The 144179-nt window shown below is 39.1% G+C and overlaps 1 protein-coding gene and 3 pseudogenes across 1 annotated transcript; 1 reads left to right on the forward strand and 3 right to left on the reverse strand.

The window, feature by feature from the left end:
• Positions 1-9718: 9718 nt before the first annotated feature.
• Positions 9719-110653, reverse strand: LOC130866838 (zinc finger protein 431-like; annotated as a pseudogene).
• On the forward strand, positions 14148-17279 carry LOC130866725 (polyadenylate-binding protein 2-like; annotated as a pseudogene).
• Positions 110654-129360: 18707 nt separating the features above from the next.
• LOC130867026 (DCN1-like protein 1) lies at positions 129361-130178 on the reverse strand (annotated as a pseudogene).
• Positions 130179-132511: 2333 nt separating this feature from the next.
• On the reverse strand, positions 132512-136264 carry LOC130866839 (zinc finger protein 431-like; the record flags this gene model as incomplete). Its single annotated transcript, XM_057758459.1, has 5 exons — positions 136120-136264; positions 135864-135924; positions 134425-134827; positions 134090-134173; positions 132512-134005 (listed from the first exon to the last, which is right to left on the reverse strand). Coding segments are annotated over exons 1-5 (2187 nt in total), but the record flags the coding sequence as incomplete, so codon positions are not given.
• Positions 136265-144179: the final 7915 nt, after the last annotated feature.

Below are 144179 nucleotides of genomic sequence, written 5' to 3' on the forward strand. Positions count from 1 at the left end.
CTCATATCTTACAAAGCAAAACCATTTATTTTTATACACAAACGCACATAAAATCAGGTATAGTGATCTTCCTTCAAAATATTTTTATATATGCCATTCCATTGTTTTTACCTTTTCCAGTTTGGAAATACATACTCAGAAAAAATGTGTGGAGTATATAATTAATAACTGGAAGGAAACTAGCCTTCATACTCAATGGAGATACTCGCAGTGTCAGACGCTCCAGTGATGCTCTTCCATGTAAGCTATTACATTGCTCTGAATTCTCACTTTGCTGCCAGTGGTTCTACTTGTGGACAGTGTAGGTTAGCTTTGTGTGATTGCTGAATGTGTGTGTATGCTTAAAATCCAAAAGCTATAGAAAGGTGGTGAGGCAATACAATGAACTTTTCCACATTCTGTTCATCGATTCTCAATTTTAATGTTTTATTATGCTTTCTTTGTGTCTTAATCTCCACATATGTATATATGACATGTATGTATGTGTATATATGTGCATATATATTTTCTGAACCATTGAAATAAATGTGAAACCCTGGCTTTAAAACAAAAACAAAAAACAAAACCTTTAAGAAAAATCTCTTTCAGGTATAATTAATTCATTGTGTATTAGTTAATTCCAGAGGTAGTCAGTTGGACTACCAAAAATAGCCATTATAACAGCCAAGACAAAAGAAATGAGAAAAAATTATTGCTTGCAGGAGGCACAAAGTGCCCTGGAGTTATTTTCAAAATAGTGTTTTTCCTCAACAAAGGAAGAATGGGGATTTTACTTAGGATGTCTGAACATGCTCATGTAATATTCTCCCTTTCCTTAAGCATGATAAAATAACAAATCCACTAGTGAACATGATTACAATGTAAAAACAGATATTTAGGGACATTCTTACCACAAAGTCTTGTATGAACATATTTAAATTAGACAAATGATGGAAAGAAATGTCTCTGGCATGTTCATATTTTACCATAAGGTTTTACTTGAAAATCAAGTAGATGACACTGTGAAAAGCTGATTGTCAATCTTGATGTTTGATCTAAAAGATAACTGTACCAACACCATATATCTCACAGACACAAAAGATAGAGAACACAAAACCAGAAAACTTCAAGGAAAAGTCACCTAACAGCCCTCTATACAGTGTTCCTGGATGAACGGTTATGATGATCTCTGTTACTCTCAGAGCAAAGCTGCTTTTGCTCTGAGCAGGGTAGCAAGGCAGAAGGCCACAGCTGCTTCCAAGAAACGTAAGAAGGAGCCCATTTTAACTAGCCCTGGCTTGCTGTCTGTCTTAGGGTCAGGACATCACTGTAGAGAATTTCAATCTTTCTTTTTTCTAACTTTAAAAATCTTTAGATATATAGTATTTTGCTTGCATGTGCCTATGCACAGTACCTACAGAGGGCAGAAGAAGGGATGAGATACCTGAGACTTGAATCAGAACAAATGGTGAGCTAGCATGCAGGGGCTAGGAATGGAATCAGGGTCCTCTGTGAAAACAGCCAGTGCTCTAATTGCTGGGCCATCTATCTAGCCCCTCTTTTTAATTTATAATTAATCTTTAAAAATTGTTAATCAAAGACAATACATCATTTTTTATCTCTTTATTCCATCTCTGCCACAAATCCCTTCCAACTTCATCCTTGTTAAGTGTGGGTAAATAAGTATGCTAAAATACATAAATATGTCATGCTCAAATCTGCAAAGTCTCCAGAAAGCCAACAAGGAGATCAAGTCCTATATATAAAAGCAAAGAGCCTTTATTTTATGCAAGTTTACAAACTCGGTCTCTCTGCATGCCCAGCGTATTGGAATAACTGGAGAGGCCTGAGCTGAGTTAGAGTTGGGGTTTTATAGTTGTAAACGTGGGGGTGAGGGGTTTCTAAGGTTCAGGACCCCTGATTGGCTGACATTTGCCTAGGGGTGTCCTAGTGAGTGTGTGCTGGCAGATGATCCTATCTACAGCTGTTGGAATGTTAAACATTTCCTTTGGATGGTCTATTTTTGGTGGTGCTTGGGAAATCTCAGTTTATATTGATATGGATATTTGTAAATTGATACAAATTTACAGTTGTTTTGTTAGAAAATTACATATATACATATGTATATGTTTCTAATCTCAATCAAAGTATTGTACCTATATACCCTATTTAACAATTTAATGTAAATTTGTACACCTTGAAAGCTATTATTATCAACTAATTAGAATATCATGAAATATAAATTAGTAGTCATCAAATACAATCCATCTTGTAGGTATATTTTCAAGGTCAAGCTGAGATATATTTTAGATAGTCTATGACAATTGGGCATGACTTACCATGGGTATGGTTTTCTCTGTAAATGTGACCAAAAAAGGGAGTAGAAGTTTATGTTCTCTCTTTGTTAGTCAGAGCTGGTGCAATCCTGGCTGTTGGTCATCATAGCTCTTGGGAGAATTACATGACAGGAACATCTATAACAATGGCATCTACTTTGTTCTCTATTTCTGAGTTTATTTTTCCTTTGAACCCTGAATAAATTGTTAAATACACTTTTGTGGGTTTTCACTTTAATAGGAAGCATGGTGGTGTGCATGCAGACTTGATACTAAAGAAAGAGCTGAGAGAGCTACATCCAAATCACTGGCAGCAGGTAGTGAAAAATACTTATATGTCCCTTGACCAAAGAATGAACAAGGAAAGTGTGGTACATTTACAGAACTGAGTACTACACAGTAAAATAATGAAATCTTGAAATTTGCAGGCAAATGGATGGATCTAGAAAACACTATACTGTTTGAGGTAACCCAGACCCAGAAAGAAATATTGTATGTACTCACTCATAAGTAACATTTAGACATAAAGCGAAGAAAAACCAGCCTAAAATTCACAATTCCAGAGAATCTAGACAATATGAGGAACCTAAAAGAGGCATACATGAATCTAATATGGGAAGTAGAAAAAGACAAAGTCATGACATATGTTAGTTCTCAAGCACAGTGGTGTTTGTTTATACAGCTTGTTGCCATGTAATAGAAAAGAGTTTTTTCAATCCTCTGCTATTGACATGATATTTTTATGAATCCTGATGTCATCATCACATTTCCAAACAATAATTATTCAGTTTCTACATTTCCTTATGCTAGAGGACCTGACAGACCCATGTGGGATCTAATGTGTGTTATGTATATAAGAAAAAGCCTATTCCTGATTATATCTTGAACCTGAAGAAACAATGGAGTCAATTCTGCATCATGGGGTATAAATTCTGTGGTTTCAATATGCAAAATTACTCTTTTTGCATATTGCAAATCAATAACTATGTTGAGAAGTCCTTTAAAATCCCTTAGTACAGAAAATAGAAAACTAAGACAAATAACTATTAAAGGGGCTAAAGATAATAAGACACACAATAATTATGCTCTAAACCTACATCATCCAAACCTATCCACAATCACAAAAGTTCTAATCAATTGATTGTTCTTGCAGAAGGCCCAGCATAGGTGTGGCATTCTTCTGGGAACAACTGTTAACAGTTTTTTAGTCCTGTGTCATTAGGCAGAAATTCACAATGACTGGAAAGGTTACTGAGAAGTTTCTTTACGACATGGGGACTAGAAAGCAGAGAGAAGGAATACAGGAAAGGCCAGGGAAATATATAACTTACATGGCACATCTCCAGTGACCTACTTCCTCCAACTATACTCTAAAGATCACACTAATCCAGCTGGGCGGTGGTGGCGCACTCCTTTAATACCAGCGCTCGGAAGGAGGAGGCAGGCAGATCGCTAGGAGTTTGAGGTTCAAGGCCAGCCTGGTCTACAAGAGTTAGTTCCAGGACAGGCACCAAAAAACCACCGAAAATCCTGTCTCAAAACAAAAACAAAAACAAAAAATAAAACAAAAATAAATAAATAAAATAAAAATGGCATTCTAATGTGTGGCCAAAATTTTCAGATAAAATCTGAAATACCTTGGGAAAGGTATCTAAACACAAAACTACATAGACAAATGTAGCTTCTCGGTAACTGCCTTTTCTTTGGTGGGCTATGCTAGAGTTTAGTGATCAGAGTCTTGCCTCCTTTTACAGATGGCTTTCTGAATCGGCATTTGCAGAAAATAGACAGTTCTTTTAAGAAACATTAAGTTTACTCGTACGGTGTCTTCTTTCTTTTGCTGACCTGAGGGCCTAGGTTATGAACCTTCTGGCCACACCCCTGTATTTCTGCAAATCCAAGAATGTGTGGAGCCCTGACTTGATTCTCCAGGACAGATATACTCCGGTGTTAAGGTCATGTGTTTGTGGCTGCAGTCCACCTTTGGTCATTTATTCAACATGACTGCATCTTGAATAGTTTCTAGACAATATTATTGGGAATTACCTTCAACACCTTCATAGAAATGTCCTTTCTTAGTCAGTACATTGATCTCCTTTGCTTCTGTGCACTATATCATATAGAAATTTACCATAAAGTTCTGTGTTCAAAGATATGATTCCTGACTTTTACTGTGAAATGGTATTTTCCCCATTTTTAATTCTGTGTCCAATTTCTTAATAGTTCAGAATTTTGAGTTATTTAAATGCATGATGATTATGGTCTACAAACAAAAGTCAGGATAAGAGAAAATTTTGAACTGTGAATACAAAAGTGATGTGTTTACTGTCATTAGTAGAAGGTGCCACCAATAATTGATAACAACATGACTGCTCTTTCTGGCAAACCAAGAATGATCCACAACCTCATAGAATGATCTCAAGCAAGGGTACACCTGATAAGTGAGTTTTTATGTTCCAATTATGTTCAATTGCTTTGCGTAAATAGCCAAATATCTTTTAAAGACTTACATTTTCTGCTTGTTTCCTGATTATTTGTTTTGTACTTTTCCCTAATTTGAGGAACATTTGGGCTCAGGAATTCTTTAAGAACAAAGACTAAGTTACTTTCCAATACTATCAGTCCTTTATTTCTTCTGGGCCAAGGATGAGTTAAGATGAACTTAGATCATCCTTTTATATCTTACTATTATTAATGACATGTTCATGAGGCTGAAAAGAAGGCTCAGCACTTATAACATTGGAGAATCATCCAGAGAATCTTTGATACCCAGCACCCACAAGACAGCTCACAACTGTCTGTACCTCCAGTCACAGGAGAGTAGACACTGTCTTCTGGTCATCACTAGTACCCGAGATACACTTGCTATACGCACTGGTCAAACTCCTACATCTAAATTGAATTTCATTCCTTTTTAAGGTAAAAGACACATGAAGAAAATCTAGTTAAAATATATAATCAAATACATATCTGTCTTTTCAGTATTTGCCCATTTTGTACCCTAAGCAGCCAGAAGAATGCACCCGATCTTCAGGACCTCCAATTACAGGAAGTTCTATCCAATAAGATATTGTGCTATGAGTCAAACTTGGGTACCCCAAGAGGAATAGTACTCAGGAGACAACTCTCCAGGTCCCACATGTGTCATAATTCTTCAGGTAGAGGAGTCACACTGTTCCTTCTGTCTTTTATCACTTGAAGTCCACTGTAGGTGGTTATCAAAGATTCAATGGATGGAATGTGAATGGAATTTGTATATTGCTTCTTATTTTCATTGTTAAGAGAGCTGTCTCTATGTGAGGGAACATTTAAAGGTTGTTGAAATCCATTTGACTCCAGCTAGATTTTATTAGGAAAACTTCCTTAACTTGGGATAGGCTTTGTCTTTTTTTTAAATATTTATTTATTATGTATACAATATTCTGTCTGTGTGTATGCCCGCAGGCAAGAAGACGGCAGCAGACCCCATTACAGATGGTTGTGAGCCACCATGTGGTTGCTGGGATTTGAACTCAGGACCTTTGGAAGAGCAGGCAATGCTCTTAACTTCTGAGCCATCTCTCCAGCCCCCATCGCTTTGTCTTTTGTGATCTTTTTGAGATAGGATTTGTCCACATAGCCATTGATGCCAGGTATGCATTATGTGGAACATGCTGGCCTCAAACTCACTGAGATTAGACCCACCCACACTCATGTGTTCTGTAATTAGAGCCATGCACCTCTAAGTTGAGCTGAAATGTTTTTAAAGGACATATTGAGTCAAAAAAACATAATGAAAGACTTAAAAGGGAACTTCATTGTTTTGATAAATAACAATATTTCTTCAAATTGTATAATTTAAATGGCCAAACCACTTCATATGTTCACAATCATGAGTCATTTTTATTGCATTGTCAATTCCATCCATTTAAAAATGTTTGAGGGAGGCAGAGGCAGGCAGATATCTGTGAGTTCGAAGCCAGCCTGGACTACAAAGGGAGTTCCAGGACAGGCTCCAAAGCTACAGAGAAACCCTGTCTCGAAAAACCAATAAAAAAAATAAAATGAATATGTTTGAAGTGTGTTTTTTGAATATACCTGTGCCATGCTGTGTATGTAGCACAGATAGGAAAACTAACAGTGGTGTATGATCTGCTTCCACTTTGTGAGTTTTAGTCCTTAAACCTAGGGAGTCAATTGACTGCAAAAACACTCAAAGATACTTCCTTTGGTTTAAAAATTATTTGTGAATGAGATGATGTAGGAATGTGTGTAAGTAACTGATGAAGTCAACAAATATGAAAAAAATTGTAAGAGTATTAGGGTAAACAAGATATAGAAACTAGGTTATCAGATTTAAAGGCAATGAACTTTAATAAATGATGCAATTTTCTGGCATGTAATTTTGGTTCTGAGAAAGTCTAAATACATGTCTTGTTCTCAGAATGAAGAAATTAAAAAATCTGTGCTGGTAAGAATATTTTCACATGCATAGCGGATTGACTATTCAAATTGTCCCATGGTCCTCTATTCTTGTATGAAATTACATTTACAATTCAAAAAGAAAATAAAACTCAAGAAAATAAAACTTAACTTTTGTAATATCTCTTCTAATTGAATTTGAGCACCAATGAGATGACTCAGTGGCAAAAGACTCTGATGGGCAAGACTAGAATCCCAACCTCGATTACATCTTGAATTTTTCAGGAAAATGGATGGAGCTAGAAAACATCATTTTGAGTGAGGTAACCCAGACACAGAAGACAATTATCACATGTACTCAGTCATTAAGTGGGTTTTAATCATAAAGCAAAGAAAACCAGCCTACAAATCACAGTACCACAGAACTTAAACAGCATGAGGACACTAAGGAGACATACAAAGTTCTAATATACATGGGAATTAGAAAAAGACAATATCTCCTGAGTAAGTTGGGAGGATGGGACCTTGTGGGAAGGCTGAAAGGAAGGGAAGGGGCAGGAGGGGAGCAGTGAAAAATGTAGAGCTCAATAAATATCAAAAGATTTAAAAGAAAAGAATATTAAGTTATAGTGTGAGATTGCTGATTATCTACTTTATTACACCTATAAAAGATAAATGAAAATAGTTCTTTGAATACATATAAGGTATTTAATGTTTCTTATTATTTATTTTATCAGTCATTTTAACGTGAATATTGTCAAATTCTGTTGCAAAACCACACAAATTTGGAGTTCATAATCGACACTTGGACTTATATACAGGGGCAGACATATGAGCATCATGAGTTCAAAATTATCCCTGAATTTTTACTGACATCCAAGCTAGGATTAATAACAAACAAAAGCTGAAGGGAATTTGTGAAAAGATAAAAATCAAAACCAGAAACAACCCAAAACATTTACTTGAAAAGTATGTTTCCACATGGCCTGACACTTCAATAACCAATGGGACACAAGTATGATGGGTTTAACATTCTATACATTATAGCAGAAAAATACCCATCACTTGGTAAAGGCAAAATAAAAGATGAACAAAATCCATAGAAGTAATATAAAGACTACAAAATAGAATTCACTAAATGGATTTGCCACACATATAGCTCACTTTAGTACGTACCTCAAATATTTCAATCTAGAAACCACAATGCAATGATCTCCAATAGTCTTGATTAAACATGGTATGTAATTTACTTCCTTCAAGGTTATGACAAAAAATTTTACTTAAAGCTAAAGAAAACTGAGATGTCTAAAGAAATTAACCTATTGTTGTCATGAATTGAAATTTCTTTTTTCTAAGAGTGTGTTCTTATTTTCAGACTTCAAAAAGATATAAATAGACTTAAAATATTTGAGGCACTAGAGTCATGCCTAGGTGAGAACTAATGTCAGATGTTTGACAGAGTCCTGTAATTTCTTCTGCAATAATATCCAAGGTATTATCTTTATGTGGATGCAGAATGCACATTCAAATACACACAGAGACACACACATACATCACATAAATACAATTAAAACAACTTTTAAGACAGTTTTTCACTCACAAACACTTTTCTCCTGTAAACATTCATTTATTCCTATAAAAGAGGAGCTGAGAGGCATTTTACAGCATCATTACACAATGAATTGATTCATGCAAAGAAAAGACTTGAAGTAAAAGAAATTAATTCTTCTAAGAAAGTTTTCCAGGCCGGGCAGTCGTGGTGCACACCTTTAATCCCAGCACTTGGGAGGCAAAGGCAGAGGCAGGTGGATGAATCTCTGTGAGTTAGAGACCAGCCTGGTCTACAAGAGCTAGTTCCAGGACAGGCTCCAAAGCTACAGAGAAACCTGTCTCAAAAAACAGAAGAAAAAAAAGACAAGGAAGTTTCCCAGTAGAAATATCTGGTGCTGATTTCCTCCACTCCCAAGGGAATATTTCATAGTATATGTCCAATACTTCTGTCATCTTCTGAACTAAGTAGGTTCCCAAACAGAAGCATCAATTGTATCTTGGCTCAATTCCAGGTGTTTTTGAAACATTCCAGTAAAAGAGGTATTCTCATAAAGCTTGAATCACATTAATTTGAGAAGGAAAAAAACATGAGTATGAATACCTCTGCCAAGTGTGGAAAGGGGGAGCTGCATACTGAATGAGCATATGGCTCAAATAGGACTTCTTAGTAAAAGACAGCAAAGGAGATTTTGATGGTGGAAATTTGCTGTATTTCAATCCCTGATCCTGACAAAGCTCAGAGATGGGCTTGATTTTATGCCAAGGGATTGGTTGCTTTTGTGCTCAGTTGGACAAGGATAGAGTTTGTGTTATGGATCTGGTTTGAAGGCCAAATTGTGTTTATTTACTGACCCCTTTTAATGTTTAATTGTTTTCAGAGAGATTTTGTTCCTTTAACTACTTCTAGATTCAGAGACAACGTGCTTTCTTTTGGCTCTGGTTTCAGGATCAATGTATGTGTCTTTGAATACCCTTTCTCCAATCAATAATGCTTCATAAAATGTTTGTCCATTATTTGGCTACTTCAAACTAAAATAAAAAGAGGTATCATGATGTTTGAACAAATTGCTGACACTATAAAATTCTTTTCTACACAATAACTGCTTTTGGTTAAAAAATAATTTACACTAAGCCCTCAGTTTTTTCCTTAGGTCCAAAGATTATGGTAATATGCACAAACTTAATCAGATTGATTACACAAAAAACATCTTACTCCTATATGAAGCACAAAACATTCCGACACTGATTTCATTACAGTATGATTTTTCTCATGTTTTTAAAGAACACACACATTAAACTCAGAGTTTCGCTATAGGATGTCTTATTTTACATATTTGGAGGTGATGGGGAAAAAATTCACAGCAGTTTCAATTCACATGTATCTCTCCAGTATGTATTCGTTTATGCTTTTGAAGACGACTGTATTGAGAAAAGGCCTTACCACACTGATTACATTCATAGGGTTTCTCTCCAGTATGTGTTCTTTTATGAACTCGAAGATGACTGTACTGGGAAAAGGTCTTACCACATTGATTACATTCATAAGGTTTCTCTCCAGTATGAGTTCTTTTATGATTTTGAAGAGCACAGTTGTGAGCAGAGGCCTTACCACACTGATTACATTCATAGGGTTTCTCTCCAGTATGTGTTCTTTTATGAACTCGAAGATGACTGTACTGGGAAAAGGTCTTACCACATTGATTACATTCATAAGGTTTCTCTCCAGTATGAGTTCTTTTATGATTTTGAAGAGCACAGTTGTGAGCAGAGGCCTTACCACACTGATTACATTCATAGGGTTTCTCTCCAGTATGTGTTCTTTTATGTATTTGAAGATGACTGTGTTGAACAAAGGCCTTACCACAGTGATTACATATATAGGGTTTCTCTCCAGTATGTGTTCTTTTATGATTTTGAAGAGCACAATTGTGAGCAAAGGCCTTACCACACTGATTACATGTATAAGGTTTCTCTCCATTATGTGCTCTTTTATGTATTTGAAGACTACTGCGTTCAGCAAAGGCTTAACCACACTGATTACATTCATAGGGTTTCTCTCCAGTATGTGTTCTTTTACGCTTTTGAAGATTACCGTGTTGGGCAAAGGCCTTACCACACTGATTACATTCATAAGGTTTCTCTCCAGTATGTGTTCTTTTATGCAATTGAAGTTCACAGTGACGTGCAAAGGCCTTACCACACTGATTACATTCATATGGTTTCTCTCCAGTATGTGTTCTTTTATGCGTTTGAAGATTACCGTGTTGAGCAAAGGCCTTACGACAGTGATTACATTCATAGGGTTTCTCTCCAGGATGAGTTCTTTTATGCACTTGAAGATGACTGCAACATGCAAACACCTTACTACACTGATTACATTCGTAGTGTTTCTCTCCCATATGTGTTCTTTTATTTTTGTGAAGATGACTGTGATAAGCAAAGGCCTTACCAAGCAGATTAAATTCGTATGATTTTTCTTCATTATGTGTTCTTTTAAGACTTTGATGAGTTTCATAAAGAACAAAGTCTTTATCATCTAGACTATATTTATAGGGTTTCTCTCCAGTGTGTGTTCTTTCATCCATTTCAAGATGACTGTGATAAGCAAAGGCTTTATCACATTGCGTAATTTTACACCATTTTTCTCCAGTATGTGTTTTTTCATTTCTTAGAAGGTAAGTGTCATAAGACAAGGCTTTAGCACAGTGAGAATATACTGAAAACTTCTCTCCAGTTTTATTTCTTTCAATCCTGCAAGGATAATTGACACATGTAAAAGATTTACCACATTCAATACACTGTTGAACCTCATATTTGTATGAATTAATTTCATAATTTTTTTCCAATTGTAAAAATGAATCAAATATTAAGGTCTTTTTTTTTTTTTGGTTTTTCGAGACAGGGTTTCTCTGTAGCTTTGGTGCCTGTCCTGGAACTAGCTCTTGTAGACCAGGCTGGCCTCGAACTCACAGAGATCCGCCTGCCTCTGCCTCCCGAGTGCTGGGATTAAAGGCGTGCGCCACCACCGCCCAGCAATATTAAGGTCTTATAACTTCATTTAAAATCATGTTTTCTTCTTTCATTATGGGTCATTTTGCATCTGGAAATATATTTCTGATGACAAATTCCTTTGCGTCATGGTTTACCATTTCATCTATATCTATACCTATATTTTTTCTTTCTTTTTTTTTTTGGTTTTTTGAGACAGGGTTTCTCTGTGGTTTTGGAGCCTGTCCTAGAACTAGCTCTTGTAGACCAGGCTGGTCTCGAACTCACAGAGATCCGCCTGCCTCTGCCTCCCGAGTGCTGGGATTAAAGGCGTGCGCCACCACTGCCCGGCTACCTATATTTTTTCTATTTTTGATATTTTTCACATTTTTGAAAAGAACTATATACACTGAGTGCTTTACCAACTTTACTGCATTCATAAACTTTACTATATTGTGAATCATTATACATTGGCTAAGTGAACTAAGACACCAAGTAGTATTTTCACAGAACTAGAACTCATGGGGATTTTTTGTCATGTGAGTTTGTTTATGTATTAACAATGATGGTATAAAACCAATTACTTGTATACTTGGATTAAATTGAACAAGTATACTCTCCATGTGAACTACAATTTATCTTCTAACTGTTCTTAATAAGACATATGCTACATCTTTCCTTATCCATATTCTCATATGCTTGTGTCAAGAGTAACATATGATATACATAGTAAAGGAAGAATAGTAAATAAAAGATTTCCACATTGAATCCTCATGACTTGACTTGCTGTTCCTCATAGACTTGTGGTATAGATATTAAGGTTTTTCCACAACTGCCCCTGGACCCTTGACTCTAACTGCCACTTTCACTAAACTTAGCAAGTCACAAAAAGTATATGAGTAATCCAAGTCTTACCATAGGCTATTGATTTAGGAGAAAGTTGGCAGCTATACTCATCACTGAAATGTGTATACACTTTTTGTCATGAGTAGCAAGAAAGAAATGGACTGACAGATCTACTACATAGCTCTCATGTTGCTATGATTCAAATGGTGATATCTGTTTAGTCATTGCTTCCTTGACTTTTTCTTAAATGAATGCCTTGCAAATGCAATTCACATATGAGAAATTGAGAAATATGGATTTGTGAGAATTTAATAACCATCAATGCATTTAAAGCTGTGCTTGTTTACACTGCTGCTTTTGAATAATTGTTCCAGGACATATTACAAACTTGTCAGAGGCACATTGTTATAAACCTGCACAAGAAAATTACCTTGTAGGTCTTCTAGAACATTGACTATGTTCTTCAGTGTCACAGACCTCCAAAATGTACCCTGAAATACAGTACCAGAATCTGTATATTATATTATTTAATATTGTACAACAATTAGATCATTATCTTAAGTGCACCTAAGAACTATGATTGTGTTATTCAAATTATAGAACATTATATATAAGCCAAGGAAAAGTTGTCTCCATATTTTGAAACATGATGGAAATTCATTTTTACCTATAGTAGTGAGGTTCCTGAAGGTCTCCAGCATCACATCTTCATAGAGATTCTACTGGGAAGGATCTAGCAAATCCCACTCTTCCTGAGTGAAGTTGATATACACATCATCATAGGTCACTGCCTTCAAAAATATACCATACATGTGTACAGTGTAAGCATGACAGTGACATCATTGGAAATGCATACTTCTTTGAAAGTATAGTTGTATGATTCTGTTGTTCCCCACTCTTATTCCGTGATATAGTCAGTTACTTTAGAAGTAAATTGAAAAGGAGAGTCAATTCTATACACTTTGAATGTGATTTCCCCTTATAAGAACAATATCTATTAACAGGGTGAGACAAGAAAAAAGATCAACAGTAAATTGTATGCATGAGAAAACTATGAAAAATTACTCATTACAGAAAGTAAAAAAAGATAGACAAATGGGTGTATTGGTGTATTGTGCCTTTAACCACAATGCTCAGAAAACAGAGGTGGGTATATTTGTCTCTGAAGTTGAATGCCAGTCAAGTCAATGCAATCAGGTCCAGGAGAGGTGCCAGTACAGACTCTGTCTCCATTGCAAACCTCAATAAAACAAACAATGGGATATAAAAACTAACAGGCTTTTATTGAAATTTCTACAAAGAGTTGTTTTCACTCCAGTTCTGTAGTCATCTTCTAGACCTTGAAGTACCCTAATATAAACTGCAATACCAATAACATTTTGAGGAAAAAGAACTTCCTGTATAAAGCAGTTACAAGTGGACAGATGAAAACAGTAGAAATATAAATGTTGGTTGTAAATAATCAACACAGACCTGGAGAGAGGGCAGATTAATTCAGCACTCTTGCTGATCTTGAATGGAGATAGACAAATTTGCCTGTACTTACATGGGGATTACAACTATCCATTTTTCCAGGGTCAGGATTTCCGACCAGGTATCCATATGGTACATATCCATGCAGGCATATAAAACAGTCATATTGATTTAAAAAATCAAAGTAAGCATAACAAGCAAGAAGATGTTCATACAACCGTATTTAATGACTCAAAATACTCAGGCAGTATTAATGCTATTAATCCATGGGATGGCATCCTGGGAATCAGAGAGATAACCTCTGTAAAATTTTAAAATTCAAGATAAGCATAAAGCTCAGCACAGTAGCATATACTTGACATAAAAAAATACCTGCATTACAGGGCCATCATCCAACAACATAGAAACAAATAGAGCCAGGAATGATGCCTCCCTTTAGTTTCAGGAATTTAGAGCCACACAATTACTCAGATACGCAAACAAAACAATTAAAACAGCAGGTTACCAAAATCTTGAGCACTGAATAACAACTGTTTCTGCTCTATCTTATGTGATTTAGAGATTGAGCCTATAATGATGGTAAAAGCATTTCAGTATAACTAGAAAGTTGGCTGATTAATGTCAAGCACAACAGAGTATATAAATGACAGGGAATTACTTAAGGGTGTTGAAACTCATAGCATACAATGAGGAATTTCATCTAGAAAGGCTTCTCCTACTAAAGATCCACAGAAAATTGAAATAAAACCAATAAGGAGAGAAAGTTCTTCAAACACATGATGTTTTCTGGGAGGTTTTTCATTCAGTCAAGAACATTCTGAACCCAGTCACTATTGGTCCATGGTCAACAATGGAAAAAAATCATTTCATCACTTCAAAGATTCACATTTAATGATCCTTAAAGAAGGACTCTTAGAAGAAATGCAATACTAGCTCAGCATTGAGAAATAGATGTTTATTTATTAGGGATTACCTCACAAATCAGAATTCTATGCTTGAACTGAGATCAGAAACAAAATCATGCAGCCAGAAAAGAGGCTGGACTCATGCTCTATACTGGCATATTAGTATAAGAGGCCAGACTGATGCTCTATACTGGCATATAGAGTATAAGAGGCCATGCCCCAGAGGTCAGGAAACCACTGGCTATAAGATTTCCTACAACACCTCCCTCTTTTGTTTAAATACGAGTTCTAAGCCCAATACACAATTATATACAATAAGAACAATATATTAATTAATTATCCTATCCTAGCTAGTTTATGTCTTGTATAATAACTTGGCCAAGTCATGAGAGGAAAGTAACTTCAACCATCTACTCTTCCACACCATCGAAGATCTGAGAAGGGAAATAATATTACTTGAGTAAGCAGGAAGTGCAATCAAGCAACTTTCAAAATGTGCAACAAATTGCAGAGACAACTGGTTCCATGGGCAATCATTTAAAGTTACATTTGCAATGTTGAAGCAACCAACTTTGGCAAAGACCTAGAATAACTGACCAACCACTTAAGGAGGTAGGAAGTTTTTAAAAACCATCTTATCCTGTCTTGGTAAGATTTAACAGTCCTGCTTATCCATTTTTACATATCATGTATCTTGTCAGTGGTTGAGACATTAACATTTTTTTGCCCAGAGGCCAGTTTTGCCAAGAAGAAAACAAGCTCCAAGTGAAGTGACTGGTGTTCAACATTCTCTTGGGAATAGAATGATGCTACTAGGAGCAATTGTGTCTCACTTAAACATAACCCGAAATTATTTAAATGCTATAGTCTACAGCTCTTTGAGGTGGTTGAAGATTACCTATCTATGCAGAATATAATCTCTATGTATCTAAAGAACCTGATTATTCTAACTATAACAAACATAAATGACTATTTAGCTATAATTCTTAATACCTATAAACTTAAAAACTAAGACTCATATTAGAATATTATACAATAAAGAACTGTGAACACAATGAGGACAATGGGCTCAAAATGTAAACAATGTATAAGTATCTTGATCAGAGGTAGAAATGTATGTTGCTTTGCAAACCTTCAACATTAGTTATATAGACATACACAGACAAATACATTCAATGACATGTACAATAGAGACAAAAATAGATATAAAGAAAAGTAAATTTTTTTCTAAATTCTTTTTTCTTTCTGTCCCATGCACCTGACATGAGACAGAAACTCTGAATTTTTCTTTTAACATGTTTGGATTTATAGAAGGACAGAGCCATTGTCCAACTCCAAAGCCACCTCTGTATATTCATAAACATTTATCCACCTACAAAAGGCACCCAGGAAATGATAAGATAAAAGTGAAGATTTTTGAATCTCCTCTTAAAAGAATCAAGAGGCATATATATGTATGATGAGATAAAAGGGTAGATCATTAAAATTAATTTTAAAAACTACTTATTTAAATATTTTACATCGATAGATATGTATGCTTCCTTTTGATAGTAATTTGACATTATTTTTGTTAAAACATACTGTCTATGATGTTATATTCTTACTCAAGATATTTTACCTAAAACAGCTTACTTAAATATGTAATGAAAATGTCTAGTCCTTGAAAGTTATTATTATCAACTAATTAAGATACAAAGTACTTCATATTAGTAGTTTGTTACTTATTACTGTTGAAAGTATAATCATGTTGGGTATGTTTTAACATTATATAGAATTTTATTAAGCCTGCTGTTCTTCTTTCAGGAACCTTGATGGTGGTGAATAAGATCTGTGTTAGCCAACAGAAAAAGCAGTTATCTCAAAGTGACCCTTAAACTGTTGTTTCTGACCTCTAATTACTGATCTGTCTCCAAAAGACAGAAGTCTCATGATATAGATGTTCTCTTAGCAAACAGAAGAGATTGCTTGTGATGGCTCTCCAGGCCCTTGTGCTTTCTTCTGGTTTAGATAAATGTTGCTCCACTGATGCCCAATCCCAAACAACCTAGAAAAATGATTTAAGGAAGAGGGGGAAGCAGGTGGTTGGGGAATCCCTGCCTGAGAAGTGGGCCTGGGGCCTTTGGGGAGACTGGGAGCGAGGACCTCCCCACCCTGCTACTTCTGGGACCAACTGGGGAGTCTCCAGAAGCCAGAAGCAGCAGGAAGAGCTGAGACTAGTTGAGGTAGACCTTGGGGACAGCATCATTGAGGGCCCAGAGGTAGAAGTGATCAGAGCTTCAGGGAGTCAGGGAGATAGAGGAAGAGGATGAGGAGCTACAAAATGAGGTAGAGAATCAGATGAATAAGAGTACAATCCCAGGCATTGCTGGCTCAATCAATGATCAAGTCTCTTGAGGAGAAGATGGATTCTGATGCCAGTTCCATCTATGTTGGCAATGTGGACTATGGTGCAACAGCAGAAGAGCTGGAAGCTCATTTTCATGGCTGTGGTTCAGTTGATTGTGTTACTACAGTCTCTGACAAATTCAGTGGCCTTGCCAAAGGGTTTGTATATATAGAACTCTTACACAAAGAGTCAGTGAGGAGTTCCCTGGCTTTAGGTGAGTCCCTATTTAGAGTGAGACAAATCTAGATCATTTGCATCACCACAACAGACAGAGGGTTCCCATGTATCCAATACCATGCCCAGACTAACAATTACAACATCTCCCTATCTTGATTCTACAATGGTTTAACAGCAGGCCCTGGGATGGTCTACAGGGACCAGGCTAGAGTGACATCATGGTATTCCCCTTACTAAAAAAAGTATTAGAATGAGAGAGGGGAGAAAAGAGGAAAAAGAGAAAAAAGAATTAAAAAAGAAAGAAAAACAAAATATGACCTAGATGGGAAAAAATATTTTTTAAAAAAGATATATTGCGGGGCTGAGAGATGGCTCAGAGGTTAAGAGCACTGACTGTTCTTCCAGAGGTGCTGAGTTCAATTCCCAGCAACCACATGGTGGCTCACACCATCTATAATGAGATATGGTGCCCTCTTATGGCCTGCAGGTATAAATACATAAATAAATAAATAAATAAATAAATAAATAAATAAATAAATAATAAATCTTTAGAAAAAGATATACTGTGGAAGGGGGAGAATCCCATATCTAACTGTAGGGACCTAATCTGGGCAGTAGGAGAGGCCCATGGAATGGGGCAGGTGTGACATATTTCCTCTGGAGATTCAACATGGACACTTCTCAAATGTGGAACCTGTTTCCTGTTTCCCTGCTCCACTTCACTCTTTGGGCCTGCTCAAGGGTATGTGGGTACAGGTGGTAGAAGGGCCTTTTTTACAGTGGTATGGTTTTCTGTCTCTTTAAGAGACAAGCCACACCCACTCCCTCCTCCATCCACCGAGGCAGACTGATCTTCAGCTTCCAGCCTGAGCTTGATCTCTTTTCCATCTTCCTCTCGGAGAGGCAGCTTCTCTTCTGCCTCTCTCCCCACTTTTCTGCTTCCCCCCTTCTCTGTCTCTTTGTCTCTTTCTCCTCCTCCTCTCTCTCTCTCTGTCCCCCTTCCCCCTTCATAACCCCCTAAATAAATATTCATCCACACTCTGCAAGTCGTGTCTATCCATGTCTCTGTCTCCTGCCCACCCGCCACATGTCTCCCTGCATGGGACCAGCCACTGCTTGGGGACCAGCTGCTGTCTCTGCGTAGGACCGGCTGATCCCAGAGCCTACTGCACACTGCCATTTGGGACCTACAGCATTTCTGCTGCCTACTGCCACCGGGGATCTTGCAGCATTTTTTTTTTATTTTTCGAGACAGGGTTTCTCTGTAGTTTTTGGTGCCTGTCCTGGAACTAGCTCTTGTAGACCAGGCTGGCCTCGAACTTACAGAGATCCACCTGCCTCTGCCTCCCGAGTGCTGGGATTAAAGGCGTGCGCCACCACCGCCCAGCTGATCTTGCAGCATTTTAAAAATATATAAAACACAGAGTTCAGGAAGGGCACCAATCTTTTCAGCTTGTTTCCGTCCCTCATCTTCTCTCTGCCTTTTGTAGTCCCTGCCTGCTTCTGATTTCCCAGGTCTAGGAACACCCTACTCTTCTTTCCTCAGGGCTCCAGCCTCTCCAGTTTGTCTGGTGAACTATTTTGTTTGCTTTTTTTTGTTTATTTTTTTCGGTCTTGAGTGTCTTTCTTTGCAGGTTTTTGTAGCAAAAAGAACTCACTCCCAGTGGATTCAGTGTGAATTCCACTTACCCTTTGAGAAATACAGTACTTTGTTTTGGGAAGTTTTGCAGTGGATTTTTTGCTTGTTTGTTTATCAGGTGTTATTGTTTTGTTTTATTTTTTCTTTACATATTCCCATTTATTTGCAAGGAATGGGAAGAAGTGGGCATAAGGATGTGGGAGCTGGATTTTGTTTATTTCTTTAAACTCATTTACTAGAGATTTTTTTAAAAATATAATGTATCATGAAAAATGTTGTTTAAGGAAAACAGAGAAAAATGGTTTAAAATTTATTTTCTGCTACATGGATTATGGCCTATGGATTATGCTCTATCTACCTGTCCAACACAATGCACATCTGAGAAATCTCTGCAGCTCAGAAACTCCTTTTCCCCCTGGAACTAAGCTTACTTCACTGGATCACACCATTGCATCTAGTGGCAGCATCACATAAAAAGCATTCTAATCATGCATTGCTAGAAGATTAATATCATCATTTCCTACCAGTTCCTAAACTATTTGTAATCTTTATAACACAAATCTGAAATTGGAATGCAATATTGAGAACTTCTGGAAGCTAGACCTTCAGTATTCTAATCTCTCTTCCCACTTCAAACCAAGAGCAGTGCCCATGTATGTGCTCTGGAAAATCACCATCATATCCTGAATTTCCAGAGTCTCCCCTGCCCCAATAAATTCATATACATGGAGGCTCAGAAAACAAGGGCCACTGCCAACATGAACACATGGATCAACATAACTACAGTCCGGCTCATGATCAGTCCAAGTCACAGCAGAAATGACAGTTCAATAGACCTGAACACCCAACACTCACCACGGTATAGCTTGTGATCTTCCTTCCTATTCCTATAGCAGAGGCAGAATAGAATCATGGAAAGAACCCACAAACTGCTACTAGTACTCCCCATTGCTAACCCTTCCCAGAATTTGTTACTGGTTAGGCCCACCTAACTGGGCCTCACAGTATTAGTAGCTCTTCTATAGGAGGATCAGAGATCAAATGACTCAGACAGCACAATCCTTCCAGTTCTGCCCTCTCAGCCCAGCAGAGAGGGGCCTAGATTAGAAAGTTTGTATTTAGTATAAATTATTCCACTCCCCTATAGCACATCCTGTACCTCATCCAAAGGAGAGGGTCCTTTGTGTGTACATTCCATTGTACACTCACTTTCCAGTGCAGCCATCCCATTGCCTCAGAGAAGGAAAATCCTGAAGATGAGCATAGGTCATATTCATAAAGGAATCACTGTTCCTGTGTAACTGTGGTTACTTTGTAACTGTTGTTAAACAAAAACAGACCATGGGGCTGGAGAGATGGCTCAGTGGTTAAGAGCATTGCCTGCTCTTCCAAAAGGTCCTGAGTTCAATTCCCAGCAACCACATGGTGGCTCACAACCATCTGTAATGGTGCCTGGTGCCCTCTTCTGGCCTGTAGACATACAGACCGAATATTGTATACATAGTAAATAAATAAATATTTTAAAAAAATGAAAAATAAAACCTCAAAGCCTATACCCAGTTTCACACTTTCTATAAAAAACAAAGAAAAACAAAAAAAAAAACAGACCATGAATTAGAAAACAATCAGGATCATGTTATGGCTTGGAGGGAGCAAAGACAATGTGAATATGATGCAGTTTTAATCTCAAAAATTATTTTGAAAACTTGAAACACACTTTATGGTCATGTGCTCCAGAGACTAAGGATTTGTATTAGAGCACAATAAACATTTCTCATGTATATTTCCTAAAGATGAAGATCTTATTCCAGAAAAGTAACATTCCTATTAAGCAGGGCCACAACATTTTACCCAGATCATCTATTTTTGATAAACTATTGTAAATATTGCAATTAGCCCCATACCTAGATTGTCATTGTCTGTGGACTGCAAACAATTGTCAATCTAGACAATCATACAGCATCACAATTGACTACCTGATTCCACATAAGTAATCTCAGTTGAAGGAGGAAAGCTCTTACCCTCAGGCCAATCTCTCACTTCCTGCACTGTGTCTCCACCAGCTTCAAACTAGCTCTTGTAGACTACGCTGGCTTCAATCTCACACAGATCTGCCTGCCTCTGCCTCCAAGTGCTTGGATTAAAGACATGCAAGACCACTGCAGGGCAAATACATAATGTTAAAACTTTGAATTGGTACAGTCATATAAGAATTTTGATGGTGAGCCAGGCGGTGGTGGCACACGCCTTTAATCCCAGCAATCAGGAGACAAAGGCAGGTGGATCTCTGTGAGTTTGAGGCCAGCCTGGTCTACCAGAGTGACTTACAGGACAGGCTCCAAAGCCACAGAGAAACCCTGTTTCAAAAAACCAAAAAAAAAAAAAAAAAAAGAACTTTGATGGTGTAATATGGAGGACACTCAAGGTCACTGTCCAGGAAAGCAACAGACAGGGACCAAGGCCACCTGAGTCAACATAACAGAAGTTGTCTCAGAAACAATATTTCTATCCAGATGGAAATGCAGCTCTTCTAGAATTAATATGCCTTCCCACTGAGAAATCACATCATACACATAGAAGATTAATAAAGTCTCTTTAATGATGTTATGGATTGATCTCTGTCCAATGTTCAAGGGGAGCTAGATTAGATAGATTTTGCATTCAATATATGCTGTTATCTATAAGTATCCTTTATGATAATGGTCCAGATTATACTCTGAACAATTGAAATAGAAACAGGCAATTGTCAGTCTAAATATTTAGGCAAAAATATTCTCAGACTATTTTCTCAACTATGCACATGACCTGTTACAGCAGGTCATTCTTCACTGACAGGGTTCTAAGGTGAAGATCACAAGGGAGGAGAGAGACTGGACTGACAAGGAAAAGATAAAAAAGATAGTGTGGGAAGGTGTTACAGAAGATACATCCCATGCCTAGTAAGCTTCTGAAGAAAAATAGCATCTTAGCTGGGCAGTGGTGGGGCACGTCTTTAAACCCTACGCTTTGGTAATTTTCGAGACAAGTTTCTCAGTAGCTTTGGATCCTGTCCTGGAACTCTTGTAGACCAGGCTGGCCTTGAACTCAAAGAAATCCACCCCCCTCTGCCTCAAGAATGCTGGAATTATGCTGGGCGGTGGTGGTGCATGCCTTTAATCCCAGCACTAGAGAGGCAGAGACAGGTGGATGTCTGTGAGTTCTAGGTCAGCCTGGTTTACAGGAGCTAGTGCCAGGACAGGCTCCAAAGCTACAGAGAAACTGTGCCTCAAAAAACTAAAAAAAAAAATGCTGGAATTAAAGGCATGCATTGCCACCACCTTTAAATCAGTGGTGGCTTCTTTGAAATGGTTTGGAGTCAAATATCTGGACAATTCTGGTAAACAATGTATACCCGGGCATTCTAATCTCTATCAGCCTTAATTATCATATTCTTACATTTTGAATGTTTTAGAGGCAGTTATCCCTCTGAAAAATTCTACTTTGTGAGACTTAATTATTTTTTAAGAATTGGTCAATCTATTGTATCACCAATTCTACTCTTCACCATTATGGTACAGTAGTCGAAAGCTACACAACAAGTGAGATGCCTTTGATAACCTCCACAAATTTAAATATAAATTAAGATTATATTTAAAGCTTAAATGCAAAGTGATCTATATTGAGAAGATACTGGAGAAACGAGGCTTCTCTGAGTTTGGCAACTTGTATCCATGAATGCATGAACCCTGTTGAAGTTGACTAGGAAGGAGTTTGGGAGCTTCCTGCTCATAATACTCAAAGGAGATGAAGCCACAGAGCACAGTTAACATGAGTTAGCAGGGACCATGGGGGACTTCACAATACAGGGAATATGACGGCAGGTTCCCACCCAGACCCATGGAGGTAACACCATAGTGTCTTCTACACCTTGCCCTCTGCTCCTCCACATCAGGAGACAGCATTTCCTCACTCACCATGTTGTGATTCTCTATTTTGCTGAAGTTCTCAGCTCATCATCTCTCTGCAACAGCAACTGCACCTGAGAACAGGAATCCACTGGCTCCAGCTCTTCTTTAAAGCCAAGACTGAAGGTGGCTGCCTGGAAGAGACCTGCACTGCTTCTGACTGGCAAGTCACCTGGAGTATGTGATTGGCTAGTGAGTCTTGAGTCGCAAGAGCACTTCCCATAAGGCTATAGTGTGCTTAAAGAGACAGAATACTGGTTCCTGTCTAATCCATTCACACCAACAGAGAACTTCTCCAGATCTGAGAACACATGCATTTTAATAGCACTTGTCCATGGCTACAAAAGCGATCAATGTCATCTTCTTGCACTCCTAGGAACTTTCCCTTTTTCTTCCAGCACACTGCCTGACTTGTAAGGTGCACTGTGCTAGGTGGGTGGAGTAATTTCCTGTCACACACAGGTAAGGATTCCTGGAATTCTAAGAACTAAAGAGAGTTTTAAAATTACAAAATAAAATATTTGTTCTGTGACTTCATTCTGAGGTCAAATGAACTGAAGGTACTTTTTACATGGTTTTCACAGGGATTTTATACATCAGGAAAGAGAAAAGCAGGAACCAGATCTCAATTAAGATCATTTGTCTTTCCCCCATCAGAAAGTTGAATGATGAATCCATTGCTTTATGGGTTTTATTTTTTAAATTTGAAGCAAATTCCAGGCAAATGAATAATAATAAAAAGAGTAGTGTTCATGGAAATTTGAATACGTAGAGAATAATGGAGCTAGAAAGAATGTCTTCATGAGCACTATTTTTAGTCAGCACATCTCTTTCCATGGTCAGGTAAATAAAATATACAACTGCAGTATTTAAGATTCTCTACATCAACAGGACTGGTAGAATAAATCTCACCATTATGTAAAAAGCAAGCTTATTAGAATGTCTGACAATCTGTTGTCCAGGTAACTTAAGAACAGCTGTTTACCAATGGCAATTAAAGAATCCAATATCTTGCTTCTCAGCCTTTTGTCTAAGATCAGGTGAAGAATCCAGTAGTTGTTCTGACCATAAGGCTCTGTGACTCAGCTGGTTTTAGTATTCACCAAAATTACAATGAAGTAGGCACTAATGCTAGTATAGGGGTGAGTTTGGTAACCAGAGCTAGAGCAGAGGCAAAAAAGACTTTTCTTCTTCTTCAAAATACTTTATATGTGACTGCTGCTACCAGAATGTAAGATGTTGATTAAAGTTGGATCATAGTCTTTGTTTGATTCAGGTTTTTTTTTCGGTGATGTCAAGACAGGATTTTTCTGTGTAGCTGTAGAACTTATTCTATAGGCCAGACTGGTCTCAAACCAGAAAATCCCACTACCTCTGCTCATGAGTGATGGTGTTAAAACTGTGCACACATGGGCTGGAGAGATGGCTCACTGGTTAAGTGTGCACAGACACCAAGCAGCTTAAGTTGGGTCCTATCATCTCAAATTATGCAGATTAATGGAGGATTGTCCCATTTCAAAAACCTTTAAGTAAAACCTCTCTCAGGTATAATCAATCCTTTTTGTATAAGATGATCCCAGAGGTAGTCAGTTTCGACTACCAAAAAATAGCCATTTCAACAGCCAAGAGAGAAGAAATGAGAAAAATTCTTGCCTGCAGGAAGCACAAAGAGCTTGGGAGTTGTTTTCAAAACAGTGTTTTTTCTCAAAAATTGAACAATGGGAATTTTATGTAGGGAGTCTGAACATGCTCATGCAATGTTCTCTCTTTCTTTAACCATGCTCAGTTAAAAATCCACTTCTAACCATAATCACAATGTAAAAGCAGAGACATTTAGGGACATTCTTACCTCAAAATCATGTAGGAACAAATGTAAATTAGACAAATGATTGAAAAAAATACCTCTGGCATGTTCATACTGTACCATAAGTTTTTGGTTGAAAATCAAGCAGATGACAATGTGAAATGTTGATTATCAATCTTGAGGCTTATTTTAAAAGATAACTTTACCAACATCATAATTTTCACAAACACAAAAGATAGAGAACACAAAACCAGAACACTTCAAGGAAAAGTCACATAACAGCCCTATATACAATGCTTCTGGAGGAAGATTTATGATGACCTCTATTAATCTCAGAGGAAGCTGCTTTTGCTCTGAGCAGGCTGACTAGGCAGAAGGCCACAGCTGCTACATAGTGTATAAAAAAAAACAGTCACACAACCCAGGAAAACAAGAAACCTGAATAACATACAAGCAAAGGAGTACTGGAGAATTGGAACAATATTACCTCTTAAGTTCATTCCAAGTGTCTGCCACTGCTGCCCATAAAAGCATTCATAAAAAAATATAGTCAAATATGCAAGTACATGGCTTTAATTCAATTCACTGGGAAAAACTGAACATTTGACAGTGGGTCACTGAAATTACCTGGCACAAGTGAGAAGTGTTAAGTCTGGAGCTTAGTCTCCAGCCCCTGAAATCCATCCGAGCCCCCCTGGCCTGGGAGTTGCATTAGCCTGGACTCCAAATCCGAGCATGCCAGGTACAGACCCCCCTAGGAAGCGGTCAGACCCTCTCCCACAGTATATTTAGGTTGGATTCTAGAGGAGAAACACGTAGTTCTGGGTTTGCATGGGCTCCCCACTGTCCTGTCTCCCCACATGTGCTCAGCTACCAGAGAGTGCTGTATTTAATAAAATGATGGGCATTTTGATTTGGTTTGATTTCACCCAATTGGACTTCTTTGTGCTAGCAGAACTGCACCTTCTAAGGATTTTTTCTTAGCACGAAGGAAATACAGAACAAACAACAAACACTCTTAGGAGTTTATTAGATGGGGCAGTGTACAGAGAGAGGGAGGAAGATGGCTCACCCAGCTTTTAAAAACTGCCTAGCGCATGCACACAGGGGCTGACATGGCTACGTCATATGCAGATGATGGTGCTAATGGAAGTGGGCCAGGGCTTAGCTGAGTCCTATGTGGATAATGCAGGAGGGCGGCTTTTAACATCCCCGATTGGCTGAGATCTTCTCTGCCCCTGCATGACCCCTAGAACCTAGAACTATCAACCATATGTGGCTGAAATCATTATAGTCACCACATTACCAAGTGATGTGAAATGCCCATCATGAGCTGGGTATTACTGGATCTATCAAGTTATAAAGTAGGACATGTACAGCCACAATCTGTTATCAAATGAAGGTGATATATTAGAGATCAGGACCAAGTAGGTCCTGAAGACACAAGGAAGATACATGAAGTAATGGCCAACTTCCAATGGTTTTTACTCCGGTTACTATGCCTTCTGCTGTCAAGCATACACCTATAGTCTATTTCCTATTACTGGTTGAATGAGCAAGAGATGAGTAGGCCCTGGCTGATGGTTCTATACATCATGCACGAACCACCCAGAATTAGGCAGCTGCAGGATAACAGGAGAAATGGTCTAATCTACAACTACCAATGCACTGATTGATGAACTTTATCCAGTGGTTTGACAGATGCTGAGGGATTAGTAAAAAGCATGATTAGAAAATTGGTGAGAGAAGACATCTGAGAAAGGAGAATATGAATAATCTCTGTAAATGGGAAAGGGGTATAAAGATCCTTTTATTTCATGTAAATGCTGATCCCAAGGTAAATTCAGCTGAGGAGGAGTTCGATACTCAAGTAGACAGGATGACTTTTCTTAATAGAAATACTACAGGAAGAGAAACAGTGCTAAAGCTTAAATCGCAGTCAAACCCTACACACTAATAGTAGGACTAATAATAGGCGACTTCAACACCCCACTCTCCCCAGTGAAAAGGTCAACCACACAGAAACTTAACAGAGAAATAAAACAATTAACAGATGTCATGACTCAAATGGACTTAACAGACATCTAGAGAACATTCCTCCCAAACAGAAAAGAATCTCATTTCTTCTCAGCACCTCATGAACCTTCTCTAAAATTGACCCCATACATGGTGATAAAGCAAACATCAACAGACACAAACAATTGTAATAAGCACCTGTGTCTCATCAGATCACCATGTTTTTTTTAATATTTTATTTATTATGTATACAATATTCTGTCTGTGTGTATGCCTGCAGACCAGAAGAGGGCACCAGATCTCATTACAGATGGTTGTGAGCCACCGTGTGGTTGCTGGGAATTGAACTCAGGACCTTTGGAAGAGCAGGCAATGCTCTTAACCTCTGAGCCATCTCTCCAGCCCAGATCACCATGTTTTAAAGTTAGAATTCAACAACACTAATCACAGAAAGTCTGCAAACCCTTGGAAAGTGAATAGTGCTCAGCTGAATCAACAATGGGTCAAAGAAGAAAGAAGGAAAGATATTAAAGACGTTCTAGAATGCTGGGAGCCAATTCGAGTGGCCACCATTACAAGATGGTGCTTGGCCCCGGCCTCGCTTGGTGAACAGCTCCATATTAGGCAATGCAGTGGAACCGTGCCTCTCGCATGCGCAGTGGCGATGATGTGCTTAGGGCCAATCCCGTGGCCAGGAGCATCGGCAGGCATGCATCAGCCAATCCAGGCACGACTCGTTCCCTTATCCCCTATATAAGCCGCCGCTGCTTGGCGCTCAGAGCCCCTCGCTTCCACTCTCCCTTCAACCAAGAGGCTCCAATAAAGTGTGATTTGGGAAGAATCCTCGTCTGGTGGTCGTCTTTTCCTGCTGGTCAGGGAGTTCGCCACAACTGGTGCCGGAAACCCGGGAAGATGGGACAAGCTTTGGTACTGAGTGAGGGGCCAAAGAGGATTCAGAACTCGACACGCGGAGCGGCGACATTGGTGAGTGAGTCTTCCAGGTATGATGATTGCTGGGGTTGCACCTGAGGTGTTTTGCTTGATCTTTGTGGCCCTCGTGATTGTTGTTTTTCTGTGCTGCTTTTGGTTGCACAGGGAAGGAAGGAGGGCACTGCAGGCACACCAGGACAGCCTATCAGAGTTGGATTCAAAAGGGGGGGACTTAGGCAGGTCTAGACCGAAAAGAATAAAGATAAAAAAGGATAGTAAAAAGGAAAAGGATAACAAGATAAAGGGTATACCTAGAGAAGAAACTCAAGAAAACCCTCAAAGGGAGGAAGGGGATGAAAAGGAGAAAAACTGGCTTTACCTACTCCTCACAGAGTTCACTGACTTAGATTTGTCAGACAATGAACTCAGCTCACAGGAAGAGGGGGAGCTAGAGGAGGAGGCTGCTAAGTATGTGAAAGAAAGGTATGAGCGGGACTATCACTGTCCCCCAGCCTATAACCCACCCGATGCTCGCGCGCCGATGGAGGGTGTGTCTCGCCCCTTGGCACCACCATTAGGTGCACAAGCGGCTGAACCAGGAAGGGGTTGCCATTATATTAGCCAGAGCACTTGGGCACACTTAGCCTCAGCATACCCGGTGATGGAGGATACCGTCACCCATCATAGGTGGTATGAGCCAGTGCCATATAAACAACTAAAAGATCTGGTAACAGCAGTTAAGGATTTTGGAGCTACTGCAGATTATCCAATCGCCCTCCTGCGCAGACTTTGAACCTCGGTGCTGACGCCGACAGATTGGACAGAGATGGCTAGGGCCTGCTTGACTCGGGGACAGTTTCTGGATTTCAGTCTCTGGTTGCTGATAGAGCCCATACCCAGGCTAGAGTTAATGCTCAAAATGGTCATCATGATTGGACAGCTGATATGCTTCTGGGACAAGCACAGTTCACTGGCAACCAGGTTGGATTCCCTCTAGAGGTCTATCAGCAGATAAGTGATATTCACTACAAGGCCTGGAAGGCGCTCCCCAATAAGGGGGAGGTAGCTGGCAATCTAACCAAAGTTATTCAAGGGCCTGTGGAGCCATTTTCAGGCTTTGTGGTTAGGATGATGGAGGTTGCTGATAAAACGTTTGGCAGCTCTGAATACACCTTGCCCTTTGTGCAGCAGATTATTTTTGAACAAAATACCAAGGAATGTCAGAGAGCCATAGCACTGGTCAGGCACAAGGGACTGGATGACTGGATAAGGCTGGTAGAGAGATTGGGGGTCCCTTGACTAATGCAGGACTTGCAGCCGCTATGCTTTCAGCCACAAAGTCAGCCCGTGATAATAAAGGGAAAGGGTGTTTTCGCTGCGGCCAGTTGGGGCACCTTAAACGAAATTGCCCCAACGGCAGTGGGCTGCCAGGAACAGCCATGAAACTGGGCCCACGTATGCCTGGTACTTGTCCCCGCTGTAAAAAGGGAAAGCATTGGGCTAATGAATGTTGTAGGGACATAGCCCCACCCATTGGGGGTGTGTTTGCCTCGGGCTAATGTTTACCGATAAAGCTGCCGGGCGTGAGCCCAGCAGCCCTTTTTCTTTTGCTCTGCTTTTCCAGTACTCCGCGGGAACCTGTGGTCCTGTAAGTCTATTTCCTTATTAAAGCTGTATATATCTATATAATCTGTCTACATTCATTTGCGCCACCATATTTGGCGTCCCAACGTCGGGCTATTTTGCCCCCAACCCGGCACAGGGGGGGCGCAAGCTCCACCTTTCCCGGCTAGTTGCCTGAGCTCAGGAAGGCGATTTACAGCGCGCTCCCTGCTCGCTTTCCCTTCCCCCACTCCAGGCCACTACAGTCGCAGAGTAGCGACCCCCACAGAGCAGTTAATAGCTCCCTGCTTCTTCCAAACCCTCATTGCCTGATTTAAGTGAAGCACCTGCGGTTTTAAAAGCCGCCAACCCCTTCCCTTAATAGGCAGTACAATAATTTTTGTTTTGAGTTAATTGTTTCAGACCGGCTCTGGCTTAGACCACGTGGACTCAGGTGCATTTCTTTAGCCACCACTGGCAGGAAAACTTCATTACAGGTACATAATTTTCTTTTATAAATAAGAAAAATGTCTGAAAACATTACCATTCAAGACTTTAACAGCCTTTTCAGTTGTACCATGTGGGAGATTTTACAAGAAGTGTCTGTCAGCCCACAGATATGGATCTTTCTGGGATTCGTAGTTTTCCTTGGTACTGTATGGTTTGATAATAGAAATATGATAAAGTCTTTATGAGACGAGGTTGAACGCTTAAAAACAATTGAGAATGACAACAATCTTCTCAAAAATCAGTTTGAAGTTCTCCAGGCAGAGAAGAGATCTTTGTTTAACACAACTCGACAAACTGAACAAAATTTAGAAGAGGTACAGGCTGATGTTAAGGAGAAATTCATTACTATGGAAGAGGGAACAGCTGATTTGGATCGTAAGCTTCAGTCCCTTTCTGAAATATTAACGGCTGATATTAAGGAGAAATTCATTACTATGGAAGAAGGAACAGCTGATTTGGATCGTAAGCTTCAGTCCCTTTCAGTAGGAACAGAAACATTAACTGAGAGAATCAAAACTGCTGAATGTGACAATCGGATTTTGTCTAAAGCTTATGACAGATTGACAGAAAGATTATCTATACAAGAAGGCACGGTATATGCTATAAAAATTATGTCCAAAGATGAGGCATTATCTCTAATGGACAAACTTCATACTTTAGAATCCTCAATGAAGGCTTTAGAACATAATTCTGGACAGGAGATTCAGACATTAAAGAAGGCAATGATGAATAGAATTGAAAAGATTGAGGAATTTCTAAATTCTGAGGAAGAAGAGCAAGAGGTAGAAAGGCATATTTTAACTAAATCTGTGGGTAAATCCCTCCGGGACAATTCCCACAAAGCTCTACCTACAGTTATACCTGCCTTTCCAGTTGTAACAACCGAGAAAGTAGTTGGTTCCAGAAACCCTAGGGTCATCAAGGAAGATACATGGGAACCTGTCCGTATGAATGATCTCAAAGAAATTAAACAGGCTGTAATGACTTTTGGAATGAATGCCTCTTTTGTTAAAGAGATGCTAAGATCTTGGGCCACGACGAATAAGGTCACGCCCTCTGACTGGTTTCAACTGAGCTCTGCTGTCCTTGAGAGTGGAACGCAATTGAAATGGAAATGCTTATTCAGGCAAGAGGCTAGACTTTTAGAACAGCAAGAAAGAGCAAAGGGAATTGAGATTTCCATAGATCAAATTGTGGGAGAGGGGCTATTTTCTGAGCCTCAGGAACAAGCTAATTTGGATGAAAACATACTCTATGTGTGTACTACAGCAGCCTTAAGGGCTTGGGACAGGGTGCAAGACCCAGGAAAGAGGATGGAATCATTTGTCAGAGTTAAACAGGGTCAGAGAGAACCCTTTACTGACTTTTTACAAAGAATAACTAAAGCTGTACAAATAGGGATATCTGACCCAGAAGCAAGACGTATAATGATCGAGACTTTGGCTTATGAAAATGCAAATGTGGAATGCAAAAGGATTTTGGGACCTTTAAAGCTCAGATCAGCGCCATTAGAAGAATGGGTCTTGCATACACTAGATGTTGATACATTTGACTATGGCACTGAAGCATGGGTAGAAGAAGCAATTTCCAATGGTAAAAGGAGACATCAGAATAAAAAATGTTTTAATTGTGGCAAAATGTGTCATATGAAAAGGAATTGTAGACAACGGATTTTCAGAAATAATAATAATGCATCTTCTAGAAATAACAGAAATAGGAGGACTCAGCCTTCAGGTTTATGTAGAAGATGTGGAAAGGGCAGACACTGGACGAATGAGTGCAGGTCTACAAGAGATAGACAAGGCAACCTGATACAGACGGGAAACGTGAGAGGGGAGGCCTCACAGGCCCCCATGGCAAACATGGTTCAGTCATTTCCAGTTACTACAGAGAACGTGACTCGTCAGGACAATTAGAAAGCCCCATGCCTACTGTTACAAGCAATAATGATCAGAAAGATGAGTTCCGTGTGTTTTGGCAAACTTCTATAAATGACCAAAGACCAAAGCTGAGAGTGTGTGTAAATGGCATTTTTATTACTGGCCTGCTGGACACAGGTGTGGATGTAAGTATCATTACCCCAGAATCTTGGCATCCATATTGTCCTCTTCAGAATGTAAATGTTCAGCTCCTGGGAATTGGAACCCTATCTCGAGTAAGGCAGAGCACGAGATGGGTTGAATGTATAGGACCAGAGGGACAAATAGGAAAATTAAGGCCATATGTAGCCAATATTGCAATGAATTTATGGGGTCGTGACCTATTACAACAATGGAATACCCAAATTAACATTCCTGCTACTTCTAGAGCCTATATTTCTGGGGATAATATTAAAAGATATTACAAACGGAGAAAACCGGCCATTCAGGCTGTACAAGAACAAGCAATTGATGTCCCTTCAGAGATACCAACAGCCTTGCCTTTAAAATGGTTGACTGAGAAACCAATATGGACAAAGCAATGGCCTTTAGCTGAGGAAAAGTTACAGGCTTTAGAACAGTTGGTACAAGAGCAATTAGATGCTGGACATATAGAAGAATCTACCAGCCCTTGGAATTCTCCTGTATTTGTGGTTAAGAAAAAATCAGGTAAATGGAGAATGGTGACAGATCTCAGGGCTATCAACAAGGTTATTCAACCTATGGGCCCTCTGCAATCTGGAATTCCTTTGCCCTCTTTATTGCCAAAAGGATGGCCTCTCATAGTTATTGATTTAAAGGATTGTTTTTTCACTATACCTTTACAAAAAGAAGATAGAGAAAAATTTGCCTTCACAGTGCCTACTTATAATAATTCTCAACCTTCAAGGAGGTACCACTGGGCCGTCCTCCCCCAGGGTATGTTAAATAGCCCCTCCCTGTGCCAATATTTTGTGAATCAACCATTGCAAATAATACGCAAGAAATTTCCCAAATCGATAGTATATCATTACATGGACAACATTTTGTTATCCGATTCAAACATGGATACCTTGAACAGACTGTTTGAAGAAATAAAAATACTTTTACCAAAATGGGGATTGCAAATTGCTCCTGAAAAGATTCAGAAGGGAGATTCTGTTAATTATTTAGGTTATAAAATAGGTTTACAAAAAATTAAGACACAAAAGGCACAAATTCGGAGAGATCGCCTACGGACTCTTAATGACTTTCAAAGACTATTAGGGGACATTTCCAGTCTACGGCCAGCTATTGGGATAACACCTGATCTAATAATTCATTTGAACAAAACCTTGGATGGTGACAAAGATTTAAACAGTCCCAGAGAATTAACAGCTGAAGCAGAAAAGGAACTGACGATGATTGAGGAAAAATTACAACAGGCACATGTGGATAGGGTAAATCCAGAGCTCGACTGTATTCTCGTCATACTACCATCAAAAATTTCCCCTACAGGAATTTTAATGCAGAGAGATGATATTATCTTGGAATGGATCTTTTTACCACATAAACCAAGTAAGAAACTGAAAACTTACGTAGAAAAAGTCTCTGAGTTAATTATAAAAGGCAAGTTGAGACTTCGTCAACTAGCAGGCATAGCCCCAGCAGAAATTATAGTGCCTTTCACTGCTGATGAACTAAAGAAATTATGGGAAGATAATGAACCATGGCAAAGAGCTTGTGCTAATTTCTTGGGAGACATTAATAACAACTATCCAAAAAGCAAGAGGCTTAACTTCATAAAGAGAACTTCTTGGATCCTTCCTCGAATCGTCCGTGATCCTCCAATAACTGGAGCCCGTACGTTCTATACTGATGCCAATAAATCAGGGAAGGCAGGTTACAAATCAGAAGACTTGGGTAAGGTGGAACAAAGTCCTTATGATTCTGTCCAGAAGGCAGAATTATATGCCATTCTTATGGTGCTAAGGGATTTTAAAGAACCTATTAATATAGTTACTGATTCACAATATGCAGAAAGAGTTATTTTACATATTGAAACTGCTGAATTTATACCTGATGATACAGAACTAACCTCTTTGTTTATCCAGGTGCAAGATTTGATTAGGAACAGGCTTTGCCCTATGTACGTAACACACATCCGATCCCATACGGGTCTGCCAGGTCCTCTAGCACAAGGTAATGCAGAAATTGATCAATTATTGATTAGTAGTGTGCTACAAGCCTCTGAATTTCATAAAAAACATCATGTTAATAGCAAAGGTTTGAAGAAAGAGTTTTCTATTACATGGCAACAAGCTAGGGAGATTGTAAAGAAATGCCCTACTTGCTCTTTCTATAACCAAACGCCACTGCCTGCAGGGGCTAATCCAAAGGGCACCCAAAGGAATGAAATCTGGCAGATGGATGTGTTCCACTTTGCAGAATTTGGCAAATTAAAATATGTTCATCACACCATTGACACGTATTCAGGCTTTCAGTGGGCAATGGCTTTAAGTTCAGAAAAAGCTGATTCAGTTATCACTCATTTATTAGAAGTCATGGCTATCATGGGTATACCTACACAAATAAAGACAGATAATGGTCCTGCTTATGTCTCTAGGAAAATGAAACGGTTTTTTGATTATTACAATATCAAGCATGTTACAGGTATACCATACAATCCTACAGGTCAAGCAGTCATAGAAAGATCAAATCGAACTATAAAGGATATGTTGAACAAACAGAAAGGGGTGGAAAACACCCCCAGAAATAGGTTACATAATGCTTTGTTAACCTTGAATTTCCTCAACGCTAATGAGAGGGGAACATCGGCTGCAGAAAGACATTGGATAATGGAAAAGTCTACTGAACTAAATCAACCAGTTTATTTCAAGGATGTGCTGACCTCACAATGGAAGCCAGGAGATGTGCTGCGTTGGGGAAGGGGATTTGCTCTTGTCTCCACAGGTGAGGAAAAATTGTGGATTCCATCAAAATTGATAAAGGTTCGTTTTGATGAAGAGAAGCCAGTTGGGAAAGATAAATAACGATCACATGGATGGCAATCATACTGATGGTAAGTAATACAAATAGGTTGGGGGCAGGGTTCTCTTCTTATCTCCACAGGAAAATACCCATCTTCAAAGAATTTAAGGTACCCCTAATATTTAATTACTGATGGAGGGACTTGTTCTGTAAGTATTAATTTATATATATATATATATATATATATATATATATATATATATATATATGTCTTAAACTTTCTTTGCTTTTCCTCATATCTGTGTCTTTCTTTATATGTCAGTATATGTCCTTGTTGTTAATGTTTAAATTTCCCATAACAAGCAACAAATTTTCCTACAGTAATCTTTGAAGTTTCCAGGATGAAGATGGGGCCCCACAACATCAACTCCATCTGGTTTTTATGACGTCATGAATTTTTTTTTTTTAAAGCGCTAATATTAGACCTGTTTTTTGGTACCAACTACAAGAGACATTTTCGAATGGTGCACAATTTTGACAACACTCTGGTCGGACCTTCTCAAAACGCTCTGAGACTAGTTACAATTTTCTTAGGTCAAAGGTTAATATGGGAATTTTACCATCATTTGCTTTCACAGGACCCCCTAAGAAGAACGTCGCCCCCATGTCAGCTAGAAGCAATCTTAGAGGACGACATCCCCTCTCCCAACAGAGTTTGCCCTCAGGGTTGGGGACATCTTTTAATGGTTGGTTTAGGGTTGAGGGGATGGGGTGATATTTTTTTTGGAAAAAAAAGAAAGAAGAAGAAGAGGAAGAAGAAGGGGGTAACTGGTTTTTTGGGATGATTGGTATTTGTGAATTACTGTTTATAGAAAATTGTACTGGTACTGTTTCTTGTATATTGATATGTTGAATATTGAATATGAGTGTTCCTACCTCTATTTTTGTATGAGTATGCTTATAACTTTGTCTATATTGTATTGATACATCTACCATATTACATTGTACATTTCTACCTCTGATACTATGACATTGTTTACAGTTGAAGATCATTGTCTTCATATATTGCACAGTTGTTTATTCTTTTAGTCTTCAAAGTTAGATAGGTATTGAGAATTATATATTTGTCATATTTATTTTTAAGTTTATCAGGTCTTTTAGTTACATAGAGATTATATTTAGTATAGATAGTATGATCTTCAGCCTCTTCGAAGAGCTGTAGAAAATGGCCTTTAATCTAACCTAAAATTTCTGTGCCAAAGAGACACAATTACTCCTGGCAACACCACTCTACTCCCGAGAGAACGTTGAGCACCAAAGACACTCCACTGGGAGCTTGTCTTCTTGGCAGAACTGGCCTTTGGGTTAAGAAAAGCCCATACCTCAACTTCTGACAAAGATACAGAATATCTCTAAGTGGATGAAACAGGATTGTCTTATCCTGCCAAGACAGGGTAGGATAGTCCTAAGAAAGTTCCTTGCCTTTAATAATAGTATGCCAGTTATGTTAGGCCTTAGCCAAAGTTGGTTGACTCAACATTGCAAACGAGACTTTGGGTAATTGCCCAGGTAGTCAGTTGTCTCTGTCAATTGTTGCACATTTTGGATATCTCTCGATTGTTAAGTAATATTTATTCCCTTCTCAGATCTTTGGCGGAGTTGAAGATTATATAATAGTTACTCTCTATGTTATTTAGACTCCTTGAGATAGAATGTTTAACAAAAGTTTTGTTCTCAATATTGTTTGTTATATTTATTATTTGTTATTATTGTATATAGTTGTATTTGGTTTGGTTCTATCTTATTTAGACAAAAGGGGGAGATGTAGGGACATAGCCCCACCCATTGGGGGCGTGTTCGCCTCGGGCTAATGTTTACGGATAAAGCTGCCGGGCGTGAGCCCAGCAGCCCTTTTTCTTTTGCTCCGCTTTTCCAGTACTCCGCGGGAACCTGTGGTCCTGTAAGTCTATTTCCTTATTAAAGCTGTATATATCTATATAATCTGTCTACATTCATTTGCGCCACCACAGAATGTCATTCAGTTAAGGATATTAATGGCCATCCCATCCCACAAACTTCCAATCTTGAGTCATAAAACGGGATAAGGGGCCCTCAACCCCGGGGTCCAAAAATATTTGGGGCATTTCAGACTTCAGTTTCAGCCCAGAACCCAGTAGGATCAACCCACCAGTCCGGAGGGCAACCATTGGTTCTGCAGGGATGGACCTCTGTGCCACCTCTGGAATGGTACTGACCCCGGAGGTAGGTGTCCAGATATTGGGGACTGACATGTCCGGCCCCTTGCCATGGGTCAATGTGGGGATTGTCCTGGGGCATTCCTCATCCACAATGAAAGGTTTGATTGTCCTTCCAGGAGTTATTGACCCTGATTATATGGGGCAGATCAAGCTCCTTTGTTATTCTCTCGATGGTGTCATCTCTATCACCACTGGCAATCAGCTTGCACAATTGTTAATTTTGCCTTTTCAGCATGAGAAGTTTCCCTCCACGGGCGCATCAAGCGGGAGTGCTGGTCTAGGCTCTACTGGAGTTGATCTCGCCTGTTTATCAATGGCCTTGGACAATAGGCCTGTTTTACAGTTGATAATTGAAGGAAGGACTTTCTCAGGCCTGGTGGATACAGGGGCAGACCGAAGCATTATCAGAAACCAGGACTGGCCGAAACAATGGTCCTTGCAACAATCCTTCCAGTCCTTACAGGGGCTGGGATATGCACGGACTCCATGCATAAGCTCCAGAGAACTAACCTGGAGGATGGAGGACCAACAAGGAAAGGTCCAGCCTTTTGTGGTAGATCTCCCGATCAGCTTATGGGGGAGGGACATCCAACAGCAGCTCAAGCTCAGATTAGCCAATGAGTTTTCAGAAAAAAGCAAGGATATGATGCAGCAGCAGGGGTTTGTTCCCTCACAAGGTTTGGGGAGGTGACTTCAAGATATACCCCAACCGATTCCGCCAGCCAGCAAAACCGATCAAAGGGGACTGGGTTTTTCCTAGGGGCCACTGACATGTCAGCTTCTATTATAAGATCCTTACCCATACCATGGGTAGCAAACAAGGCAGTATGGGTACCCCAGTGGCCCCTTTCCCAGGAAAAACTGGAAGCTGCTAGACAATTGATTCAAGAACAGTTATTACTAGGTCATATTGAACCATCTGCGTCTCCATGGAACACCCCAATTTTTGTTGTATAAAAGACATCAGGAAAATGGAGATTACTTCATGATTTGAGGGCCATTAACAGTCAGATGCAAGTTATGGTCTCAACCCAGAGAGGCCTCCCGTTGCTATCAGCATTGCCAAGGGGTTGGCCTATAATGGTCCTGGATATTAAAGATTGTTTTTTCTCCATTCCTCTATGCCCACAAGATAGGGAGAGATTTGCTTTCACTGTACCTTCTGTCAATCATGAGCAACCAGATGCCCGTTTTCAATGGCGAGTTCTCCCACAGGAAATGGCCAATAATCCCACTATGTGTCAGCTATTTGTGGATTCTGCCTTGATGGCTGTGAGGCAATAATACCCTTCTGTTAGAAGTATTCATTACATGGATGATATCTTATTGGCAGCAGCATCCCAACGGATGCTTGAAAATGCTTTTCAAAAGACAGTTCAAAACCTTGGAGGCATATGGGTTAACCATAGCCCCTGACAAGGTACAAAGTTCTACGACAGCGAAATTCTTGGGATCTATTATTTCTCCGATGCCATTCATCCCCAGAAAGTTCTTATACGGACTCAGCATTTAAAAACTCTTAATGATTTTCAGCAATTGCTTGGGGATATTAACTGGATCTGGGGTATCTTCACATACCTTGGTCTGAGCTGTTGCCTTTCTTTGTTTTCCATCCTGGAGGGTAATCCTGAAGTAACTTCCCCTCTCTCCTTGACACCTGCGGCCATGCACTCCTTGCAAGAGGTTGAGAAAGCCCTATCCCAGGCTCAATTACATCGATATGCCTATTTTCTTTGCCTATTTTCTTGTTCATCTTAAAGATGAGACATTCACCCACAGGGGTCCTGTGGCAAATGGGGCCCTTATGGTGGTTGCATGGCAATTCCATTGGGACAAAAACACTTAGGTATTACCCCAACTTGGTGGCTGTTCAGGCTCTAAGTGGCATAAGGTTTTGCTTGTCCTCCTTTGCAAAAATGCCTGACAAATTAATTATACCCTATACCAAGGATCAGGTGGAGACTTTGGCTGCCACCGTGGACGATTGGACCCTTTTGGTCTGCGCTTTTCCAAATATCATATATAATCATCTCCCTAAACATCCCATCCTAAGTTTTGTAGAAAATAACTTGATCTATTTCCCCCGAGTGACCTCCCTAAGACCAATAGCGGGAGCCTTGACTATATTTACTGATGGGTCCAAATCAGGGAAAGGTGCTATGGTGGTGGGTAATCGACCACTGGAGGTTTTCAGCTACCAGCCTGGCACCCCCCAGGCCACAGAATGTCTGGTGGTGTTAGAAGTTTTTAAGAGATTCCAGGAGCCTTTTAATTTGTTCTCAGATTCTCAATATGTGGTTAATGCTGTCTCTTTGCTTGAGATAGTTGCCTCGGTTCACCAGGCGAGCCCAGTATCTAATATTTTGCTGCAAATTCAACATTACATCTTACAGAGGAATAATCCGTTTTATATTGGTCATATTAGGGCACATACCTTATTACCTGGCTTCATGTCAGAGAATAATGCCAAAGCTGATCAAGCTACTAGAGCCATGGCTCTAGTTGCAGCTGACCCATTGCAGCTTGCTCAGGAGTTTCATAATCTTTATCATGTACCTGCTGATACCCTTCGCAGAAAATTTGCCCTGTCTTGGAGTAATGCAAGAGACATTGTAAAAGCTTGTTCCTCTTGTGTCACCTTCTTTAATTCTCCTCACATAGGAGTTAATCCCCGAGGCTTGCGTCCAAATGCGTTGTGGCAAATGGATGTAACCCATGTTTCTGAGTTTGGAAAACTTAAATATCTTATTGTTTCTGTCGATACCTATTCGGGTATCATATTTGCCACTCCATTGGCAGGCAAAAAGGTCACCCATGTCAAGACCCACTGCCAAAAGGCCTGGGCGGCTTGGGGCAAACCCACCCGCCTTAAAACTGATAATGGCCCTGCTTATTCCTCAAAAGGTTTTCGCACCTTCTGTGCACAGCTTCAGGTGGAACATTCCACTGGCATACCCTACAATCCCCAAGGTCAGGGGATTGTGAAGAGGGCAAATAGAAGCCTTAAAGAACTCCTACAGAAACAGAAAAAGGGAATAGCGGAGATAGCTTCCCCCAGGAACAGAGTTGCACTGGCACTCTTTACTTTTAACTTTTTGATAGTTGACGGCCGGGGAAGGACAGCTGCTGATCGGCATGCTGCAATGACCCTTGAAGATAAAGGAGAGGCCGTCATGTGGAAGGATGTGTTGGATAACAAATGGTATGGCCCGGATCCTGTCATCAGAAGATCCAGGGGAGCTATTTGTGTTTTCCCGCAGGGTCAAGAGGTGCCTCACTGGGTTCCGTGCCAATTGACAAGAACCATTAAGGATGATTAAGTTGCTCCCCAGCCAATGGAGGAAGGCCATTATCTGGTCGAAGATGACGTCGCTGCTCTTCCTGATGATGGTGGCGATGACAATCCGGATTCGGGTGGAGCAGAGATGGGGAATACTGTCTGCCTTCCCTAAGCCGATTCCTGTCTGCCACAATGCCGTGGTTTTCCCCCGCTTTTTTATTACCAACAAGGATTTGGGCCTCCCCATATTACAGGCTTTTTGGTTCAATGGAACCTTCTTAAAATCTGCTAACATCCTATAATAAATGGCTCCTCTGTGGGGTTAATGGCAGTTGCTCTGATCTCTCCCCTTTTGTGTTACTTTAGGGAGGGCAGGCTGTACCAATACCACTAATAAGTGCAAAGTGAGTAATGGTACGGGCTATTCTGGGCCTCAATGGGCCCCTGTTAATTTCACTGGAGGCTGCAACAAAAGGTTTTCAGATATCAGGAATGTGTTTTGCATGCTGCATAGGAGAATGTATAGTCTGCCTTTGGCTAATATGTCGCCTCCAAGCTCAGATATCTCGAGATAAGGTTGCGGTTCTACAAGCGTTAGCCGCTTTGGAGAATGGCGATTCACCCCAAGTATGGTTAAAAGGCCAGTTGATTTGTTCCTTGCATAGCCTTTGTGCTCTCAGGGAGAAATTCTCCATTGCACTGAGGAAGGTATGCATTTTTACTCTGAGTACTGCCTTTGCACCTCCCAGGAGTTTATTCCATTGCACGGGAGAAGGAGTACCAGGAGGTGAGGACCTGAACGGGAGTAAGACCTTCTCACTGGCCTACAGAGAAAAACAAAAAGGGGGAGGTGCTGGGAGCCAATTCGAGTGGCCACCATTACAAGATGGCGCTTGGCCCCGGCCTTGCTTGGTGAACAGCTCCATATTAGGTAATGCAGTGGAACCGTGCCTCTCGCATGCGCAGTGGCAATGATGTGCTTAGGGCCAATCCCGTGGCCAGGAGCATCGGCAGGCACGCATCAGCCAATCCAGGCATGACTCGTTCCCTTACTCCCTATATAAGCTGCCGCCGCGGAACCCCTCACTTCAGCTCTCCCTTCAACCAAGAGGCTCCAATAAAGCGTGATTTGGGAAGAATCCTCATCTGGTGGTCGTCTTTTCCTGCTGGTCAGGGAGTTCGCCACACTAGAATACAGTGAAATTGAAGGCACAACATACCCAGACATATGGGACACCATGAAAGCAGTGCTGTGAAGAAAGTTCATAGCACTAAGTGCCTGCACAATGAAAGTGGGAAAATCTCACACTAGTAAGTTAACAGCACACCTGAAAGCTCCAGAACAAAAGAAGCAAACTCATGCTGGATGAGGAGATGACAGGAAATAATCAAATTTAGGGGTAAAGTCAGTAAAATAGAAAGGAAAACACTACAAAGAATCAATGTCACAAAGCTATTCTTTCAAAAAAATCAAGAAGACATACAAACCCTTATCCAACTTAATGAAAAGGCAGAGAGAGAATATACAAATTAACAAAATCATAAATGAAAAGGTGGGCATAGCAACAGACACTGAGAAAATCCAGAGAATCATTTCATCATACCTCAAATCCTGTATTCCACAAAATTGGAAACTGTAAGGTGAATGGACAATTTTCTGAATAGGTACCACATACCAAAATTAAATCAAGACCTGGTGAACAATTCAAATACACCTGTAAACTTCAAGTAAATAGAAGTAGACATCAAAAGCCTCCCTACACCTAAAAAAAATAGGGACTGGATGGTTTCAGTGAAGAATTCTACCAGAACTTCAAAGAAGAAGTAACAACTGTATTCTTCAAATTATATACAAAATAAAAACAGAAGGAACATTTCCATACAAACATTCCATTTTGTGATGTTACAGTTACCCTGATACTAATTCCACACAAAGAATCAAAAAGGAGAATTACAAACCAATCTCCCTCATGATCATTAATGCAAAAATACTCAATAAAATACTGACAAACTGAATCAAAGAACACACCAAAAAAATATTCATCATGATGAAACTAGCTTCCTCCCAGTGATGCAGAATGGTTTAACATATGAAGCATATGGTCTGTCAATGTAATCCACCATATAAATAAATTGAAAGAAAAAATATAATCATCTCATTAGATGCTGAAAAAGCATTTGACAAAATCCAACACCCGTTCATGATAAAGGTCTTGGAGAGATCAGGGATACAAGGAAGGTATCTTAACATAATAAAAGAAATATACAGAAAACATAGAGCAAACATCAAATTAAATGGAGAGAAACTCAAAATGATCCCACTAAAATTAGGAAAAATTCATGGCTGTCCTCTCTCACCATACCTAGTAAGCATAGTTCTTGAAATTCTAGCTAGAGAAAAAAGAAAACAAAAGAAGATCATGGGGATCCAAACTGTAAAGGAAGAAGTTAAGCTTTTGCTATTCACAGATGATACTATAGTATACTTAAGTGACCCCACAAACTCTATCAGGGAACTCCTACGGCCCATAAATACCCTCAGTAATTTGTCAGGATACACGATCAGCTCAAAAAAATTCAGTAGCCTTCCTATATACAAATAAAAAAGAAGCTAAGAAAGAAATCAGAGGAGCATCACCATTTATAATAGCCACAAATAATTTAAAATATTTTCAGGTAACACTAACCAAAGAAGTGAAAGACCTGTTATTTCAAAACTTTAAGTCTTTAAAGAAAGAAATTGAAGAAAATAAAAGAAAATGGAAAAACGCTCTTGGATAGGTAGAATCAACAAGGTAAAAATGGCAACCCTATCAAAAGAAATTAATATATTTAATGCAATCTCAATCAATATCCCAAAACTATTTTTCACAGACCTTGAAAGCACACTACTCAAATTCATAGCAGAAATGAAAACACACACAATAGCTATTCTCATGGACTAAACAACTACTGAATTCTTCACTTGGTCTTAGACAAAACGTTGAGGAGCATTGTACTGGATTTTTCGAATTACCATTGGTACGCAGTTATTTTTAAGTTACCTGGACCACAGCTTGTGAGACATTCTATTAAGCCCACTTTTTACAATCATGGTGAGATTCATTCTACCTGTTCTTCTCATGTAAAGAATCTTGAATACTGCAGTTGTATATTTTATTTACCTGACCATGGTGGAGACGTATTAACCAACAATAGTGCTCATGAAGACATTCTTCCTAGCTCCATTATTATCTATGTATTCAATTTTTTATGAACACTACACTTTTTTATTATTTGCCTGGTATTTGCTTTGAATTTCAGGAACAGAACCAAAAAAGCAATGGAGCCATCTCATCCAGCCATCAGTTGGGGAAAGACTAATCATCTTGTTTAAGATCTGGTTCCTCCTTTTCTCTTTTCTGTTGTGTGAAATCCCTGTGAAAACCATGTAAAAAGTACCTTCAGTTTATGTGACCTCAGCATGAAGCCACAGAACAATCATCTTTGTGACCTTAAAGTTATCTTTAGCTGTTAATATTCTGTGCACCCTTCCCCCTGTAGGACAAAAAATCACCTGGCAGAGGAATTGTCACCTGACTGATTGTAACCTCTTGGCCTACATGACCAGCGTGGACCACGTGGAAAGATCCCATGCCCCAGCCCCCCAAGCTCCTCATCCAGGGGCTATATAAGCTGCAACCATGACTCTAATAAACAGAGGCTTTGACAAGAACTATGCTTGGCCTTCTCTTCTTCCTCTCTCTTGCCCATGTCTTTCAGGTGGTACCTCTCCGTGACCCTGGAATAACTGACCAGCCAGGTGGGTTACAGACCCTAGACAGAGTAACTCACCAAGGTGGTCTACAGTGGCGCCCAAACCAGTGACTCGGAGCACGGCTAACTATCCAGATGATGACGCACAGTCCTGAGACAACAGGAAGAAAAAAGAAGATTCTGCGGCTGTAGAACTCGGACAGATCACAGGATGAGGTAGGCGCAGGATCATTGTTGTCCAATAAGACATGGGAATGGTCATTTTCAAAGGAAGAGAAATTCATAAAGGAATTTAAGCAATCACTCAGGGTGGGAGGAATAAGAGTGAAAAAAAGAGATTTAGTTGTATTTTTCTGTTTTATAGATGAAATATGTGCCTGGTTAGTTTTAACTGGCCCAGAAATACGCCATGACATTTGGGATAAAGTGGGTAAAAATCTTAGTAAAATGATCAAAGCAGGTGATTCTGTGCCAGAAGTTGTTCTTGCTTTCTGGTCCTTAATCAGGGACATTATAAATAGCCCAGACAATGGAGGGGATGGTTCTCGTCTCCTGACAACAGTTACTGAATTCCTAGAGGCATCCCATCCACCATCTTGTACCACAGAAGACCCCCTAGGGCTAGAGAGCCTGTGTCTTAGCCTCCTGCCATGTGGAGCGGAGGCTGCCAGAGAGGTTTGCTATAAGGAGGTCTGGACTCAGAAAGTTACAGCTTCAGGACAATAAAAGGAGATAAGTGTGCTTCTTTTCCATTTTAAAATGTTGCTTCTTGGTCAAAAATCTTTAGTTTGTAGGCATATAAATTTATATCTAAGGTAGATTAATTTCAGTACTATGGTTCTGTAGAAAAGTTTTAAAATCAAAGATTGTAATACATTCTAAGGTTCCTTAATTGCAAAAGGATTTTAAAATTGTTTAGGATATCCTGAGTTTTTATTTCTTTCTTATAAAGTTGAGGATTGTTCTTTCGAGTTCTGTGAAAAGCTTTGCTATAATTTTAATGAACATTTACATTAAATCTGCATGTGAGTTCTGTGAGGAATGTTGCTATAATTTTGAATGGACATTTACACTGAATCTGTAGATTGCTTTCAGTGAAATTGTCATTTTTGCTGTGTTTTCTTCTACTTTCCCAAGAAAATAGGAGATCTTTTTATTTTCTAATGTCTTAAATTTTTTCTTAAAAGAGTTAAAGTTCTTATCATACAAGTTTTTCCATTTGTACGCCCGCTCTTGTGTGGGAGTCATATTGTTTCAGCTTGTGGTCCTTTCCTGCTGCCAGGTGTAGCTTCAGGACTACTGCTGAGACTCAGGACTCAGGCCTCTCACTAAATTTATCAAGGGCCACTCTAACAAGTGATAATGGTTAAAAATAAAAAAAATTTTTGCCTTCACAAGCAGAGGTAACAAGACCCAAAACTTCTGTCCTGCTTGCTTGGAGTTACTCCAAGATATTTTATGGTATTCATGGATATTTAAAAGGATGATGTTTCATTTATCCTAGGTGTAAAAGAGATATATTTGGGCTTTCAGATTCTGGCTATGATAAAGTAGTTCTGCTGTAAACATAGCTGAGCACATGGTTTTATGGTCAAACAACTTTTGTATTTAGGCCCAACAGGGGTATTGATAAGTTTTAAGGTAGATATTTGCCTAATTTTTAAACAAATGGCCATAATGAGGGACTCCCAATGCTGGGGAGACTCTCACTCTGGTCTTGGGAGGGCACGCCCCCCCAGTGACTTGCAGGAGACCATCCTTGCTGCAATCACACGAGGCTTTGGCTAATGAGATGGTACGGGGGCCCGATGCACTGGGGCCGAGGCTCATGGCCCACGTGGGGGAGGAGTTCGGCCTATAGTAACCTGGAGAGGAAATTTTTAGAAAAGAGACCACAGCCCTGTGGTTCAGGAGGGTCATAAAAATTCCAAAAATCCAGGGATGGTCGCAGGGGGACAGCTCCCTGCCTTTCGGGACCACTCCCAGGGTAATCAGCTCATTCCTAAAACAGTACAGTGATAGTCTCAAGATTGTCCTCAGGATTGTGGTCTGGCTTTGTTTTCAGCTGGTTCCTAGGGCAGGGTCACTGAACCGGCTAGCCCTAGATTTTTGATTCTTCTCTTCCTGCTGAGGAAGTCTGGATTTATCTAGGTTTTTCAATACTAGGTATGATCCAAAAGTGACTGCCAGTTTACATTTTTAATCTTGGTCATTTTTACAAGGATAAAATGAAATCTCGGAGTTTTAATTTACATTTCTCTGATGGCTAAAGGATGTTATGTTTGAACATTTTTTTAAACTGTTTCTCAGTCATTTTTAAGTTCGTCTGTTGAGAGTTTTCAGTTTAGGTCTGTAACAAATATTTTTATTGGATTAATTTTTAATAACCAACTTCCCGAGTTCTTCATATATTTTTAATATGGGTTTATGATAAGTAAAGATTTTTTCCCACTCTATAGTCTTGTTATACAAAAGTTTCTCAATTCAGGAGATATAATTTATGGTTTCTCCAAATGTTTGTGCCACTGAGGCTGTGTTTAAGATGTGGCAAAGTGTACTTCAAAAATTTTTTCTCTGTGAGGTTCAACATAATGTTTATATGCTGAGGCCTTTGGCTCATTTAAACTTAAGTTTTGTACATGGAGATGGATATGGATCTATTTTTATTCTTCTACAAGGTGGTGTCTAATGAGGCCAACATCATTAGTTAAAATGCTTCCTTTTTCCATTTTCCTATCTGTGGGGCAGACTTTCAACTTAAGAGAATAGCTTATAAGCTTTTAATTAGATATTCAATGGTTAAAGCCCTAGTTATAATATTCTTATGGGAGACCTTGAGCTGATAGGTAAAATTCTTACAAAAACCAGTTTCCAGTAGAGAGCTTAAAAGAAAGCTGCCAAGCAGGTACTCAAGCAGGTAAAATATAAATCCACAGGTACAGTATATTAATTATAATACAGCCATGGCAAATGTGTATATTAAATGTAAAATTTATTCTACAACAGTTTTATAAAAAATTTTGTTTATGGCTAAACCTTCCCAGTTTTGCCAGTTAAGATATTAAACTCTTAATTTAGAACAGTAGCCTGTCTGGTACAAAAGAGCAGGATAAAATCTGGGAGATGGTTTAACAGAATATTGACTATGATCAATGTTTCTTATACTAAACAATAGATTCATTGATAATTTTAAGATCGATTCCCGGACAATTGCCTTTACTCAATTCAAAGGCCAAAACAACAATCTTTTCCCAGATGATCGTTGCTACAATTCACACACCTGTATTTTGCTAATGTTATAGCTAAAAATCCCTTAAAGGATTTTATGCTAAATTTTACAAATGGCTCTTCCAATGGAAGAACTGCATATATGGTTAATAACTAATAAAAAGAAATTATGGAGCGTACCAAGGCTTCTTGAAAACAACTTATAACAGTTGCACACAGATCCTGATGCAAACGGATCTAGCATGATGACACCAAGCTGACCTTTACTAAGGCAAGGTAAAAAAACCCTTGCAATGTGTTATGAAAAAACCCGACCTATATATATATTTGGGGTCGAGGATATGTTTATGCTTTTTTCACAGAAAGAAAATAAAAGCTGAACCTGATGATGTTGTGGCTGTGGACACCCCATAAAGGAGTTCGAGGAGAAACCAGTTGGAGAGGTCCTTGGTCCGGTCTTCCCTGCCCCTAAGGAGAGGAGTGCCTAATAACAGAAACTGCTACAGCACTCTGCAGGGCGTCATTCTGCCTCCAAGAGAGTCCAGGAAGACCCGGGCTGAGATAAGTGCCAGGATGTGCTTCAGATAGCTTGAGTCCAGCTCACCTCACCCAGGAAGCCCACCTGCCCTGAAGCACAAATGTTGAGCTGCTTCTGCAATCTGCATTCTGTTTGCTTTGGAGCCAAGGTGCCGACTAAACATCTGACTGTTTTATACTTTGGGACACAATACTCATTTTAATTAAAATACTAACCCCTCTTCACTTAAGAAGGGGAAAGATTGGGGTTTTGACTGTGGCTTAGAGACTGGAACTGGTGGTATTTAATAACAACAATGTCTGTCATTGTATGTACTCTTACTGGAATTGACCTAATGATATTTGTAACTGCTTATAGATGTTGGAAAAAGTTTGACACATGCTGTAAAGTGTTTGGGTTTAATGCATATGTTAAAAATTTTAGATTTTGATCCCTTTTACACTGCCTTAATTTTTGGCAGGCAGCACTCATAATCTTATTGTGGAGTAGGCATTTAGGAAGGAAGATATACCTTAGGCCAGACTAAAAAGGAATACTGGGTTTGGAAAATGCCCTTTCTTCTTGTCTGGAAGATGGAGCTATTGGTGTCCAAATTATATCATTATATCTTTTATTTGAGGAGTTCCTCATAGTCTTTTCATTAATGATAGATGCAGGGGCCCAATGATGGGAGTTAGTGTGGACCCTCGCCTGAATAGCACACCATACAGAGGTTGTAGAAACCAGCTCAACATGGCATGGTGCCAGGCACAAGGATCACCCTCCACACGGCCTAAGACAGGGTACCCTGCGGTCAAAGACCTGCTTACTTTAGGTCTTGCTAGATACCTTTTATTTGTGGAGCTCCAAGGATGGGTGACTTGTGGCAGAACCTCCCCCAACCTAAGACAGGGTCCTGGGAACCCAAGGATGGGTAATGGGGAAAAACGACCTGGTCCCCACTCGACCTAAGACTCATAAGGCACCCCCCTGTTCCCAGGAGAGAAAAATTGCTCCACCATTCAAGAGGAGGGTCCCTCTTTGTCCCAGTCCCTTCCCATTTAGATCTGACACCAGGGTTGGACTCTGACCTGGTGCCCTCCACTAGATAGATGCCTGCCTTTATAAAAGGAAGGGGGATATGTCAGGAGCCATGTCCCCACCAAAATTATTATAGGGATCATTGCCCTGAGAAGTTTGCAGAGGGCTCCACTTCCCAATTGTATTGAGAATTGTTTTATTGACAAAGCCTATCCCACACCCAAATTAACTGTTAATAGAGAGCTATCTGTTAGCGGAACCCGCCTCACACTCTAACTATCTAGAGAACTAGGTGTGTCAACTTGTGAACTCCTGGCAAAGGAATCATCACCTGACCGATTGTAACCTCTTGACCTATGTGACCAGCGTGGACCACGTGGCAAGATCCCGTGCCCCAGCCCTCCAAGCTCCTCATCCAGGGGCTATATAAGCTGCAACCATGACTCTAATAAATGGAGGCTTTGACAAGAACTATGTTTGGCCTTCTCTTCTTCCTCTCTCTTGCCCATGTCTTTCAGGTGGTACCTCTCCGTGACCCTGGAATAACTGACCAGCCAGGTGGGTTACAGACCCTAGACAGAGTAACTCGCCAAGGCGGTCTACAAGAGGGGACTCCCACATCAGTCTCAGAAGCAGCATCATACAGAACCTGCAGCAATTTTAGTCAAAGCTTGGTAGGGTTCATCAAATCTCAGGATTACCTATGATTTACTGATTCTGGAAACAAGAAAGATGCAAAATGTAAAAGTCATGGATTCTTCTTCTGTGGTCTGTTCATCTCAATTGTAGCCATATAAGATTGGAGATTCAAAGCCCTAGTGAAGGGACTGTGGGAGTTCATTGCATTAAGTGTGAAAGATAAAGCTGTGTTACATTTAAGACCACAGGATGTTGATATTTCAAGCACTGAGACATCTGTCATGGAGGCCTGAATATGAGGGATAGAAGTTTCAATGGAGTAAGATATATGAGAATTAGCTTCAGTTGTGTAATAGTTTGATCTTATTTTGATAATCAACTTTTTTGTAGTCAGAGATCAAACCTAGCCATTAGCTGAACAAAATATCATAGAGGTTTTGAGGACTGTGAACTTTTAAGAGACTGGAAGTAGACAGTGGGGCTGGGAGAAGATCTTTCTCTCTTTACATGGAGGAGGTCCGAGTCGCTGGTGGTGCTCTGCTGCATCTCTGATCTCTCAGGTTCATACCCCAATTCTAACTCCTGATTTTTTATTGATAAAGATTAATTAGATTAACACTTCTTCAGGCATCTTAAAATATATGCTCAGTTTACAAAAATGGGTAATTTAGGCCCACTGAGATAAGTTATAGAATAGATTATTAACTTTAAAAGTTAGTGTATGCTGTAAACCAACTTAGACATTGACTCTCATGGACTGAACAATGACTGAAGTCTTCACTTGATCATAGACAAAAGGTTGAGAAGCAATGTCCTGGATATTTCCAATTTTCATTGGTAGGCAGCTATTGTTAGACAACCTGGATCGCAGCCTGTGAGACATTCTAATAAGCCCACTTTCTTCTTAAAGGGTGAGATTCATTCTATCAGTCTGGTTCTTGTAGAGAATCTTGAATAATGCAGCTGCATATTTTTTGGCATCAGTCCATGGTTGAAGATGTACTGGCTAACAAGAGTGCTCATAAAAATCATGGTTCCTGGCTGGATTATTCTCTGCATATTCAAATTTCCATATTGCTTTGAATTTCAGGAGTCAAACTAGTAAAATGGAAGAGCTGTCATTCAGTCATCAGACGGGAGAAAGATCTTGTTTGAGATCAGGTTCTTGCTTTTCTCTCATGCTTGTTTCAAATTGCTGAAAACTAGGTAAAAATACCTTCAGTTCATCCAATCTCAATGTGAAGTCACAGGACAAACATCTCCTTGTTTGACCTGAAAACTCTATTTGTTTGTTAATATTCTGGGCTTTCTTCTACCTATTCTACAGGGAATCATTCCACCTACCTAGCACAGTACACTGTACAACTAGCTAGCCATGTTGTGTTCAGGAGGAAAAAGGAAAAGTTCTGTTGGAGTGCAAGATTATGACAATGTCTGATTTATAGACAGTGCAAGTGCTATTGAAATGCATATCTTGGGAAATCTAGAAAAGATCTTTGATTGCGGGGAAAAGGAATGGCCAAGAACCACCATGCTGTGTTTTTTAGCACAGTATAGCCCCATGGGAGGTGTTCTTGTCACTCAGGCCTACCTACCAATCATGCCTTCCTGGTGCCCTGCTAGTCAGAAGTGGTACAGGGCTCTTCCAGGCATGTGTTTTCAGACTTGGCTTTGAAGAGGACCTGGCACCAGCGGTTTCCTGTGTTGTGGTGCAGTTGCTCCTGCATGGAGATGATGAAGTGAGAGCTTTGTCGAGCTGATGAACCACAGAATGGTGAGCAAGGGAATGCTGTCTCCAGATGGGGAGGAGGAGAGGGTGAGGTGTGGGAGGCACTATGGTTCATCCCCCCTGGATCTGTGTGGAAACCTGCTGTCATATTCTCTGTATTATGAATTTCCACATGGTCCCTCCTAACTCATGGAACTAGGGGCAATCCTCTGAATAACTTTGCTCTGTAGCTAAATCTGCTTAGAGAACTGGGAGCAGGAAGCTGTGTGTACAAACATCTTTATTGTCAACTTCAATATGCTTGATGCATTCATGGACATAAGTTCCCTAACTTGGAGAGGCCTAGTTTCTCCAGCATCATCTCGATATTGAGCACTTTGCATTCAACCTTTACACATAGTCTCCATTTAAATTTACATTTGTGGTGGTTATCAAAGACATCTTGTGTTGGAATGCACTTCACTATTATGCCATAATGTAGAAGAGCAGAATTGGTGATATAGAGGATTTACCAATGCTCAGGAAATAGTGAAGTCTCACAAAGTAGAGTTTAGCTAAGGGAGGACTGCTGCTAAATCACCCAGAAGCTAAGTTATGCTAATGAGGGTTGGTGGAGACTCTGAAACTTTGGTACCCATTGTTCAACAGAATTGTCCAGATATTTGTCTCCAAACCATTACAAAGAAGCCATCACTCATTTAAACAAGTCACTGGCCCATCCCGATACCAAAGAACAGGCCTTTAACAAGATGCTCAAGAGACATTACAGTGTCACAACCAACCTTCAGGCTGGTGAGCCATAAAGTTCCTGTTTTCTTTTTGAAAAAGGCATAGTTGGGCCAGATAGGCAACATGATACCAGGTGACATATATTTGAATTGTAAAACACTGGCCTGATCAATCAAAACTTTCATTTAGGCCCTCAGGTAGGGAGGATAGACATTCTTAGGAGACCTAGTAACAGTCTGAGACCTAAGCCTTGAGGGTTTCCCTAAAAAGCTGATTTATTGATAATAAAACATAATTCCTTCTCTAAAACCAGGGACATGCTTTGAAGCTTGTAATGGTCTGGTTCCAAGCAAGCTCTTTGTGGAGGGGTTCTTCAGATTTTTGGCACCCAACTCTTGAGAACCATAAGAAGCTATGGCTAACAGTCCCAAGGCTACTCTACACTTCCTGAAGTTCTTTGAGACACCCTGTGTTCCCCTTTGTAGAATTGTTTGACCAACCTCATCATAAATTTGTCACATTGTTTGATAGTTTCTTGACTTTTTTTAATTTCTCCATTTCCATTCATTTCCTCCATAGAAGTATACAACATACAAGATGCTTCTCTTTTATTTATTTATATATTTATTTATTTATTTGTTTGTTTATTTATTATTTTTGTTTTGTTTTGCTTTTCAAGACATGGTTTCTGTGTAGGACTGACTTGACTCTCCTAAACTGTCCTGACTGTTCAAGAACTCACTCTGTACACCATGCTTGACTCAACGTCTCAGAGATTACTTGGGTCTGCCTCTTAAGTCTTGGGATTAAAGGCATGTGCCTCCATTGTTTGGCAAGTTGTTGTTTTTCTTAGGAAGCATACAAAGCATAGGGTATATCTTCTCCAAGACTTCCCCACCCTAGCCTTTATCTTTTTTACATTTTACATTTCATGTCTTTCTCATCCCCTGTTACCATCACCTCAGAACTCTGTCAGTGAAGATTGATCTGTTGTTTCAGGTCATTCTTGTTCTTAAGAAATTTTTCTGAGAATCTCTTTGCTATGAAACTTTCCAATCTGCTTAAATGTATAGCTTGACACATTGTCTCTTACTATTTTAATTGTTCAAAGACTTTTTTATAGAGTTTTTGGGATCATTTATATACACTATCATATCATCAGCAAATAACTAAAGTTTGACTTCTTCCTTTCCAATTTAAATCACCTTGATCTCCTTTTGTTGTCTTATTGCTATTGCTAAAACTTCAAGAACTATGTTGAAGAGATATGGAGAGAGCGGACCGCCTTCTCGTGCCTGATTTTAGTGGAATCACTTTGAGTTTCTCTCCATTTAGTTTTATGTTAGCTGTTGGCTTGCTGCATATTGCTTTTATTATATTTAGATATGATCCTTGTATCCCTAATCTCTCCAAGACCTTTGTCATGAAGGGGTGCTGAATTTTGTCAAATGCTTTTTCCACATCTAATGAAATGATCATATGGTTTTTTTTTCTTTCAGTTTATTTATATGATGGATTTTTTTATATGTTGAACCAGCCCTGCATCTCTGGGATGAGGCCTACTTGGACATGATGGATGATTTTTTTATGTGTTCTTAGATTCCATTTGCCAGAGTTTTATTGAGAATTTTTGCATCAATGATCATGAGTGAGATTGGTCTGTAATTTTCTTTCTTGGTTGAGTCTTTGTTCGGTTTTGGTATCAGGTTAACTGTAGCTTCATAAAAGAGTTTGGCAGTGAGCCTTCTGTTTCTATTATGTGGAATTCCGTGGACTGACTCTCTTGGAGATCGAAGACCGAGGGAGAACAGGGGTGAAGGCTTAGGAGAACCCAGGATTCGGCGAATGACAGACAGATACAACTCTAATGAGATTTGAATCTGCTGCAACTTTACTAAAATTCAAGCATCACTTTTAAGAGATTACAGAAGGAAGTTGGCAGACATAAAAGTTTCCATAGAAAAATGATAACAGACAATTGATTATTCTCAGCAAGTCTTGTGGTCAGGGCCAGGTGGGCAGAGCTTTTCTTTGAAATTCGTCTCACACCACTAACCAACTGTGCTTTCTCATGGCCCTAAATCATATCTGCCCTCAAGGTAACCAAGGTAACCCAAACACCATTCTTCAACTGTGCTTCCTCATGACCCTAAATCATATCTGCCCTCAAGGTAACCAAGGTAACCCAAACACCATTCTTCAGGATTCCTCCCCCAGGGTTTGTTCCAATATTGAATGACTGACTTCATGTTATCAAGAATAGCCTGCCTTTCTTTCCTATCTAAAATGCACCAGGGGTTTCTCATTCTGGCTAGCCTCTCCATAAATGGTAACTCATGCCATTCCATACATTTTCCTTCATAATTTACCCATATTCTACCAAATCTCCTATCATGGGCTCTTTCTGTTCTAGGGTATCTATAAATTCTCCCAGAGAGTGAGCTGGAGTTTTAATCATAACATTAATGGCCTGAATCAAGGGAGGGAACTGACGCATCAGTTCCTCCGTATTCAAGGAGCCGTTGGAAATGCTTCCTGATTCCTTGAACAGATTAAGTTTTTGTCAAGAGAAAAATAGAACAGAAGCAGTGTCAATGCAAGAAACCATCGCCAGGAACAAAGTGAACGAGATCGTTGAGGCTAATCAGGCACCTCAACTCAAGCAGACTGCCAGGGAACTGCCAGGGGCCAAGCTCCGGGAAGCACGAGCCCCTCATTTTGAGACGGCCACCACCTGAGAGGCATTTTGTCACACAGGCGGGACAGCCGTGGATGTGGCAGTGGAACACTTTGAAGAGTATAGGTATTAGTTCTTCTTGGAAGTTCTGGTAGAATTCCGCACGAAAACTATCCAACCATGGACATTTCTTTGGTTGGGAGGTTTTTGATGACAACTTCTATCTCCTTGTGTTTTATAGGTCAATTTAAATTGCTCAACTGGTCTTGACTTAATTTTAGTAGTTGGTATCTATCTAAAAAATTGTCCATTTATTTTACATTTTCCAATTTTGTGGAGTACATGTTTTTGTAGTACGACCTAATGATTCTCTGAATTTTCTCATTGTCCATTGTTATGTCCCCTTTTTACTTATGATTTTGTTAATTTGGATGTTCTCTCTCTGCCTTTTGATTAGTTTGGAAAATGATTTGTCAATCTTGTTGATTTTGTCAAAGAACCAGCTCTTTGTTTTATTAATTCTTTGTATAGTTTTCTATCTTTCTATTTTGTTGATTTCAGCCCTCAATTTTTTTTATTTCTAGTCTTCTTCTCCTCCTGTGTGAGCCTGCTTCTTGTGTTTCTAGATCTTTCAGGCATGCTGTTAGGTCACTGATGTGAGATTTCACCATATTCTTTATGTGGGCAGTTAGTGTTATGAAATTTCCTCTTAGCACTGCTTTCATAGTGTCCCATTGGTTTGGATATGCTGTGCCTTCATTTTCCTTGAATTCAGGAAAGGTTTTAATTTCTTTTTTAATTTCTTCCTTGATCCAGTGGTGGATCAGTAGTTGATTGTTCAGTTTCCATGCATTTGTAGGGTTTGCGGGAGTAGTATTGTTGAATTCTAACTTTACTCCATGGTGAACTGATAAGATCTGGTGGATAACTTCAGTTCCTTTGTATCTGTGGGTATTTGAATTATTACCAAGAATGTGATCAACTTTAGAGAAGGTTCCATGAGGTGCTGAGAAAAAGGTATACTCTTTTTTGTTTGTGTAGAATGTTGTATAAATGTCTGTTAAGTCTATTTGATATATTACATATGTTAAGTTCTCTTATTTTTCTGTTAAGGTTTTGTCTGGTTGATCTGTCCCTTGTTGAGAGAGGAGTGTTGAAATCTTCTACTAATAGTGTGTGGGGTTTGATGTGTGATTTAAGTTTTAGTAATGTTTCTTTTACCTATGTGGGTGCTCTTGTACTAAGCATAGATATTCAGGATTGAGACTTCCTCTTCATGAATTGCTCCAGTTATGAGTGTAAAATGTCCTTCACCATCTCTTCTAATTGATTTTAGTTTGGTATCAATTTTGTTAATTATGTTAGCCACTCCTACTTATTTCTTAGGTCTATTTGATTGGAAAACCTTTTCCCAACCCTTTATTCTAAGGTAGTATCTGTCTTTGAGGTTGAGGTATGCTTCTAAAAGAGCAGAATGCTGGATCCTGTTTTTGTACCCATTCTTTTAGCCTGTGTCCTTTTATAGGTGGATTGAGACCATTGATATTAAGTGATATTAATGACTAGTGGTTGTTAGCTCCTGTTATCTTTTGGTAGTAGTGTTAGTATGTTTCTCTTCTTTGGGTTATGCTAGTGGGGGATTATCAGAAGTCTGTGTTATTGTGGGTGTAGTTAGCATCCTTTGTTGAGGTTTTCCTTCTAGTACTTTCTGTAAGACTGGGTTTGTGGATATATATTGTTTAAATTTGATTTTGTCATTGAATACCTTGTTTTCTCCTTCAATGGTGAATTAAAGCTTTATTGAATATAGTAGTCTGGGCTTGCATCCATGGTCTCTCAGTTTCTGCAGCACATATATCCAGAACCTTCTGGCTTTCATGGTTTCCAATTAGAAGTCAGGTATAATTCTGATAGGTTTACCTTTATATATTACTTGACCTTTTTCTTTTGCAGCTATTAATATTTTTATCTTTGTTCTCTATGTTTTGTGCTTTGATTATTATATGGTAAGTGGATTTTTTTGATCCAGTCTATTTGGTATTCTGTAAGCCTCTTTTTTTTTTTCGTGACAGGGTTTCTCTGTAGCTTTGGAACCTGTCCTGGCACTAGCTCTTGTAGACCAGGCTTGCCTAGAACTCACATCGATCTGCCTGCTTCTGCCTCCAGAGTGCTGGGATTAAAGGCATGCACTACCACCACCCAGCGTTCTGTAAGCTTCTTGCACTTTCATAGTGATATCTTTCTTTAGGTTGGGAACATTTTCTTCTATAATTTTTTGAATATATTTTCTGTGCTTTTGTCTCTCTCTTCTACTCCCATTATTCCCAGGTTTGGTCTTTTTATGGTGTCCCAGATTTCCTGGACATTTTGTGTTAAGAATTTATTGGATTTAATGTTTTTTTTTTGACCAATGAGTCTATTTCCTCTATAGTATCTTCAGTGCCTGAGATTCTTCTATCTCTCATATTCTGTTGGTTATACTTGTCTCTGTGGTTCCTGTTTGTTTACCCTGATTTTCAAATTCCAGAGTTCCCTAAATTTGTGTTGTTTTTTATTAGCTCTATTTCAACCTTCAAGTCTTGAACTGTTTCTTTCACATGTTTAATTTCTTTTTCTTGGTTTTCTTTGAGGTATTTATTAATTTCTTCCAGCTTTCTGATTGTCTTCTCTTCCATTTCTTTAATGGAGTTTTTTACTTCCCCTTTAAAGGTCTCCATCATTTTCACAAAGTTACATTTAAAGTCATTTTCATCTATATCTTCTGAGTTAGGATGATCAACTCTTCCTGTTAGGTGTCTGCTGGGTTCTGTTGTTGCCATGATGCTTTTTAGGATGTTGGAGGAATTCTTGCATTGGCAATTTCCCATCTCTTTCTCTATTGTCCAGGATCTTGTATTGGTCTCCAGGATCTTGTAGGGAAGGTGGGTTGGGGTTGGGGTGGATTGTAGGCCAACAAGCCAGCTCCCTGATGGCAGCATGTTTCTATTTTTAATTCCTTAATAGTCAAGGAAATTTGGAAGCTTAACAGGGCATTTGGTCTGACACAATGAACGTGTAAACCCTGTATAGCATCCTGACAACTACAACTGTATTGATCCTGGAAATTGCCATTATTTTCTGTTCCTGATAAAGATATAATAATTCTGATGGCTCTCATAACCTCATCTTGTTCTGGTCCCTCCAGCCCAAACCTGGCTTTATTCCATGTGGCCCTATTGGTTGATTTGGCCTGGTAAGTAAGTACAGGAGCTTAGAAGACTTCACAAAAAAGTTTTCTAGAGATCATTTGTGTGACACTTTGGTCCCCAATGTTTCTTAATCTTTCCATGTCCCAAGAAAGTGACTAAGGCAGAATTGAAAATTAATGGACTGATATCTTTGACAAAATATTATTTCTACTGGATGGTTATTACTACTGACTCCTTCAAGTCTACAGTGCAAAAGAAACACATAAAAAGAATGAAAAATCTATGATTTGTTGAGGAAAAATGCATAAGGTTGTTTCATATGGCTGTCCAGTAGTAAAAGCAAAAGGGATTTCCAAGGATTTTACCCAACTAAAGAGAAGGCTCTTGCATTACATTTAAATCTTAACAAGGTGCCCTAAAGTGTAAGGCTCTATGTCACTAAAGTCTTAATTTATGGTAAGAATATGCAAAGTAATTCCTTGTATCAAAAGTAACATCATACAGAACCTACAGTAAATTTAGTTCAAGCATGGTTGGATACCCCATATGGTCTGTCCAACAGAATTCAGCTAGGGGTTCCCTGAAAAGGGACATTGAGGATGAGAAAAATTATATTAAGAGAAATGAAGACAGAAACATAAAACAAATTGAGAGGACTAAAAGTCAATATGAAAGAGCCCCAAGTTTATTTCTCAGCCAGTATGTATACTAAGTAGAGTAATATTTTTTATGAGTTAGTCTACTTTATTTTATATGTGTTAGTATGTAGGTATCAGATCTCATGAAACTGGATTAACAGATATTTAGGAGCCTGGTGGTGGTGGCGCATGCCTTTATTCCCAGCACTCGGGAGGCAGAGCCAGGTGGATCTCTGTGAATTCGAAACCAGCCTGGTCTAGTTCCAGGAAAGGCTCCAAAACCACAGAGAAACCCTGTCTCGAAAAAACCAAAAAAAAAAAAACCCAGATATTTAGGAGCTGTCACGTGGGTACTGGGAATGGAACCCAGGTCCTCTAAAAGAGCAGTCAATACTGTTAACTGCTGAGCCATCTCTCCAGCCCAAATCTATTCTTCTTAGGAAATTTACTTGACATGAGACATAGCTTGTGCAAGTCTTCCCTAACCTGTTTTTATTTTTTTCTGCCTTTTACTTTTCCTATCCTTCATCTCCCCTGGAATCTCTATCTTTTAACTCTGGATAGAAATGTACCAAAATCATGGCCATCAACTGATTTAAGAGGCTAATGAAAAGCATGTAATAATGGAAAGAAAGTCTGACATCTCATGATCCTGTCACTGAATATGGTCCTACTGTTTAAGGTCACTGGTTTACTTTAGAAATAATTCTGGGAAGACTTTGCTGTGTAAGTCTCCCAGCTGTCTAGGTGGGTAGACTTGTAGCCTTCCATTCTTATTTAAATTGTTATGACTGTGGAGCCTGAACGAAATAGACATAAGAATAACATTGTATATGGAATGCAAAAATCTCTTCTAGCCTGGGTCCCCTTTGAGCCTTAGGGATGGAAGCACCATATTATTAAATAACTTTTTTTTCTTTTTTCCTTTTTTGTTTTTTTTTGAGACAGGGTTTCTCTGTAGCTTTGGAGCCTGTTCTGGAACTCCCTTTGTAGACCAGACTGGCCTCGAACTCACAGAGATCTGCCTGCCTCTGCCTCCCAAGTGCTGGAATTAAAGGACTTTTTTTCTTTATTAATCTTTCAAACATGTGTAGTCATTTCTCCCTGGGAAGTCATATTAATTTTAAAAGAGCTGTACTTCTAGTCTTTTAGAATTTTTTTGAGGCTATCTTATTTGACAGAGTGGATTTGGTTCTATTCTTCTCCTCTCCTGCACAATGACCTTCAAAATCTTAAATTAAATGATTCTACTACCTTAGAGTTTCAAAGTTATACATTTGAGTCATGAAATTAAATATCCATTGCAGGAAAAGGAAAAGCATTTGTATGTGGAGAGTGGTTTCTACCTCCATACCAGAATAGAAACAATGGTTTTGAGAGTACACTGCTGAGGGAAACAGGGCTGCTGGAGTCACAGTTATGAAAGAAGACATGTTGTAGTGGGAGCGGTGGGCTGCATTCCTGGCATCTGGCCGCCCGCATGGATAGCTTTAGCTTTACCCGAAATAATTACACGGAAACTGTATTCTTTTAAACACTGCTTGGCCCATTAGTTCCAGCCTCTGATTGGCTAGCTCTTACATATTGATCTAATGCTTTTCTAATATTCCGTGTAACATCACAAGCTGGTGGCTTACCAGGGAGGATCTTAACCTGCGTCTGTGTCCGGCGGGAGAATCATGGTGACTCACTGACTCGGCTTCTTTCTCCCAGCATTCTGTTCTGTTTACTCCGCCTATCTAAATTCTACCCTATCAGAGGACAAGCAGTTTCTTATTAATTAACCAATGAAAGCAACAGATAGAAAGATGACCCTCCTCCATCATTTCCCCTTTTTCTGTTTAAACAAAAAAGAAGGCTTTCATTTTAACATAGTAAAATTACATATAACAAAACAGTTATCAAGCAAGAATTACAGTTACAATATTTATATCTATAACTATCTATATATTTTTCAACTCCATCAAAGACTCCAGAAGGATATAATATTACCTAAGCAAACAAGAAATCCAAAATTCTAGAAATGACAGAGACATCTCGCTGCCTGGACAGTCACCCAAAGTTCTTTTGTACTGTTGGGGCATCCATCTTCAGCCTTCAGGCCCATAGTATCCAGCAGACATTTTCATCAAGCAGGAAATTCCAAAGACAGTTCAGTCACTTTCTGCTGTGTCCTGCAGAATGTCTCGCAGACTCTTTAAAGAGTCAGGAACCCTGAAAGACCATCTCACCTTTAGGCAAGTTCAGCAGTCCTCTCTCTATAGGTTCTTTGTGTCCAGTTTATGCAACAGTCCAGGAAAGAACAGTTTCTTGCCCAAATGGCTACCCAACTCCATAAGGAGCCTCTTCGATGCCCATCTTCCTCTTTAAGTAGCTTGGTGCTGCCATGAGCAGATGTGTCTCATTGTCATGAAAAGCCCTAAGTTATTAAAACATTAAATGCCATATTCTGTAGTCTTTGAAAGATATGAAGAATGCCTATCCAACTGAAATATATCTCTATATATCTAGAAAATCTAACTAACATGACTACAACCTTTACTATTATTGATGATTATCCATCAACAACCTATATTTCCTATTATACATTTTTAATGAACTACACAATCACAATACCTTAATCAATATCAGAAATACATATACATATAACAAAATTGACCTTAAAATCCACACCAATGCAAATTATTCATATCTATATCATATCCTGCTTTAAATGTAAAAGAACATTTATAAACAATATTTGGGAATGTGGGTGCAGTTTTTTCTCTCCAAACTGCTTCCTGCTGAATGGGGGCATCGTTAATTAGGTATTTCATGGTATAACCTGTGTGCCAGGGTCATCTCAGTTGGCAGTTGAGTGAAGTAATTTTTTGAGGGTGTTCACAGAAAATTTTCAGGAGGTCGTGGTCTATCATACCACATTGGGATTGACACAATCCACAGGGTCTCATCCTCTGTGAAAACAAAAGAAGACCCTTTCCAAAGCATCATATACTTAGACCCAAATTCTGAAGTCATACCCTCACGATATCCATTCTGGTTCCACTTGGCAGCCCATATAATGAAATGTCTCTCTGTATTTAGCTCCATCGCAATCAAAAATTTTAAAGAAAACACAATAATACAAAGAATCCAGACTCTCTGTGAATTTTCCATTTTTGCATGGCTTATTTTTACTCTATCAGTTTACTTTATTCTCTATATTTTTTTTCTTCTCTCTCTCAAGCCTACGTACACTCACCAACACTGTGGTCTTTCACATCTGAATTTGTTTTATTATGAATCTGTAATTTCTTTACTCTCCAGGAGCATTTCTTAAAATGCTAAACACTTCTTAAAAACTTAAGTTGCACCATGTAGGGGTAATATGATACTGCCTGTTTACTGCCAGTCTAAACCTTAACTGTGCTAATATTATGGTAATTATGGTAGTTCCTGCCTGAGACCTGCACAGTTCAGCACGGTGGAGCTGAGCCTCCTGCCTCAGAGCCATTTGGTGTCCCTGAGCCACTCACAGTTCCAGGCACACAGCAGTCCACATTGCCATCAAGCAAGCCGTAGCACTTTACTCCAAATGATCCACTCAAAGACTCTGCCTCCCGCAGGAGCCAGACAGAGATTGCAATGGTGGCACAGTCCAGAAAGCCGGCATTTTAAAACAGCCAGTTTTTCTTGCTGCTGAGTCAGGACAATTTCTCTGCGGCACACAATCCACAAACAGCAAAAAAGCTGTCTTAAATTCTCTCTCTCTCTCCTTTTTAAGCCCTCTCAGGTTTTACGTGGCATTAGTTAATCACGTTGAGCACCACTCTGTTGTAATAAGAGCAGCGGGTCGCTTCCTGCCACCTGGCTAGCTTTAGCTTTACCTGAAATAATTACACGGAAACTATTCTTTTAAACACTGCTTGGCCCATTAGTTCCAGCCTCTTATTGGCTAGCTCTTACATATTGATCTAACCCATTTCTAATATTCCGTGTAGCATACAAGCTGGTGGCTTACCAGGGAGGATCTTAACCTGTGTCTGTGTCCGGCGGGAGAATCATAGTGGCTCACTGACTCGGCTTCTTTCTCCCAGCATTCTGTTCTGTTTACTCCGCCTATCTAAATTCTTCCCTATCAGAGGCCAAGCAGTTTCTTTATTAATTAACCAATGAAAGCAACAGACAGAAAGATGACCCTCCTCCATCAGACATGATTTTATTTGGGGAGCAATTTCATTACATTTCAGCATTCATTAATTGATTTCTCTTTAATGAAGACAGACAAGACTAGTAGGTGAACTATTTTAGAAGGTCAACTTGCACCAAAGGATTTTGAATTTTCAATTAGGCGTCTTTGCTAGGCCAATACATTGAATCATGCTTGATAGAGTTATGTCATCTGAGAGATTTGAGAAAATGGTTATTGAGTGCAACTCTTAGTGTCATGGTTCAAATCTCAGCTGCCAACAAGTACATATGGGCAAAATTAATCTATCTCTTATTAATAATTTTCCCTCTACTAGAGAAGCTTCTATTCTTTCAAAGTCAACATAGCTAAGCTTGTTTTCTTAAAAATATATTACTTTTATCATTTTAAAGTGACATCTTAGTGGTATTACTTTTAATATTTTCTTTAAGTGGATTACTGCTTTTATTGCCATTTGTTTGTCTTCTCCAATGTGTTTAGGTCATTAATAGATTCATTCCATTTCTCTCAAGTGAAGCTGATTATTGATTTCTGTGTAGAGTTATGTGTCCTGTAGCTTAAGCTTTCCTAATGCCAAGTAATTGAGAATTACTTTGAACTCTTTATCCCACCTCTTTTTCCCAGTTCTGGGTAAACAACCCTGCAACTACATCAAGATTGGGCCTTGAGAGCTCAGTAATAATGATAAAATGAACCAGTAACTGAATGTCCATTAGTCTCTATGGCTGTTTTGGGGGCATAGAAATGATGTGGGAGCTGTGCAGGAATTGAGTTCACTGACTAACTTTGAATTTGTTTTAGTGACATTGAAGAAAGGGAGGGGCAGAAAAACAGGAGAAATTTCCTGCTTCAATATTAGTTAAGATGAGCAATGTAGAGTCATGCAATTAACATTTGATAATCCATAAATTTCCTGTGTACCATTTCTTTCAGTCCATTGAACAGCCCATTCAGTAACCTGGATAAAGGACTGATTTTGTCATGAAATCCATCTTTATAAAAAACTGACTTTGTCATGAATTTCAATTCCAGTAGTTACACTAGTTCAACCAATATAGAAAATCTATTAAATGGTGTGACCTTGCCTAACAGGACTGCAAATTTCATGGTTTAAGCTATATAGCCTCGCAAAGGATGTAAGTAATCCTTGATTTGCTCTCATACAAACCCCCTAGTCTGGAACACATGGCCATGGACTGTGTTTCAATTATTCAAAATGATTCTTTGAGATGATGACTCCATGTCCATAATCTCTTTCTTGTCTATGAGCTGTACCATGGGTCCTCATTGTTTTCTAATTCATGACCTGTCTGTCTTTCTTCCTTCCTTCCTTCCTTCCTTCCTTCCTTCCTTTCTTTCTTTCTTTCTTTTTTGCCTCTTTCCTGCCACCGCCTCCCATTTTCCTCCCCCTCCCCCGATCAAGTCACCCTTCCTCATCAGCCCAAAGAACAATCAGGGTTCCCTGCCCTGTGGGAAGTCCAAGGATCACATACATCCATCCAGTTCTAGTAAGGTGAGCATCCACACTGCCTAGGCTCCCACAAAGGCAGTACTTGCAGTAGGATCAAAAATCCATTGCCATTGTTCTTGACTTCTCAGCAGTCCTCATTGTCTGCTATGTTCAGCGAGTCTGGTTTTATCCCATGCTCTTTCAGACCTAGGCCAGCTGGCCTTGGTGAGTTCCCGGTGGAACATCCCCATTGTCTCAGTGTGTGGGTGCATGCCTCACGGTCCTGTGTTCCTTGCTCATGCTCTCTCTGCTGCTACTGATTTGGACCTTGAAATTTAAGTCTGGTGCTCCAATGTGGGTCTCTGTCTCTGTCTCCTTTCATCACCTGATGAAGGTTAATATTCAGGAGGATGCTTATATGTTTTTCTTTGGGTTCGCCATCTTATTTAGCTTCTCTAGGATCACAAATTATAGGCTCAATTTCTTTTATTTATGGCTAGAAACCTAATATGAGTGAGTATATCCCATGTTTCTCTTTTTGGGTGTGGCTTACCTCACTCAGGATAGTGTTTTCTAATTCCGTCCATTTGTATGCAAAATTCAAGAAATCATTGTTTTTTTACTGCTGAGTAGTACTCTAATATGTGTATATTCCATACTTTCTTCACCCATTCTTCCATTGAAGGGCATCTAGGTTGTTTCCAGGTTCTGGCTATTACAAACAATGCTGCTATGAACATAGTTGAGCATATACTTTTGTTGTATGATAGGGCATCTCTTGGGTATATTCCCAAGAGTGGTATTGCTGGGTCCAGGCATAGGTTGATCCCGAATTTCCTGAGAAACCTCCACACTGCTTTCCAAAGTGGTTGCACAAGTTTGCATTCCCATCATCAATGGATGATTGTACCCCTTTCTCCACAACCTCTCCAGCAAAGGCTATCATTGGTGTTTTTGACTTTAGCCATTCTGACAGGTGTAAGATGGTATCTTAAAGTTGTCTTTATTTGCATTTCCCTGATTGCTAAGGAAGTTGAGCATGACCTTAAGTGTCTTTTGGCCATTTGAACTTCTTCTGTTGAGAATTCTCTGTTCAGCTCAGTGCCCCATTTTATAATTAGGTTGATTAGCCCTTTATGGTCGTTTCTTGAGTTCTTTATATATTTTGGAGATCAGATTTTTGTCATTTACGGGGTTGGTGAAGATCTTCTCCCAGTCAGTGGGTTGCCTTTTTGTCTTAGTGACAGTGTCCTTTGCTTTACAGAAGCTTCTCAGTCTCAGGAGGTCCCATTTATTCAATGATGCCCTTAATGTCTGTGCTAATGGGGTTATACGTAGGAAGTGGTCTCGTGTGCCCATGTGTTGTAGAGTACTTCCCACTTTCTCTTCTATCAGGTTCAGTGTGTTCGAACTGATATTGAGGTCTTTAATCCATTTGGACTTGAGTTTTGTGCATGGTGATAGATATGGATCTATTATCATTCTTCTACAGATTGACATCCAGTTTTGCCAGCACAATTTGTTGAAGATGCTCTCTTTTTTCCATTGTTTACTTTTAGCTCCTTTATCAAAAATCAGGTGTTCATAGGTTTGTGGGCTAAAGTCAGGGTCTTCTATTTGATTCCATTGGTCGACTTCTCTGTTTTTATGCCAATACCGAGCTGTTTTCAATACTGTAGCTCTGTAATAGAGTTTGAAGTCAGGGATAGTAATGCCTCTAGATGATCCTTTATTGTATAAGATTGTTTGGGCTATCCTGAGTTTTTTGTTTTTCCATAAAAAGTTGATTATTGTCTTCTCCAGATCTGTGAAGAATTTTGATGGGATTTTGATGGGGATTGCATTGAATCTATAGATTGCTTTTGGTAGAAATGCCATTTTTACTATGTTGATCCTCCCAATCCAAGAGCAAGGGAGATCCTTTCATTTTCTGGTGTCCTCTTCAATTTCTTTCTTCAATGCCTTAAAGTTCTTGTCAAATAGATCTTTCACTTCCAAGGTCAGAGTTACACCAAGATATTTTATTCTATTTGTGGATATGGTGAAAGGTGATGCTTCTCTGATTTCCCTCTCTGCTTCCTTATCCTTAGTGTATAGGAAGGCAACTGAATTTTTGGAGTGGATCTTGTATCCTGCCACATTACCAAAGGTGTTTATCAGCTGTAGGATTTCTTTGGTAGAGTTTTTGGGGTCGCTTATGTATACTATCATATCATCTGCAAATAAGGAAAGCTTAACTTCTTCCTTTCCAATACAAATCCCCTTGATCCACTTATGTTGTCTTATTCCTATTGCTAGAACTTCAAGCACTATATTGAAGAGTTATGGAGAGAGTGGACAGCCTTGTCGTGTTCCTGATTTTAGTGAGATGGGTTTGAGTTTTTCTCCATTTAATTTAATGGTAGCTGTTTGCTTGCTGTATATAGCATTTATAATATTTAGGTAAGACCCTTGTATCCCTAATCTCTCCAAGACCTTTATCATAAAAGCGTGTTGAATTTTGTCAAATCCTTTTTCAGCATCTAATGAAATGATCATATGGTTTTTTTTCCTTTCAGTTTATTTATATGGTGGATTACATTGATAAATTTGCGTATGTTGAACCAGCCCTGCATCTCTGGGATGAAGCCTACTTGATCATAACGGATAATTTTTCTAATGTGTTCTTAGATTCGGTTTGCCAGTATTTTATTGAGAAATTTTGCGTCAATGTTCATGAGTGATATAGGCCTGTAATTCTCTTTCTTGGTTGGGTCTTTGTGTGGTTTTGGTATCAGGGTAACTGTAGCTTCATAAAAGGAATTTGGAAATGATTCTTCTGTTTCTATATTGTGAAATACATTAAAGAGTATAGGTATTAGCTCTTCTTGGAAGTTCTGGTAGAATTCTGCATTGCAACCATCTGGTCCTGGGCTTTTTTTGGAAGGGAGATTTTTGATAACAGTTTCTAATTCTTCACGACTAACAGGTTTATTTAGATCATTCACTTCATCTTGGTTTAGCTTTGGTATATGGTACTTATCTAAAAAAAATGTCCATTTCTTTTGCATTTTCCAGTTTTGTGGCATACAGGTTTTTGTAGTAAGATCTAATGATTCTCTGAATTTCCTCTGTGTCTGTGGTTATGTCCCCCTTTTCATTTCTGATCTTATTTATTTGCATGTTCTCTCTCTGTTGTTTAATTAGTTTGGATAGGGGTTTGTCGATCTTGTTGATTTTCTCCAAGAACCAACTTTTTGTTTCATTGATTCTTTGGACTGTTTTCTGTGTTTCTATTTTGTTGATTTCTGCCCTCAGTTTGATTATTTCCAGTCTTCTACTCCTCCAGGGAGCATCTGCTTCTCTTTTTTCTAGAGCTCTCAGGTGTGCTATTAAGTCCCCAATGTATGCTTTCTCTGTTTTCTTTAAGTGTGCACTTAGTGCTATGAACTTTCCTCTTAGCACTGCTTTCATCGTGTCCCATAGGTTTGAGTATGTTGTCTCTTTGTTTTCATTAAAATCACGGAAGACTTTAATTTCTTTCTTAATTTCTTCCTTGACCCAGGTGTGGTTCAGTAGTTGACTGTTCAGTTTCCATGAGTTTGTTGGCTTTCTGGAAGTAGCATTGTTGTTGCTTTCTAACTTTAATCCGTGGTGATCTGATAGGACACAGGTGGACACTGATATTTTTTTGTATCTGTGGAGGTTTCCTTTGTTTCTGAGTATGTGGTCAATTTTCGAGAAGGTTTCATGAGCTGCAGAGAAGAAAGTATATTCTTTCTTATTTGGGTGGATTGTTTTCTAAAGATGTTGGTTAAGTTTATTTGCTTCATTACCTCCAATAATTCTCTTAATTCTCTATTAGATTTCTGTCTGATTCACCTGTCCATTGGTGAGAGAGGTGTGTTGAAGTCTCCTACTACTAGTGTGTGTGGTTTGATGTCTGCCTTGAGTTTTAGTAATGTTTCTTTTACATAAGTGGGTGCTTTTATATTAGGGGCATAGATATTCAGGATTGAGACTTTATCCTGCTGAATTGTTCCTGTTATGAGTATAAAGTGTCCATCTCAATCTCTTCTGATTGATTTTAGTTTGGAGTTAGTTTTGGTAGAAATTATTATGGTTACACCTGCTTTTTTCTTAGGACCATTTGTTTGAAAAACCTTTTCCCAACCCTTTACTCTGAGTAGATGCCTGTCTTTGTGGTTGAGATATATTTCCTGCAAACAGCAGAATGTTGGATCCTGTTTTTGTATCCAGTCTCTTAGCCTGTGCCTTTTTATAGGTGAATTGAGACCATTAATATTAAGTGATATTAATGACCAGTGGTTGTTTACTCCGGTTCTTCTTATTGTTTTTGGTAGTAGAGTTTGTGTGTCTCCCTTCTTTGAGTTCTGCTGGAGAAGGGTTGCTAGATGCCTGAGTTATTGTAGGCAGTGTTGGCAATGTTGGATTCCTTGGGTTGTGATTTTCCTTCTATTACTTTCTGCATGGCTGGATTTATGGCTACGTATTGTTTAAATTTGTTCTTATCCTGGAATGTCTTGTTTTCTCCATTGATAGTGAACAATAGCTTGGTTGGGTATAGTAGTTTGGGTTTGCATCCATGGTCTCTTAGTTTCTGCAGTACCTCTATCCAGGAACTTCTGGCTTTCATAGTTTCCATAGAGAAGTCAGGTGTAAGTGTTATCGGTTTACCTTTATAGGTTACTTAGCCTTTTTCCTTTGTAGCTCTTAATATTCTTTCTTTAATCTGTATATTTTGTGCTTTGATTATTATATGGCGAGGGGATTTTTTTTTATCCAGTCTGTTTGGTGTTCTGTATACTTCCTCAATATTCAAAAGAATATATTTCTTTACATTGGGAAAGTTTTCTTCCATAATTTTGTTAAAAATATTTTCTGGGCCTTTGAGCTGTGACTCTTCTCTTTCTTCTATCCCTATTATTCTTAGGTTTGGTCTTTTTATTGTGTTCCATATTTTATGAATGTTTTATGATGAGAATTTGTTGGTTTTGCTGTTTTCTTTGATCAGTGCATTTATTTTCTCTATAGTGTCTTCAGAGTCTTAGGTTCTTTCTTCTATCTCTTGTATTCTATTGATTATGCTTGTTTCTGTAGTCTCTGCTCGTTGACCTACGTTTTCCATATCCAGCTGGTCTTCAGTTTGTGTTTTCTTCCTTGCTTCCATTTCACCTTTCAATTCTTGAACTGAAAGAATTACCTGTTTGACCATTTTTTCTTGGTTTCCCAGGATATCTTTTATGTATTTACTCATTTCTTCAAACTTTTTGTTATACTTCTCATCCATTTCTATGAAGGCATTTTTTACATGTTGTTTAAGGGACTCTATTACTTTCATAAAGTCAATTTTTTCTTCTTCTTCTTCTGTGTTAGGGAGTTCAAGTCCCTGTGTTGTAAGATCATTGGGTTCTAGTGTTTTCATGTTGTTTTTCAGATTGTTGGGTGAATTCTTGCCTTGGCATCTTCCCATCTCCTTCTATCGATGCTATCTAATGGGTCTTTTAAAACAGGATCAGGGTTCCCTGCTGGCCAGGGGCCCTACTTATAAAATCCCCTCGATCCATTTCCTGTCTCCTGCTGCGGACCAAGATCCCTCTCACCACTCAGAAGGGTCTTCAGGACCAGGACCAGGCTTCCCATTTGCCAGGGACTTCACCAACAAAAGGCCTCCCACTCTGCAGGCCAGTCACCAAAACAGAGAAACTCCTGTTGCCCTCTGTCCCAAGCTCCCGACCCAGCACCCAAACAGGCTAAACTGTGTGATCCCTTGGCCCTGTGGAAGGGAGGGGGAGTGAAGGAGGCCCCTGGGCACAAGCTGGGATGGGTTAGGGAGAGAGAGGTCACAGTAGAGGAGGAGCCACCCCAACAGAGGGTACTAGCCCTCCCAGACTAAAGGGGGGTCAAGGGGGTGGAGAAATGCCCCCGCTCCATTTCCTGTGTCCCGCTGTGAGCCAAGCACACTCTCCCCACTCTGGAGGGTCTTCAGGGACAGGACCAGGCTCCCTGTTCGCCCGTGGACCTCACCAATAAAAGGCCTACCACTCTGTAGGCCAGGCCCCAAAAAACCTACTTGATTTAATTGTAGTGGGGTGATCTGCTTAGTATGGGCTTCACTGTTTTATGCTTGGACTATCCCACATTTGCTGTGTCTGCGTGCCGGTGTCTCCGCTGCTTGTCCCGCGCTGCTGCCTGATCCTGCCTGTGCGCCGGTGTCTCTGACACCTGGGCCTGCCTGCGCAGCACCATGTTAGACAAATATTAACTGAATCTTTGGCTTTTAAAAATGCTAATTCAGAGTCAGGCAGTGGTGGCACACCCCTTTAATGCCAGCACTCAGGAGGTGAGTTGGAGGCCAGCCTGGTCTACAGAGTAAGTTCCAGGACAGGCTCCAAAGCTATACAGAAACCCTGGCCTGTTTTTCTTAACATCAGTTACACAGTGACAGCAGTTATTGTTTGCATGTGACCTGTTTTTGGGTACAGAACTTCTCAGCTATGAAGAAAAGGGTTGGCTCATTTGGATGATCAATCTGCATTGGAATTTGTACACAAAGAGCTGTGTTCCTTGGAGCTAAAGAAACATGAAGTGCTCTAGGAATAGTAGAGGAATTATTACTAAAATTCCTATTTCCCAGATTAGGGTCTACTATGCCCCTAGGGTAGAAAGGCATAACTGGGAAGGCTTTTTTTGTCTGCTATGTAAATTCTGATAACCCAGTAGTGGGAGCAGCTTCCCTTGGGAGTCTCACCTGGGCAGTCTTATCTATTATGGGACAGTGGAAAAACATACCATTTGGATGTAGCTTAAAGATTGTTTAAAAGGTTCTTTTCTTAACTCTTCAATAAGGAACTGTGAGGGAGACCATAAGTCATACCATAGTTGATACGTGATGGCCATCCTGTATATGAGCTAAATTTATTTAGGGATGAATAAATCTGTTTTGGCCAATGACTTCACATGATAAAGTCAGGTGTTATTCCAAATAAAGATAGAGGAAGTAGGCAGAGTCAAAAAGATGCCTCGTATTTGCTGAAGGTGAAAAATCTCAAAACACTACATGTAAGCCACAACTGCATGGTGATACATACATGAATAGAAATGGGTGAATTTAACATGTAAGAACTAACTAGGAATATGCCTGAGGCATTGGACAAATACTGTTGTAATTATATTGTTTGTGTCTGACTACTTGGGTCTAGGTAACCAGAAGATGAAAGTGTAGTCCCTATTTACATTATGACACCCAATGTTTGGCAACGTAAGTCCACATAAAGCCTAAGAAAGTTTAAAACAAGGGGTTCTAAAGCACAAAAGGGAGTCAATTGCAGCTGTCAATTACAAAAACACTCCTCATCAGAAAAGGATTACAGATATGCAGTAAAAACAGATTCAGATAAAAAGGCCTCTGAGTGGGTTATAGTTTATTTGAAAAATGTCCATGGGCTTAAGACAGAGAGGAGAAATATAGACAGAGTCATAGATTAAAAATAGTTTTCTTAAGGATATTACACTGATGTTCTTAAAGAAAAAAATAATTAAAATAATCAATGGGCCTTGAAAAGATAGAAAATAAACAAAGAGTCTGGGTTACATATATTATTATGCTTTCTTTGAATTTTTTCACTGCAGAGAGACATTTGATTTGGGGGCTGCTATGGTAACTCGACATATACTTTAAATTTATCTTGACTTCAAAATTTGAGTCTACGGGCATGTTACTTTGGAAAAGAGGTTCTGCTTTTGCTGCCACATACCTTCCATGCTAATTTTATGTGCTGGTTTTTTTGAATGAGTTGAAAACTGTATTAAATTTTTCCTTAGTTATGGTGTGTGTAAATTATATATAAAAGTTTAGACTTGCAAAGACAGGATAGATTAGATGACAGATTTTACTTTAATTTTCCAAATGTAAGTTGACTAAATAGTGTCCATTTCACTTCCTAATAGAGTAGATATCCCAGGAATATAAAAAATGCATAGTAGGTTACAATAAGCCTAGACAGAAATATTCATATCAAGGCTGTTTGAGGCTACCTTTTAAAAGATAAAGCATTCCAAGAGCAAGTACAAGAGTCAGAAAGTCGTTGCCCCATTCCTACCATTAGGAATGGCACAAAATCACCAAGCTACACAATAATAACTTATATGCAGAGAACCTGGTGCCAACTCATGAAGACTCAGTAATTCTAGTTTCAGTGTCTGTGAGTCCCTATGTACCTGCTTAATTGATTCTGTGGGCTGTGTTCTCCAGTATTCTTTTTTATGTTAGGAAAATTTTTGACTGAATTTTTTGAAAATACTTTTTGGTCCCCTGAGCTAAGATTCTTTTCCTTCTACTCCTATTATTCTACTGTTTGGTCTTTTCATCATGTCCAGACTTCCTGAATTTTTTTTATATTTATTTATTTATTATGTATACAATAGTCTGTCTGTGTGTATGCCTGAAGGCAAGAAGAGAGCGTCAGACCTCATTACAGATGGTTGTGAGCCACCATGTGGCTGCTGGGAATTGAACTCAGGACCTTTGGAAGAGTAGTCAGTGCTCTTAACCTCTGAGCCATTTCTCCAGCCCAGACTTCCTGAATGTTATATTTCAGAAATTCTTAGATTTACTATTTTTTGATTGATGTATCCTCGTTATTTATCACAAATTAAAAACCTGAAATTCTATGTTATGCCTATTATTCTTTTGGTTTGTTCTGTAAGTCCTTTTTATTTATCTAGTTTTCATCTCCAGAATTCCTCCAGCTTCATTTTTTACTTGCTTAGATTTCAATTTTCAGTTCTTGAACTAATTTATGATCTTTCATTTCTGTCAACTGTTTGTTTGTTTGGCTTTCTTTAAGGGTTTTATTATTATTTTCCAATATTTCATTTATCTTTCCCCCCCTTTTTTAAAAGGATTTCTTTATCTAGTTCTAGATTCAGAGACAAAGTTCTTTCCTTTGGCTCTGGTTTGAAGACCAAAGTTGGAATACCCTTCATGTAACCAATATGATTTTATCCATTACTTTGCTGGTTCAAACTAAAATAAAAAGAGGTATATGATTCATACACAAATTGTTGACATTATCTAACTTTTTTCTACACAATAACTGATTTTGCTTAACTGACTGTAAGTGGCTTAACATCTGAGAGAACAATTTGAAGTAAGCCCCCAGTTTTTTCCTGAGTTCCAAAGATTATAATAATATGCACAAGTTTCTCAGATGACTACACACAAAGTCTTACTCCTATATGAAGCACAAAGCATTATGACACTGAATTCATTTATAGAGTTTCAACAGTATGATTTTTTTTCTCATGTTTTTGAAATATACACAAATTAACTTCAGGGTTTTTCTACAGAAGGGCTCATATTGTGTATTTGGAGATGATTGTGAAAAAGGATTTACCACATTCCATTCACAGGTATCTATAGAGTATGTTACATTTTAAGCATTTGAAGAGTACAAGAGTCTGCAAAGGCCTTATCACACTGATATCATTCATAGGGTTTCTCTCCAGTATGTGTTCTTTTATGGCTTTGAAGATTACTGTGGTGTGCAAAGGTCTTACCACACTGATTACATTCATAAGGTTTCTCACCAGTATGTGTTCTTTTAGGACTTTGAAGATTACTGTGTTGTGCAAAGGCCTTACCACACTGATTGCAGTCATAAGGTTTCTCTCCAGTATGTGTTCTTTTATGCAATTGAAGATGATTATGGCGTGCAAACGCCTTACCACAGTGATTACATTCATAGGGTTTCTCCCCAGTATGTGTTCTTCTATGCATTTGAAGATCACTGTGACATGCAAAGGCCTTACCACAATGATTACATTCATAAGGTTTCTCTCCAGTATGTGTTCTTTTATGGCTTTGAAGATTACTGAGTTGTGCAAAGAACTTACCACACTGATTACATGCATAGGGTTTCTCTCCAGTATGTGTTCTTTTATGCCTTTGAAGATCACTGTGACATGCAAAGGTTTTACCACAATGATTACATTCATAGGGTTTTTCTCCAATATGTCTTCTTTTATGATATTGAAGAGCACTGTTCTGTGCAAAGGCCTTACCACACTCATTACATTCATAGGGTTTCTCTCCAGTATGTATTCTTTTATGATTTTGAAGACTACTCTTAGCTGCAAAGGCCTTATCACACTGATTACATTCATAGGGTTTTTCTCCAGTATGTGTTCTTTTATGCCTTTGAAGAACACTGTGATATGCAAAGGCCTTACCACACTGATTACATTCATAGGTTTTCTCTCCAGTGTGTGTTCTTTTATGGTATTGAAGAGCAATGTTCTGTACAGAGGCCTTACCACGCTGATTACATTCATAGGGTTTCTCTCCAGTATGTGTTTTTTTATGCAATCGAAGATGATCATGATGTTCAAAGGCCTTACCACACTGATTACATTCATACTGTTTTTCTCCAGTTTGTATTCTTTTATGTGTTTGAAAAACAGTACATTGAGCAATGGTTTTACCACACTGATGATATTCATAGGGTGTCTCTCTAGTATATATTCTTTTAATCTTTTGAAGATGACTGTGATCAGCAAAGACCTTACCATGCAGATTACATTCATATGATTTCTCTCCAGTATGTGTATGTTTATGACTTTGATGTGTTTCATAAAGAAGAAAGTTTTTATCATCTTGACCATATTCATAGGTTTTCTCTCCAGTGTGTGTTCTTTTATGCATTTCAAGATGATTGTGATAAGAAAAGACTTCATCACATTTCTTAATTTCAGAGCGTTTTTCTTCTCTATGTGTATTTTCATTCCTTAGAAGATGAGTGTTATAAAACAAGACTTTACCACAGTGAGAATATACTGAAAACTTCTCTTCAGTTTGATTACTTTCAATCCTGCAAGGATAATTTACAAATGTAAAAGCTTTACCGCATTCAATGCAGTTGAACCTCATACCTGTATGAACTAATTTCATATTTTTTCAAATTGTAAAAAGGAATCAAATATCAAGGTTTTATACCTTTGTTTAAAATCATGTTTTCTTCTCTCATTAGAGGTCCTTTTACATCTAGAACAAATATTTGTGATGATAAATTCCATTGTGTCATGGTTTATCTTTTTATCTATAACTATACCTATATTTTTCTAGGATACTTTTTACATTTTTTTTTTTTTTTTTGGTTTTTCGAGACAGGGTTTCTCTGTAGCTTTGGTGCCCGTCCTGGAACTAGCTCTTGTAGACCAGGCTGGCCTCGAACTCCCAGAGATCCGCCTGCCTCTGCCTCCCGAGTGCTGGGATAAAAGGCGTGTGCCACCACCGCCCGGCTACTTTTTACATTTTTGAAGAGAACTGCATATACTGAGTGCTTTACCAACTTTACTCCATAAATAATTTTGCTATATTGTGAATCATTATACATTTGGTAAGTGAACTAAGACACCCAGAAGTATTTGCATAGACCTAGAACTAATGTTTGTTTGTTTGTTTTTGTTGTAATGTGAGTTTGTATTTATGTATTAACCATGATGATAGAAAATAAATTAACTTTGTATTTTTGGATCAAATTAAACATGTGCACTCTATATAGGAACTACAGTTTATCTTCTTAATTGTTCCTAAGGAGAGGTAGGCTAAATCTCTCCATATTCCTATGCTCATACACTTGTGTCAAGAGTGACATATCATATATGCATACATACATATATATACATACATATATATATATATATATATATGAAAAAAGAATAGAGTAAAAAAGATTTCCACAATGAATCCTTAAGGTTTGACTTTCACAGATTGTGGTATAGATATTAAGGTTTTTCCACAACAACTGCCCCTTGACCCTTGACTAATCTAATTGCACTAAACTTAGCACACTCACAAAAAATATATGAGTGATACAAGGCTTACCATGGGCTATTGAATTAGTAGAAAGTTCTGCAGCTATACTCATCATCACTGAAATATGTATACTTTTTCTGTCATGAATAGCAAGAAGCAAATGAAGCAGCAGTTCTACAACATAGCTCTCATGGTGCTATGAATCAAATGGTGATATCTGTTTAGGCATTGCTACCTAGACTTTTTCTTAAATGAAGGCTTTGCAGATGCAATTCACATACATGAAATTGAGGTATATGGATTTATGAGAACTTAATAACCATCAAAACATTTAAAGCTGTGCTTATTTACAGTGTTGCTTTTGTTTTAAAGTTCCAGAACACATTACAAACTATTCAAGGGAAATTGTTATGAACTTGCACAAGAAAATTACCTTGCATGTCTTCTAGAACATTGACAATGCTCTTCAGTGTTAAGGTCTTCCCAAATGTATCCTAAAATACAGTACCAGAATATATGTTATATTATTTAAGAATGTGCAACAATTAGCTTATCTTAAGTGCACCTAAGAACCGTGACTGTGTTATTCACCTCATTCTTCTTTCTCTAAAACAAATGATAGAACAAAATCATAAACCAAGGAAAAGTTGTCTCCATATTTTGAAACATGAAAGAAATTCATTTTCACCTATAGTAGTTAGGTTCCTGTAGGTCTCCAGCATCACATCTTTGTAGAGATTCTTCTGGGCAGGATTCAGCAAATCCCACTCTTCCTTAGTGAAGTTGATGTGCACATCATCATAGGTCAATGCCTTCAAAAATATACCATACATGAGTACAATGTAAGTATGACAGTGAAATGTATACTTCTTTGAAAGTATAGTTTTATGATTCTGGTGTTCCCCATTATTGTTCCATGACATAGACACTCACTTTAGAAGGAAATGGAAAAGGAGAAACAATTCTGTTGTTTCTGTGCCTTTTGTATAGGATACCACCTTATAAGAGCATTATCTATTCACAGGGAGAGAAAAAAAAGAAGAGATCAACAGTTCATTGTATGCATGACAAAATTAATGAATACAGAAAGGAAAAAAAGATGGACAAAATGGGCATATTGGTGTATTTTGCCTTGACCACAACACTCAGAAAACTTAGGTGGGTATATTTGTCTCTGAGTTGAATGCCAGTCAAGATTTAACAGAACTGCTTATCCATTTTTGGATACCATGTATCTTATCAGAGGTTGAGGCATGAGCATGTCTTTGCCCAAAGGCCAGTTTTGACAACAAGAAAACAAACTCTGAGTGTCTTGGGTGCTCAACATTCTCTGGAAAATAGATCAATGCTACCAGTAGTAATCATGTCTCACTTCAACAGTACCCTAGGTTATTTAAATTCCATATTTTACAGCACTTTAAAGTGGCTGAAGATCACCTATCTATCCAAAATATATTCTTTATGTGTCTATAAAAAACCTGATTCTTCTAACTATAAGTATGACAAACGTAGATGACTATTGATCTATAATTCTAATACCTATATAACTTAAAGACTAAGACTTCATATTAGAATATTGTACAATAAACAACTGTACAACAAATGAGGACAATGGGCTCAAAATGTAACCAATGATTAAGTATCTTGATCAGTGGAAGAAATGTACATTGCAATTTCATAAATATAATTATTAATATATCAAATGTTTTAAGCAGAGGTAGAAGCATGAATGCATACAATATTCAATATTTAACATATCAATATACAAAAATCTATATCAAAGCAATTGCCTATAAATTATAACTCACAAGTATTCACGCTATTACTCACTATTATTATTTATGTGTGTAAACTCACACTAATCTATTATTCTATCCAATTTTCCCTTTTTTTCAAAGAAATCCCTGAGCCCATAAAATTTCCCTTCTATCCTGCAACCCTATATCAATTATAGTCAACCCCTAAACGATGTCCCTAACCCTAGGACAAACTTTGTTGGAAGAGGGGATGTAGTCTTTTAGAATTTCTTCCAGCTGTCATGGGGGCAATGTTCTTTCTATGGGATCCTGTGAAAGTAAAATGATGGTTAAGTCCCAAGATTACTGTCTGGTATAATTGCAAATTGTCTCTGAGTATTTTGTAAAGTTTTTCTGAGCTTCCTATTATAAGGTCTGTCCAGAACATTGTAAAAAGTGGGCCATTTCAGCTAACCAAGTTGGAACCATCTTGAGCAGCTGGTATGCAAAACAGATCAGGCAGTAGCACTATCATCATCATGCCATCATATCAACCAGGTTGAGTTGTTGTTGTGGGTCCCCAACTTCTTCCTGTAAAATTTCAAATCTTCAAAAATTACTTCAGGAAAATTCATTGTTCATTGTGGAAAACTCAAACATTTTTTATATAGTCAAATACAGGCATATATATTCAATGACATGTGCAATAGAGACAAAAATAGAAATGGAGAAAAGTGAAAAATTTTCTAAGTTCTTTTTCTGTCTCATGCTCCTGACATGAGAGAAACTCTGAATTTTTATTTTAATGACATGCTTGGATTTATAGAGGGTCAGAGCCAGTTTCCATCTCCAAAACCAGCTCTATATATTCATAAATATATGTCCACTTACAAAAGGCACCCAATGAAATGATAGGATAAAAGTGTAGATTACTGAATCTAAAAAGAATAAAGGGACATATATGTGTGTGATGTTAAAGTGTAGATGAGTAAAATTAATTTTAAAAAGTAACTACTTATTTATATATTTTACATTGATATAGATACGGATGCTCCATTTTGATATAAGCTTGACATTTATATTAAAACATACTTTCTATGATTTTTATATTCTTACTCAAACTATTTTATCCAATTCAACTCACTTAAACATGTAATAAAAATTTGTAGTCCTTGAAAGTTATTATTATAAACTAATTAGGATATAAAGTACTGCATGTTAGTACTTTGTTATTTACTACAATTGAAATTATACTCAAGTTAGGTATGTTTTCAACATTATATAAAATTTCATTAGCTGATTCAAATGTAAATACTTTATAGAAAATGGTTGGTGAAGTAAAGCAAACTTTGTCTCCTTCGAGTATTACTTCTGAAAATATATAAAAAGGTGATTCTATTAATTATTCCGCATATAAAATACCTTTATAAAAATTTGAGCCCAAAAGTTAAAAATTAGGAGAAATTATTTGTGGAATCTTAATAATTTTCAGAAATTGTTGCATGACATTGACCATCTATATCCCACTATTGGAGTAAAAAATTGAAAACAGTAATTTGGACCAAACCATAAAAGGTGACAAGGATTTAAACAGTCAAAGAGAATTATCATCTAAAGCAGAGAAAAAAATTAGTTTAGTAGAAATAACATTATAGGAGGCACTTATGGATTGTTTGGATCTGAAGTTTGGTTACATTCAAGACTTATTTTTTTTGATACAGGTTTCTCTGTAGCTTTGGAATGTGTCCAGGAACTAGCTCTTCTAGACCAGGCTGGCCTTGAACTCTACCTGCCTCTGCCACCCAAGATCTGGGATTAAAGGCGTGAGACACTACCTCCTGGCCTTCATTCTAGGCATTTTACATTCTTCGCATTCCCTATAGAAATTTTACTGCAGAGGAGAGATATTATCTTATAATCGATATTTTAACCATATAAACATACTAAAAAAACTAAAAATTTATGTGGAAAAAATCTGAGTTGTTTTTTAAAAAAAAACTGAAACTTCATCTATTAGCAAGAATTTACCAAGGTTAAATTGTAGCATGTTTTACTAATGTTGAAATTAAATCATTATGGATAGGAAGTGAACATTAACAAAAAGCATACAGTAATTTCTTTGGAGAAATTAACAACAAATATCCCTTTAGCCATAATATTAGTGATCATATAGGGAAGTAACTAATTCTAGGGAAAGGTTTCATTTAGTTTCCTGTATTTAATTTTGGGTTTGAGTCTCTATCTGATATCTAAGCATACATAACAAATACTCATCCTTTAACCTCTTACAGATCTGCTGCATATGACAATTAAAATGCTTAAGTTTTTTTCAATGATATATGAGCATGCATTACAGTGACCTTTGAAGTCTCCAAAAGAAGTGTGAGTCATGCAAGGAAGATTTCAACTGCACTATGTTATTGTTTCACCATCTAAACATCAGGACTGTCAGGTTTGGACAATATCAAAATGTTACATTGAGATGATTGAGACTGCTGGGAACATATATTTTAATTAAGTAAACAGTTCATTTTGAAGGTTTGAGGAAGAGATGATGGGCAAAAACACACAGAGGTTGAATGACAAAATTAAATCAAACACCGAGATATTAATTCTCACACCTATGACACATGATTTTTGACAAATAAGCTAAAATTATACAATGAAAAAAGAAAGCATCTGCAACAAATGGTTATGGCATAACTGGATATCAACATGTAAACGAATGCAAATAGTTCCATATCTATCACCATGCACAATACTCAAGTCCAAACGGGATAAAGACCTTAATATAAATCTGACCACACTGAAACTGCTAGGAGAGAAAGAGAAAAGCAGTCTTCCAAGCATGGAACAGAAGACCACTTCCTAAATATAACACCTGTAACACAGACTCTGAGAGGAAAATAAATAAATGGGACCTTCTGAAACTGAGAAGCTTCTGCAAAGCAAAGGACACAGTCAATAACACAATAAAGCAGCTTATTGAATGGGAAAATAAATTTCCAATCCCATATAAGATAGAGGACTGATCTCCAAAATATATAAAGAACTCAAGAAATTAAACATCAAAATTTCAAATAATTCAATTAAAAATGGGGTACAGAACTCAACAGAGAATTTTCTATAGAATAATCTCAAATGGCCAAAAGACACTTAAGGAAATGTTCAACATCCTCAGCCATCAGTGAAATGCAAATCAAAATGACTCTGCAGAGGCAGGCCTAGGCGGCGGAAGCACGGGCGCGCAGGCAGGCCCGGGCGGCGGAGGCACCAGCACGCAGGCAAGTCCGGGCGGCAGAGGCACCGGCGTGCAGGCAGGCCCGGGTGGCGGAGGCACCGGCAGTCAGGCCCGGCAGGCAGGCCTAGGCGGCGGAAGCACCGGCGCGCAGGCAGGCCCAGGTGGTGGAGGCACCGGCAGGCAGGCCTAGGCGGCGGAAGCACCGGCGCACAGACAGTTCCGGCTGGCGGAGGCACCGGCAGGCAGGCCTAGGCGGCGGAAGCAACGGCGCGCAGGCAGGCCCGGGCAGCGGAGGCACCAGCACGCAGGCAAGTCCTGGCGGCAGAGGCACCGGCGTGCAGGCAGGCCCGGGTGGCGGAGGCATCGGCAGTCAGGCCCGGCAGGCAGGCCTAGGCAGCGGAAGCACCGGCGCACAGACAGGCCCGGGCAGCGGAGGCACCAGCACGCAGGCAAGTCCGGGCGGCAGAGGCACCGGCGTGCAGGCAGGCCCGGGTGGCAGAGGCACCGACAGTCAGGCCCGGCAGGCAGGCCTAGGCGGCGGAAGCACCGGCGCGCAGGCAGGCCCAGGTGGCAGAGGCACTGGCAGGCAGGCCTAGGTGGCGGAAACACAGGCGCACAGACAGTTCCGGGCGTCGGAGGCACCGGCAGGCAGGCCCGGGCGGCGGAGGCACTGGATACAGGATAGTGCGGGCAAGAAACAGTGAAGCCTGCACTGAGAACAGATTGCCCCGCTACAATTAAATCAAACCAAATAGATAGCATCGGTAAGAGGAGATGGGCAGACGCCAAGGCAAGAATTCACCCAACAATCTGAAAAACAACATGAAAACACCAGAACCCAATGATCTTACAACACAAGGACTTGAACACCCTATCACAGGAGAAGAGGAAAAAACTGACTTTTTGAAAGCAATAGAGTCCCTTAAACAACATGTAAAAAACGCCCTCATAGAAATGGATGAGAAGTATAACAAAAAGTTTGAAGAAATGAGTAAATACGTAAATGATACCCTGGGAAGCCAAGAAAAAACGATTAAACAGGTAATGGAAACAGTCCAAGAATTGAAAACTGAAATGGAAGCAAGGAAGAAAACACAAACTGAGGACCAGCTGGATATGGCAAATATAGGTCAACGAGCAGAGACTACAGAAACAAGCATAATCAATAGAATACAAGAGATAGAAGAAAGAATCTCAGATTCTGAAGACAACATAGAGAAAATAAACGGACTGATCAAAGAAAACACCAAAACCAACAAATTCTCATCACAAAACATTCAGGAAATATGGGACACAATAAAAAGACCAAACCTAAGAATAATAGGGATAGAAGAAGGAGAAGAGGCACAGCTCAAAGGTCCAGAAAACATTTTTAACAAAATTATGGAAGAAAACTTCCCCAACAAAAAGAAAGATATTCCTTTGAATATTCAAGAAGCATACAGAACACCAAACAGACTGGATCAAAAAAAAACGTCCCCTCGCCATATAATAATCAAAACACAAAATATACAGATTAAAGAAAGAATATTAAGAGCTGCAAAGGAAAAAGGCCAAGTAACTTATAAAGGTAAACCGATCAGACTTACACCTGACTTCTCTATGGAAACCATGAAAGCCAGAAGGTCCTGGATAGAGGTACTACAGAAACTAAGAGACCATGGATGCAAACCCAAACTACTATACCCAGCCAAGCTATCGTTCACTATCAATGGAGAAAACAAGACATTCCAGGATAAGAACAAATTTAAACAATATGTTGCCACAAATCCAGCCCTACAGAAAGTAATAGAAGGAAAATCACAACCCAAGGAATCCAACATTGCCAACACTGCCTACAATAACCCAGGCATCTAGCGACCCTTCAACAGCACAACTCAAAGAAGGGAGACACACAAACTCTTCTACCAAAAGCAGTAAGAATAACCGGAGTTAACAACCACTGGTCATTAATATCACTTAATATTAATGGTCTCAATTCACCAATAAAAAGGCACAGGCTAAGAGATTGGATACGGAAACAGGATCCAACAGTCTGCTGTTTGCAAGAAACTCATCTCAACCACAAAGACAGGCATCTACTCAGAGTAAAGGGTTGGGAAAAGGTTTTTCAAGCAAATGGTCCTAAGAAAAAAGCAGGTGTGGCCATACTAATTTCTAACAAAACTGACTTCAAACTAAAATCAATCAGAAGAGATCGACAGGGACACTTCATACTCATAACAGGAACGATTCAGCAGGATGAAGTCTCAATCCTGAATATCTATGCCCCTAATATAAAAGCACCCACTTATGTAAAAGAAATATTGCTAAAACTCAAGGCAGACATCAAATCACACACACTAGTAGTAGGAGACTTCAACACACCTCTCTCACCAATGGACAGGTCAATCAGACAGAAAACTAATAGAGAATTAAGAGAATTGTTGGAGGTAATGAATCAAATGGACTTAACAGACATCTATAGAACACTCCACCCAAATAGGAAAGAATACACCTTCTTCTCTGCAGCTCATGGAACCTTCTCGAAAATTGACCACATACTTGGAAACAAAGGAAACCTCCACAGATACAAAAAAATATCAGTGTCCACCTGTGTCTTATCAGATCACCACGGATTAAAGTTAGAAGCCACCAACAAAGCTACCCCCAGAAAGCTGACAAACTCATGGAAACTGAACAGTCAACTACTGAACCACACCTGGGTCAAGGAAGAAATTAAGAAAGAAATTAAAGTCTTCCTTGAATTTAATGAAAACAAAGAGACAACATACTCAAACCTATGGGACACGATGAAAGCAGTGCTAAGAGGAAAGTTCATAGCACTAAGTGCCCACTTAAAGAAAACGGAGAAAGCATACATTGGGGACTTAACAGCACACCTGAAAGCTCTAGAAAAAAAAGAAGCAGACGCGCCCAGGAGGAGTAGAAGACTGGAAATAATCAAACTGAGGGCAGAAATCAACAAAATAGAAACACAGAAAACAGTCCAAACAATCAATGAAACAAAAAGTTGGTTCTTGGAGAAAATCAACAAGATTGACAAACCCCTATCCAAACTAATTAAACGACAGAGAGAGAACACGCAAATAAATAAGATCAGAAATGAAAAGGGGGACATAACCACAGACACAGAGGAAATTCAGAGAATCATTAGATCTTACTACAAAAGCCTGTATGCCACAAAAATGGAAAATGCAAAAGAAATGGACACTTTTTTATATAAGTACCATATACCAAACCTAAACCAAGACCAGGTGAACGATCTAAATAGACCTGTTAGTCGCGAAGAATTAGAAACAGTTATCAAAAATCTCCCTTCCAAAAAAAGCCCAGGGCCAGATGGTTTCAATGCAGAATTCTACCAGAACTTCCAAGAAGAGCTAATACCTATACTTCTTAATGTATTTCACAATATAGAAACAGAAGAGTCATTGCCAAATTCCTTTTATGAAGCTACAGTTACCCTGATACCAAAACCACACAAAGACCCAACCAAGAAAGAGAATTACAGGCCTATCTCACTCATGAACATTGACGCAAAAATTCTCAATAAAATACTGGCAAACCGAATCCAAGAACACATTAGAAAAGTTATCCATTATGATCAAGTAGGCTTCATTCCAGAGATGCAGGGCTGGTTCAACATACGCAAATCTATCAATGTAATCAACCATATAAATAAACTGAAAGAAAAAAACCATATGATCATTTCATTAGATGCTGAAAAAGCATTCGACAAAATTCAACACTCCTTTATGATAAAGGTCTTGGAGAGATTAGGGATACAAGGGGCATACCTAAATATAATAAAAGCTATTTACAGCAAGCCGACAGCTAACATTAAATTAAATGGAGAAAAACTCAAAGCCATCCCACTAAAATCAGGAACACGACAAGGATGTCCACTCTCTCCATACCTCTTCAATATAGTGCTTAAAGTTCTAGCAATAGCAATAAGACAACATAAGGGGATCAAGGGGATCCATATTGGAAAGGAAGAAGTTAAGCTTTCATTATTTGCAGATGATATGATAGTATACATAACCGACCCCAAAAACTCTACCAAAGAACTCCTACAGCTGATAAACACCTTTGGTAATGTGGCAGGATACAAAATCAACTCCAAAAAATCAGTGGCCTTCCTATACACTAAGGATAAGGAAGCAGAGAGGGAAATCAGAGAAGCATCACCTTTCACGATAGCCACAAATAGTATAAAATACCTTGGGGTAACTCTGACCAAGGAAGTGAAAGATCTATTTGGCAAGAACTTTAAGTCTTTGAAGAAAGAAATTGAAGAGGATACCAGAAAATGGAAGGACCTCCCTTGCTCTTGGATTGGGAGGATCAACATAGTAAAAATGGCAATTCTACCAAAAGCAATCTATAGATTCAACGCAATCCCCATCAAAATCCCATCAAAATTCTTCACAGATCTGGAGAAGACAATAATCAACTTTATATGGAAAAACAAAAAACCCAGGATAGCCAAAACAATCTTATACAATAAAGGATTGTCTGGAGGCATTACCATCCCTGACTTCAAACTCTATTACAGAGCTACAGTACTGAAAACGGCTTGGTACTGGCATAAAAACAGAGAAGTCGACCAATGGAATAGAATAGAAGACCCTGACTTTAGCCCACAAACCTATGAACACCTGATTTTCGATAAAGGAGCTAAAAGTATACAATGGAAAAAAGAGAGCATCTTCAACAAATTGTGCTGGCAAAACTGGAAGTCAATCTGTAGAAGAATGAAAATAGACCCATATATATCACCATGCACAAAACTCAAGTCCAAATGGATTAAAGACCTCAATATCAGTCCAAACACACTGAATCTGATAGAAGAGAAAGTGGGAAGTACTCTACAACACATGGGCACAGGAGAACACTTCCTACGTACAACCCCAGCAGCACAAACACTAAGGACATCATTGAATAAATGGGACCTCCTGAGACTGAGAAGCTTCTGTAAAGCAAAGGACACTGTCACTAAGACAGAAAGGCAACCCACTGACTGGGAGAAGATCTTCACCAACCCCGCAACTGACAAAGGTCTGATATCCAAAATATACAAAGAACTCAAGAAATTAGACCGTAAAAGGTTAATCAATCCAATTATAAAATGGGGCACTGAGCTGAACAGAGACTTTTCAACAGAAGAACTTCAAATGGCCAAAAGTCACTTAAGATCATGCTCAACTTCCTTAGCAATCAGGGAAATGCAAATCAAGACAACATTAAGATACCATCTTACACCGGTCAGAATGGCTAAAATCAAAAACACCAATGATAGCCTCTGCTGGAGAGGTTGTGGAGAAAGGGGCACTCTCATCCATTGCTGGTGGGAATGCAAACTTGTGCAACCACTTTGGAAAGCAGTGTGGCGGTTTCTCAGGAAAGTCGGGTTCAACCTACCTCTTGACCCAGCAATACCACTATTGGGAATATACCCAAGAGATGCCCAAACATATAACAAAAGTATTTGCTCAACTATGTTCATAGCAGCATTGTTTGTAATTGCCAGAACCTGGAAACAACCTAGATGTCCTTCAATGGAAGAATGGATGAAGAAAGTATGGAATATATACATATTAGAGTACTACTCAGCAGTAAAAAACAATGACTTCTTGAATTTTGCATACAAATGGACGGAAATTGAAAACACTATCCTGAGTGAGGTAAGCCAGACCCAAAAAGAGGAACATGGGATGTACTCACTCATATTTGGTTTCTAGCCATAAATAAAGGACATTGAGACTATAATTCGTGACTCTAGAGAAGCTAAATAAGAAGGTGAACCCAAAGAAAAACATATAAGCATCCCCCTGAATATTAACCTTCATCAGGCGATGAAAGAAGACAGAGACAGAGACCAACATTGGAGCACTGGACTGAAGTCTCACGATCCAAAGGAGGAGCAGAAGGAGAGTGAGCACGAGCAAGGAACTCAGGACGGCGAGGGGTGCACCCACACATTGAGGCAATGGGGATGATCTATCGGGAACTCACCAAGGCCAGCTGGCCGGGGACTGAAAAAGCATGGGACAAAACCGGTCTCGCTGAACATAATGGACAATGAGGACTACTGAGAACTGAAGAACAATGGCAATGGGTTCTTGATCCTATTGCATGTAATGGCTTTGTGGGAGCCCAGGTAGTTTGGATGCTCACCTTAATAGACCTGGATGGAGGTGGGTGGTCCTTGGACCTCCCACAGGGCAGAGAAACCTGCTTACTCTTTGGGCTGAGGAGGAAGGAAGACTTGATTGGGGGAGGGGGAGGGAATGGGAGGTGGTGGCGGGGAAGAGGCAGAAATCTTTAATAATTAAATTAATTAATTAATAAAAAAATCAGCAAGAAAAAAAAAATGACTCTGCAATACCACCTTACACCTGTCAGAATGGCTAAGATCAAAAACACCAATGACTGTTTATGCTGGAGAGGATGTGCGAGTAAGGGGAAGACTCTTCCATTGCTGGTGGAAATGCAAATCGTACAACCACTCTGGAAAACAGTATGGCAGTTTCTCTGAAAATTAGGATTCAACCTACCTCAAGACCCAGCAATACAAATGACAATAGTGTGAACTCTCTTATACATTAATATTGGTTGAAAGTTAAGGATATTCATGCTACAACCCACAGACACAGAGTTAGTTAACAACAAAGGATCAAGGGAGGGACACATTGATCTCCCTGAGAGGGGCACTAGAATAGGTCTTCTGAATTGAATGGTGACAGTTGGGTATGGGAACAGGGGAAAGCAGGATCAGGGTGCTTGGATGTAGAGAGAATGAGGAAAGACTACAGGAATTGGGGAACATTTGGGAGCTGGTATTGTACCTAGAACAGTAAATATTCATTGGACTGTATGAAAATACCCCTAGCAAGGATGTTTAGAAAAGAGGGATAAGAAGTCTGTGGAGTCTTCTCTAACCAGGCAAAGTATTCAATGTTTAGACTGGGACACCACCCAGCAACAGTTACATCTACATCTAGTCCTGCTTGCAAGATATGTTGAGTTATTTGTTCCCCAGAACTTGTAGGAGTAAACAACAAATAACTCGTGAAACTTCAGGCCTTTTCCATTAGAAGGAGACAATGTCCATTCTAATTGGATGTCTAAGACCTGAAGCTCACTATACTACAGGCCTATGATAGAACCAAACATAATAGGAAAAAAGTCCATGAAATGATTTCTCATGATATTCTGTTATTCTCATACAACAGTGCCTCCGCCAATTGTTATCAAACTGGCCTAATCCAGGAACTCAAAGCAGTAGGAGCAGACACAAGCAGTCAAGCAATAAGAGGAGATAAGGAGACCCTGCTGTCAATAGGGAGGAAGTACCATAGCAAATGCCTCCCACCTTGGTTGAGGACACTAGGTTAACACAGCCCACAGAATCATCTAAGCAGGAGTTATTGGTGCTCACAGAGATCTGTGATCCTATAGGGGCCTGTGCTAAATGCTTTGCATATATGTGGGGTGTACTTTAACTCATTTGACAGCTTTTGAGACCACTTTTCCTCATACTGGGTTTCTACATCCAGGCTTTATATGGATTCTGCACAGTCTTACTTTAACTTGTTGTACCATGTATGTGGGCTGGTTTTACATGTTACTTGACAATGACCTAGATCATTGATGATATAGACAATTGATGTCTAGATCATTGATGATCTAGACAATGACCTAGATCATCAGAGATTAGGGAGCCTCAGAAAAAAAAATGCTTCCATGGGATTCAGAAATGAGGCATTCTCTCAATGACTGATCAATGGCAGAGGGCAAAGCCCGTTCGGAGTTATGCCATCCCAGGGGCTGGTCCTGGGTTCTACAAAAAGAGAGGATGGGTAAGTCCTATGAAATAAGAAAGAAGCACTCCCCCATCACATTTGCATCAATTCTTGACTCAAGGATCCTGCCCTCCTTAAGTTCCTTCCCTGATGTTCTTTAATAGTGAACAACAATAAGGAAGTATAAGCCAACTAAACCCTTTTCACCCAATTTTGCTTTTTGGTCATGGTGTTTCTTCACAACAGCAGAATCCCCAATTAAAACAAGACACCATGTTTTGTTGATATGTATGAGATTCTAAAGATAAACAAAGAAAAGAGACTCCCTGGTAAGGCACCAGCTTGTGGTGCTACACAGATTATTAGAAATGGGCTAATCAAGATGTGAGAATTAGCCAATAAGAGGCTGCAATTACTGGGCTAGGCAGTGTTTAAAAGAGTACATTTTCTAAATAAAGGATCATCTGGAGGCATTACCATCCCTGACTTCAAACTCTATTACAGAGCTACATTATTGAAAACATCTTGGTATTGGCATAAAAACAGAGAAGTCAACCAATGAAATCAAATAGAAGACCCGGATTTAACCCACAAACCTATAAACACCTCATTTTTGATAAAGGAGCTAAAAGTATACAATGGAAAAAAGAGAGCATCTTCAACAAATTGTGCTGGCAAAACTGGATGTCAATCTGTAGAAGAATGATAATAGATCCATATCTATCACCATGCACAAAACTCAAGTCCAAATGGATTAAAGACCTCAATATCAGTTCGAACACACTGAACCTGATAGAAGAGAAAGTGGGAAGTACTCTACAACACATGGGCACACGAGACCACTTCCTACGTATAACCCCAGCAGCACAGACATTAAGGGCATCATTGAATAAATGGGACCTCCTGAGACTGAGAAGTTTCTGTAAAGCAAAGGACACTGTCACTAAGACAAAAAGGCAACCCACTGACTGGGAGAAGATCTACACCAACCCCACAACTGACAAAGGTCTGATCTCCAAAATATATAAAGAACACAAGAAACTAGACTGTAAAAGGCTAATCAACCCAATTATAAAATGGGGCACTGAGCTGAACAGAGAATTCTCATCAGAAGAAGTTAAAATGGCCCAAAGACACTTAAGGTCATGCTCAACTTCCTTAGCAATCAGGGAAATGCAAATAAAGACAAATTTAAGATACCATCTTACACCTGTCAGAATGCCTAAAATAAAAAACATTAATGATAGCCTTTGCTGGAGAGGTTGTGGAGAAAGGGGTACACTCATCCATTGCTGGTGGGAATGCAAACTTGTGCAACCACTTTGGAAAGCAGTGTGGAGGTTTCTCAGGAGATTTGGGATCAACCTACCTCTGGACCCAGCAATACCACTCTTGGGAATATACCCAAGAGGTGCCTTATCATACAACAAAAGTATACGCTCAGCTATGTTTTAGCAGCAATGTTTGTAATAGCCAGAACCTGGAATCAACCTACATGCCCTTCAATGGAAGAATGGATGAAGAAAGTATGGAATATATACATATTAGAGTACTACTCAGCAGTAAAAAACAATAACTTCTTGAATTTTACATGCAAATGGACGGAAATATAAAACACTATCCTGAGTGAGGTAAGCCAGACCCAAAAAAGGAACATGGGATGTACTCACTCATATTTGGTTTCTAGCCATAAATAAAGGACATTGAGCCTATAATTCTTGATCCTAGAGAAGTTAAATAAGAAGGTGAACCCAAAGAAAAACATATAGGCATCCTCCTGAATATTAAACTTCATCAGGCGATGAAAGGAGACAGAGACAGAGACCCACATTGGAGCACTGGACTGAAATCTCAAGGTCCAAATCAGGAGCAGAAGGAGAGAGAGCACGAGCAAGAAACTCAGGACCGCGAGGGGTGCACCCACACACTGAGACAACGGGGATGTTCTATCGGGAACTCACCAAGGCCAGCTGACCTGGGTCTGAAAAAGTATGGGATAAAACCGGACTCGCTGAACATAGTGGACAATGAGGACTACTGAGAACTCAAGAACAATGGCAATGGGTTTTTGATCCTACTGAACGTACTGGCTTTGTGGAAGCCTAGGAAGTTTGGATGCTCATCTTACTAGACCTGGATGGAGGTGGATGGTCCTTGGACTTCCCACAGGGCATGGAACCCTGATTGCTCTTCAGGCTGATGATGGAGGGGGACTTAGTTGGGGGAGGGGGAGGAAAATGAAAGGTGGTGGGGGGGAGGAGGCAGAAATCTTTAATAAATAAATTAATTAATTTAAAAAAATCCAATAGGGAAAAAAAATACATTTTTCATGTAATTATTTCGGGTAAAGCTAGCCGGGTGGCGGGAAGTGGCCCGCCGCTTCTCATAATAGATCAGCACAATTTGTATTAGCCTGGTAAAAACCTAAACACTCCCTGACCAAAGAATGGATGAGGAAAATGTCCTGCATTTACACAATGGAGTACTACACAGCAGAAAAAAAATGACATCTTGAAATTGCAGGCAAATTTAGGGATCAAGAACACATCATACTTAGTGAGGTAACCCAGACCCAGAAAGACAAATATACAGTGTCCTCACTCATAAGTGGCTTTTAGACCTAAAGCAAAGAAAACCAGCCTACAATTCTCAACCACAGAGAACCTAGATAACAAAGAGGAATCTAAGCGAAACACACATGGATCTAATCTACATGGGAAGTAGAAAAAACAGAGTCTTCTGAAGTAATTGGGATCATGGGGATCATGGGAGAAAGTAGAAGAGGGGAGGAAGGGAGGAGAGCAGAATAAAATATATACCTCAATAAAAACAATTAAAAAAAAAACAAAAAATGACATAAACTACTGACTGCCTGGACAGTCACCCAAGATTCTACTGTACTGTTGGACTTTTAACTTTAGCCTATACACCTAGAAGATCTGACCAAGTTTCTGTGAAGCAGGAATTTTGAAGGATAGTCCTGCTTTGCCATGGCAATGCTCAGCTGACACTTTCTTTTGTGTCCTGCCTATCTACCTTGGACAGTATACTATCCAAGTTAAGTCAAAGGGCAGTTTCTTGCCAGTGCCTAAGTCTTGCCAGCAAGAAAGTTATCTACATTTAGTCATTTCTACGATATCCATCATTTCTCTGAAGTAGATTGGTTTTGTCACAACAGACATGTCTTGCCATAAAAGCCTTATATAATCATAACATCTTAAATGCCATATTTTGAATAGGAAATGTTTGATGACTTATTTAAAATGTATTTTTGGCCAGGGAGTGATGGGGCATGTCTTTAATCGCAGTACTGGTGTGGCAAAAGCAGGCTGATCTCAGTGTGATCAAGGCCAGTATGGTCTACAAAGTGATTTCCAGGACAACCAGAGTATTACAAAGGAACCCTATCATGAAAAAAATGAAAATGAAATGTCTTTTTGTTTCACCTTGAAAGTCTACCTAACATGAATATAAGTATGATTATAATATGTAAGTATTAACTTGTAATTTTATTAATTTAAATAGCTTGTAATAGTAATTTTCAGGACTTGAGTTTTATTTTACATCATAAAGTGACTTGGGCAGAAAACCTTACATAAGAGTAAAAATGTATGCACAACATGTTTTATCAAAAATAACCTTGAATTTCTACGAATATACAAAAATATGTTAAATAAGATTGGAAACACCTACAAAATAACAAAAATAATCTCAAATATATTAATATACAAAAGTACATACTAAGGTAAAATATTTAATAAAAATAGTTTTTTATTTAAAGTCAAATTAGTAATCTATCATTTATCCTATAATTTCTATATCTTTCCTTTTTCTTTTCAGAACAAGATAACTAAATATTATCTCCTCTGTTTGTATTTTTTACCATTACCCATAGTAACTTGTTACCACCTCCACCTCAATGATGACTGATGGAGGAGTTAATTTCATTGGTTAAATAAAGAAACTGCCTAGGCCCATTTGATAGGCCAACCCTTAGGTGGGTGGAGTAAACAGAACAGAATGCTGGGAGAAAGAAGCCAAGTCGGTGAGTCACCATGATTCTCCCACTCCAGACAGATGCAGGTTAAAATCTTCCCTGGTAAGCCAGGTCATGGTGCTACACAGAATATTAGAAATGGGTTAGATTAATATGTAAGAGCTAGTCAATAAGAGGCTGGAACTAACGGGCCAGGCAGTGATTAAAAGAATACAATTCTGGTGTAATTATTTTGGGCATAAGCTAGCCATGCGGGCGGCCAGGTGCTGGGGACACAGCCCCGCCGCTCTTGTTACAACAGATGATATAAATCATAACCTAACGAATGACCAAACTGCTAACCCCAACTCTTAGGAATATGGGAACCATGCTTTTGAAATTATTTTTTGTTGTCTGTGGGCAATGGCATATATAAGGGTCCCTGAAATAAACCTAAGATAATTTCAATACGTGGGAGAATTGGCTGTATTATCTCTTGTCCAGTCTTTGTGTAATGGCAAAGTGGAGGAATTATCTCAAGTTCTGGCTAGTGTAGTGCATGAGGACCATCTTAGATAGTAATCTTGGAATTGTCCTGAATAATTTATAGCCCAAAGATGACCTTTGGAGGAGGGTAGTCAGTTTAGTGGCATTACCACACTCTACGAGGAATCAATGTTGTGGGGCCCTAAGCCCCTCTTTAAGATTTTAATGGTCACTGCTAAGAATGATCATGGTTTACTGTAGAAAACCTTAAGTGTTATATGTAGTAAAGCTCAAAGTGTTTAAAGGAGCACAGTTTTTTATTTATATACAGAATTCAAAAACTTAATTTTAAGTTACTTGATAGAAATTTAGATGCAAAATCATGAACAGAAATTAAAAAGAAGCCTTCTATTTAAATTAGATTTTAGATGTATTGCAAACTGATCTTATTCATAAATCCTGTAGTCAGACAGTAGGGCTGAAAGCTGAAAGATTAGAGAAGCACAGCATCCAGCCACTAGATCATAGCTCTATAAAGTTCCCAGTCCAATGTGGGAGCCCATGTGTGACTCAGTTTCCATCTGGAGTCATTTCAGACTTAAAGATTCTATTTGAGTCCAAGCATACCTGTTGTTCTTCTTCTAGTAACCTTGAGGGCTGTGAATAACATCTGCTTTATTCACAGAAAATGCATTTTGCCCAGCTCAAAGTGTCCATTTTTTCTATTAAGATTTGGGCTTGCCGGGCGGTGGTGGCGCACGCCTTTAATCCCAGCACTTGGGAGGCAGAGGCAGGCGGATCTTTGTGAGTTCGAGACCAGCCTGGTCTACAAGAGCTAGTTCCAGGACAGGCTCCAAAACCACAGAGAAACCCTGTCTCAAAAAAACCAAAAAAAAAAAAAAAGATTTGGGCTAGTGTAGGCCAGCCAGGGGCACTCCTTGTTAGCGATTAGAAGCTGCTTAGCTGAATCAGATAATGCCCAGGTTAGAGCACAGTTAGAGCACAGTGCAGGGAGGTGGGGAGCTGACTGTACTGCTTTTTGATCTGCCTTTTGACTGTGTTCCATATATATGCTGGCTGAGAAATAATCTTGGGCTGTTTTCTATTGACCTTTCATCCTCTCAGTCTAAATTATGATTCTGTGTTCATTTATCTAAATCTAACTTTTCCTTAGCCTCAGCATTCCCTCCAATGGAAGCCATAAATAAATGTTGTTAGACTCACCAAAAGGGGTATCCTGTCTCTACAAGTCCTCAGACTGAATGCAGTTTCTACAAACACTCAATCCTCAGCGCCTCTCTCTTACCACCTTATATTCTCTCTGCTCAAGGATGCCACTTCCTATCTGCAACTCCTTAGTGATAGGATTAAAGATATGAGACACCAGCATTGACTTTACAACTAACTAGTGTGACTACTGGGATTAAAGGTGTCAGTATTGCCTGTGGTGTAAGGCAGGCCATGGCATCTGTTTTACTTTATGATCTTCAGGCAAGCTTTATTATTAAAATATAAATGAAAAAATAAAGCAAAATAATTAGACGCAAGCATCTGAGATCAAGAAGAGAAAAGTAAAACTGTTTATCACCAAAGAGTATAAAAAATATTCTGAGTACAAACTGGGGATGGTCCATCATTTTCACAAACAATGAATGATATAATTAAATTATGGTTTACAAAGTCAACAATATGGATGACACCACTGACAAAACAAGGCACAAACACAAATCTACACACACACACTATATATATATAACTTTTTTAAATATATATATAACTTTTTTTTAATATATATATATATTACTGTTTTTTAAAGAAGAACAACAAGGTTCTAATCAAAATCACTGAATCACTGGCCATCACACATCCTGTACACTCCTGTTCTCTCCTTTACCAATAATAGAAAATGGGTTTGGTGAGAAGGGCTGTTTCACCAAAATTTACAATATTCACTTGAAGTCTTCTGATGTTTACTGAAAGTATTTGATTCTCTTTTGATAAAGAAAATGATGTCTGGTAGGATCACTTACCATGTTGTTGCCTATAATTGGTGATGGAATCCAAGTCTGCATTACAGTGAGGAAATGAAATCTTTTTAAATGGAATTTCAAGAGAACAGATTTTTAGAGAATCAGTGTACATGTAAATCAACTTGATTTACTCCAACTACTTGGAGTTCCAAGCACTTTTGAAAGTAAGGTTACTGCAATTTTTTGTGTATGTTTTTGCATTTTTTGTGTATGATATTCTCTGTATGATTGCTAGAAGTGATCAAAGCTTCAGGGAGTCAGGAATATAGAAGAAGAGGATGAGAAGTTAAAGGAGCTACAAAATGAGATGGAGAAGCAGATACATAAGAGTACAACGCCAGGCAATGCTGGCTCAGTGATAACGTCTCTTGAGGGAAAGATGGAGGCTGAGGCCAGTTCCATCTATGTTGGCAATGTGGACCATGGTGCAAGAACAGAAGAGCTGGAAGCTCACTTTCATGGATGTGGTTCAATCAACTGTGTTATTATAGTCTGTGACAAATTCAGTGGCCTTGCCAAAGGGTTTGCATATATAGAATTCTTAGACAAAGAGTCAGTGAGGACTTTCCTGGATTTAGATGATTCCCCGTTTAGAGGGAGACAGATCAAGGTGATTCCCATCAGCACAACAGACTGGTTTCCCATGTGCCCAATACTGTGCCTGAACTACCAATTACAACAGCTCCCAATCTTGATTCTACAATGGTTTAAACAGCTGGTCCTTGGATCAAAAAACGAATTTTAAAAAAAGAAAGAAAAACAGAAGGTGGAAATTAATTTTATAAAAAGATATACTGTGGAAGGGGATAATCCCATAACTAACTGAGGAGGGACCTGCTCTGGCCAGTAGGGCAGGCCCAGGGTGTGACATATTCCCTCTGGAGATTCGATATGGACACTTCTCAAATGTAAAACCTGCTTCCAGTTTCCCTGCTCTACTTCACTCTCTTTGTGCCTGCTCAAGTGTAGGTGGGCTCAGATGGTAGGAGACCTTTTTTTTTTTTTTTTTTTACCTAGAGCTCTGGAAAAGTACCAATCTGTTCAGCTTGTTTCCGTCCCTCATTTTCTCTCTGCCTTTTGCAGTTTCTGCCTGCTCCTGATTTCTCAAGTTTGGCACACCCTACCCTTCTTTCCTCAGGGCTCCTGCCTCTCCAGTTTGTCTGGTGAATTTTTTTTGGTTCCTTTTTGTTTATTTTTCTGTCTTGAATGTCTTTCTTTGCGGATTTTTGTGGTTGAAAGAACTGACTCCCAGTGGATTCAGTGTAAATTCCACTTACCTCAGGGGAAATACACTACTTTGTTTTGGGAAGTTTTGCACTTTTTTGTTGTTGTTGTTGTTGTTTATCACGTGTTCTTTTTTGTTTTATATTTTCTTTATATTTTTCCCTTTTATTTGGAGGGAATGGGAACAAGTGGGAATAAGGAGTGGGAGCTGGATTTTGTTTATTTTTTAAATTCAATCACAAGGGATGGGGTTTTTTAAAATAGTGTGTCATGAGGAAACTTGTTTATGAAAAAAAGAAAAATGATTTAAAATGTATTTTCTCCTTCATGGATTATGGCCCAAGATGTGGATTATGCTCTATCTACCTGCCTAACACAAGGCACACCTGAGAAATGTCTGCAGATCAGAAACTCCTTTGTCCCCTGGAACTAAGCTTCACTGGATCACACCATTCCAGCTACTGGCAGCATGACATTAAAAGCATTCTAATCATGCATTGCTAGAAGATCAATATTGTCATTTCCTACCAGTTCCTAAACTATTTTTAATCTTTGTAACACAAATATGAAATTGGAATGCAATATTGAGAACTTCTGGAATCTAGACGTTCAGTTTTCTAATCTCTCTTCCCACTGCACACTAAGAGCAATGTCCATGTGTGTGCTCTGGACAATCAGCATCATATCCTCCAGTTACAGAGTCTCCCCTGCCCCAGTAAAATCAATACATAGGGAGACACAGAGGACAAGGGACACTGCCAACATGAACCACATGGACCAACACAACTACAGTGTGGCTCATGATCAGTCCAAGTCACAGCAGAAATGACAGATATGAATACCCAACACTCACCAGCTTGTGATCTTCCTTGCTTTACCTACAGCAGAGGCAGAATAGAATCATGGGAAGAACCCACAAACTGTCTGCTACTAGTACTCCCCATGGCTAACCCTTCCCATAATTCCTCACTGGTTAGGGCCACCTAGCTGGGACTCACAATATTAGCAGCTCCTCTATAAGAGGATCAGAGATCAAATGACTCAGACAGCACAGTCCTTCCAGTTCTGCCCTCCCAGCCCAGCAAACAGGGCCCTAGTTTAGATAGTTTGTATTTAGTACACATAATTCAACTCTCCTACACCACATCCTGTTTCTCATCCAAAGCACAGGGTCCTTGGGTGCACATTGCATTGCACACTCACTTTCCAGTGGAGCCATCCCAATGCCTCAGAGATGGGAAATCCTGAAGACAAACACAGGTCCCATTCATAAAGAAATCACCATTCCTGTGTAACTGTGGTTACTCTGTAACTGTTGTTAAACAAAAACAGACCATGTTTAGAAAACAATCAGGATCATGTTATGGCTCAGAGGGGGCAAAGACAATGTGAATATGATGCAGTTTTAATCTCAAAAATTATTTTGAAAAGTTGAAATAAACTTTATGGCCATGTGCTCCAGGGACTAAGGATTTGTATTAGAGCACAATAAATTATGTCATGTATTTTCCCTAAAGATGAAGATCTTATTCCAGAAAATTAACAGTCCTGTTAAGCTGGGACACAATATTTTACACAGATCATCTATTTTGAATGAACTATTGAAATATCGCAATTAGGTTTCAAGATAAGGTCAGTCCCATACCCAGATTGCCATTGTCTGTGGACTGCAAACAATGGTCAATCGGAATAATAATAATAACACATCACAACTGATCAATCAGGGCTACCTAATTCCATGTAAGTAATCTCAGTTGAAGGAGGAAAGCTCTTACCCTCAGGCCAAACTTTCACTTCCTGCACTGTGTCTCCACCAGCTTCAAAGTTGGTCAATGAGTTCAATTCTAATACTAGTCCCTCTTTATTTCTAAGTCCCCAATAAAAGCCAGAATGATTAGCAGATACTCATTAACTGTTCTATTTTTCTTTCTCACTGACTAGTGAAGGACAAACCTGGAAGGAGTTGCAGGACTGTCTTCCCAGAACTGGGCATCAGAGGCAGGATTAGGTGTCCAAAATAATTCTCAATTACATAGCATGAGGCAAGCTTAAAGTATAGGAGACATTGCTCTACATAGAAATCAACATAACTTGAAAGAAATGAAATGAAACTATCAATGACTTAGAAACATTGGAGAACAGAAACAAATAGAGATAAGAGCAGCAATACACTTAAAGAAAGTTTTGAAACTGATACCAAAAAGTGATTTTTAAAGTGATGATAATAATGCACTTTTAGCTGGGCAGTGGTGGTACACGCTTTTAATCCCAGCACTTGGAAGCAGAAGCAGGTGGATCTTTGTGAGTTTGAGGCCAGCCTGGTCTACAAGAGCTAGTTCCAGGACAGCCTCCAAAGCTACAGAGAAACCCCGTTTTAATACACCAAAAATGCACTTTTAAGGTTAAATAAAATTTTCTATATTGACTTTAAAAAGAGTAGGTCCTTCCCTAAAAAAGGGGATGTCATTAACAAGAGATAGATTGATGGTGCCCATATACATATGTTGACTGCTGAGATCTATAACTGAACACTTGGAATTAGTCAATGGCCTGTTTTTCAAATTTCTGAGCCAACATAAGTCTGTCAAGCAAGATTGATCATATTTCTTACCAAAAGCAATCTACAGATTGAAAACAATGCCCATTAAAATCCCAGCAAAACTGTTCAAAGACTTCAAAAGAACAGCACTCAAATTCATATGAAAAACAAGAAACCCAGAATAGCCAAAACAATCCTATAAAACAAAAGAACTTCTGGAAGCATCACAATCCATGACTTTAATCTTTACTACAGAGCTACAGTACTGAGAAAAGCCTGGTATTGTCATAAGAACAGACAGGAAGGGGCTGGAGAGATGGCTCAGGGGTTAAGAGCATTGCCTGCTCTTCCAAAGGTCCTGAGTTCAATTCCCAGCAACCACATGGTGGCTCACAGCCATCTGAAATGAGATCTGATGCCCTCTTCTGGCCTGCAGGCATACACACAAGACAGAATATTGTATACATAGTAAATAAATAAATAAATATTTGAAAAAAAAAGAACAGACAGGAGGACCAATGGAACTGAATAGGTCTGATCTCCAAAATATACAAAGAACTCAAGATATTGGACACCAGAAGAACTCATAATCCAATAAAAAAATATGGAGTAAAGACCTAAACAGAGAACTCTCAACAGAGGAATCTAAAATAGCTGAAAGACACTTAAGGAAATGTTCAATATCCTTAGTCATCAGAGAAATGCAAATCAAAACAACTCTGAGATTCCATCTAACACCTGAAAGAATGGCCAGGATTAAAATCAATAATGACAACTTATGCTGGTCAGGTTGTGGGGAAATGGAAATACTTCTGCATTGCTGGTGGGAATGCAAGATGATACAGTCCCTTTGGATGTCAGTGTGGCAATTTCTCAGAAAATTATGAAAAAAAAAACCTTTCTCAAGACCCAGTAATACCACTTTTGGTTATATAATCAAAAGATGTTTAATTTTGCCTCAAAAACATGTGCTCAACTATGTTCATAGCAGCTTTGTTTGTCATAGCCAGAATGTGGAAAAAACCTAAATGGCCCTCCATAGAAGAATGAATAAGAAAAATGTGGTACATTTACACAATGGAGTGCTACACAGCAGAAAAAAAATAAAGACATTTTGAGTTTTGCAGAGAAATAGATGAATCTAAAAAATATCATTTTGAGTGAGGTAACCAAGACACAGAAAGATAATTATCACATGTACTCACTCATAGGTGGTTTTTAAGCATAAAACAAAGAAAGCCAGCCTACAAACCACAATCTCAGATCTTAGACAAAAATGAGGATGCTAAGAGAGACTTACATACATCTAATCTACATGGGAAGTAAAAAGTATAAAAAGATAAGATCTCCTGAGTAACTTGGGTACATTGGGACCTTGGGAGAGGGTGGAAGGGGGGAGTGGAGAGGCAGCGAGTGAAGCAAAGAAAATTGTAAAGCTCAGTAAATATCAATTTAAAAAAAGATTGATCATATCTGCAGAGGATAGTTGTCTAATTGCAAATTCAATGTTCCTTGACTCAAGATAACCTTCCTAATCTGGACACCCACACAATCTGGTCTGTGTTCATTCACATGACATTAATTTACACATGCTGGGCAATTACAAACCTCGCCTGCTACCACAGTCAGGCCCTTTTCCGTAGTGGTGGCTCCAACAGCTGATTGCCTATGCTGTGCCCCCTCCAGTGGTCTGAGGGCAGAAGAAATGCTCCATATGCAAGTCCTTTTCCTGTGACTGCATTAGCAGTGAACTACATGGCTCAAATGCATTATTTATTGTATTTTATTTTAATGTATTGATTTTGTTTGAGACAGGGTATCTCTGTAGCTTTGGTGCATGTCCAGGAACTAGTTCTTGTAGACTCTGCGTGCACCACCAGTCCCAGGCAAATACATAATTTTAAAACTGTGAATTGGTACAGTCACTTAAGAACTTTGAGGGTGTAATATCGAGGACACTCAAGGTTGCCCAAGAAAGTATCAGACAGGGACCAAAGCCACCTGAGTCAACATAACAGAAGTTGTCTCAGAAACAATATTTCTATTGGGATGGAAATGGAGCTCACCTTGAATTAATATGTCTTTCTACTGAGAAATCACAATATACATTTAGAAGATTAATAAAGAAAAGTCTCTTTAATGATGTTTTGCACTGATCTCTGTCCAATGCTCAAGGGGAGCTAGGTTAGACAAATTTTGCATTCAATATATGCTGTTATCCATAAGTATCCCGTAGGATAATCGTCCAGATTATTCTTTGAACAATTGAAATAGAAACTAGCAACTTGCCAGTCTAAATATTTAGGCAAAAGTATTCTCAGAATACTCTCTTAAGTATGCCAATGACCTGTTACAGCAGGTCATTCTTCACTGACAGGGTTCTAAGATGAAGATAACAAGGAAAAAGAATGACTGGGCTGGAAAAGTAAAAGATAAAAAAGATAGGGTGGGGAGTTGTTGTAGGAGATACATCCCATACCTAGTAGGATTCTGAAGGAAAATAGCATCTTAGACGGACAGTGGTGGGGCACACCTTTAATCCCTGCACTTGGGGATTTTTCAAGACGGGGGTTTCTCAGTAGCTTTGGAACCTTTCCTGGAACTCTTGTAGATCAGAGTGTCCTTGACCTCAAAGAAATTCACCCTCCTCTTCCTCCAGAGTGCTGGAATTAAAGGCATGCACCACCACCGCCTGGCAGTGACTTTTTATTTTTAAATCAGTGATGGCTTCTTTGAACTGGTTTGGAGTCAAATATCTGGAGAATCCTGGTGAACAATGTATACCCAGGCATTCTAATCTCTTCCAGCCCTAATTAGCAAATACCTAAAGTCTGGATGTTTTAGATGCAGTTCTCCCTCTGCTAAATTCTACTTTGTGAGACTTAATTATTTTTTAAGTATTGTTCAATCTATCATATCACCAATTCTACTCTTCTACATTGTGGTACGGTAGTGGAAAGCTACACAACACGTGAGATGCCTTTGATAACCTCCACAAATTTAAATATAAATTTAGATTATGCTTAAAGCTTAAATGCAAAGTGCTCGATATCGAGAAGATATTGGAGAATCTAGGTTTCTCTGAGTTTGGCAACTTGTTCCATGAATGCATCAACCCTGTTGAAGTTGACTAGGAAAGTGTTTTTACACACAACTTCCTGCTCTCAATACTCTAAGGAGATGAACCTACAGAGCAAAGTTATTCACAGGCATGCCCCTGGGTTCAGGAGTTATCAGGAACCATGTGGAATTTCACATACAGGGAATATGGTGACCAGACCCATGGAGGTAACACCGTAGTGTTTTCCGCACCTCACCCTGTGCTCCTCCCCATCAGAAGACAGAATTTCCTCACTCACCATGTTGTGCTTCTCCATTTTGCCAAAGTTCTCAGGCATCGTCTCCCTGCAACAGCAGCTGCACCCAAGAATAGGAAACCACTGGCGACAGCTCCTCTTCAAAGCCAAGGCTGAATATGGCTGCCGGGAAGAGACCTGCACTGCTTCTGACTGGCAGGTCACCTGGAGTGCATGATTGGTTAGTGAGTCCTGAGTGACAAGAGCACCTCCCATTGGTATATAGTGTGCGTAAAGAGACAGAATACTGGTTCCTGTGCAATCCATTCACCCTAAAAGAGAACTTCTCCAGATCTGAGAATATATACATTTCAATAGCACTTGCCCCTGGCTACTAAAGCAATCAATGTCGTCTTTTTGCACTCCTAGGAACTTTCCCTTTTTCTTCCAGCACACTACATGACTGGTATGGTGTACTGTGCTAGGTGGGTGGAGTAATTTCCTCTCCCACAGAGGTAAGGATGCCTAGAATACTAACAATTAAAGAGAGTTTTAAAGTTACAAAATGAAATATTTGTTCTGTGGCTTCAATCTGAGGTCTGATGAACTGAAGGTACTTTTTACATGGTTTTCACGGGGATATTAAACAACAGGAAAGAGAAAAGCAGGAACCAGATCTTGATCTAGATGATTGGTCTTTCCCCCATTAAAAAGCTGGATAATGGCTCCATTGCTTTATGGGTTTTGTTTTTTAAATTCAAAGCAAACTTCAGGCAAATGAATACCAATAAAAAGAGTAGTGTTCGTGGTAATTTGAATATGTAGAAAATAATGGAGCTAGAAAGAATGTCTTGATGAGCACTATTGTTAGCCAGCACATCTCCCTCCATATTCAGGTGAATAAAATATACAACTACAGTATTTAAGATTCTCTACATGAACAGGTCTGGTAGAATGAAGCTCACCATGTCTGTAAAAAGTGGGCTTATTATAATGTCTAACAAGCTGTTGTCCAGGTAACTTAACAATAGCTGCCTACCAATGGCTATTGATGAATCCAATAGCTTGCTTCTCAGCCTTTTGTCTAAGGTCAAGTGAAGAATCTAGTAGTTGTTCTGCCCACAAGGTTCTGTAACTCAGCTGGTTTAAAGTATTCATCAAAATTACAATGAAGTGGGCTCTAATGCTAGTAAAGGAATGAGCTTGGTAGCCTGAGCTAGAGCACAAAGGCAAAACAGAGACTTCTTTTTCAAAATACTTTATATGTGACTTCTGCTACCAGAATGTAAGATGCTGATTAAGTTGGGCCATAGTTTTTGTTGGATTCAGTTTTTTGTTGTTGTTGTTGTTGTGTTTTTTTTTTCTGATTTCAAGAGAGGATTTTTCTGTGTAGTTGTAGAACTCATTCTGTAGAAATGCAGAAAATCCCACTACCTCTGTTCAAGAGTTATGGTGATAGGACTGTGCACAGACATGGGTAGAAGAGATGGCTCACTGCTTAAGGTCACTGCTTAAAGGAATGAGCTTGGTAGACAGAGCTAGAACACAGAGGCAAAAAAGAGACTTTTATTTTTCAAAATACTTTATATGTGACTGCTGCTACCAAAATGTAAGATGCTGATTAAGTTGGGCCATAGTCTTTGTTGGATTCAATGTGGGTTTTTTTGTGATTTCAAAACAGGATTTTTCTGTTTAGTTGTAGAACTCATTCTGTAGGCCAGGCTGGTCTCAAATGCAGAAAATCCTACTGCCTCTGCTCAAGAGTGATGGTGTTAAGACTGTGCACAGACATGGGTGGGACAGATGGCTCACTGGTTAATTGTGTACAAACACCAAGCAGCTTAAAGTGGGTCCTATCATCTCAAATCATGTAGATTAATGGAGGATTTTCCCATTTCAAAAACGTTTATGTAAAATCTCTCTCAGGTATATTCAATTCTTTTTGCGTATCAGATAATCCCAGAGGTAGTCAGTTTTAACTACCAAAAATAGCCAGACATTTCAACAGCCAAGACAGAAGAAATGATAAAAAATATTCTTGCCTGCAAGAGGCACAAAGAGTGTGGGAGTTGTTTTCAAAACAGTATTGTTCCTCAACAAATGAAGCATGGAGATTTTACGTAGGGAGTCTGAACATGTTCATGTATCATCTCCCTTTCCTTAAGCATGCTTAGTTAACAGGTCCACTTCTAACCATAATCACAATGTAAAAGCAAAGACATTTAGGGACATTCTTACGTCAAAATTATGTAGGAACAAATGTAAATTAGACAAATGATGGAAAGAAATGCCTCTTGCATGTTCATACTGTACCATAAGGTCTTGCTTGAAATTCAAGTAGATGACACTGTGAAAAGTTGACTATTAATCTTGATGCTTATTCTGAAAGATAACATTACCAAAACCATAATTTTTGCAAACACAAAAAAATAGAGAACACAAACCAGAAAACTTCAAGAAAAAGTCACCTAACAGCCCTCTATACAGTGCTTCTGGAGGAACAGTTATAATGATCTCTATGAATCTCAGAGAAAGCTGCCTTTGCTCTTAGCAGGCTGACTAGGCAGAAGACCACATCTGCTACACAGTCTACAAACAAAAAAAATTACATAACCCAGGAAAACAAGAAACCTGAATAACATCCATAAAAGGAGCACTGGAGAACTGAAACAATATTACCTCTTAAATTCATTCCAAATCTCTGCCACTGGTGCCCATAAAATCATTTGCAAAAGTAAATATACTCAAATATGCAAGCACATACTATTAATTCTACTCACTGGGAAAAACTGAACATTTGACAGTGGGTCACGGAAATTACTTGGCACAAGTGAGAATTTTTAAGTCTGGTACATAGCCTCCAGGCCCTGGGCATTCATCCCAGCACCCCCTGGATGAGGAGTTGCATTAGCCTGGACTACAAATCCCAGCATGCCAGGTACAACCACCGCAGGGAGGGGTCAGGACCTCTCCAACAATGTATTTAGGTAGGATCCTAGAAAACAAACATTAGTTCCCAGTTTGCATTGGGCTCCTCACTCTCGCCCCCCATCTCCCAACATGGGCTCCATTATCAGAGGGCGCTGTACTTAATAAAATGATGGGCATTTTGATTTAGTTTAATTTTACCTAATTGGACTTCTATGTGCTAAGATTTTTTCTTAACAAGAAGGAAACACAGAGCACACAACAAATCCTCTTAGGAGTTTATTAGAGGGGACATGAACAGGCTTGGGAAGTCAGTGTGCAGAGAGGGAGGAAGATGGCTCATCCAGCTTTTACAAGCTGTCTGGTGCATGCACACAGGGGTTGACATGGCTACATCATATGCAGATGATGGGGCTCATACAAGCGGGGAAGGGCTTAGCTGAGTCATATGTGGATCATGCAGGAGGGCGCCTTTAACATTCCTGGGTGCCTGAGGGCTTGTCTGTCCCTACATGATGCCTAGAATATAGGAGTATCAACTATATGTGGCTTAAATCATTACAGTCACCACCTTACCAGGTGATGTGAAATGCCCATCATGAGTTGGGTATTTCTGGATCTATGAAGTTATAAAGTAGGACATCTACAGCTGCAACCTGTTATCAAATGGAAGTGGTATATTAGAGATCAGGACAAAGTAGGTCCTAAAGACAGAAGGAAGCTACATGAAGAGATGGCCAAATACCAACGTTTTCTACTCCTGTTACTATGCCTTCTGCTGTCAAGAATGCACCTATAGTCTATTCCCTATGATTGGTTGAATGAGAAATAGATGACTAGTCCCTGGCTGATGGTTCAATACATCATACACGAACCACCCCGAATTAGACAGCTGCAGGATTACAATCCCTGGCTGGGACAACCCTGTAAGATGCTTGTGAAAGGAAATGTTCACAGTGGGCAGAAAATCAAACAATACACATTTGAATGTGGTTTATTTGGAAGGAGAGATGGTCTAATCGACAATTAGCAATGAACTGATTGATGGACTTTATCCAGTGGTTTGACTGGATGCTGAGGGATTAGTAAAGAGCATGATTAGAAAATTGGTGAGAGAAGACATCTGAGGAAGAAGAATGTGAATAGTCTCTGTGAAAGGGAAAGGAGTATAAAGATCCTTGGATTCCTTGTAAATGCTGATCCAAAGGTTCATTCAGCTGAGGAGGAGTTCAAAACTCATTGAGACGGAATGACTCTTCCATGTACAGTCAGCCTCTTTCCCCAGTTATTCATGTCAGTGTCCAATGGGCCCATGACCAAAGTGGCCACATGCCAAAATGGGAGATAGGCATGGGTTCAAAAACATGGACTTGAACTCATCATGGCTGACTTAGCTACAGTTTTGCTGAGTTGCCATATTATGCATTAGCACAGACCAAAACTTAGCCCCATGTATGACACCATTACTAGAGTGACCAGACACCAACCTACTGGCAGGTTGACTACACTGGAAAACTTCCTCTGTGAAAAGGACATTTGGGCTTCAAATGCTCTTAAACCAACAGACTAAAGAAAGAATAACAACTTTAGGTAGGTTGATATATCCAGATTAGCATGGGGAAATTGGATTGTCTCATCACAATAGAGATAAGAAAGATAATATGTCCAGAATGCAGGAGATCTTTTAGGGCATCTCCTTGTGATACCAGGACTTGCCATTAAGACAAATGAGAAACAAAAACAGTATAATCCAATAAGTATGACAAACATCACATGTCCATCAAGAATGAAGGCATGGGTCATTTCTCTAGGAAAAGAACCAAGACCTTATGAAGTGCTTGCAGAGGTTGGGAGAAATATAGAATGGGCAGCAGACTATGGCAGTTCTAAGGCCACGTGACTATTGCAGCAATGAGAACTTTAACTGATATGAGTGCTTCTGTTGTATTTTGTTGATAATGTGTTTGTAAAGCTATTTCTATGTCCTCTAAATTTCCTTATCATATGTTGCAACATCAATTAAGAGAATATTTGTGTTTATCAGAAGTTTGAGATACTGGAATGATATCCTCCATGAGACATTGCCAATATTTCTAATATAAAATCATTTGTATTTGACATAATTATGTTATGTTTAGTCATAATTACAACCCAGTTATTGATTTTCGTTTGGAAATTAATAAGGTGATATGATTGAATGTCATGTTGACAATGGATTGATTATGACAGTTGTTCTTGGTTTTCAACTTTATTATATCAGGAATGAACTACAATTCAAAACTGGAGGGCACACTTGTGATCTGTTCCTTAAGGGAAGAGGACAGCAGGCCAATTATCCAAATAGTAAGGATGGATGACACTCAACTTTGATCTAGACAGTGAACCTAAGAAGGCACACCTTCAATTTGTATCACACCTTCTGCTGGAAGGACAATGGAAGAAGAAAGATGGGGTATTATTTCTCTCTACCAGGGGACCTTGAATACCAGCCTCAGTACCCCCAGAGTGTTTAGAATTGGATGTGTACAGCAGGCAAGGACCTGTGTGTAAAAGTTAAACTTAAGTACATTACCTCTGTGTCTTCTTTATTTTTCATGCAAGGGGAAAGAAATGAAGTGAAGAAGAAGGGGAAAGAAAAGAAAAGAAGGAGAAGAAAGGAGAGTAAGGGGAAGAAGTAGAAGTAGTGAGGAGAAGAAGAGTAAGAGTAAGGGCTCATCTCCATGAGGTTTCTAGTCTTTACAGACATAGTTGGAATATTCCTCAAGCATATGCCTATGATAATAGGCATATCAGAATGATAAAAACAGGCAGGTAGAACCAGACAAAGCAGTACTCCTGAGCAGGTGACCTGACCCAGGAAAGAAAGCGCTTTTCATTCAAGGGGAAGTACCTGACATTCCAAACCATTAGATAAAGTTAATAAACTTGCGTAAATCCTCAATTCACCCATTCTCCTTATCTAATCTCTTTGTGATAACCAATTTTGGGAATGCCCAGATTTGTTTTTTAGCAAAATTGGGGCATGCTGTCTTACTGCTCAATGCCTGCCTTCTATAGAAATTTCTATGTGGTCTGTTAGAGGGTAAATTTCTGGGACTGACAAATGTCAATTTGACTGTTAGAAAAAGGAATGAATGTTATCACTCTAAAGTCCACTGGTGTGGGGAAGCAAGGTCACACCATTGCTCCTCAGAAGTCACACTGCTGAGGTGTTTTGGGAGCAAAATCCACTTCAAAGGGAAGAATCATGGCTTCACAAAGTTAACACAGACAGGTACGACAGTGACTTTTCCAAAAGAGAAGTGTTCCTGAAGCTCAGCAAAATAGGTTGTTCCGTGTTTGGGTGGGTGTATGCACTTCCTGTGGATTTGCCTAGTGCTCTGTCACATGTGCATTTCCTGTACAGTCATGGGGTCTTCAAAATTTCTGCATTCCCTCACCTTATCAGCACAGGTATTCCTTCATTGTCATTGAAGTCTACTTCTTTGGAATTCCAGCATATACACAAAACAGATGAGACACCCAGTCTTGTGTATCTGAGCTAGATTCTTGAACCTTCCTTTCACTGACAGCCATTTTTGGACTGCACTCTGAAAGTTATTCGCCCCAAAATCCCCATGTGATCATAGAAAGATAGATAGATAGATAGATAGATAGATAGATAGATAGATAGATAGATAGATAGATAGATAGATAGGATTTGGTCCAAAAGTTCTATGACTCTAGAGACCCCTGACTAATATACTGTGATTTTTAGTAAATTAAATTTTTAAACTTTTAGTTTCTAATTTTTCTATTTATACTCTGTTGGACTAGAAGTCCAATTCTCAGAGAGGAGTTGCTCCAGACACCATTCACAAAGCCTCAATTGATGCAAAAGCAAGAGGATTTTTATTCTGTCGTGACAGGACCCTTCAAGTTCAGAATATGAAGGACATCTGATAGCTGTTACAGTCTATCTTTTAAAGCAAAAAGCCACAGACACAAGGGAAGACACTGTAGGTGGTTATCCAACTTATTGGATTGGCTTATTCAGGGCAGGAAAATAGCTGCGTGGTCAGGTGATAAGGGAGAGCATCTCTGTGGTCTTCCTGACCTTGTTCTAGTGACTAAATCAATACATCAGGAACTGAGTCAACATCTGTGGTTGTCTTTGCCTCAATTCCCAGAACGGAGTTATGTTTGAAGATAATTAACAAGGACATAGGAAGATAAGCAGTCCAGCATGTGTGTGTGGGGGTGACTGTCCCGTTTCCAAGAGTGAGGGTAAGATTTTAGAAAAATGTCTTAGGGTTGAGGGGGCTTAGAAATGCATTTAGAGTCTTTCATTCCCTTTTGTTGTTTTGTCAAATCCCAATCTTGAGATTTTCTGAGGTCTCTCTTGAGAGCCTGATATTGGTGGGTCAGTACTAAAACTTGGGTAATATTGAGTTGTTCATGAATGAACATCAGGAGTTGGTATTTTCTACAGTCCTGGGACTGGGAAGAAACTAGCTGGAGTTTTTAGGGTGGGAGCTGGGAAATGGCAGGGCCTTAGGGCTTGGTGTGGTGCTTAGGGACCCTGCAGAAGGGGGCTAGTTCAGCTTCCCTACCTTGTCAAGTTTGCTTACATTCCACACGCCCCCCAGACAAATATATCAGTCATAATGTCTACATGTAGGGAAGAGTCCCGGGGAGAGTTTGTTTGGTATTTTTTTAAGAGTTCTTAGTTTAGCTTTGGGTGTGTTGAAGCTTTTACCTGGAGGGTCCTGAGTCATCCTGTGGAGGTGTCAGCTTTATGTGAGATGTGTGGATCCAAATTCAATGTCATCTACTTTGAGAGTGGTGATTGTCATAAGGAGTATGGTGTAGGGTCCCTTCCAGGAAGGTTTAAGGCTCTGGAACTGATGGCTCCAGACGTATATGGAATCACCAATGGATGATCTCTGGGTGTCTGGGCTGGTAGGCAGCAGCCAGAGGCTTCCACACCGGGGCTTGGATGATCAGGAGGGCCTTTCAGTGGGCAGATAACAGTCTGAGAAGAACAGCATCAGGATTATATAGCTCATTTGCCTTAGTGAGCAGTGGCAGCCCTCACATAGGATCTCATAAGTAGTGAGTTTAAATCGCCCAGGAGTGTTTTGAACCCAGCAAAGGACAGAGGGAGGGAGGTCTATTCAGTCATTTTGCTGGTCTCTAGAGCCAATTTTTGTTCATTTGTAAAATTTTTTTTTTAGAAATTATTTTTTTAAAGAATTTTTTAATATTTATTTATTTATTATGTATACAATATTCTGCCTGTGTGTATGCCTGAAGTCCAGAAGAGGGCACCAGACCTCTTTACAGATGGTTGTGAGCCACCATGTGGTTGCTGGGAATTGAACTCAGGACCTTTGGAAGAGCAGGCAATGCTCTTAACCACTGAGCCATCTCTCCAGCCCCCTTTAGAAATTTATTTATCTTATCTATCTGACCTGAGCTTTGGGGTTGGTAAGCACAATTTTCAATTGATCCCCAATGTCTTGGCCATGCCCTGACTTACCTGGGCAACAAAGGCAGGTCTATTATCGGACATGATTACCATGGGCATTCCAAACCTCGGGAAGATTTCTTTTATGATCTTCTTAGCCATTACATTGGCTGTCCCAGTCCTGGTCAATGTATGATGGCTATCTTCTTTGGCAACTGTGTGGCCTAGAGGAGGCTCCAAAAGTTTCTGCACATGTCAACAGTCCTCTTTGTCTGTATATTGCTCCATGTATGTGGGTAGTGGTAAAAGCATACCTACCGTCAGTGTAGACGTTCCCTCTACCATCTGTAGAGCTTGTATCAAAGCCACAAGTTCTGCTTTCTGGTCGGCCTGACGTCCCTTCAGGGAGATTACTGGCCCAGATCATTTGCTTCCTGTCCACCATTGCTGCCCCTGCCTTCCACTTACCTTCAGTCTTGTATACCTGCTTGGCTCAGACCCCAAGCCTTCTGCCCCAGGCAAGCGTCGCCATAATTTCCAGCTCTGCCTGGCACAGCTCGGTCTGCCATTCTGCCAGTCACCTGTCCTTTCTGCAGATGCTGGTAGGATCCATAGTCTATCGATGTGAGCAGGGCACAGGAGCAGCAGCCTAGTGCAGGAGGGCACCTGTGGTAGCATTGTGAGTGCTCTATCACAGTCTGACATGTGTGAGGGGAGTGTTGGTGGAGCGGCGGTGCTGCGTCCCGCCACCCAGCTAGCTTTACCCAAAATAATTACACAGAAACTGTATTCTTTTTTTTTATTTTTTTATTCTTTTTTAATTAATATTTCCACCTGCTCCCCGTTTGCCATTTCCCTCCCCTCCTCCCAAATATTGCCCCCTTCTCCCACTCCCCTCCCCCTATCCCCACTCCTCTTCTCCACCCCCCACACAATTCCCCCTCCCTCTCGTTACTGAAGAGCAGTCCTAATTCTCTGCCCTGCGGGAAGACGAAGGTCTTCTATCTACGTCCAGGAAGGTGAGTGTCTAAACAGGCTAAGCTCCCACAAAGTCAGTTCATGTATTAGGATCGAAACCTAGTGTCATTGTCCTTGGCTTCTCATCAGCCTTCATTGTCCGCCATGCTCAGAGAGTCCAGTTTCAACCCATGCTTATTCAGTCCCAGACGAGCTGGCCTTGGTGGGCTCCCAATAAATCAGTTCCACTGTCACAGTGGGTGGGTGCATCCCTCGTGGTCCTGATTTCCTTGCTCATGTTCTCCCTCCTTCTGCTCCTCATTTGGACCTTAAGAGCTCAGACCGTTGCTCCAAATTGAGTCTCTGTCTCTACCTCGATCCATCGCCAGATGAAGGTTCTAAGGTGATATGTAAGATATTCATCAGTACAGGATAGGGTCATTTCAGGTTCCCTCTCCTCAGTTGCCCAAGGTACCAGCTGGGGACATCTCCCTGGACACCTGCGAACCCCTCTAGAGTCAAGTCTCTTGCCAACCCTAAGATGGCTCCCTTAGTTAGGATATATACTTCACTGCTCCCATATCCACCCTTCCTATATCCCAACCATCCCAATCCCCCGAGCTCCTCCAATCCTCCCCTTCTCATGTTTCTCATCCCATTTCCCCTTTGCCCCATGCCACCTCACCCGCAAGTTTCCAGTTTTTGTCCTGCAATCTTGTCTACTTCCCCTCTCCAGGCGGATGACTATACGATTTTCTTTGGGTTCACTTTCTTATTTAGCTTCTCTAGGATCACAAATTATATGCTCAATGTCCTTTATTTATGGCTAGAAACCGATTATGAGTGAGTACATCCCATGTTCCTCTTTTTGGGTCTGGGATACCTCACTCAGGATAGTGTTTTCTATTTCCATCCATTTGCACGCAAAATTCGAGAAGTCATTGTTTTTTACCGCTGAGTAGTACTCTAATATGTATATATTCCACACTTTCTTCATCCATTCCTCTATTGAAGGGCATCTAGGTTGTTTCCAGGTATTGGCTATTACAAACAAGGCAGCTATGAACATAGTTGAACAGATATTTTTGTCATTTGATGGGGCATCTCTTGGGTATATTCCCAGTAGTGGTATTACTGGATCTTGGGGTAGGTTGATCCCAAATTTCCTGAGAAATTGCCACACTGCTTTACAAAGTGGTTGCACTAGTTTGCATTCCTACCAGCAATGAATGAGTGTGCCCCTTTCTCCACAACCTCTCCAGCAAAGGCTATCATTGGTGTTTTTCATTTTAGCCATTCTGACAGGTGTAAGATGGTATCTCAAAGTTGTTTTAATTTGCATTTCCCTTATCGCTAAGGAGGTTGAACATGATATTAAGTGTCTTTTGGCCATTTGAATTTCTTCTGTTGAGAATTCTCTGTTCAGTTCAGTGCCCCATTTTTTATTGGGTTAATTATCCTTTTAAAGTTTAGTTTCTTGAGTTCTTTATATATTTTGGAGATCAGACCTTTGTCTGTTGCAGGGTTGGTGAAGATCTTCTCCCAGTCAGTGGGTTGCCTTTTTGTCTTAGTGACAGTGTCCTTTGCTTTACAGAAGCTACTCAGTTTCAGGAGGTCCCATTTATTCAATGTTGTCCTTAATGTCTGTGCTGCTGGGGATAAACGTAGGAAGTGATCTCCTGTACCCATATGTTGTAGAGTACTTCCCACTTTTTCTTCTATCAGGTTCAGTGTGTTCAGACTAATATTGAGGTCTTTAATCCATTTGGACTTGAGTTTTGTGCATGGTGATAGATATGGATCTATTTTCATTCTTCTACAGGTTGACAACCAGTTCTGCCAGCACCAATTGTTGAAGATGCTCTCTTTTGTCCATTGAATACTTTTAGCTCCTTTATCAAAAATTAGGTGTTCATATGTTTGTGGGTTAAAATCAGGGTCTTCTACTCGGTTCCTTTGATCGACTTCTCTGTTTTTATGCCAATACCAAGCTGTTTTCAATACTGAGGCTCTGTAATAGAGTTTGAGGTCAGGGATGGTAATACCTCCAGACGATCCTTTATTATATAAGATTGTTTTGGCTATCCTGGGTTTTTTGTTTCTCCATATAAAGTTGATTATTGTCCTCTCAACATCTGTGAAGAATATCTGTGAAGAATTTTGATGGGATTTTAATGGGGATTGCATTGAATCTATAAATTGCCCTTGGTAGAATTGCCATTTTTACTATGTTGATCCTCCCAATCCAAGAGCAAGGGAGATCCTTCCATTTTCTGGTATCCTCCTCAATTTCTTTCTTCATAGACTTAAAGTTCTTGTCAAATAGATCCTTCACTTCCTTGGTTAGAGTTACCCCAAGATATTTTATGCTATTTGTGGCTATCGTGAAGGGTGATGCTTCTCTGATTTCCCTCTCTGCTTCCTTATCCTTTGTTTATAGGAGGGCAACTGATTTTTGGGCATTGATCTTGTATCCTGCAACGCTACTAAAGGTGTTTATCAGCTGAAGGAGTTCTTTGCTGGAGTTTTTGGGGTCGCTTATGTACACTATCATATCATCTGCAAATAATGAAAGTTTAACTTCTTCCTTTCCAATTTGAATCCCTTTGATCCCTTTATGTTGTCTTATTGCTATTGCTAGAATTTCAAGCACTATATTAAAGAGGTATGAAGAGAGTGGACAACCTTGTCGTGTTCCTGATTTTAGTGAAATAGCTTTGAGTTTCTCTCCATTTAATTTGATGTTAGCTGACGGCTTGCTATAAATAGCTTTTATTATACTTAGGTACGACCTTTGTATTCCTAATCTCTCTAAGACCTTTATCATAAAGGGATGTTGAATTTTGTCAAATGCTTTTTCAGCATCTAATGAAACGATCATATGGTTTTCTTCTTTCAGTTAATTTATATGATGGATTACATTGATAGATTTTCATATGTTGAACCAGCCCTGCATCTCTGGGATAAAGCCTACTTGATCATAATGGATAATTTTTCTAATGTGTTCTTGGATACGGTTTGCCAGTATTTTATTGAGTATTTTTGCGTCGATGTTCATGAGTGAGATTGGCCTGTAGTTCTCTTTCTTGGTTGTGTCTTTGTGTGGTTTTGGTATCAGAGTAACTGCAGCTTCATAAAAGGAATTTGGCAATGACTTCTCTGTTTCTATATTGTGAAATACTTTAAGGAGCATAGGTATTAGGTCTTCTTGGAAGTTCTGGTAGAATTCTGCATTGAAGCCGTCTGAACCTGGGCTTTTTTTGGTGGGGAGGTTTTTTTTATTATTAATTAATTTATTTAATTATTAAAGATTTCTGCCTCTTCCCCGCCACCACCTCCCATTCCCTCCCCCTCCCCCAATCAAGTCTTCCTTCCTCCTCAGCCCAAAGAGCAAGCAGGTTTCTCTGCCCTGTGGGAGGTCCAAGGACCAACCACCTCCATCCAGGTCTATTAACGTGAGCATCCAAACTACCTGGGCTCCCACAAAGCCATTACATGCAATAGAATCAAGAACCCATTGCCATTTTTCTTCAGTTCTCAGTAGTCCTCATTGTCCATTATGTTCAGCGAGACCGGTTTTGTCCCATGCTTTTTCAGTCCCCGGTCAGCTGGCCTTGGTGAGTTCCCGATAGAACATCCCCATTGCCTCAGTGTGTGGGTGCACCCCTCGCAGTCCTGAGTTCCTTGCTCGTGCTCACTCTCCTTCTGCTCCTCCTTTGGATAGTGAGACTTCAGTCCAGTGCTCCAATGTTGGTCTCTGTCTCTGTCTTCTTTCATCGCCTGATGAAGGTTAATATTCAGGGGGATGCTTATATGTTTTTCTTTGGGTTCACCTTCTTATTTAGCTTCTCTAGAATCACGAATTATAGTCTCAATGTCCTTTATTTATGGCTAGAAACCAAATATGAGTGAGTACATCCCATGTTCCTCTTTTTGGGTCTGGCTTACCTCACTCAGGATAGTGTTTTCAATTTCCGTCCATTTGTATGCAAAATTCAAGAAGTCATTGTTTTTTACTGCTGAGTAGTACTCTAATATGTATATATTCCATACTATCTTCATCCATTCTTGGTGGGGAGGTTTTTTATAACAACTTCTAATTCTTCACGACTAACAGGTCTATTTAGATTGTTCACCTGGTCCTGGTTTAACTTTGGTATATGGTACTTATCTAAAAAAGTGTCCATTTCTTTTACATTTTCCAATTTTGTGGCATACAGGTTTTTGTAGTAAGATCTAATGATTCTCTGAATTTCCTCTGTGTCTGTGGTTATGTCTCCCTTTTCGTTTCTGATTTTGTTAATTTGCGTATTCTCTCTCTGCCGTTTGATTAGTTTGGATAGGGGCTTATCAATCTTATTGATTTTCTCCAAGAACCAGCTTTTTGTTTCATTGATTCTTTGGATTGTTTTCTGTGTTTCTATTTTGTTGATTTCACCCCTCAATTTGATTATTTCCAATCTTCTACTTCTCCTAGGTGAGTCTGCTTCTTTTTTTTCTAAAGCTTTCAGGTGGGCTATTAAGTCTCCAATGTGTGCTTTCTCCGTTTTCTATAAGTAGGCAGTTAATGCTATGAACTTTCCTCTTAGCACTGCTTTCATAGTGTCCCATAGGTTTGAGTATGTTGAGTCTTCGTTTTCATTGAATTCAAGAAAGACTTTAATTTCTTTCTTTATTTCTTCCTTGATCCACGTGTGGTTCAGTAGTTGACTGTCCAGTTTCCATGAGTTCATAGGCTTTCTGGGGATAGCATTGTTGTTGAATTCTAACTTTAATCCATGGTGATCTGATAAGACACAGGTGGTTACTGATATTTTTTTGTAGCTGTGTAAGTTTGTTTTGTTACTGAGTATGTGGTCTATTTTCAAGAAGGTTCCAAGAGCTGCAGAGAAGAAGGTATATTCTTTCTTATTTGAGTGGAATGTTCTATAGATGTCTGTTAAGTCCATTTGATTCATTACCTTCCTTAATCCTTTTATTTCTCTGTTAGGTTTCTGTCTGATTGACCTGTCCATTGGTGAGAGAGGAGTGTTGAAATCTCCTACTATTAGTGTGTGTGGTTTGATGACTGCCTTGAGTTTTAGTAACGTTTTTTTACATAAGTGGGTGCTTTTATATTAGGGGCATATATATTCAGTATTGAGACTTCATCCTGGTGAATTATTCCTGTTATGAGTAAAAAATGTCCCTCTCCATCTCTTTTGATTGATTTTAGTTTGATGTCAACTTTCTTAGAAATTAGTATGGCCACACCTGCTTGTTTCTTAGGTCCGTTTGCTTGATAAACCTTTCCCCAGCCCTTTACTCTGAGTAGATGTCTGTCTTTGTGGTTGAGGTGTGTTTCTTGTAAGCAGCAGAATGTTGGATCCTGTTTTCGTATCCAATCTCTTAGCCTGTGCCTCTTTATAGGTGAGTTGAGTCCATTGATATTAAGTGATATTAATGACCAGTGGTTGTTAACTCCGGTCATTTTTCCTTTCTTTCTTTCTTTCTTTTGGTAGTAGAGTTTGTGTGTTTCCCTTCTTCAAGTTGTGCTGGTGAAGGGTCATTAGATGTCTGAGTTATTGTGGGCATTGTTGGACTCCTTGGTTTGTGATTTTCCTTCTATTACTTTCTGTAAGGCTGGATTTGTGGCTACGTATTGTTTAAATTTGTTTTTATCCTGGAAAACTTTGTTTTCTCCATTTATAGTGAATGAAAGCTTGGCTGGGTATAGTATTCTGGGCTTGCATCCATGGTCTCTTAGTTTTTGCAGTACTTTCTGGCTTTCTGGCTTTCATGGTTTCCATAGAGAAATCAGGTGTAAGTCTGATAGGTTTACCTTTGTAGGTAACTTGACCTTTTTCCTTTGCAGCTCTTAATATTCTTTCTTTATTCTGTATGTTTTGTGTTTTGATTATTATATGACGAGGAGATGTTTTTTTTTGATCCAGTCGATTTGGTGTTCTGTATGCTTCTTGGACCTTCAAAGGAATATCTTTCTTAAGGTTGGGAAAGTTTTCTTCTATAATTTTATTAAATATATTTTCTGGACCATTGAGCTGTACTTCTTCTCTTTCTTCTATCCCTATTATTCTTAGGTTTGGTCTTTTCATTGTGTCCCAGATTTCCTGAATGTTTTGTGATGAGAATTTTTGGTTATGCTGTTTTCTTTGATGAGAGTGTTTATTTTCTCTATGGTATCTTCAGTGTCTGAGATTCTTTCTTCTATCTCTTGTAATCTGTTGGTGGTACTTGTCTCTGTAGTTCCTGTTCATTTATCCAAATTTTCCATCTCCATCCTTCCCTCGGTTTGTGTTTTCTTTATTACTTCCACTTCATTCTTCAAGTCTTGAACCGTTTCCCTTACCTGTTTGATTACTTTTTCTTGTTTCTCTTGGTTTTCTTGGGTATCTTTGAGAGATTTATTCATTTCCTCTACCTTTTTGTTTGTAATCTCTAATTGATTATGGCAGTTTTTCACCTCCTGTTTAAGGTCCTCTATTATTTTCATATAATTCACTTTTGAGTCGAATTCTTCTAACTCTTCTGGATTAGGGTGTACACTTCTTATTTTGGTATTCCTGGATTCTGGTGATGTCACATTGCCTTTCAAGTTGTTGGGGGAATTCTTGCATTGGCACCTGCCCATCTCTTCCTTCAAATGGAGCCAGGAGAGGCATGGTGTCTTGGACCAGTCTTTGCTGTAACTAACTCTCTGGGTGAATCTCCTCAGTGTAGGGGCAGGAACCGTTCCCTTCCAGATGAACTCCTCAACACCAACACAGGGGCGCCTGGTATTCCAATGACCCGAGGAAAGAAGGGCGAATGCAAGGGGTAGGGTGGGGTCGAGTAGAACACAGGCTACACTGCAGTACAACCTGGAGGTGCCTGCGCTCCCTTTCGGGGGTTGCTGAGGCCTGCCCGCTAGGCAGGCACTCACTGCTTTGGTTGGGTAGCCTTAGTGTAGGGGGGTTTGTGCTCTCTACCGGGACAGTCCACCCCAGGATAGCACACACTCACCCGTCCAGATTGAACTTCTCAGCACCTACACAGGGACTCCTGGTAGCCCCAATGAGCCAGGGACCAAGGGAAGTAGGAGGCAGGCAGAGCAGGTCCAGGAGAGCACCGCAGACACTGCAGCCCCAGCAGCAGGGGCCTGCGTTCCCTGGCGGGGACCTTGAGGCCTGCCCTCTAGTCCGGCACTCACTGCTCTGGGTTGGTAGCCTTATTGAAAGGGCACGAAGCTGTTCCACAGCAAAGGACCTTGCAGGCAAGGCAGGCTTGGGGGTGGGGGTGGGGGTGGGGGCGCGTGTGTAGGAAAGAAAGCCCTGCAGCAGGATCTGGGAAAGGAGCGTTTGTGCTCTCTACCGGGACAGTCCGCCCAGGATAGCACACACTCACCCATCCAGATGGAACTTCTCAGCACCTACACAGGGACTCCTGGTAGCCCCAATGAGCCAGGGACCAAGGGAAGTAGGGGGCAGGCAGAGCAGGTCCAGGAGAGCACAGCAGACACTGCAGCCCCAGCAGCAGGGGCCCGCATTCCCTGGTGGGGACCTTGAGGCTTGCTCTCTAGTCCGGCACTCACTGCTCTGGGTTGGTAGCCTTAGTGAAAGGGCAGGAACCTCTTCCACAGCCTTATACATTTATTTTTATCCTGGCAACAAGGTTTCTCTGAGTAACCACTCTGCCTCTGCAGAAAATCCGTGTTTTATTACTTGTGTAAAAATTTCTTGGCACTTAGCAAGGAAAATATACCAACTAGACCCCAAGCAGAGCAGCGTCTATCCCTTGCCATGCTCCTTTATTTACTTGCTCTTTCTAGCCTGCCTCACTGAGTCATATTTATGCAGTGTCCATGGAGGCCAAAAGAGGGCATTGGGTCACCTGGATCTATGTTGTGATCTGCTATGTGGGTGTGAATCCTGTGCAGAACAGTAAGTGCTCTTAACTGCTGAGTCATCCTTTATGGTTTTATTCCTCATCCTCAGGTATTTCCTTTGGAAATGAAATTGTAAGGTGTATTAACTAGATTTAGAAATGAGTATGGTATGCTAACACAGTAAAATGCAAGCCATAGACATTTTGGACTTAATTAAAGAGAGTTGTCTATTGTTTTGTGGTTAGGTTTTTTTTTTTTTTTTTTTGGTTTTTCGTGACAGGGTTTCTCTGTGGCTTTGGAGCCTGTCCTGGAACTAGCTCGGTAGACCAGGCTGGTCTCGAACTAACAGAGATCCGCTTGCCTCTGACTCCCGTGTGCTGGGAATAAAGGCGTGCGACACCATCGCCCAGCTTGTGGTTAGGTTTTTATACATTTTTACCCCAGCAACAAGGTTGGTCTTTGTAACCACTCTGGCTGTTCTGAAACTTTCTTTGTAGACTAGTCTGGCCTCAAACTTATGGAGACCTTAGGAGCTTTGGATTCATGGACATCTAGTAAATTAATCAACAGAATCTCAGACAGCTGCAACATGCACCTACTAGAGTAATAAAAGAGTACAAAAGGAAAAACCACATGCAACACCACAAAGAGCAACAAAACATCAGGAAAACCTAAAGAACCTTCAACAGCAAGACTTGAACAATCAAATATAGATGAAGCAGAAGAAAGTGACCTAAAAAATAGATTCAAGAGTTTGAAACTCATAAAGAGGAAATGAGAAATTACCTCAAAGAATTGGAGGGAAAATCAAACAAAAAAAATGGAAGACATCATCAAATCCCTTTAAAAAATCCAAGAAAAAGCAATCAAACATATGAAAGAAACTATTCAAGACTTGAAAACTGAAATAGAGACAATAAAAAAACACAGTCTGAGGGGATTATAGAAAAAGAAATAATGAGAAAATGATCCAGAACTACAAACAATCATGAACAACAGTATATAAGACATGGAAGAGAGAATCTCAAGCATTGAAGATACAATACAGGAAATAAACTCATCAGTTAAAAAATATTAAATATAACAAAAGCTTAACCTAAAATATCCAGGAAATATCAGACACCATGAAAAGGCCAAATCAAAGAATAATAGATATAAACAAAGAAGAAGCTCAACTCAAAAGCACAGAAAATATATTTAACAAAATCAAAGAAGAACTTTCTCAACCTAAAGAAATATATACCTATGAAGATAAAAGAAGTTTACAGAACACCAAATAGACTGGATTCATAAAAAGTCCCCTCAACATATAATAATCAAAACAGTAAACATATAGAGTAAATAAAGAATTTTAAGAGCTGCAAAGGAAAATGGCCAAGTACCATATAAAGGTAGACTTATCAGAATTATACCTGACTCCTCATTGGAGACAATGAAAGACAGAAGGTCATGATCAAACATTATGCAGACATTAAGAGACCACAAATGCCAGCCCAGACCACTATACCCAACAAAACTTTCAATTACCATAGCAAGAAAAAAACAAGACATTCCATGAAAAAACTAAAGTTGACCAGTACCTAGCCACAAACTTAGCTCTACACAGAATACTAAAAGGAAAACTCCAACTGAAGAAAATTGGCTTAACCAACAAAAACACAGACAATTGATGGTCGCATAGCAGCAAATTCCAAAGAAGGGAAAAATGCACAAGTTAACATCACCAACAATGAATACTAAATTAACAGGAGATAGCAATCACTGGTCATTAATATCCCTTAATGTAAATGGACTCAACTAACCTATAAAAAAGACACAGGCTAACAGATTGCATATGAATACAGAATCCATCCTTCTTCTGCATACAAAAAAACACATCTCAACCTCAAAGACAGACATTTTCTCAGAGTAAAGGTTAGGAAAAAGGATTCCAATCAAATAGACCTAAGAAACATCAGGTGTAGCTATCCAAATATCTGACAAAATAGAATTCAAGCTAAAATTAATCAAAAGGAACAAAGAAGGTGATTTCATAATAGTCACAGGAAAAATCCATCAAGAGAAATATCATTACTGAACATCTATGCCCCAAATGCAAGGGCACCCTGATATGTAAAAGAAACACTTCTAAACCTTAAAACATACATTAAACTCCACACACTAATAGTAGAAAACTTCAATATTCCCCTCTCACCACTGGCCAGGTCAATCAGACAAAAAATTAACAGAGAAGTAAGAGAACTAACAGATATTATGACTCAAATGGACTTAACATACATCTATATAATATTCCATTCAAAAGAAAAGAAAATACTTTCTTCTCAGCACCCAAGGGAACCTACACAAAAACTGACCACATACTCAGTAACAAACCAAATCCCAACAAATACAAAATAAAAAGGAATACCACAATGTACTTTCTCAGATCATCATGGTTTAAACTAGAAGTAAACAGCAAAACTAATTTCAGATAACCTAAAAACACAGGAAAATTAAGCAATGTTAACCTGAATCATCAATGGGTCAAGGAAGAAATAAAGGGAGAAAATAAAACTTCCTAAAATTCAATGAAAATGACCACACAACATACCCAAATTTTTGGGACACAATGAAGGCAGTGTTAAGAGGAAAGTTCATAGAACTAAATGCCTATATAAAGAAGCTGGAAAAATCCCACACAAGTGAATTAACAAAAAATTTAAAGTTTTGGAACAAAAAGAAGCAAACTCACCTAAGAGATCTAAATGGCAAGACATAATCAAACTAAGAGCTGAAATCAACAAAATAGAAACAAAGAAAAAATACAAAGAATCAGTGAAACAAAGAGTAGGTTCTTCAAGAAAACAACAAAATAGACAAACCTTTATCGAAATTAACCAAAAGGCAGAGAGGCAATATCCAAATTAACAAAATCAGAAATGAAAAGGGGGACATAGCTGCAGACACAGAGGAAATACAGAGAATCATCAGGTCATATTTTGAAAACTTGTACTCCACAAAATTGGAAAACTTAAAGCAAATGGACAACTTTCTGGATAAATATCACTTACCAAAATTAAATCAAGACCATATAAGAAAATTAAACACACCTATAACTGCTGAATAAATAGACACAGTCAACTAAAGTCTCCCAACCAAAAAAAAAAGCCCAGGACCAGACGGTTTCAGCTCAGAATTCTACAAGTCTTTCAAAGAACTAATACCAATATTCCTCACATTATTCCACACAATAGAAACAGAAGGAAAATTGACACACTCTTTTTATGAGGCTTTAGTTAGAATGATACTCCAACCACAGAAAGACATTATAAAGAAAGAGAATTACAGCCCAATCTCTCTTGTGACCATTGATGCAAAAACAGTAAACAAAATACTGGCAAATCAAATCCAAGAACACATCAGAACCATTATCCAGCATTATCATGTTGGTTTCATACCAGAGATGCAAGGATGGTTCAACATATGAAAATCTGTCAAAATAGTCCACAATATAAACAAGCTGAAAAATAAAAACCACATGATCATCTCATTAGATGTCAAAAAAGCTTCAGACAAAATACAACATCTCCTAATGATAATGATCTTGGAGAGAACAGGTACACAAGGAATATGCTAAACATAATGCAGGCAATATACAGCAAGACAACAGCCAACAACACACTATAATGGAGAGAATCTCTCAATGATTCCACAGAAATCAAGAAGAAAAGATTGTCCACTCTCTCCATATCTATTCAACGTATTTCTTGAGGTCCTAGCCAGAGCAATAAGATATGAATGGGAAATCAAGGGGATACAATTTGGAAAAGAAGTTAAACTCTCACTGTTTGTTGATGACATGATAGTTTACATAAGCAATCCCAAAAATTATACCAAGGAACTTCTACAACTCATAAACACTTTCATTCAGTAATGTAGCAGGATACAAGATCAACTAAAAAAATAATCAGTATCTCTCCTATACACAGACACTAAAAGGTCTGGGAAAGAAATCAGAGAAATATCACCCTTCAAAATAACCACAAATAGCATAAAATATCTCAGAATAACTCTAACCAAACAAGTGGAAGACTTGTATGACAGGAACTTTGAATCCTTGAAGAAAGAAATTGAAGAAGACACCAGAAAGTGGAAAGATCTCCCATACTCTTGGGTAAGCAGAATTAACATAGTAAAAGTGGCAATCTTACCAAAAGCAATCTACAGATTCACTGTGATGCCCATCAAAGTCTCAGCAAAATTCTTCACAGACCTCAAAAGAATGGTACTCAATATCATATGGAAAAGCAAAAATCCCAGGATAGCCAAAATAATCAGGTACTATAAAAGAACTTCTGGAGGAATCACAATCCCTGATTTCAAATTTTACTACAGAGCTACAGTATTGAAAACTGTCTGGCATTGGCATAAGAACATACAGGAAGGCGAATGGAACTGAGTCGAAGACCCAGATATTAATCCACATATCTTCAAACACCTGATTTTTGACAAAGAAACAAAAAATATCAAATGGAAAAAAGAAAGCATATTTAACAAATGGTCCTAGCATAACTGCATATCAACGTGTAGAAGAAGGAAAATAGACCCATATCTATCACCATGCACAAAACTCAAGTCCAAAATGAATCAAAGACCTCAACCTGGGGGCTGGAGAGATGGCTCAGCGGTTAAGAGCATTGCCTGCTCTTCCAAAGGTCCTGAGTTCAATTCCCAGCAACCACATGGTGGCTCACAACCATCTGGATTGGGGTCTGGTGCCCTCTTCTGGCCTGCAGACATATACACAGACAGAATATTGTATACATAATAAATAAATAAATATTTAAAAAAAAAAGACCTCAACCTAAAGCCAGCCATACTGAACCTTATAGAAGAGAAAGTGGGAAGTACGCTTGAAAGCAATGGCACAGGAGAAAAGTTTTTAAATATAACCCCAGCAGCACAAACAATGAGAGAAACAATTAATAAATTGGACCTCTTGAAACTGAAAAGCTTCTATAAATCAAAGGACATGGTCAATAATACAAAATGACAGCCTGCAGAATGGGAAAATATCTTCACTAATCCCACATCAGACAGAGGTCTGGTCTCCAGAATATACAAAGAACTCAAGAAATTGCTCATCAAAAGAACAAATAATCCAATTAAAAAACTGAGCACAGAACTAAACAGAGAACTCTCAGTAGAGGAATCTAAAATGTGTGAAAGACACTTAAGGAAATGTTCAACATTTTTAGTCATCAGAGAAATGCAAATCAAAACAACTCTGAGATTCAATCTTACACCAGTAAGAATGGCCAAGATCAAAAACACCGATGACAACTTATGCTGGATAAGTTGTGGGGTAAAGGCAACACTCCTGCATTGCTGGTGGGAATGCAAGATAGTACAGCCCCTTTGGATGTCAGTATGGTGGTTTCTCAAATAATTACGAAACAACCTTCCTCAAGTCACAGTAATACCTCTTTTGGGTATATAACCAAAGGATGCTCAAACATGCACAAGGACATTTGCTCAACTATGTTCATAGCAGCATTGTTGGTCATAGACAGAACCTGGAAAGAACCTAAATGCTCCTTGAACAATGAATAGATAAGGAAAATGTGGTACATTTGCATAATGGAGTACTACACAGCAAAAAAAATAATAATGACAGCTTAAATTTTGGAGGAAAATGGATAGAGCTGAAAAACATTATTTTGTGTGAGGTAACCCAGACACAGAAAGACAATTATCACATGTACTAACTCACAGGTAGTTTTTAAACATAAACCCAAGAAAACTAGCCTACAAACCACAATTCCAAAGAAATTACCCAACAATGAGGACACTAAAAGAGACTTACACATATCTAATCTACAGGCAAAGTATAGAAAGACAGAATCTCCTGACTAAATTGAGATCAAGGTCCCATTGTGGACCTTGTAGGGAGGCTAAAGGGGGTAGGGAAGAGGCAGGGAGGAGAGCAGAGAGAAATGTAGAATTCAATAAAAAAATCAATAAAAATACATTCCTAAAAATGTCATCTGGCCATAAACAATATTAGAAACCAAGGATACAGGAGGGAGATAATGAGAGGAGAAACCAGCTTTGAGTCTAAAGGGAAAGAAAGGTCAAGTGCTCTTGAATGAGTGCTGATAATAACTGCCTAACAAGAAGAACACAAGAGTTTGTGGGGTAGGGAGTTTAGAGAAGATCGAAACACACATTAGTCAATTGTCTATGACTGAAAGTCTGGGAGAAGGTTGGGAACTAGGCAGGCAGGCAGGCAGCTGTGAGTTCCTGCTGATGAACATCTTATTGAGAGCAGTGAGGAGCCATTTGTGACTGTCAGTCAGGAAATGTTGCACTCTTAAGTAGTACTTAAAATGGTACTCCCAGTGACCCACTGAGGATACATTAAGAGAGGAAATACTAATGTCTAGTATCTATTTATTTTCTTGGTACTGGTCACACTATGTAGCACAGGATGACATTAATTTGACCATCAATCTGCTTTTGCCCCACAAATGCTGGTATTATAGTTGTGAATGAAGGAAGCTAGAAAAGGCTGAAGTCTTGAGATTAGATCACATTAAAATGCTGGGCACTAGCTCAGACAAGTTCAGGACGGGAGAAAACTGGAGAGTCAGACTGACAGTTTTAGTGAGGCTTAGACTGTGTCTCTACAGTGGAGGTCCCCATAGTTCTATAATCTGCCCTGCATTGGTATTGGTATTTGATGATGCAGACAAGAAGTTAAGATCCCTATCTTTGCAGATCACTGCCTGCTTCATGGGTGTGAAGTCCACAATGCAGAGGATTGTAAAGACCATGTTAGAGATATAGCCCTTTGTGTTCATGGGTTTCCGATACATGAACATGATGATGCTATAGAAAAATAGGACCACAGCAAGGTGCTCCAAGCAGGTGGAAAAGCATTTGCTGGGCCTGCTGACTGAGAGCACCTTTAGGAAGGTGACCAGGATTGGCATGTCAGAAAGGCAAATGAGGTACTTGAGTAGAGGTATCAGAAGGATGACACCCACAGGACAAAGTCATTACTAACTGATGTGTCACCACAGGCCAGCTTCAGCACACCCAGGACCTTGCAGGTGAAATTTCTGAATACTTGGTGGTCATACAATGACAGTCCCATGGCAAGAACTGTTTCTGTCAACTACTGATGACATAAAATACCCAGAAGGCTCTTGGAGGCATTGAGAAAAACCTGTGGCTCATGTACACAGGTACCTGAGTTGCTGACAAATTGCAAGGTAGTGATCACAGGCCATGATGACAAGCAGCAGGTACCCTGTGGAGCCTGTGGAAAGTCTCCGATACATCTGGATGTCACAGCCATCAGAGAGATGGTCTTCTGGGATGAGAGTAGGCAGAACAGCATTAGAGGCACAAAAGTAGATGTGTAGCAGATTTTATAAATGAAAATATTACTCAGAAATTGTATATGAGTGTGTGTAGGCAGGGATCCAACATGCACACAGTCATGAAGGCAGTGTTCTGAGCAGAGTCACCAGGTACATAACTGAGCACAGAGGAAAGAATAGGTCTTCCTGGGATGAGTAGTCAGAAAATTCCTTAAAAGATAAATACAGAGACTTTTGTCGTGATTCTGGGCTACATAATGTAGTTATGCCTGGATACACAGTAGAATGGAAGCACAGTGGATGCAGTGTATTGAGAACACATTTTTTTTTGTCATGGCAATTTCACTTAAGCTTTTATTGCTTCTGTTGGTAATATGACAGGGATCATAAAAGACACACTTGAACTTACAGAGATATGCAGATGATATTCACTGAAGATAACCTTGATCGCAAGTATTTTATATGTGGGTACTTCTCATTTAATACATTTTACTATTTAAAAAGCATTACATTTAAAAATGTGTACCCGTTATGTCATTTGGCAAAAAGTAAACTCTCCCTATGGGTCTGTCTGGAAAAAAAAAGGAATCAGCATGGCGCGCTGACGCTCACAAAGACTGATGCCCGTGACCCAGAGCAGCTGCAATGGCTGTGTGTGCGTGGGCTGTTTCTCCCAAAACTTGCTGATGCCCCTCCCCCAACAGTGTAAGCATTTTTAGTACAAAACATTCCCTATAAGCAGACATTTATCCTCCGAATAAACACATTAAATCAGATTCTCTTTTGAGCCCTAGTGATAGTTTTGTTTAATGCTAAGATGCCATCATGGTGAACAACCTTGACTTCTTTTGCTACATAATTATATTAAAGCTTTATATATTTTTGTTTATAATTACACAGTAATTGTAAATGTTTAGTACGAAACTGATGACAAAGTTGAAAAGTCTTGCTTTCAAAAATAAAATCTGTCAAACTCAAAGCATTAGGCCACAAATGAACATCACGATTCTCATGAGAAAGGTCTGAGGTGAGGAGGGAAGCCAGCAGGCTTTCATTGGAAAAAAATCACACATGACTCAATCAATCTGAAGAGAGTAGCAGAACTCAAAATGGTCCATGTAGGGAATAAGCAATATATGACTGCAAAACTTTTAAAGATATATATGTGTATGTGTGTGTACATATATATCTTTATTGTAAAGATATGTGTGTGTATACTATATATCTTTACTCTAAAGATATATGTGTGTATACATATATATCTTTAATAATTTTTTTCATAATTGAAGCTCTTCCTATTTACAAAATTGAAATCAAGAAATACTGAAAACAGTAAGATTCTTTTTTTAATAATCAGATTCTTGTAATGTGAATAAAAATTGACTCTAAGCCTTCTTTTGGTATTTGAAATGTATTCCTAAATTAAAGTTATGATTGGTATAATGATATATCTATAAGGTAATCTTTCTATGCAGTTTCCAAATCATGCAACTAAAAGCAGCTTAATCATTTCCATATCTGCATGAAATGGTCTGCTCTTCCGAAGCACATCCTTTGTGCCCTGAAGAGGAGCTGGACACGTGGAGCAAACTGTCCCTATCAAAGGCCAATCATCCAACACCTAAGTTCGTCATTTTAAATTCATGAAAATATTTAAAGTATGCCCTTTTCACATGTCAGTATATTACCAGAGAAACAAGCATGTTCATTAGGAGAGCAAGTCATGGGTCCTGTCAAGAAAAAAATAAAATACAATCTGCTTTGTGTGGAAATAGCAAATGCGAGTGATATGAAAACAATCAAAAGTTCAAATAATTTCTAGAACAGAAGCCATTGGTATTCTGCACCAGCACTCGCTCCTTTGAAAACCTCTGCTCTCAGAGTAAATACTTGGCAACCACAGTGATTTAGCAGTACAGCCATTTCAACACAAGAGGTCAAAAAGGCTGGAGTATCGCCCGAAAGAGCAGTGCCGATATGATAAATATTGAACTTCACGGCTCATCACAACCACTTGGAAAATGTAAATCCTACTATCTTCTAATAAATTAAGTGAATTGCATTATGTTCCATAGTGCGATGACAAAAAAATTAAAAACACAAAAACTAAACCCTCATGCCTAAATTTAGAACATTGTATTGTATAACAATCCAAAACATTCAAAATAAACAAAATAATTTAACTTATTCGAAAGGCATAGAAGCATTTCAGAACATAATGAATTCCAATTCTGTGCTGTGATGCACATGAGTGGAATCTAACATTATATTCTAGTACAATATTTTTTAAATAAAGTTCCCTGTAGGACCACTGCATACAAACATGGGTAGGACAACTACAGACTGTTCTGTAGAACCTTTGTGAGAGTCTGAAACACAAGACATATTTCAGGTAGTCACCAAGTTATTCTAAATTTGTCATATGTGGGTTATTTTGACATTTCTTTCATCAACTACTCCACTCACATCAACAGTACATGTAGTTTGCCAGAATTCCCTCAAAGCAAACACCATTCCATATCCGGTACACTCAGATAAATCCCTTTCCTTTGAAGGGCTACCAGCATAGTCTTTGCAACTAGCCCAAAGCATATACTTAAGAAGTTTTTATAAATTGTTTGTGGTGTTCATTATTATGTTTAATTCTTATGCCAAACTGTTTTCTGATGAAGACAGCATTGTGCTTTATGCAAGAATGGAAACCTCAAAATAATCACTATCAAGCTTCTATGACTTATGGGAAGACAAACTAAGATGGTCCACAGGTATAAGATGAAATCCAATGTTGGAATTATAAATGTTCAGAGTGGCCCAGACTAGAAGACAAGCCCAAACCACCAGTAGAAGAATGAGTACGATATGATCCAAGATGTATCCTTAAAGTTGGTCTCAACCCTCAGTCTGAACTGTGAGGACTGATCTTCAGTTTGGTCCAGCCAGCAGAAATTGACTGTGTATTTCCCGTTGTATTTATTGTACAGACTATGTACATTCTAGAAGGTTCCTTAGTGCTACACTGTTGTACTTTTTGTCCCAGAAATTTGAGGGTGTGCAAATTCCACAAAGTCATCAATAAGAACAGGCCATGCTCCTTCTTCATCATAATTGGACATGTCATCTGCAATCATTGAACTGAAATCTAACAGAAGATTCCACATGTCTTTTGGTTTATGATGCTCCAACAAAAATTTATTTCATAAGTCTAAGAATTTAAATCTTCCATTAAGCACTAAGTTACAGTAAGCAATGGCCATTTCTAGATCTAATCCTTTTTGTCCTGGATTCTTTGCAAAATTAAAAGTAAACTGGTAAAAATCTTTAAATCGTCCTGGTTCTTTCAATTCTTGTTCCATCTTGGGTATTTGGGCCTTTAGTTTTTCTATGCTGTCAAATCCTAACTCTGCCATGCCATCCATGAACCCCTGTTTGGAGAACTCGCACTGTGTGGCTGCCCTGAACTTCCATGCGATGATCAACACACTAATGCTGGCTGGATCGAGGGCCAGATCATCACAGAACTGCTGTATGCCATCGATTCCAGTTTTATTTTCATCTTGAGGATCTCTGTATCTATTGTAAAGTTGTTCTAACTTCTTCCTGTCCAATGATCCTTTGACACTCTCCGGTATATAAAGTTCTGGATTTTGAAAAAAATTATCTGTTGCAACATCTAACTTCCAGTCATTTTGAGAAAGACAACTCACAGCAGTTTTTTAACTAGATTGTGTGAAGATCATAAACTGACAAAATTTATCCTTCTGCGATGATTTCAACTTGTTCATGTTGGTGTCCTCTGGACCTCTCCCCTCCTCCTCTGGCTCCGCAGCAAATATCAAAAATTTTTAGGATCTTTTTCAACATGGATACAAGTTCTGTGACTTGGGGACAGTCTCCTCATCTTCTGTAGGTTACATTGCATCCATGTGAATAGTGAGGATAATTTCCCTAAGAGGGTATTTATGGAAATGTGAATAGGGAGGATCACAGAGAGCCACAGCTGAATGAGAAATAAAGGTCTTTACTGTAGGACTTCTTAAAACGTTTAAATGGCTAATGTTTATCGGAAGCTCTCCAAAAGCAATGTAGACTATGCACTTCCAAACTTATCTGATCTTACATCCACTTCACCTCTGATCCTATCACAGAGAAGTGACCTGCAAACAGCATTTGAGAGCTAGTAGCCTGGATCAGAGGTTCTAAAACTTACACACATACTGGAATTATTTGGAAGACTGTCAAAACACAGTGTGTTTTCCTTCCAGAGTTTCTGGCTTAGGGCAGATGTGTGCTGTTGCTGCTCTGATGGCACAGGGATGAATGGCTCTAAAGGTCCTGCTGACTTTGCTGCAGCCTCTAAGCCATGGCTTACACTGTTCTCACTATCTGGAATATTTTTCATTTTTCCATCACCAGTAGTAGCTGATCTGTCTCTTCTGTTCTGTTTGACACATTTTATGCTTTGTCTCTCGGGAAGGGGGCAGATACTGACCTGTAAATCTGTGAGGAGGCACACCCCCAGAGAGATAATCTGTTAGGTGCTTTGTATGGGCTACAGCTTTAGAAGATGTCTTTTTGTGTTATATTTCTACTTCAGAATCAGAAATGGTTTTAGAATTAGACAATGTCTATCCTTCTCTAAATCCAAGCATGATGTTAAAAGAAAAATTCAAAACTCTGTCTCATGTCAACAGCCTTCTGGTATGAGACAGAAAGAAGATCAATTTTAAAGGAACATTTTCCTCTCCTTCATGCCCATTTTGTCTATATCTTATCTTTCACTGAAAATATGTCTACATGAATAATGCTTACATTTTCAACAAAAAGAGCTTCCAAGAATATATTGGGGTCCCCCAATGTCTCTACCTGGTTGATATGACTGCATGATGCTGATAGCACTATGAGACTGATTTATGGGTACAAGCTGCAGATATGAGGCACCTTCTTACAACATTCTGGCCAGAATTCCAAATAAGAACTTCAGAAGAACCCTAACGAATATTTAGAAACCATTTGCAATTATCCAAAACAGCAATCTTGAAATTTAACCATCATTTTACCATAATAATATCCCATAGAAAGAACATCGTCCCTGGAAGCAATTCTAGAATTCCTGATGACCACTCCCAATCTTCTGATAACCATAATTATACCCTCAACTTCTAAGGACACTTTTATACAAAACATACAAGTAAACGTATGAGAGATTTGACTCTTCATGCCTCTCGTATTTCAGTTAATGTTATTCTTTGAGCTTAAAAACATTGTTGAAACTTTTAGGATTTTATGGTTCTGGTTTGAGAGCCAAATTGTGTTTCTTTCACTGGGCCTTTTTAATGTTTTGGCTGTTTTCAGGGAGTGTTGTTTTCTTATATAGTTCTAGATTCAGAGACAAAGTTCTTTCCTTTGGCTCTGGTTTGAAGATCAAAGTTGGAATACCCTTCCTGTAACCAATAAGGATTTATCCATTACTTTGCTGGTTCACTAAAATAAAGAGAGATATAATGATGCATAAACAAATTGTTGACATTATCTAACTTTTTTTCTACACAATAACTGATTTTGGTTAACTGACTGTAAGTGCCTTAACATTTGAAAGAACAATTTAAAAGAAGCCCCCATTTTTTTCCTCAGGTCCAAAAGATTATGATAATATGCACAAGCTTTTTCAGATGACTACACAAAGTCTTACTCTTATATGAAGCACAAAATATTATGACACTGAATTAATTTAAAGAGTTTCACTACAGTATGAATTTTTTTCTCATGTTTTTGAAAAATACACAAATTAACTTCAGGGTTTCTCTACAGAAGGGCTCATATTATGTATCTGGAGATTATTGTGAAAAAGAATTTACCACATTCCATTCACAGATATCTCTAGAGTATGTTACATTTTAAGCCTTTTAAACGTACAGGAGTCTACAAAGGCCTTATCACACTGATATTATTCATAGGGTTTCTCTCCAGTATGTGTTCTTCTATGCATTTGAAGAGCACCATGTTGAGCAAAGGCCTTACCACACAGATTACATTCACAGGGTTTCTCTCCAGTATGTGTTCTTTTATGGTATTGAAGAGCACTATTCTGTGCAAAGGCCTTACCACACTGATTACATTCATAGGGTTTCTCTCCAGTATGTGTTCTTTTATGCAATTGAAGATGATTATGTCGTGTAAAGGCCTTACCACACTGATTACATTCATAGGGTTTCTCTCCAGTATGCGTTCTTTTATGCCTTTGAAGATGGCTATGTCGTGCAAAGGCCTTATCACACTGATTACATTCATAGGGTTTCTCTCCAGTATGTGTTCTTCTGTGGTATTGAAGAGCAACGTTCTGTGCAAAGGCCTTACCACACTCATTACATACATACGGTTTCTGTCCAGTATATGTTCTTTTATGCCTTTGAAGATGACTGAGATTTGCAAAGGCCTTACCACACTGATTACATTCATAGGATTTCTCTCCAGTATGTGTTCTTTTATGCCTTTGAAGATTACTGTGTTGTGCAAAGGCCTTACCACACTGATTACATTCATATGGTTTCTCTCCAGTATGTGTTCTTTTATGCCTTTGAAGATCACTGTGACATGCAAAGGCCTTATTACACTGATTACATTCATAGTGTTTCTCTCCAGTATGTGTTCTTCTATGCATTTGAAGAGCACCATGTCGAGCAAAGGCCTTACCACACTGATTACATTCATATGGTTTCTCTCCAGTATGTGTTCTTTTATGCCTTTGAAGATCACTGTTCTGTGCAAAGGCCTTACCACACTGATTACATTCATAGGGTTTCTCTCCAGTATGTGTTCTTTTATGCCTTTGAAGAGCACCATGTCGAGCAAAGGCCTTACCACACTGATTACATTCATATGGTTTCTCTCCAGTATGTGTTCTTTTATGCCTTTGAAGATCACTGTGACATGCAAAGGCCTTATTACACTGATTACATTCATAGTGTTTCTCTCCAGTATGTGTTCTTCTATGCATTTGAAGAGCACCATGTCGAGCAAAGGCCTTACCACACTGACTGCATTCACAGGGTTTCTCTCCAGTATGTGTTCTTTTATGGTATTGAAGAGCACTGTTCTGTGCAAAGGCCTTACCACACTGATTACATTCATAGGGTTTCTCTCCAGTATGTGTTCTTTTATGCCTTTGAAGATTACTGTGTTGTGCAAAGGCCTTACCACACTGATTACATTCATATGGTTTCTCTCCAGTATGTGTTCTTTTATGCCTTTGAAGATCACTGTGACATGCAAAGGCCTTATTACACTGATTACATTCATAGTGTTTCTCTCCAGTATGTGTTCTTCTATGCATTTGAAGAGCACCATGTCGAGCAAAGGCCTTACCACACTGACTGCATTCACAGGGTTTCTCTCCAGTATGTGTTCTTTTATGGTATTGAAGAGCACCATGTCGAGCAAAGGCCTTACCACACTGATTACATTCATAGGGTTTCTCTCCAGTATGTGTTCTTTTATGCCTTTGAAGATTACTGTGTTGTGCAAAGGCCTTACCACACTGATTACATTCATATGGTTTCTCTCCAGTATGTGTTCTTTTATGCCTTTGAAGATCACTGTGACATGCAAACGCCTTATTACACTGATTACATTCATAGTGTTTCTCTCCAGTATGTGTTCTTCTATGCATTTGAAGAGCACCATGTCGAGCAAAGGCCTTACCACACTGACTGCATTCACAGGGTTTCTCTCCAGTATGTGTTCTTTTATGGTATTGAAGAGCACTGTTCTGTGCAAAGGCCTTACCACACTGTTACATTCATAGGGTTTCTCTCCAGTATGTGTTCTTTTATGGTATTGAAGAGCACTGTTCTGTGCAAAGGCCTTATCACACTGATTACATTCATAGGGTTTCTCTCCAGTATGTGTTCTTCTATGGTATTGAAGAGCAATGTTCTGTGCAAAGGCCTTACCACACTCATTACATACATACGGTTTCTGTCCAGTATATGTTCTTTTATGCCTTTGAAGATGACTGAGATTTGCAAAGGCCTTACCACACTGATTACATTCATAGGGTTTCTCTCCAGTATGTGTTCTTTTATGCCTTTGAAGATTACTGTGTTGTGCAAAGGCCTTACCACACTGATTACATTCATATGGTTTCTCTCCAGTATGTGTTCTTTTATGACTTTGAAGATGACTGTGACATGCAAAGGCCTTACCACACTGATCGCATTCATAAGGTTTCTCTCCAGTATGTGTTCTTTTATGACTTTGATGAGTTTCATAAAGAACAAAGTCTTTATCACCTTGATTATATTCATAGGGTTTATTTCCAGTGTGTTTTCTTTTAAGCACTTGAATATAACTGTGATATGCAAAAGCTTTCCCACACTGCTTAATTTTAGACCGTTTTTCTCCAGTATGTGTTTTTTCATTCTTTAGAAAGTGGCTGTCATCAGAAAAGGCTTTAACACATTGAGTATACACTGAAAGTTTCTTCTCACCATTTTGGTTTCTTTCAATCCTGCAAGGATAATTGGCACATTTAAAAGCTTTACCACATTCAATACACTGTTGAACCTTATATCTGTATGAATTTATTTTGTAACTTGTTCCAATTCTAAATAGGAATAAGTTATTAAGGTTTCATAACTCCATTTAAAATCATGTTTGCTTTTTAATTTGGGGACAGTTTGCATCTAGGAAAATAAGTACGATGATAAATTCCTTTTTTTCATGGTTTAGCTTTTCACATTTACAAAAATATTTTTATATCATATTATTCACACTTTTGAAGACAACTGAATACACTGTGAGCTTTACCAACTTTACTGCATTCATAAATTTTACTATACTGTGAATCATATTTCATTTGCTAAGTGAAGTAGGACATTCAGAAGTATTTGCACAGACTTAGAATTCATGGGGCATTTTTGTAATGTTTTTATATTAATAATGATTGTAGAAAACCATCAGTATTGTATACTTGAATCAAATTCAACAAGTATACTCTACATGGGAACTATTGCTTATCTTCTTTTTGTTCTTAAGAAAGGTATGTTAAATCTTTCCATGTCTCTATGCTCATAAGCTTATATCAAGTGTAGTGTCTGATACACATAGGAAAGGAAGAATAATTCATATACATGAAATTGAGGTATATGGATTTGTGAGTATTTCTTTTCTTCTTCTTTTTTTTTTTGGTTTTTTGAGACAGGGTTTCTCTATGGTTTTGGAACCTGTCCTGGAACTAGCTCTTGTAAACTGGGCTGGTCTCAAACTCACAGAGATCCACCTGCCTCTGCCTCCCAAGTGCTGGGATTAAAAGTGTGCGCCACCACCGCCCGGCCGATTTGTGAGTATTTCATAACCATCTATGCACTTAAAGCTGTGCTTATTTGCATTGCTGCTTTTATTTAAAAGTTCTAGGACAAAGTGCAGTCTCATCAGAGGCACATTGTTATCAACTTACACATGAAAATTACCTTGCATATCTTTTAGAACATTGCCAAAGTTCTTCAGTGTTATGGTCTTCCCAAATGTATCCTAAAATACAGGACCAGAATATATGTTATATCATTTAACAATGTGCAAGATTTAGCTTAATATCTTAAGTGCACCTAAGATCTATGACTGCTGTATTCACCTCATTCTTCTTTCTAAATCAAATTGGAGAACAACATCCTTAACCATGGAAAAGTTGTTTCCATATTTTGAAACATGAAGGAAATTCATTTTTACCTATAGAAATGAGGTTGTTGTAGGTTTCCAGCATTACATCTTTATAGAGATTCTTCTGGGAAGGATTCAGCAAATCCCACTCTTCCCGGGTGAAGTTGATGTGCACATCATCATAGGTCACTGCCTTCTGAAATACACCACACATGTGTAAAATGGAAAGAACCACAGTGACAAAGATGGAAATGCATACTTCTTTCAAGGTGTAGACAGATGATTCTGTTGTTCCTTACTCTTATGCCATGACATAGACAGTCACTTTAGAGGGAAATTGAAAAGCAGAGTCAACTCTGTTATAAGAGCAAGGTCTATTGAGAGCAAGAGACAACAAAAAAGATCAACACTATATAGTATGCATGAGAAAATTGTATGAAGAGTTACAGACCAAACAAAAAAGTAATATGGACACCCTGAGTGTATTGTTGCATTGTGCCTTTAAACACAACACTCAGAAAACAGAGGTGGGTATATTTGTCTCTGAGTTGAATGCCAGTCAAGTCTATGCTATCAATCAGGTCCAGGACAGATGGAAGTACACATTAAGACATGGTCTCCAGTGTCAAAATCAGTGAAACAAACAAATGGGATAGAAAGAACTGAAAGGCTTTTATTGAAGTTCTTCTAAATAATTTTCCATTCACTCTACTTCTGTATTCATTTTCCAGATATCTCAAGTGTCATAATTGAAACTGTAAGTCTAATAACATTTTGTAGAAAGGAACTTCATGTGTAAAGCAGTTAAAATGCACAGATGAAAACACAAGAAATATACATGTTGGTCATGAATAATCAACAAAGAGCTGGAGAGAAGGTAGAGTAATTCAGAGTTCTTGCTGGTCTTGAATGGAGCTGGGCACATTTTCCAGTACTTACATGGGGATCACAACTTTCCATTGTTCTATGATGAGGAATTCTGAGATATTTAGATCACCTTGATGACCAGCTACCCAGGTAATGAATATCCATGCAGACATATAAAATAGTCATATTGATTTAAAAAATCAAATCAAACATAACAAACTAGAAGAAGTTCATGCACCTGCAATTAACTGACTCAGAATGCTCAGACAGTATTAATGTCGTAAATACATGGTATCCTGGGAATCAGAGTGATACCCTCTTTCAAATTTTAAAATTCAAGATATACGTGAAGCTCAGCACAGCAGCATATACTTGATACATAAAAAATCTATATTACAGGGCTATCACCCAATAAAAATATCTCATTTTTACCTATAGAATATAGGTAAGATATAGAATGTAGAGATCAAACCTATAATGATGGCAAAAAAATTTCAGTATAAGGAGGAAGTTGGCTAATTAATATCAAGCACAAAATAGTAGATATAAATGTTAGGAAATTAGTTCATGGTATTGAGACTCATTATGTATAATGAGGAATATCATCTAGACAGGCTTCTCCTACTAAAGATTCACAGGAAGTTTAAAGAAAGCCACCAAGGAGAGAAACTTGTTCAAATACGTGATCTTTTCTGGGAGTCTGTTCATTCAATCAAGTTCATTCTGACACCAGCCACTATTGGTTCATAGTCAACAATGGAAAAATTGCATTTTGTCATTTCAAGGATAGACATTTAATGATCCTCATCTGCAATGGTCCCTACACTGTCCAAATGTGTAATGTTTCCTCTGGCACTCAAGATAATCTGTTCACAGCAACATCTTGTAAAACCTGAAAACATGTTAACTCTTTCTAACACCAGTGGCACAAAATACCATTAACATTCCAAAAGAGATAAATAAAGACACAGTAAGGGAAGATTGAACCAAGGCAAGAGTGAAGCAGAGCAAGACAATCATCAAATCCTATAGCTCTCTTGTCAGATGTATGGGCTTCAGTTTCAAATGACTTAAATGGCCCTATCCTTGCAAGTTCTCATGTATTTCTCTCTTTGGTAACTTCCCATCACTGTAAGCAGCTTGGTCTCCATGGAAGTTGTGTCGTAACTTTGGTATCTTAACATCTTTGGGTTCAAAATGGAACCGACTGTGCTGTGAAATCACATTTTTAAATGTGTTATATTTATTTATGCTGTGGAACAATTGTTTTAATGATGCAAAGAATTGCTGCATTGGTTTAGCTCTGTGAAGCTGTGATACTTTGCCTATCGAAAATAACTGGTTGGTCTAAAACATTTGAGTAACATGTCACATGACAAGAAAGGACAGAGAGGGCTGTAAGGAAAAGAGAATCAATGGGAGGGAAAATCTGGGAGGAAAAAAGAAATAAGAGGCAACAGAAGGAGAAAACAACAGGAGCCTTTAATCCAGCTACACAGCAAGCCATGGAGTAAGAAATAAAGAGAGGAATACAGAATAAAGATAAAGGCCAGGAGGAAACTGTAGAGAGAACAATTAAGTTAAAAACAACCTGTCTCGTAACAAGCCAAAGTCAAGCATTTATAAGAAAAAAGTAAGCCTCCATGTGTGAAATTTAATTAAGAACTGGGTGGCAGGCCCTAAAGGAACAAGAGAGGAAAAGAAACAAGAAGACACCCAGCTTCAGTCCTCACAGTTTCATGCAATGAACTCTGTCTCCTCGCTGGGCTTCTGACTCAGCCAAACACAGATGCCTGCAACAATGGTAAACTCTAACCATAAGCTAAAAAGCCATGATCTTAAATTTTGATTATTTCATGTTCCCAAGACCAGCACATTACTGGTGATGCTGAGAAGTAGAGTGTTTTTTTTAATGTAGAGAACACTAACGAGCTTGTACCACAAGTGCAGGTTTTGAATGAAGTAGCTTCCTGTGACTATGAATCAATTTGCTCAACCATCCCTAAACTGAAGGTTTCTTTATATGGAGTCTTACCCTTGGGGCGCCTTGATAAGCTTCCACTGCACAGTAATGGCTTTTCTGTAATGATTATAAACTCTTTGAAAATTCCTGCCTGTATTAACACATAAATGCCCTTTGAAGCTACCTTTTTATTTTCATTTATTTCTGCCCTCCTTGGGTACTTTTACTGTACACCTAAAAGAGTCATCAGTGATAATCATTGAACAGCTTCAATATTCCATTAAAGACATTAGCCCATTATATTTTAACTTGGCATTACTAAATTTCTAGAGCATAGGCAGAATAAGAAAAATCTTGGAGCTAAAATATACACAAAATCTGGATGGTGGCGACACACACCTTTAATCCCAGCACTGGGGAGGCAGAGGCAGCCTCATCTACAAGAGCTAGTTCCAGTAGTTCTAAGACAGGTAGGACTGTTACACTGGGAATCCCTGTCTTGGAAAACCAAAAAGAAAAAGAAAAAAAAAAAAGAAAAAAAATCAGACAAAAGACTTCAGGTTTGGTTTGTTGTTGTTCTTTGTTCTTTGAGACAGGGTTTCTCTGTAGCTTTGGAGCCTGTCCTGGAACTAGCTCTTGTAGACCAGGCTGGTCTCTAACTCACAGAGATCCACCTGCCTCTGCCTCCCAAGTGCTGGGATTGAAGGTGTATGTCACCCCTGCCCGGTGTGCTTGGGTTTTTGTTTTTTTTTTATCAAGTTTATTTTCAAATGAAATCCTATGATCTCAATACCCACTTTCTGCCATTACATTTTCATTTTCCTGGTCTTATAAGAACAGTTAATTATGTTCAAGTTTCTACTTTTTGTCACATAAAAATCTTGATATCTGCCTCAGTTGGTAGACCAATCCCTCGTGGTCCTGACTTCTTTGCTCATCTTCTCCCTCCTTCTGCCTTTTAACTGGACCTTGGGAGCTCAGTCCATTCCTCTGATGTGTGTCTTTGTCTCTATCTACATCCATCGCTGGATGGAGATTCTATGGTGATATTCAAGATAATCATCAGCATGATTGTGGGGTAAGGACTGCTCAAACACCCTCTCCCTTGCTGTTCAAGGCCCTAGCTGGTAACATCCCCATGGACACCTGGGATCCCCTCTAGAGCCAAGTCTCTTGCCAACTTTAAAATGGATGCCTTAATGTAGCTATCTTCTTCCCTGCTCCTATATCCGCCCTTCCGCCATCTCTACCCTCTACCTCCCCAAAGCTCTTGCCAGTCCTTCCCTTCACCCTTCCCTCTCCCCCTCTCCAATTTCCCCCAACCTCACCCCCATGCCTGTCCCCTCCCCCATGCTCACAACTTTTGCCCTGCAATCTTGTTTGCTTCCAATTTCCAGTAGGATCTATAAATGTTTTTCTTTGGATTCACCTTGTTATTTGGCTTTGCTAGGCTTGTGAACTATAGGCTTAATGACCATGGTTTATGGCTACAGTCCACAAATGAGTGAGTACATACCATATTCATCTTTTTGGGTCTGCGTTATCTCACTCAGGATAGTGTTTTCTATTTCCATCCACTTGCAAGCAAAATTCAAGATGTCCTTGTTTTTTTACCGCTGAGTAGTACTCTAATGCATATATATTCTACACTTTCTGTTCGAATGTGAGCACATCAAGTCTAGCTGGACTGGGTCCAAATGAGCATGTGATCAAGCCAGACTCTTTGATTGTGGCTGACAATGGGGGCTGACTGAGAAGCCATTGAAAAAACACTGGAACTTATTTTTACCACATGTTCTGGCTTTTTAGGACCCTAGTCTATATGGATGCACAGGTCCCTAGGCTTGGATGTAGGGGGATGGCCTTGTACTTCCCAAAGGGCAGGGTTGCCTGCCCTCTCTCAAGCAGGGTGGGAGAGGGAGGAGAGGGTGTGGATGAGTTGGAGTGGATAGGGAAGAGGGAAGGAGGTGTAAATAATTGAATGGAAAAAGAAAAAAAGGAAAAAAAAACCTTGATATCTTCCACACTCTGGCAAAAGACATCATTCTTATACTGACAAACAAAATCAACTTTTGTGTTGTAATTGTGCTAACCTGATTTTATAGTATTCTGATTAAATCCTCAAACTGAAAGCATCTCAGGCAGTAAAGGGGATTATTTCATTGATTGTGTCAAATCACACTCAATCATTTTGGAAGTGTAGGAGAAACTGCAAGCTAACAATTGAAGGCAAAACACATTTGCAAAGCCTATTTCCAGCCTTTCTCTCTTGCCTAGTCTCTACTTCATGCTCAGAATGCTCCATATGCCAGCACAGGTCCACCTTCTTAGGGGCTTCCTACATCAATTATCAATCAACACAGTCTCTCACAGACACAGCAGTTTCTGGCTTTTATGAACAGAGTCAAGCAAGTATCCATGTGGTAGGAGGGAAGAGCATGTTTTGGGAATGTGCACAGAGTGGGACACCTGGGTCTTGGGTAGATTGACTCCCAATATTCTGAGGATTTCATATTGATTTCCACAGTGGCTGGACAAGTTTACACTGCAAGAGCAATGAGTTCCCTTTCTCTACATCCTTGGAGCCCTAGCTGTCACTTGTGTTGTTGAACTTATCCTTTCTGTCGGGTTTATGATGAAACCTCCTGATGGCTAATGATACTGAACATATTTTTAGATGTGTCTCATCTATTTTAGATTTCTCTACTGAGAATTCTGTTTAGAGGTGTACCCCATTATATTTGAATTATTTGGTTGCTGTCTTGTTGCACGACTATTTTTTATCCTGAGTGAGACAACCCAGAAGGACATAAACCAACATGGTTTACTCAGTTACAAGTGGATATGAACAGGTAAGCAAAGTACAACCATAGTAATCACAATCACAGTACAAGCCATAGATGCAGAAAGGCTAAGTAACAAGAACAGCTCTGGGAGACATGCATGGATTTCTCTGGGAAGACAGAATAGATTTTGTGGGTGCACTGGAGGCAAGTGGGGATGGGAACAGGAAAGATCAAGTAAGCAAGGGACAGAAATGAAGAATAGGAGGGAGAGATGACAGGAATAAGGGAGCTATTTGCAGGAGATGTGGAAACAGTACACTGCAAACTTCCAGAACTACAAGAAAGACACTGCTGAAGATTGCTACTAGTGAGGAATGCAGAGGCTGAACCAGCCTTGTTCTGTAAACACATACAGCTGCCATTGGTGGGATTGGGACACAAAGTCAGTCACTAAACTTAGAACTACACTTGTTCTGCTAGCAAGATACACTGGGGAAAAGGGGCCTCAGAGTTTGTGAAGTGAACAACCAATGATGGTCTAACTTTTAGTCCAAGCTATGAGATGAAGCCAATGGCTGATACTGCAGGATGGCCAGGAACCAGAACTTGATGGCTTCCAGAATTAGGGTAGAACCAAATACAACTAAACAAGAAAAAAAGAAATGAAATGAGTCATATCTAAAATCATAGATTGATTCCCAGCACAAATGTCACCAGACAGAATTCTTCCAGCAGCTGATGGTTACACATGCAGAGATCTTTACCCAAACTTTACCTTGAGTTCTTGGAATCCTCTGAAAGTAAGGGGTAAAAAATGTAGCATCTGGAGGGGTTGAGGAACCCAGGAAAACCAAACCTACAGAATCAACAAAATGAATCTCATAGTGTATCAGACAAAATGAAGTGACTATCATGGAACATGAACAGCTCTGTATCTGCCCTGTGCAGGCATGCTTTGGTTCTTAGCTTGGGGTGTTTGTGTGATTATTAACTGTAGAACTCTTGGTGTCTCTTACTCTTGCCAATTTTTGTGACCTTTTCCTTCCTATTCATTTTCTTTGTCCAGTTTGATAAGGGATTTTACCTAGTTTTCTTGAACCTTTACATGAAGGGTGTCTTTGATATCCTATGGAGGCTTTCTATTACATGACAGATGAAAAAGGAGCAATGGACCTGGGGGAATGAGGACTGGGGGAAACTGGAAGGAGTAGAAGAAGTGGAAGCTGCAGTCAACATGTATTGTATGAGAGAAGAATAAATAAAAGAGAAAACATGAAAATGCATTTAGTCTGAGTTCTTTGATCTTTATAATCTGTAATAACCCATATAGCACAAATATCCCAAAACTCCTCTGGATTGAATTCCAGCCAACCTCTTGTCTGACACATCTTGAGATTTCAAGTAAAAAAATGAAGGATTTCCAACATGCAATGGCATAGGATAAATTCCCATTCAGAAAAAGGAATATAGTTGTGCTTCATCCCCAAATTCAAGCAGAAAATTCTTGCTCATGTGCACATCATCCCAGCCAGAAGAACAGGTAGGCAGTCCACCAGTCTATGAAACTAACACATTCACTGCATTCCCAGACACAATCCCCAACCAACTCTACAGTTACCACAACCTACACATTGGGTGGAAAGCCTCTGCTCAAATACAGGACACACCACATGAAGAACAAGTAGATAAACTGAAGGAAAAGAACACATGCTGGACCAGAGGCCATGGCAAAAATTCAAATAGACTTCTTTCATTCTTTCAAAAACCCTCAACACTAAACCAAAAACCCACTCTCCTCATCATGTCTGTATTGTAGCTTCCAACTTGGGTGGAGACCCCTGGCTGAAAGGACAAACCACCTGCCAGAATTCCATGTAGGCCACCAGCCCACAGACCTCCCCAAATCTTCCCTACACCCTCAACACTTTCCCCAAGTTCCCCTTCTTTTCTGTTTACAGTCCTAACCTCCTTAGGCTCATACTCCAGGCTACATTAAGGCTACACATACTGCAAGAATTTCAGTACTAAAATTGGTGTAGTGCATGTTCTGGCTTTTTGGGAACCTAGTCTCTTTGGATGATACCTTGCTCAGGCTAGATAGAGTAGGGAGGGTTGTGGAATTCCCCCATGCAGTGTACCTGTACCTTACCCTCTCTGAAATTTGAATAGCGGGGTGGGAGGGTATGTGGAGGCAATAAGTGGAGGAGAGGGAACAGCAACTTTGATTGGTATGTATAAAGGGAATAGAGAGATTGTTTTCTTATTTTTAAAAAAAATAAAGTACCAAAAGACCTTAAAAACAAACCTCAGTTCAACCCTATGCCACACAGACTAGATTACCAGAGAACAAACAGAAATCAGGGAAGCAAACACCCATCCAACAAAGACAAACTGAGAGATTGGCACTTAAAACACAATCTCAAGCCCAAATTCTTGGACCAAAGGAAAGAACACAATCAACAACAGAAAGAGCAATGTGTCTAGCAGATTCCAGCAATATGACTGCACCAGAC

Source organism: Chionomys nivalis, chromosome 26, assembly GCF_950005125.1.
Source record: "Chionomys nivalis chromosome 26, mChiNiv1.1, whole genome shotgun sequence".
NCBI lineage: Eukaryota > Metazoa > Chordata > Mammalia > Rodentia > Cricetidae > Chionomys > Chionomys nivalis.